General features: G+C 35.5%; 4 protein-coding genes and 3 long non-coding RNA genes across 8 annotated transcripts; 5 read left to right on the top strand and 2 right to left on the bottom strand.

Annotated features, from left to right (window-relative positions):
• Window positions 1–22,036: 22,036 nt before the first annotated feature.
• LOC133523006 (uncharacterized) lies at window positions 22,037–22,844 on the bottom strand. Its single transcript, XR_009800176.1, has 2 exons — window positions 22,627–22,844; window positions 22,037–22,205 (listed from the first exon to the last, which is right to left on the bottom strand). It is a non-coding gene; the product is annotated as an uncharacterized LOC133523006 (long non-coding RNA).
• A 28,998-nt stretch (window positions 22,845–51,842) lies between these two features.
• On the bottom strand, window positions 51,843–108,206 carry LOC133523005 (delta-1-pyrroline-5-carboxylate synthase). 2 transcript variants are annotated; one of them, XM_061858502.1, is made up of 10 exons: window positions 107,909–108,206; window positions 69,083–69,262; window positions 66,964–67,107; window positions 65,870–65,977; window positions 56,149–56,319; window positions 54,830–55,018; window positions 54,294–54,486; window positions 53,203–54,207; window positions 52,727–52,864; window positions 51,843–52,103 (listed from the first exon to the last, which is right to left on the bottom strand). In XM_061858502.1, exons 1-10 carry the CDS (start codon window positions 108,026–108,028, stop codon window positions 51,982–51,984), a joined length of 2,370 nt encoding a protein of 789 aa, XP_061714486.1. In that variant the 5' UTR covers window positions 108,029–108,206; the 3' UTR covers window positions 51,843–51,981. The 2 variants fall into 2 exon arrangements, with proteins under 2 accessions (XP_061714486.1, XP_061714487.1); XM_061858503.1 differs by lacking the exon at window positions 107,909–108,206 and adding an exon at window positions 99,473–99,664.
• Window positions 108,207–115,857: 7,651 nt separating this feature from the next.
• On the top strand, window positions 115,858–117,181 carry LOC133523004 (uncharacterized). Its single transcript, XM_061858501.1, has 2 exons — window positions 115,858–116,656; window positions 117,032–117,181. Exons 1-2 carry the CDS (start codon window positions 116,211–116,213, stop codon window positions 117,162–117,164), a joined length of 579 nt encoding a protein of 192 aa, XP_061714485.1. The 5' UTR covers window positions 115,858–116,210; the 3' UTR covers window positions 117,165–117,181.
• A 1,585-nt stretch (window positions 117,182–118,766) lies between these two features.
• Window positions 118,767–120,100, top strand: LOC133522552 (uncharacterized). Its single transcript, XR_009800078.1, has 2 exons — window positions 118,767–119,272; window positions 119,945–120,100. It is a non-coding gene; the product is annotated as an uncharacterized LOC133522552 (long non-coding RNA).
• Window positions 120,101–120,720: 620 nt separating this feature from the next.
• Window positions 120,721–123,811, top strand: LOC133523013 (uncharacterized). Its single transcript, XR_009800177.1, has 2 exons — window positions 120,721–121,452; window positions 123,133–123,811. It is a non-coding gene; the product is annotated as an uncharacterized LOC133523013 (long non-coding RNA).
• A 3,470-nt stretch (window positions 123,812–127,281) lies between these two features.
• LOC133523010 (keratin-associated protein 10-7-like) lies at window positions 127,282–130,034 on the top strand. The gene is made up of 2 exons (XM_061858513.1): window positions 127,282–129,337; window positions 129,796–130,034. Exons 1-2 carry the CDS (start codon window positions 127,923–127,925, stop codon window positions 129,956–129,958), a joined length of 1,578 nt encoding a protein of 525 aa, XP_061714497.1. The 5' UTR covers window positions 127,282–127,922; the 3' UTR covers window positions 129,959–130,034.
• Window positions 130,035–130,995: 961 nt separating this feature from the next.
• On the top strand, window positions 130,996–134,397 carry LOC133523012 (uncharacterized). The gene is made up of 4 exons (XM_061858514.1): window positions 130,996–131,289; window positions 132,997–133,117; window positions 133,362–133,985; window positions 134,161–134,397. Exons 2-4 carry the CDS (start codon window positions 133,101–133,103, stop codon window positions 134,285–134,287), a joined length of 768 nt encoding a protein of 255 aa, XP_061714498.1. The 5' UTR covers window positions 130,996–131,289; window positions 132,997–133,100; the 3' UTR covers window positions 134,288–134,397.
• Window positions 134,398–144,179: the final 9,782 nt, after the last annotated feature.

Below are 144,179 nucleotides of genomic sequence, written 5' to 3'. Positions count from 1 at the left end.
GAGTTACAGGCGTGCATAGGCTACAGTGTCTTCTTACCATCAGGCGGGCCGTATGCTTGTTTGCAACCGGCGTGGTATTTAAAAAAAGTATAAATATAATTAATGTAAAATTATTATGAAGATTTGTGTGATTCCCAAAAGTGTAGGTACAAGTTTAATAATGCATCCTATTTACAAACATTTGTAGTGTAGCTTCAATTAGAATTGCAATTTATGATTGTGAATGAATGACAACCACTTACAAATTGATTCATGCTTTAGATAATATATTTTTTATAATAATTAATTGCCCCCTGTCTGAATGACCTTGCTAAGGCATTGCTAAGAATAGTGTACACACACGCACGCACGCACGCACGCACGCACGCACGCACGCACGCACGCAAGCACGCACGCACGCACGCACGCGCGCACACACATACACACACACAAGTAGCTTTAGTTTGACTTTTTCTTAATTTAGCTTAATGTAGTGTTATTGTAATTAACTACTCATTTGTAATTTTTGCCAAATTTATAGTGTCTTATTGGCATTTCGCACAAATCATGTCATTAAATCTTCGTATCTGAATTGGTTGCCTACGTGACAATACGCCTAGTGTAGGAACCAGTACATCCTTATTTGTAAATGCATAAATGTACATAATTGTCTTTTACTTTTAAGACCAGATAATTTTGTTTCCTCCTAAATTTTTGTGTACAATGAATCATTTTTTACTTTACGCTTATAATAATATGTTTTGGTAACTTTTTGTATATTTCCCGTGAATTCGGCTTTGCTTACTAAAATATTTTCGGAATATCAGCAAATTCCAAAAATACTTTTAGTAAGCAAAGCCGAATTCACGGATTGAATGTAGATTTTTACGCATCTACGAGCAATTTTAAACGTTGAAAATTGATGCATGTTGTTTTTAATGTAAACCGCAGTTTCAAAAATGTATAGACATGGCAAGGTTAGCATTATTGAACCTAATGAATAGTGGTTTACAGGTTTTCATTGTCAGTAATCTACAAAGGAATCTTAAACATTTTTTTGCGCCATAAAGACAACCTCGATCAGTGGAATTGCCCGAGAACATAACGCCATATCTTAGTGTTAAAGTTACATATGCATGATAGGCAGTCAGTAAAGTGGATTCGTTAACTCTTTTACTTAGAATATACAATGCATAAGAAACTCTGCTAAGCTAATTACATACAATATGAATTTGATTTTTCCGTGTCAATTTATCGTCTACTTAATGCTAAAAATGTTATAATGTCAGTTTCATCAATAATGTTATTTTTGTATGACACAGTGAGATTAGGCAATTTGTCTTCTTTTAGTTTTAGTCAAAATAATGACAAATTATTTCTGTTTAGCCACCCAATTACTGTTTCAAATGTCTGGTTTATATCGATTTGTAAAGCATGTGGGTGTTCTGATACGGTATATGTTTTAAAATATCAGTAGACCGAATTAAAGAACAATCACCAAGCTATAATATTGTGTACTTAGAACTTCATTGTTTATATAACGTTCAAGCATACTATAGCAACGTAAAAACAGCAAATTTGGCCCCTTAATAGCTCCTCTACACAATGACCTAGCGCTGGACCAGCGACATGGCAATGCAATGGTGATGGCTCCTCTACACGATGGCCCAGCGATGGCCCAGCGCTGGACCAGCGAAATGGATATGCGATGGTTGAGAGCACACACTGTAGATGCGTACGCACCATCCCTGGCTGGCTAGCTGGCTGGCTGGCATCGCACTACCTTTGATGTGCGGACGAAAAACCGACACCGTGGCCATCCCATCGCCATCCTGCCGCGCCATAAGCCATCCGACACCACCTACCCTCTCTATACGCGGGCCCATCGAAGTGGGTCAGTAATGTCAGTATGATGGCCCATCGTGTAGAGGAGCCATAAGAAAGAAACTCATTAAGCAGTGAGATTTAATGTTTATTATTTAAGTACCTACTAACTACCTACAATTTGTAGTAGACGTTAACGCAAACACAACACAACGACATCAGACAGAGTAAAAGTCAATAATTGGAGATGGTAGATATGGCAATTGAAATAGCGACAACTGTGACGGTTATTGTCTACTGTCTAATAGAAAAGCTCTCTTAGAAGATAAAATTAACAATCAACATCGTACCGTAAAAGGTACTCAAAATGTAAGTAGAATATAAGTAGTAACAGATCATGTTAAACTGGTCTAAAATTTATATTTTTGCAGGAAAACTCCACCGCGATCCGTTTTGAATTTTAAAGTACTTTGGCGCGGTTTTTACATAAATATCGCATTACTTAGTTTGTTGGATTTGCTTTTGTACGTTTTGTAAGTGAAGCTTACGGCCGTGGGTAATATTTTACCTAGCTCGGTTTCGTTGTGAATTCGCTATTATTCAATTGCGAGAAGCGCAGATTGTAAATTACGTTTCGGCTGTAGAAATGCAGCACGAGAACATTTAAGGATGACTCACGTTGGACCGCCCGGGGCCAGGCCGGGGCATCTGACACGTTACCGATCACCCGTCATAGAAACCGAAGTGTTGGACACCGCCGTGGCCAGTCTCCGGGCCAACACAACACTATGAGTAGGGTCTAGTGTTATTTGGCTGCGGATTTCTGTAAGGTGGAGGTACTTCCGCAGTTGGGCTCTGCTCTACATCTGGAATGACATGCGCTATGCTATGCCCTACCACACAAAGCGAAATGACATTCACAATGCCCATACCTCTCTTTTGGACGTAGTTAAAGGACATACCCGGGTTTAATCGATTCAGGTTTTGGATTATTTTCAAAATGGAGTGGAGCCATACATTTATTGTGTTTTAAGCTATGATCGCGAGGCCCACAGCTCACAGAGCCACTAATCCCGAGCCCGAAATCGCGAATAAAAAACCAGCTGTTTCATAGAACAGGTTTTTTTTTCTTCGATTTCGAGGTTCGTCCCATAGTAAAAGTCATTCAGTATGACAATTTCACCCGGTATATGACATATCATATTTAATACGACATTTAAGGACTATGGCCCAAAGACTTACATAATTAAGAAAATCAGTCCCGTGCTCAGTCGACACACTTACAGTAGGTGTAAGTAATGAAGACAAAGATGATAGACCATTAGCTTTTGTATCTATGGAAATACATCGTTCATACTGAAATTTCGCTGCGCGATGTAACGTGACTTTGTTACATAAGTATATACGAAAATTGCTATCTTATGAACAGTCGGCCTCAACGTACCTTACTGTGTGTTACTGATAGCTTAAAAAAAAAAGTCCTTCTATGGAGAAATATTAGACTGTGATAGATACTTTTAAACGCAAACTGTAGAGATATAACTATATACCAATCCATATTTGGAAAGGAATTCCCGGTTGGAATACTTTTGGAGCTTTGTTTCATCCGCCAATATTGATGCTGACTGTACAGTTGTAGCCTAGGCAATACAATAAATAAAACCCTGAGAGAAATGTCCGCCAATTTGTCTGAATGCTTCTTTTTTTGTTCAAATAATAAAATATCAGTAAAAATACCGAGATGAATAACATTAATAAGAAGACCAATAAAGATAATATAAACGTGAAGACTGCCAGTTATAATTGGCATGGTTATTCCCGTGGGCTCGGTGATAAGTACGGCATAATTTCGGCAGATAAATACGTAGACATTTTCTACTGGATTCATTAAATATTGTCACGTTAACGAAGAGATATTGCCTTGCTATATTCTGACCAATATTGGCAAGTAAATAATCTAACAGAACTGTTTGTTATATTAAGTTCTTTTTTCTTGTTTCCTCTCTTGTTTTATTATTACTGATTCATTATCATTATATTTTCTGAAAAAGGTCAATTGCTCAACAAAGGGTTTCCCTTAGGATCTCGACAAGCTCCGTTCATGCGCTGCTTACATCAGCCTTCTTGCGATCTTGATCAAAAATGTCCATCACATGACCTTAACCACAAAAGTGGCATCACCTAGTGCAACGTAAATATAGATACCTTATTGACGGCCTTCTCACGATGTGGTCGGTATTCAAAAACCTCTCTGCTCCAGCTGCCATCGGTTTTATTAGTGCTGACTCTTATAGTTCATGTCATCCACGATGACGCACAGATTTATCAAATCTAACCTTTAATAACATGACAAAACGACTCAAGGCACGCGTCGTCGTGATTGACACGATCTATAATTATTATATAGTTTACTGTGTGACTATAAAATCAAAACATGGTAACTTTTTTCTGTTTACTGTGTATAAATAATATATGTAAAGGATAATATCTAAAGGTGACATTCGGATGGCAAACGCAGCTGAATTGCTGTTGCGGCATTGACGCGAGCGCAGCCACTGTCATTTTCTTTGAAAAAGTGAATGACGAATCGCAATAATAATGTAACTGACGTTGCCATCCGAATGTCACCTTAAATGTCACCTAAGTACAGTCAGCCTCAAAAGTAAAGGCCTAATAACTCAACAAAAATGTAGAATAATTCGACCGGGACAGATACCTACTTTTCAACATTAGGTAACTTAGGCTTGTGTGTGCGTAGCCTTATGCTACTCGTACGTAAGCACAGACAGGTGACTTACTTAGCGTCTAGACTGTCTAGAGCCTAGTGGCTGGAATTCTGTGCGGACGTAGCCGAAAAACAAACACGTTTTGTTTACTTTGATTGATAACGACACTAAGCGACTAGCTAGCTAGCAGTCGCGAAAATTCTAGAAAGTTCGTTTTACTAAGCTACTCGATAGGTGACTCGCTAGTCGCTAGGCTCTAGAAGCTAAGCAAGCTGCCTGTCTGTACGAACATAAATATTATAGGGATATTTGCAAAAGTATTCCAGGGTGGCAGATATTTCTACCGCCGTGTTTTATCTGTTACAATTGGTGCTGACTGCACCATGTTAAGGGCGGCATTTTCAGATTACCATTATCATTAGCGTTCAAAGTATTTATAAGAATTACCCATACTTGAAACCAACGGAACCCTCAAAGCATTATAAGGCAATGACGAAGTAAAATTTATTCTTGGAAGGAGCAAAGTCATTCTTGGAAATATAAACGCCATATTTTTAGTATATTTATAGTATAGTAGTTATCGTTTCATCGAGTATAGTATACCAAGAGGTAATAAAATAATAATCTATACAGCTAAAATAATAACCACCTAGTTTGACATTGAGATGTATAGAAAGTAAGTTATGCAGACGTTAGCGAATATATCAATTGTCAGTTTGACACTGCTAAGGCAGTCGTGGTAAGGCTACTGATAGTCAATCTAAACTAAGCAGAAACAATGAAAAGTTCTCAATATACTGAAAAAAACTTTTGTAAGTGAAAATTGTCTCGGTAGATTGGCCTTGTAACGTAAAATATATAAAAATCGCGGACAACTCTTCTTTTATTGCATTATTACCAAAGTTTAATAGTCGATTGTCTACGAACTTCCTTTTATCTCGTCTAGACTCGACACCAAAGTTAAACAGAATTTTCTAGTTATCTAACAACCCACCCTTTTGGATTTCTTTCACCAATAAAAGAGGGTAGCTTACAACAATGTGTGCAAGTCCTCTCAGAAGTTTTATTCCAGTTGCTCGCAGACCGCAGGCGAGGCCAGTGCGGACATGCTGGTCGCACTAGCGGCCATTTAAAACATATTATATGATGCATACCTAAATGATGTAATTTTGTCATCAATTGCCCGTGCGTCGTTCGCGCAAATACAGGTATGGACAAGTACGCGCGAAATGCACGCGCGATAGATACTAATAGATACTATTAAGCTTAGCTTATTTTTAAAATTTATTCTAAGCTTAATAGCATCATTTGCAGTCGTTTCTGCTAGTTAAAAATTAATTTAGTATGGTTAGCACATCGTCACTGGTGAATTTCCAATATGACTTGGAACTCCGGTAGCCATCTAAGAAGTGTAACGTTCTTACGGTAGATGTCGCTAGGGTCCCCTAGACCCATATGGTGGAAAAATTTGCTGCCTATGGATGAGGTCTTGGTTGCTCAGATGGCAGAGCGCTGGAGTATCGATCCAGTGGCCGTAAGTTCAAGTCTCTCCTAAGACAGTATTTTTCCACTTTTAAATTTATTCTAAGCTTAATAGCATCATTTGCAGACGTTTCTGCTTGGTAAAAATTAATTAATAGATACTAATTTGATGTTGTGACGAAAAAACTTATCGTCACAATTCATCGCGAGAAGTCGCTTTAGTGCAAATTGTGCATTCCCAGTTAAATACATATTTAGTTTTATGAATCTACATTAGGGCCACCTCACACTAGCGTCTCCCGAGCGTCGGCGTCTAGTCAACTCTATGGCTGCTGTTTGACACAACGTAGGCGCAACTACGCAGCGACGCCATTTTCCATGGCGCTGACTCGACGTCGACGCTGAAAAGACGCTAGTGTGGAGTGGCTCTAACAGTACTCAAGAGAAAGTTCAACTTGCCTACGCACGGCGATTGGAATAGTCTTCAGGCCGTGATTGCTATACGTGACAAGAAACGTAAGCCCGAGGCGGGCTAGAACAAGTGTGCTTTATTGTGCAGCCTAGACTGTATGTCATAACAATAACAACAACTAACAACAACCGCTAACAACTGCTAACAACTGTCACCTATTTTTGTGTTCGCATGTTCACTGTAGAATGGACACCCAACGATTTTGTAAAATAATATTTGTGAAAATTGTAATGATACAAGAGGGAAGAATAGCTTTGCGACCCTAACGAAATAAAGGTATTTATTTTATGAAATTCCATTTCGGGAGAAAAAGAATCTTAACAAATCACTTTGATTTTGATGGCATCCGCTTCAACTTAATATACCAGGTGTGGCCTGTAACACGAGCAATAAAATAAATTTACCTGTAGGCTGTACTCCTCACACTTACCAACATTTGTTCAGCGATTTTTAAAAATAACTTTTATTTCGATTTTTAGAACACTATAATCATCAAAAATAATCAAATTTTCGTTCTCCTTTTAGTAACCCCAAAGTAATAATAAAAAACACTAAAGAAAAAAAAAGCGTAATGGCGTTCGTCGTAGCGCTAAAATGATCACATTTTTGTTCCCCTTCAATACCCCACGCACTGAATAACCTATCACATTAGGACATGAAACAATCATCATAATCATCATCCTATTTTTTTATTATTATTACTTCATTGCAAGTTTGAGAAAAGCACTATACAAATCTCGGTGAGAAGCGGGGTTGCCGGCCGCGTATCCCTATCGACCTCGCTACGCTCGGTCGTTATGAACACTAGTTTTTTGCTACTGTTACAGGCCACACCCGGTATTCCAACTATAGGTTTCGGTCTCCGGAGGAGCCTATATAGATTCAAGAACCAGTAAAAGTGTTTAAAAGTCTTAAAGTCAAGAAAATAGCCCAGTAATAAAGAAATATATGTGTATCCAAATAAATGGATATTAAACGTAACTCCCACATCTATTCTAAAGATGTTGCAGACATCGAGCGGGAGCGCAGAGCATTGTCTGTACGGGCTAATATGATCGCCCGCAGGTTTTTACATTGTTCCGCTGAGGTCAAGGTCACCCTGTTTAGGGCCTATTGTACAGCCTTTTATACCAGCAGCCTGTGGAGTGATTATACCCAGAAACAGTACAATGTTCTGCGAATCCAATATAACGATGGGTTCAGAGTGCTGATGAGGTTGCCCCGATACTGCAGCGCGTCAGGGATGTTTGCGACAGCCAGGGTAGACTGCTTCCAAGCCACCATGCGCAAGCGCTGCGCCTCCCTGGTGCGCCGGGTGAGGGGCAGCTCCAATAGCATTCTGACAATGATTGCGAGCAGGTTCGACTGCGCATATGTGAATCATTGTTGCATGATCCAACTTAATAAAAATGTTATTTATGATATTGATTATTAATGGGTATTTATGTGTAAATAGTGTATAAATAAATTGTGTATAATAATAGTATTTATATGTGGTCTAATTTGTAATTGTGAATTTTAATTTTATTTTATTTCATTTGTAGTTTTAATTGTAAGACGTTTATGGACTGTGTCTGAAATCAAAGGATTTTATTTTATTTATTTGTTTATTCTGAGTAGTTTTTAGTTCCTAAGTATGTAAAAACGAGCACATAATTGAGTTCTATACCTATGTAGATAAGTTTGATATTACCGAGAAATTTACAGTCAGTTGCAATTAGATTCGCTTTGTATACAAGCTACCCACCAATTAGGATTGTTCAATAAAGGTTTCCAAGCAAATAGATTCCATTAACTCGAATTCCTACATTCGGATCAGGAGTGAATGGCTGACTAATACGTATTCATTGCTTGTCTTAGAGTATCTGTGGTAAAATTTCAGGTAGGTATAATTATTACACGCTTTTATTTACTTTCACCTGACCGTTGTCTGTTTGTAATAAAATCTTGCAAGTTAAATTTGATCCACTTCCCGGTTTCCGATTGAGCTGAAAATTTGCATACATATGTAAGTCGGGTGACAATGCAATATTATGGGACCATCGAGCTGATCTGATGATGGAGACAAGAGGTGGGCATAGGAACTCTGTGATAAAACAACGCAATCTAATTGTGTTTGGGGTTTTTAGAATTTGCTCGATGAGTATTCGTTGCCTGTGGAAAGAAAAGTACAGTCAGCGATAAAAGCTTGTACCAAAAATGAAATTTTTGCAAAAAACTTATTCAGAATTATAATACTCTCCCAATGTATTTTCTCGGCGGGTAATGGGTATTGACTCTAACTATGAAGCCGTTGGTTCTGGGTTAAAATCCAGGTAAGGGCATTTATTTGTGTGATAAGCACGATTTTTTTTGTTCCTGAGTCATGGGTGATTTTTATGAATTTAAGCATTTGTATTATATACCTATCATTGTCTAAGTACCCACAACGCAACGTAAATAAGGCTATTGGACTCACTGTTGGATTTAGTCAATTTGTGTAGGTAATAACGATCTATAATATTGATTGATTTCCGTAACTGTATGTAACTGACCAGCGCCTGTCAGTCTCAATACAATGTTGGCTTTATGCCATCTACATTAAAGTATATTAGGTTAACTGGAAGAGATCCCGGAAAGTGATAAGTTCGCCTTTGTATAAATTATGTGTGTATTTTCCTGTTTTATGTTTCATTTTGTACAATAAAGTGTTTAACTACTATATTTTATTGTTTATTGTGTATATGACTGATGGTTACTTAAAAAAATATTAACCACCCCTTTCTAGGATAAAATATTGAGTTTCTCAAATCTACTTGCAAACTAACGTGGATCAAACCTCGGCTGTGATGTATAAGTAAAAAATTATGCAATAATACGAGTATACGGCCCGATTAAAAGAATGATTTAAGATCTTGGAAAGATCTTTAAAAGATCGATAACTAAACGACATGTCAAAATTGACGTTTATTTCGATTCCGCTTTGATCAAAATCAGATCTATCTACGATACTTCTAACGTCAAAGTGACATTGGTTGCCCTTATCGAGCTGCTTCTTTCAATTATACGACAAACAAACGATATCTAAATGAGAACTTATCTAAACCAGAACTTGTCGTAATCGTATCTCATTCTTCGAATAGGGCCGTATGTTTTAATTACGTCTATAACTACTAAGTAGTCAAGTCCAAGTCTTGGAAAACAATCCCTAATTTTCGGGCCTCTGTAGTGACGTAGGTACTATTGAGTCCTATAAAAGCTTAGGTACAAGTAAAGCTTATAATAGAAAACTCCTTGACATTGTCTTGTGTCTTAATGAATTGCTAAATAGTCTTTCAAATCAAGGCTGTTTATTTAAACGCAAACTTGTAATTAATACCGCGATCTGTTTGCTGACTCGCGCGTATTGTCAACACCAACAAGGAAATTTGCACAAAGTATTTGTACCGTAACAGGAAATTCGACACAAAAGTCAAACAAAAGACGGAATAAAGCTGTTGGGTGGGGTACTAAACAGCGATGGGAATATTGTATTATTTGTTAGGTATCTCAGAACCCCTAGTGGAAATTTATTTGATTGCGTGACGTGACGTACTCGTTTGCGTTAAGACTCATTTTGTATGGGATTTAGAAACAGCGCGCCAAGCGGGACGTTTTGGAAACTCAAAATCCCATACAAAATGAGACTTAACGCAAACGCGTATGTCACGTTACGATAACGAATAAATGTACACTGGGGGTACTGAACTTCATTATTTCTGAACCGATTAGTTTTTTTTTATTACCTTCATGCCGCGTACACACCGAGCCAACAAAAGCGAACAATTAAGCTTCGGTGGCTTTCGTTGGTCCTTTCTGGACGCCAACGAGCGTTTGTTAGCGTTCGCCGACGATCCGGAGCGTGTTGGCAACATCAAATCATTGGTTCGCCGAAGGCCAACGAATGAACGTCTTGTTTTATAAAAATATAATTAATTAAAAAATTATTTGTTCTTAGAATATGTGATTGTCAACCATCATCGCTTTTAATTAAGTAATGTAACTTTTCCTTGCTTACTTCGTTTAACTTGAAGGCAAACGCCGAATGAATATCTTTTCGGTATCTATTAGACCTAACATTTGACGTATTTTAAAGTTCGAATGCGGCCGTTCGTTCGCGTTCGTTGGTTTGATTTGGCCGATCGTTAATTGCAATTGACCGATAACGTAACGGACGGTTACTGTTTACGGTTCAATTTGTAATGATTAATGGTCAATTGCATTAACATCTCGGCCAACTCTGGTACTCGACATCACAACAGCCTAAACGTAAACAGTCAGGAGAGACGTAATTAGTATTGTAATGTAGGTAAGTATATAAGTGGTTTATTCTAGTGAAATTTGTCGACAAAATAAAACAAAAAAACCGGTCAAGTACGAGTTCGTTTTACTCGCGCACCGAGGGCTCCCTACAAACTCTGAATTATCTCGTATAACTATACAGATGAAAGACTTGATAAAAAGTAACTATACTAAGTATAATTGTGTAGAGCGCCATCTATCGGCATAATGTCTGGCACGTATATTGGTTTGTCGAGGATAATTCTCTATCATGTGTAGATAGAGATCTATTATATTTTTATTCGGTAAACTTCGAAGTTAAGGGGGGGGGGGGGGGGAATGGTATTTTTTTTTCACGTTTTCCTCCATAATTTGTTTTTATCACTATGAAAAAAAAGAAAAATTATTTGGAATGTACAAATTGAGCTCTTTTAAATGATACCCCACTTGACCTAGTCACTAGACTTTGAAATTGTGCCCCTCTTGATACTGGGCATTTTCCATAGTTAATAAAAAATAGAATAGAAATATTATACTTTCATCGTGTCTGGGTTAGTGTTGATCATAACTATTTCAAATCGATGGCTTAAGTAGTTCTATAGATATTTAGCGTTGTGACAGACGCACGGACGGACGGGCAGAGTCGCACCATAAGGGTTTCTTTTGTACCTTTTTGATACGGAACCCTAAAAACTAATTCACCTACTTTGACTGCCGACGTCGTTGGCCGGCATGAGTTAACTTCATACTTCTTCATAGCCTGCCAGGCACTCATTCCAGAAATGAATTCCTAGTTGCAAAGTGCTCTTTCGCTGCTAACTATATTTCAAGAAACTAAGTTAAACCGAGACTGATGTTCCATTATACATCTCGTTAACAGCATTAAGTACCAGGCTTTCAGAGCCTGGCAGGAGCTAATTAGACGAGCGTTATCAATTACTGTTCTGTTCAAAAGTAAGGTAGCGTTTGAGGTTAGTTAATTGGTAATAATTAATTTTCTTGAACATCGCCGTAATACTGTAAATATGTTTGTAGGTTAGGTTGCGCTTTATTGCACTATGCTATTCAATTCGATTAGTTAAGAACCAGCATGCTTAAAGGAACTTTTATCATGTAAAGTCTACGTTTTACTACTAGAAATTTTGTTTGTGAACCGCGAGGGTCCCAATTTGGAGTGAACTATTAGTTATAATATAACATATCAATTGAAACTGCATTCCTTCAAAAATAGTTTTTTTTTGTTAATTTAACTCTACTGTACATTATTAGACCAGGACTAATATTACTCGTACATTCTTACTATATGTATGCTTTAAATATAAACAAAAAGTTATATATACGAGCGCAACACAGCAAATGTTAAATTGAATAAATGATATGTTGATTGTTGAATTACTATTACATATTAAATTTCCTTTCCTGAATGCAACTAATGACGGCACCAATCATGGGACATTTAAGAGAAAATTTGGAGTATTTTTGATATTTCAGCGACACCTGTAAAATTTCTATCGCTTTACGCTTTAAAAGTTGAATGTCCAATTCGTCCTTTATGTTTTGTATGTATTTAATGGAAGCTACTGCAATTAGTTTCAATATTATTAAGCAATAAAAACCGTGGTTTTTTGCTCCAGTCATGGGATGTATGGCGCTATTCATTTTCAAACTAACAAATATCAATGAAAAATTAAACTTAAGCAGCTCTTTGGCTCTTGTTTGTGGTAAAATGTTGCCAGCGATTAGAAACTGATTGTAAATACTTGTTTTACAGGATTTGTTTATACCATCCCATTACTGGTGCCTGTTCCATTATAGGGATGTTTACTATAAAGATTTTAACAATTCGTAAATTCCACCAATATTTTCTATATTTTACTTACCATACTCTTACACACACTTCCTTAATAAATAAAGTTGGGTACGGACATTACAAGCAACATTATAGCGTTTAAGTAAAGAACTTATTCATCCTGGGCAATATACGGGGTTATATTGTGCAAACTTGCGCCTGAGTTGCTCATAAAAGACGTTAATAAGAGATCCCTTCCTTTCTTGCTGAAACTTGTACTGTATTACGCGAGATAAGACCCGCGGCAGAAGGTCGATTGAAAAAGTTAGTCAAAGTTTCAACTAGTTACGAATTTTTCTTAATGCCACTAACGCGAAAGTCGTGAGTGACTGAAATGATTATTTTAACTAGTTACGATAATTCATGAGCTAATAAGCTGCAGTAAGATTTGTATGGAAGTGTATATTTTTATAGATATCCCGTAACGGCTTTGGTGACTGAATCTGTAGTAGGAAGTACATAAAATCTACATGCCTAGATCACTCTGCTATCAAAGATATCACTAACCAGGACGAATGAGTCATTGCTTTTTATTGAATGGTGTGTTCACCAATGTTCAGGGCTTACGGCGAGCGTTAACATAAAGATAAGCAATGTTATTGGTTTCTCTCACGTGAGCTTGCCGTAATTTCTGGTAAACTTTCTTGTGATTTTGAAACCATGGCTATATATGTACTTACTTTAGGGGAGAGACCGCTAAATTGTACCACCGGTTAAATTGTACCACGTTTAGATTACCCATTAAACGACTTAGTTTATTTACACGTGCTCCTCCAAGCTATGTTCCTGTGGTATTCATTCAATAATCTGATCAGAAATGGCATGGAGCTAAAAACGAATGAAAGAAAAAGAAAATATGACTTTGGCCGTTTTTGATCTAAATTTTAAGAATTAAAAGATGTTTCAAGAGAGATGTTAAAAGAGGTGAAGAAGTTTTAAGATTTAAAAATCATCTGCATTCTGTACTTCTATTTTCATATTGATTCATTAAAAAATACCTAGCCGCTTATATCGTACCATGGATTACTGGCATAGATCCCATTTAATCAATCAACATTTTTAAATATACACCAATACACGTGTAATTCGGTATTCGGTGCCAGAGACTGAACCGCGATCTTCATACAGCCAAGTTGCTGAACTTTTATATAATATGCATATTCAGAAAACACATTTAACTGCCTTCGTAAACAAAATATGGTCGTTTAAGTAAAAACTGTTACGATATAACAGACTCTCCCCTATATGTACGTTAAGTGAAATCATTAAAAACTATAATCTAAAATAGACGTTAGTGTGTAGCAGCCCTTTACCTTCCGTACCGCAAAATAAAACCTCATATTACCTACCAGCTTCAGGCAGGTCTGACACTTGTTTCATTTCGCACTGTTTTGACGAGCGCCATAGTAAAATGTGCGTTCTATCTATTCCCATAGGTATTGTCCTAAGATTTATGACTTTACAGTATTGTCTCCCGTCATGGAGCTTTAAACGATTCTACTCGCTAAATCAAGCTACTATTACTATGGGACCAACCACGAAAGCTATGGGAGAAAATTTGTATTTACATGAGATAGTATTTTGTGTTTAAAGAACTTTATTTCTCAAAAGAAATTTTACATTTCACTTAATGAGAATATATACTAAATCAAAAGTAAATCAGTGAGCATCGCAAGTTATACAAAACAAACAAAAATAATAACTAATTGGACTAAGACTTTTTTGTTACAATAATTAATAGTAGCACACTGCAGGTAGCACTATAAAAGTCCAGAGATATTTTATACAATCGTAATACAATAGAGAGCTTTTCAGTCGAGTACCGTGTTTATTTGTGTTTGCCTAAGTAAGGTACGAGATTGAAAAGCTTGATTATATCACTATTGTATAATAATACTTTTTCTACGAGTCATCTAAAATAATACTTTTTTTACCGCGCCGGGCGCCCCGCACTTGTTTAGTCTTTTCTATGGGAGCGCGTTGACTATAGCGTTTTGAAATAAATCTTATTTTATTTTATTCGTTTAAATTAAATTTGCAACTTACAGCTAACACCATAACGTCACAAACTCAGTTACTATATACTAATTACCACATTCACTCTTCTCAAACATTCTCTTACATTCATTAATTAAGCTCGCCATTCCTGAAGCCCTGAAGTGAACAAATCTCAATACGGAGCCGAGCTAAGCAATCTAAGCATGGAGTTTAGTATGCAGAGCGCGTGCCGCAACGGTGAGTATCGATACAGGCCGGTGCGCGCGCCCATCGGCGCCAACAGCCGCGATGCTCGAAGTCTGCTCCGCGAGTCGGGCACGAATAAGCGCATCACTTCGCTCACTAACTCAATGTTGTCCACTTTATTGCGTATAAGACCCAACACAAATTTTACCGTCGCCAAAGACCGTCTCAATTCGAGTGACTCGTAGCCCAAGTGACCTAATAAAAAATGTGTCGGATACAAGAATGGAAAATATCCGAACTGTTTTTTAAAGGGTTCTTAAAAACTTTTTATGAACTTTTACCAGTTCTAATATATATTTATTTTCATTTGGATTCCATACCACTGAGTTTGTCTCTAGTATACTCCTAACTAGTGCCGCGTGGAGAGTTCTAACGGCGGATGGAGTCAGCGCTTGAGAATTGTGTAGTACGAAACCTAACTCCTGCATACCCTTTTTTGTGACTTGGGTACAGTGATCACGGAAGCTCAGATTGGGGTCAAATTGTACACCAAGGTCACGAACTTGGGAAACACGCAGCACTTCCTCCCCTTCAATATGGTACCGGTATTCAACTGGAGCGGGTGAACGGATAAAGCTCACGATTTCACACTTTTTCGAGTTAAACTTTAGTGCGTTTTCGACGCTCCAGCGGAACATTAAAACCTACTATTTTCTACTACTTTTGGCAAATCATTGATTAGGGTATCAAAAATTAAAGATCCCAAATTCGAACCTTGACTTATTCCGGATTACGTAGAATAAGTGTGGGAAATATAAGGTTCGTATTTCACGAACTGTTTTCTGTCAGCCAAATAACTAGAAAATAATTTGAGAAGCCGTGGCGTAAACCCCATAGCCCCTAGTTTCAACAGTAGAATATCATTGTCGACTCGGTCAAACGCTTTTTGGGAATCTAGGTATATGACATCTACCTGCTTCTTTTTGTCTAATTCACGCGATGTAAAGTTGACAAGTGTAACCAAATCAGTGGCCACCGAACGTTTCGGTAAAAAGGCATGCTGCGCATTTGTGATATAGGCAAGACATTGAGGTAACAAATTGGCATGCATCAACGTCTCAAAAACCTTCGCAAAAGAGCAAAGAATGGCCACTGGCCTATAGTTTTGCACATCAATCTTTGCACTTGTTTTAGGTATTGGAGACACCCGCGATAGCTTATTGTAGAATACTGTTCTGTATTCAAAATTAAATTAAAAATGTATTTGATTGGTTCAATGAGATCGTCAATACAACCCTTGATCACATAAGGTGGTAATGGCGTCTGGAGTATAGTATTATAGTTGGGTGTGAGCCCATACATTAAATGTACGCAATTACAGTTTGGTATACGAAATCTTAAGTCAACCAGGAACAACAGTCGACGAGTAGAAAAGTTATTATTGATATTTATCTGCTACGTGCCTACTCATTAATCCTGTTGAGTGCGGAACAAAATGTACAGAATTTTTATATAAATTTTTCGTTAACCGCCATTTTATATTATGCAAACATCTCTCAGAACATGATATGCCAAGTACACTCCAGCTGCGCAGAATGGGAGCTCAATATAGTCCATAGTGTTTATTCGAGGCTAGCATTTATGCCTATTAGCATACCAAGCTGGGCTCCTTCCATTTCAATGGAAGCGCATCGTTGCTGGACAATACCTTCTAAGCGCTTTGTAAAAATACGGAGGTCCATAACAGCTTACCCCCATTAATTTTAAACTTAGCAATATCTTACAAAACTCTGCTAAATTGTGTGTCTTTCTAACAAACACAAATGTGAAACGGATCAGACTAAGCTTCAAAAATATCTGCCTCTACATAAAGTAAAGGAGATATATAAGTATGTCGAGCATTTACAATATAAACAGATACTTTTGAACAAAAACTGTAAAGATATTTAGAGTGACTTCAAATTGGTAATACAAAACACTTGATTGTGGTTCAATTAATGCCAAATACCCCGTACACATACCCATGCTACATGCACCCCGTTGTTTAAATTAGCTGTATTTAACTATCGCAAATTTTCTAATAAAACGAATAACTAAAGTCCCGAAGTGTGGTTACCCCACATTAAATACCTAACTGTCAAACCTGTCGCTCGATATTTATTTTATTTTATTCGAAAACCAACAGCTTAAGTAAACTAAAACTAGGTTAACATAAATATGTATCAGGGAAGCCAATTACAGGTTTCCACAGACAGGATACAAAGGTAGTCATATTACAGGTTAGCACAAAATTAAAGACTTTACAAACGCCAAAACATGCTATGAGAAAAGAAAGGAGTAATTTGTTTCTTATTTAAATCAATAAATTAAAATTAAACCTATGCTAATCTTCTGCAGGCAGGGGAGCAAAGAAACTAGATGCCATGAGGTTTTTAATTATAGCAGGTTTCATTACATGTAAATCCAGTTGATCGTTGCTATGACACAGTTCATTCATTGACTTCGGAGCTCGGACAAAGTATGAATTTTGACGATAGTTGGTTTTGGTCGGTGGAAGTGACAAAGGTCGGTAGTGTCTAGAAGAAGCTCTGGGGATACGAAAACTAATATTCATAACCAGTTCCGGGCTATCAACAGATCCGTTTAAGATTTTAGTTAAGTAGACTAAGTGATTTTTCTTCTCAAATCTATATTATGAATGTAAGTTAATTTGGACCCGGGTACGTCCTTAAACAACGTCCACAAGGTGGAGGTACTTCTCCAGTTGGGCTCTGATCTAGATCTGCAATGACATCCGCTGTGCTGTGCTCTACCTCACTAAGCGAAATGACATTCACAGTGCCCATACTTCTCTTTTGGACGTAGTTAAAGGACATACCCGGGTCCAAATGTGTGGTTGGGACTTTAGACGACAAAGTTTTTCAGCCTTTAAATCTGTTTTTTAATCAACACCGCAGTAAAGAAACGCGTTTATTATGTTAATTTAATTAAACATTATTTATTTAGAAGCGCAATTTCCTCCCCAGACGCTTACGTAGATCAAAACACGCTGTTATTGGTTGTTTATCACGTTTATTGTACTTTTACCTCTTATTCAGGATAAAAGCTAAATTATTGCCTTCATATATACTACCTTTTTCATATAAATCATACTAAACGGCTACTTAAGAGTAAGTACCGACCTTTTTGCCCCTTTTAACTCAATGGTCTTGATAACGCCGAAAAAACATGGTATTAACTATAGGCTAAATCTTAGAATTTAAACTGATTTTTTAACATACTATATTAACATAACTTCGCATATATTGAATAATAAATAAATATATAGGACATTATTACACAAATTAACTAAGTCCCACAGTAAGCTCAATTGGCTTGTGTTGAGGGTAAATACATAGAAAACATCCATGACTCGGGAACAAATATCCGTGCTCATCACACGAATAAATGCCCTTATCAGGATTTGAACCCGGGACCATCCGCTAGGCAGGGTCACTGCCCACTATGCCAAACCGGTCGTCAAAAAAAATACCTATATTATTAATTACTGTCTGTAGTGTATAGACGTTTCGAGCGCTTACGTCATGATGACGTCACTGACAGTTACGGTCAGTCGATGTTAGACCGCCGGGTAGAGCAGTCGTCCCACCCATGACAAAATGTAGCCGAACCGTTGGAAATACATTATATCGTATCATTTACTGAGGTAAATACAGTACATACAGTACACTGTCATTTCTTTTACAGACTGAAACGGATAAATAGTCAGGATAAAACGTCTTAGTGAAGTGTCAAAGAGCTTAACACACTTGTTGTGTCTGGGCGCTGTCAAAATCGCTGCCAACTTATTTTGGTCTGACTCAGTGTGCTCGTTGAGGAACAATCAGAAATATATTTTTTAAAAACTCGACATTATGTCTATTTAATGTAAATTATCCGCAACAAATCAGCAACATGCTTCGTCCCAAACAAACCAATGACGATATCCGCAACAGGCTTCTTCGTAATTTATTTTAACTATAATAAATACAAATACCATTTTCAGTAAAACGTAATGACCGTTATTACAAAGTTCACTTTGATAAACTCCCTCGCAAAGGTTAGCGTGGGTGTTAAAGAGTACCTAATCATAAAAGTGTCCTGGCAATTGAAAGCCCTTTTATCGGTCCTTTTGTATAACGACCCCTTCAATCGCCTCCAGATTGAAACAAATGTGATTGGAAGCTGTCCGATATAAAGAATGTAAGAGTCCACAGCAAGCTCGGTTCTCCATACAAACGTAGTTACGCTCTCATTTTAAAACGACTGGTTAGATTGCTCAGAATCTTTGTACTGAGTAACAATAGGATAAGGTATAGATTCAGATAAGATAAGTAGTTCCTATCTTTGTTTAAACGCGTTGAGGTAGCTGGTATAAACATTAGAACTACAGGTCGATTGCGAACAGTTCCACGTCGCATGGCACTTGCAGCAAATAACCCGCGTGTCATCAGTCCGACTTATTATGAGCGATTACCTGCAGAAATAAGGACGGAAACATCCGATACAACATTCAAGCGTCTATTGAGAAACTTTTTACTGGACAACCCATTATATTCAATAAGTGAATTTTTTGACATAACTGTATAATTTATAATTGCATACTGATTTGACATTGTGTTTGCTTATTCTTGATATTATTTGACGATCCTTTTCAGGTGAAAATTTTCATATATATATATTATTATTGAAATTAATTTATTTGGAATATCTTGTTTTTATTTAAGTTTATTTCTGACGATCACAATATAGATTCTTATAAATTGACATTGATGTAATTTGTACTGTAATCATATGTTGTGAAATTAATAAATCTAAATCTAAAAAATACCGCTACTTTAAGTTTTTCATACGGAACTTGTTTTTGCTTTATTTCTTTTGTTTTATAAGCTGGAGCTAAGTATAAAACTAATTAGAAGCATATATATATATACCTCATGTCATTCACGACACGTAGTTTTAAAATGTAAACGAAACTCTGTTTGTATGGGAAGGTGAAATTCGGCCGAGCCTGCTGCGGACACTTAATCCTTTTATCTAATGAAAACAGCCCACGCGGTTGGTAAACGCAATCTGTTGGGTCGCATAAGTCATTTTCCATCTAAGAGGAGCAAATGATGTGGGCTGCTTTTGTTGATGACCGTAATATTTCTATGCCAGTTGATTAAACTATATTTATTGTGAAAAGGTCATGCATTAGGATTGCATAAAGCTTTACTTTTGGTATATTGATAGCAATGGTTATTTGATCAAAGTCACCCTTGAATAGGAAAGGTTTCGATGTAAAAAATGGCACACATTTTTTAACAGGTGAATTCTTTTCATATACTTGTAGGTATTAGGTAGAAAGAAGCACATATATCAAGTATTTTAACAAGTAAAATGTTTGAGTATTTTTTTATTTTGGCGAATGTTTATTCCGAATTTTTATTTTCTTTTTGTAAATCTGTTAAAATATTACGCTTATCACAAAATCGACTAAAACCTATATAATAATTAGTCGAGCTGCCTCTACGATGACAGATACATTCTACAAGATCTACAGAGCATAAATAAACCCTCCATTTTGCTTATCCGTAGTCAGGTAATAAATCCAAAATCAAACCGAAGTTCCTTTACATTTTTTCAAACCAGTATTTCAAGTATTCGGGACCAACAAAATGAGGTAGGTGGCAGCTATTACCGTTATCGTTAGGTTTATTCTCAGAAATTACAGGATAAAGTGTATTTTATTTTATCTATAAGAATACAAAATAATTCCTTTCAAACCCAAATCAAGCTTCGGTTTGTCGTGGGATAAATCTTTTATATTGAACTGCGTCGCTTTTCCACTGTTAAGACTGGAATAGGATATTGGAAATAAAATTACTTGGAAAATGACGACTTCCTTTAAACGGGACGTAATCTGTTTTCAATTAAGGTTTTCGTTGAGTATCGTCCACGTGTATAGGACACGTTTTAAAGCATATTACCAACAGAATAAGCTATTTAATTCATGAAAAGATTTATATACGTATTTTTATCTATCGAAAATTAAGGATAATGGTGTAGGTAAGAGACTAGAGAAAATTCATACTTGTTTGGTACAGATCAAAAACTATGTACATCCCGAAATGATATATTTACAAAACTTCCATAGTACCGAAGGGTCAGCAACGAGTCAGTCGGACGACTATACATTTTACAACGTATCGTACGCTTGTCAGCCGCCATCGGAGTATAAAATATATGTACTCGTATATGTTATATACACACATGTTATATGTACACATTGACCGAAATCCCGAGTAGAGTTCCTTCTCAGGAATGTTCTAATATGGTAAATTATTTGATTAGATACACTTTAAAAAAATATTTTATAGTTAAATTCATTCAAATAAATCATCAATTAATAAGAGCATACTGCACTGAAAAAAAAACCTGGTACTGGTAACCAGAATCTGGTTAGCTGTACTATACTGTCTTGTTGTATATGTGACGACAGGACACTTTGTAAACATAACCAGACCATTCTGGTTAAATTAAGTTTGTTAACTCTATGAAGCGTATAGTAATTCATAAAGTGCAGAAATGTAATGTATACCCATGCACCCTAGTAGTGGGTATAAGACTTTTAGTAAACCCAATTAGCCGGTCTGTTAATGGTTACTAAATAATACAGTAACATATACGTTCCTATCCTGTTGTTATAACAAGGTATTTGGTATGTGTAACTGAACGATTTGTGCGGTGTACTGGTTTTATATTGTTCACGTTACCAGAACGCACTGTGCTAATGGGACCAGGCGCGGATACAAGGGGGGGGCCATAGGGGCAATGGCCCCCCCCTAAAACCCTGGCTCTCACATTACTAAATTGAGTAAATTTTTTTTTACCTTATTTTCTGTGCAAAAATATATGATTTTCTCAAAATGGCCCCCCCCTAAGCCAAATCTTGTATCCGCGCCTGAATGGGACTTCTAAACGGGCGATATGTTCACTGCAATATGTGGCCAGCAACTATTGGTGTCCTCTTACTCACATGTTAGAAAGGGACACTAATAGTTGCCGGCCACATATTGCAGTCAAAATATGGCCCGTTTAGAAGTCCCTTCAGCACAGTGGGTTCTGGTTACGTGAACAATATATAACCAGTACACCGCACACATCGTAGACAATTTAAAAGTAAAATAATACGAGAAATAAAATCAAACGCTTTATTATTGGTTTTCTAAATAATGATAATTATAAAGCATCTTCAAATTATTTAAAGTATATCAAGAACAGTATAAATTAAAGGGTCTAGCAGGTTAGGTTAACAAGACTGCCCCCCACGAGGGATTTGGTTATACTTTTAGAGTAGTGGCTGCACCTGAGAACAAATAAATAATTAATTTAAAACATAGTTTTTGTATTTGACTTAATAAATACGTATATATGCGTCAACCCTAATGTGCAACAACCTAGTTAGAAAAGGCAAAAGAACTGCTCAAGCTACTTGTTTTATGAATACATGAGTTATAATATCACTCTCGTCGATAAATGACATGGATAAAATGCATAGCCATCAAATGACGCCATTTTGTTACAATAAATACGTCGTCACGCGAAATATTTATGTAGGTATCAAACTCAAACTAGGTAAGTACAACCACACACCACACCTCGAGTATATGGCTAAAACTATTTTACAGCGGAATTGAATACAAAGCATTCATAATTATTTATTAATAATGAATACAGGCGAGTGATGACAAACATTAATTTCGACCATAACATCAGCTTTTACTTACTTTCGAAAATTTCCGTATATTCCTCCAGGTTCCACGTTATTAGATGGTTTCTTAGGTCTTCGTCCATGTTCACAAAACAGACAAGTTTTTAAGCACACTTATACTATACACTTGTACTAGTTTACAGTTAAATTATGGACAGGATCTAAGTAAATAAAAACACCGACCGTCGCAACGAAAGACGCTGGGGCAATGGCTGTTCCGTGACTTGCGCAATTCCTTTCTCCCTCCCCCGCCACCGGCGCATACACCATGGTGTTGGCACAACTGTTTGATTCGTTCAGAATACAATGCATTATAGTAGCCATAACATAATAACTTGTAACGTGTACACTCGTATCTTTATTTTTACATATCAATAGTTAGTGTTACGATGCATATATTAAACGAGACAAACGTTTAATATTTACAACACTTGCATCTTTAAATATACAACGAAATTGTAAGCAGTACTAAATTGCATTTAACTAGAATTAAACAGTGATGTTTAAAAAACAAGTTTTACACGATACAAAATTTTTTGTTATTACTACCGGATTTTAGTAGGTATAACTATATTTTTAACTACTATACGTTCTGGTAGTATTGTAGAAAAATATTTTTTTCGGTGTGGGTTAGTCATTCACAATGAATCAAGTGGCACTAGTGTTATGGCATACTCTTTAATTACCGTGTATTTACATAATGATAGGCTGTTAAGTATTAAATCTCAAATCATTAATTTCTCCGTTAATACTGTTGCGTTTGGAATGAGACTTTGTGTATACGCTAGAAATACCCTAATCGAGACGTCCTATTCATCTATGTTCAGAGGGTAGAGGCACGCTGTATATAAAATTTGTATGTTTATATAAGTAAATTAGTTATGGACAAGGCGTTGGGTTGAAAATTGATGATCCATCTAAGGTTTAAGCTAATTTGGTTATCAATACTAACGGTAAGTAATGTCCAATGTAAAGTAAACCCTTAATTGTAAATCAAAATGGAAATGCTGCGAGTATCATGGGCGCCTTTGCACCCGGGACGGTGGGGAGCGGTTTGTTTGTGTAAATTTTAAGTTTTAATAATATAATAATATGTTTTTATAATTAAATAAATAAATAATTGAGTCATTTAAATTTATTGATAATCAAATACAAATGCAATCCGCCACATGCTTCGTCAAAACACAAATGTAATCCGCACAAGCATCGTCACAAACTTATTGTACATTAACACTAAAACAACTCATAAACTCCGCAACATGCTTCGTCAAACACACCTATAATCTAAGGCCCATCCCCACTCTGCAACAAGCCCGGCCCAAGAGTTCACATTATGCCGGGAGCATTCCCACGCTGTATGGCGATGGAAACCTGTTAGACCAGTCAAGACCCAGAGCGGGGATCATTACCCTTCTCCCGTAAACGCCTGCCCAACTCCCTAAAAAACTCCAGAGCCTCATTACGCCAGGGTCCACCCACCCACCCTTAATTGCTCAACAATTAAAGTCCGTGACTGTACGCGCAGCTAAACGCAGCTGCTGCAGTGAAAACGTTATACACTTAGATAACATCATCTCATTCTACAGATAGATGCCTCCCGCTCTCACATGATTTCAAAAAGAATCGTAAGCACCAAGCGTACACGCGACCATCAAATCTATAATGGTATGAAATGTCCAATGTAAAGTAATCTCTTAATGGCTCAAGAACTAAAGTCCGTAACTGTACGCACAGCTAAACGCAGCTGTTGCAGTGAAAGAGTTATACACTTAGGTAATACCATCTCATTCTAACAGATAGTTGCCTCCCACTCTCACAGGACAGCAAAAATAATCTTAAGCACCAACCGTACCCGCGACCAAAATCTATATATAACATTATTCAAATGATTGACATGTTTTCGGGTATTCGGTAAGAATAATTGAGTTCCCATTTGTTGCTCGCATAATGAATCGAGTGAGAAATGTATTTATTCAGGGTTTCAAAAAGCAAAGACGGAAATGCTTTGAACATGATAATGATATGGACTCGATAATAATTGAAGAGAGTGCCGGTCCCTTTTAGAATTCGTTTTTAGGATCTTTCAAATTGTGTTACCTTTATATTACCTTTGGTAATTTTATTGACTTTTCGCAGATTTGACGTACGTGTTGTTTTATTTATCACGTTATACCTACGCATTATTTTTCATGGTTAAATTAGAATTATGATGTATGTATAAGTACTTTCATTCAAGGTAATTCGACTCAGAAATCGAAATTTGAATCAGAATAATAATTAACCTTAAACCTAGCCGCTGTTTTCGTTTAAAAATCGTTTTGATAATGTGTTCGGTAACCCGCGTTAGGCCGCAATTACATTATTATACACTGTGCCCGTGAGCATTGCGAGAGATTTTATCAGTTCCTGGTCATATTTGAAAACTAAAATGTCCTATAAAATGGCCTTTTTTGGAATTCCCCTAATTTTTAGAGTTAAAGCCACTTACAAAAAATATGAGTTCTAGTCCAAATATCCTTATTAATAGATGTCAAAAAGTGACAAGTAACACTGCAAAAAATAGACAAAAAAATATTCAAATATTTATGAGTTACAGATTTAGAAATTACATACATAAAAAAATTAAAAATATGTAAACAAAATACTTTTTTTATGAAACTAGCAGATACCTTAAGACTAGCATACACATTATAAAGATAAAAATAAATTTCACGCACGCTTTGAGACTGTCTACCCATTGTTTTTGTATATGACAGCTACACGGATGTTAATTACACATTAGGATTTTCAGCAATGACTTCTAGCAGTATATATGTAGCATGTAGGTTCTATATACTGCTACAATAACAACCCTTCCCATTGTCGGGTAAGACTATTATGATTATGATTTGACATGACCGGGTAACCTTATATCCTCACTTTTCTCGTACCTATAAGTACCCTTATTGTTACGTTACTTCCTGTCAATCCTGCCATTCTGATGACTCGAACATGCCACTCAACGTAATTGGATGCTTTATATTCCAAAGAAATGAAAGTGCCTCTCGCGTTATCCCGGCATTTTGCCATGGCAACTAATGTCGGGAATTGGCGTAGGCACTAGTTTTTACGAAAGCGACTGCCATCTGACCTTCCAACCTAGTGGGTAACCTAACCTAACCCGCCGTGTGGTGCCGGCGTTTTAGAATAGCACCACCCCATCTCGTCCCGTGGGTGTCGTAAATGGCGACTAAGGGAAACCGACGTATGGGCAGCAGCGTCCGTCGAGTATTGATATCAACACCCACTGCGGTCCCAACTCGTATATTCAACCAAAATATCTTCGCAACAACATAAATCTAATCACAACTAATATATCTCTAATCAAACTCCCATCTTAAAATAAAAATAAAAAATAACCCCCCATCTTAAATCAAAAACTCCCATCTTCATTAATCTCAACCAGGAACCATGGCCGCCCGTATTTAACGCGGGGACCATGGGTCTATCTAAACTCATAACAACAACGCCGGGTCTTTAACTCGAGCATCACCATTGCTTTTTGACTGATGGTGATGTCGGACCCGGCATCGCATAAATCAAAACAGCATTTCGCAAATGTCACCACGGACACAGGGTCACCCGTATCATTAGCGAGGACCCTGTGTCTTCAACCGATACTAAAAAAACCTTAAAAAAAAAAAAAAAAAAAACCTAGTGGGTAAACTAGGCCTTATTGGGATTGGTCCGGTTTCCTCACGATGATTCCTTCACCGAAAAGCGACTTATCAAATGATATTTCGTACATGAGTACCTTACAAGTCGTATACGCCCTTACCGCTAAGACACCAGCGCTTTTTGTATATACCTCTTCTTGTACCTAGCGTTACCCCGGCCTTTGCCAGGGTGTTAAAAATTATATCCAAAACACCTGCCACAATTATTTGTGTATGTAGTAGATAACCAATATCTTTTTGCACATCTCCAAATCCCTAATGAAAAAAAGTGGGTCGCATCGCGACGCTCAATTGTGGCAACGACAGCCATTTGCAAGAACGACCCATACACTTTGTGCTTCCCTTGAGCCTCTCAGAAAAAATAATCCGAAGTTCGCAGCTCCCGTCCGTTTACGGCATTTCTGTCACATAAATAAACAATATTTACTTTGGACAAGGCTCTATTGCATAAACAAAGGCTGATTTGCATACAAATTTAAAGTATCGTTCGTCCCGTCCCTTGTCCAGTCTTGAATTGAGATAATGTTACTGTGAATGGATGGATTTAAGTATTCATTTGAATAGTTACAGATTTGCCTAAGAGCCTTTGTCTAAGAGCCAGAAACATTCCGAGTTAGTAGTGTGATAGGGTAATGATAATAATAGCTGAGTTGAAAGGAAACATACATGTATGCAAATTAGAATCACTTATGTTTATATTATTTTTGGTGTAGCGAGTTAAGCGGATACATTAGGCTCCGCTCCGCTCTCAGTAGAAACACTAGAAACCCAGCTATTATATATATATATATATATATTGTGGCCCCTAAAAATGCATGCCATAACGCAAGCATTAGCGCCATTTGTACATGAAAAGTAGATACTTATCTACTTTACCTGAGATGAAATCGGTTTGACTATATAGCAAAGTGCGCTCCAATGATGAGGAAATTGTAGTGCTAAATTAACTAACTATACTAAAAATATATCTTAATCTGGCTCCATATCGTATATTTTAGTAAATCGTTATCATACCCTATACATAAATAAGTTTCTGGCAATTTTTTTGGTACAAGATTCTATCGCGGAGTGTACGTTTCTTAACACAGGCAACTAATATTCATCGAGACAACTCTAACAACCCCAAGCAGACTTAGTTTGTGTTGCTATTACCACGGAGTTCCCATAGCCGCCTTCTGATTCCATCATCAGATTAGCTCCATGGCAATATGTATACTCAATATCAGCTCAATCAGAAATCGGCAAGTGGATCAAATTTAGCTTCCAAAATTTGTCTCACGCTAACATACATACACACCTACTAACAGGACAAGTTAGGTTTAGGTGTCACGAAGAAAATAGTAAATATAAAACAGCAGTATAAATTCGCCAAACCCACATTGTTTCGTGAACGTAGAGAAATTTATGATTTTTGACAAGTTTACTGGAAAAATAAGCATTGCCTTTGTTAAAACAGTCGTTAGGAGAAATTTATGTCGACGGGGCACAGAGCATTATTTTATGCTATCTTTTTTACAAGATCAAGGCCATAGTCGAGGGCGGGCAATAACAAGTTTAATTGCTAAAATACTCAGGTAATAAATCATGAATAAAAAGTTTACGATTACTTTTAATTTTGAATTTTGAAGAACTTTTAATTTTGTATTCGTCGCGATTATGAGATCAAACACAATTATGAACTGAAATGGACTTCAACCTAAATTATCACTTTTGATTTTGACAACAGATGATATCTATTAATTTATTCACTATTAATTATTTTTTTATTATACAATATTCTTATAGTACCGAAACGGTCAAGCCACATTTTGTGAATTTAGCACCACGCACTTTCCGCTTATCCAATAAATACACAGCCAAACGCCAAGCTTTAAATGCATCACTGCACTGGACTGTGTATACACAGCGTGAAATGCTGGTGTACCCGGTCCCAAACAAATGAAAACCGGGTGTAAGTAATTTATCTACCACATCCACGTATCACATAGAATCGCCTACATTACACCGTCCATAAATATCCCACACCATAAACCATTCGCACCATTTCGGGTAGGCATACGACTTAGACTCGCACTCGATTTGCCTAAAACATGGTCCTTGCATGCAACACTCAGCTTTTCCCAGTTACCGGACAACAAACAAACCTTGATAGTGCCACATATATTATCCATTTGGTTTGGGCCCATGTTTGGAATTAGTGGGGCAAGTGTAGCCTTAATTACATTTACATATTGGCGCAGGTGCTCGCCGTACCATAATAAGATTACCTTTAGGTTATGGGTTAAGATAGCGCAATTTCGAATTTCATGTTTTTGAAATTGTATTAAATTCAGATTCGCTTTTAATGAGGCCGTTATTTATAGTTAACGAGTCAGTAAATAAATGTTGAATTTGTAGTAGTGCGTTGCGAGAATGAGAATGAAAGCTCTTTGAAGAACATTATGATCTCTACTTTTGGACCTAGTGTAAGTATTAGCCATTGTATTATGGACGAGTACAACATTATATTACAATAAAATAAATGTTATACATTGCTAATTACACAATCTAGTTACTTGGGTGTATCAATGTAAATATAATAAAAGTAGGTTTTTTTGTTGCACACCTTCATAAAAGTGAACCATACCTACATAGAAAACAATTCTAAAGACAAAGCGGTCTAATCTCCGAAAAACTAAATCTTTCGGACGACCTTCATAATTACAATAGTGGCGAAAATTAATTATATCAAATAACAAAACCTACAACATTGTTTTTCAAGTGCGTTTTAGCAAAAGTCTAGGATTGCCCGCAATTTTGTACGGCAGGTGAGTTTTCACGAACTAGGAATACTAAACGCCTAATGGAATTGGATACAAGCCAAAAATTTTCGACATTTCTAAGTAATTTGAACACGTTCTTAATAGTTATTTCTAGCAAAATACTTAGATTTTTTTAAATGTTTCGTGCCTTTTGGCATTTAATGTGTTTTTGGAAATACGTATATTCTAAAACATTTTTCTTTAATATAAAAACCTTTTGAAGGCGTATCTCGCGTACAAGTATCAACCGCGCCTATTCAAAAAGTTAGTACATTTCGCGACAAAATGATGAAATCCACGGCGGCTGAAGTAAGATAACAATATGGTTAATGTACCTACGTATAAATAGGACAAGCTCTGAAGATTCTATACCCATTTTATTATAACTTGCAAGGGTCGTGTCCTATTTAGATTATGCGGGATATTATAACTCTTGATAGCGATATCAATTATCATAGACGGTACAAAGATGTAATGCAAGTCAACTCCTTACCATTTGTCTGTAACTTAGGCCAGAAATAATAAACCTAGACAAGAAATCGAAAAAAAAAAAAACATGAATTAAATCTAAGTTTCTATTTTGTTTGAGTAACAAAATTAACAAAATCAGCTCGCTTCAAGCTGTCAACGAGATGGTCTGAAAATATCTTCTAATACTTTTAATCAAATGCGCTAGCGACAATGTTCTTGATCTACATTTATTAACCATCAATATGCCAAAAGAAAGTTCTTCACTCATATATTTTAAGGAGCTCTCAATGCCGTACCAAGATAAAAACTTTGCCAGAAAAAGATTTTTCCATAAAATAAGTAGCTACACAGCGTCTTTAAGCTCAGTCGATACTTTCAATATTTTTACGACTTGTCAGAGAATTTATCACGTGCCTAACTTCACGTAAAACATTGCAACTTTTACTCATAAAAACATCGACTTGTGGGTTACTCCATATTGAGAACAACTTAGCTGATAGCAAATCTGAAAAAAAAGTTTTGTACGACAGCAGGCAAGATATTTTTATATGCGCAGTTAAACACATTTGTAGGTAACTTTCCTCATAAACAAATATCCACGTTATTGTAAAAACAGGGACAATATAACCGACTCTCCCTGACAGTGACATCAGCTGCGACAAAGCTGTTGCAGAACATTGCAACAGTGCTACAATCATAATGTCACCTTTTACCTAACCTAATTTATTCTAAAATAAAAAACCAACCACAACTATTTCCAATAATATTGGTCACGAAGAAAGCAGTCACGATTTCACTCAGCTTAAAAATTGCTTATCTTCGGGATCTAATACATAAGTATTATTGTCATTAAAAAAATTCGCAGGTATGAATATTTAAAGAAACAGAGAAGCTAAACAAAAAGGGAGCGTAAAATTACATTACGTTAAACGTTTAGCTGCAATGGCTGAATAATGTTTTTATTTTTGCAACTTGAGGCCCTGCGAAAGTCCTGCGAGTATGTAAAGTTGAGGGATTAAGAAAAACGAACTTTTACACGAAAATTTTACGTTATAATAAGTACCTTCACGGCATGTTTTCAAATACTTTGTAGAAAAAACTCCAGCCCGACACGACATCATGATTACGTGCTCATAATAACCTACTGTCTTCAGAGTCCACGAAGTCGATTATCTCATGCGATGTTTTTCAAAAGACCCACATTTAAACTTCTCGATCGGGCCTAACGACATCAGACTGTGAAGTCAGGAGTTTATAATACTAGTGCCATTACCTACAGCTATCGAACGTGAACGAGTTCGATGCACACTGGAAAACTCACTTTTGAACTATCTTGAGACTTGAACATGTCTACGGTTTGTGAAGAAGTACTCCCGGTGACTTTAAATTGATGGCGCTCGATATTTTTAGAAAGATAAAAGGCGTTATTACAGCACGCGTCGAACATGTTAAAATAAATAGGTAAAATAAAAAAGCAAACAGGATATCAGTTATTGCCATCAGTTTTCTAGCACTAAATTATTTGTATCTTAGGAACTATGTTAACTTAGGAATGCTTAACTTTCGTAGCGCATATTAAAATTTAAATACATATTTTCACTTCAAGCCTTACAAATGTAACATAATTATTTAATTAAATAAACCAGATTTAGATACTTGGGTAAGTGATAGCTTAATGAGCAGAGCTGGGCACAGTTAATCCGTTAATCCGTTAACGCGTAACTAAAATTGAGTTTTTGTAATGTTGCGATTGTGATCTACTTACATGAATTGTTAGTTTAGGTTCTGTAGGTTAACAGGTTCCAAAAAAACCGGCCAAGAGCGTGTCGGGCCACGCTCAGTGTAGGGCTCCGTATTTGCCCGTCTTCATTCCAATACAACAGTCTATCCCTGTAGTCTATAATATATGTGAAACCCATGACGTTAGGTCGGGTTTTTTTATTTAAAGCCTGTTAAGTTCCAGATCCCAGACTAACAATGTATATGAGTAATCACTATCGCAAGTATCGCAACTATTCTTAAAATGCAATTTTAGTTACGCGTTAACGGATTAACGGTGCCCAACTTTGTTAATGAGTTACGGCCCGATTCGAAGAATGATTAAGACACGTTAAAGATCTTAGAAAGATCTTTAAAAGTTCGATAACTAAACGACCAGTCAAAATTGACGTTTATTTCGATTCCGCTGTGATCCCAATAAGATCTATCTACGATATTTCTAACGACAAAGTGATATTGGTTGCCCGAATCGAGCTGCTTCTTCTACTTAGAAATTCTCTGTAATATTACGATGTTACGGGAACTCGGTAGACAACCTAGTACGAGTATAAGCTAATTGCTGTTTTGTTGCACCCGACGACCCAAGTTTAGTTTCCTGGAGATACCTTATAATGTTTATCCAAGTTTATGAACTTTTAGAGCTTTTGCGGCAAGCAATATTGTATACCTACTCCAGAAAATGGCGACGGCGATGACACGGTTACCGATACAGGTTGCTATAATATTTTCACCTAAGAGTTTTGATAACCTATAGTTACCTCATATCTACGACAACTAACTGCCGAACAAGCCAATTCTAAGTTATATAGTACAGTTATATACTTGCTGATACATTCTATACACATACACAACCGCCTGGTGTATCTACCGTCAGTAGTAAACCCTTATTTTTACTGTCACATCCGTTTTACCGTTCTACAGTTGATAGTATAGAACGTAACTTGATTAGAATTGCTTTGAGGTCACAAAGGAATTGAAATCTATTGATTTCGGATTCGGACTGATGAAATGCCAGTGGAAACTGATTACTCGGGATGTTTTCGTTCGGTTTCGTTCTGAGGATTAAGCTATTAATTGATGTCTACATTTGTACAGTTTTGTTAAGTTCGTTATTTTATATACAAGCTTTAAGTTCGTTCGAGTCGAGTCGAGTAGGTACATATTTATACGTAGGCTTTTCAATTAAAATGTTGTAAATAATTTTCTTTTGGTAGGTATTTAAATAAAACCAGTTTCTTCTTTTCTCATCTGCTCGGCTCCATCGATGAAAACATAACCATAATTATTAATTCTGTACAAAACAACGTACTGAATTTGAGCTCGTTAGGAGTTAAGGAAAAGGCCTACGAATAATCGGTTGTATCAAAAATACACCTCACATTTTTTTTACTCAGAACCAACTAATATTTTTTTTATCAATGTATAAATACTTGTTGTTGTGTTTGTAGTTGATGTTGTTGTTCGTATGTATCTCTTAACATTTACGGTATTCTCTCTGTGGTATGTACCTGTTTTGTGTAATAAAGTGTGTACTGCTACTTGTTAGAGTTGCTTTGCGTGAATTTGGACTGGCAGATTGACTGGTCTTGCACCCAGATCTTATGTATAACTTTAATCGTTTTTCTCATATCTATAGCAAATTTCATTTCATAATCTTTCTCTTTCTTGAAGAAAAAATAGAGTATAATTTTAGAACGACTTGAATGTCAGGTTAAATTAAATTCGGGTTCAAAGAAGGTTTTGATCATTTTCACCAACAAGCCATCCGTGGGCAGAATGGCAAATATGAAAAATTTGAATTTAAGTTGATCGGGTGTAATTCAAAGTGACGAGTGGAATTACAAATGAGCGTATACATTTTGAACAGTAAATTTCAATTGAAAAACAATTTTGGTTGTTTTTCTTATCAAACCGTATTTTTTATATCATTCACTCGGAAATTTTACGGTTAGTTGAATAAAAATAGGTATTTTATGATATCTAGAGTAATGTACGCGCATTTTATAGTCAATTGAGCTAGCGAAGATTAAAAGAAGTTCCTTTCTTTTTATTTACACGCCTTAGAGAGGTGCATCACCTCGACAGTAATCTCTCGTATGAATGTCTCAAGACTTAACAATGCTATACCATACAAAACTACATTCATACATATACATGTACGAGGCAATAGTCAGGAGCTCAGGAGTAATTTAAAGGATACCTATTACCTAATGCTGCCATCTGGAGTCCACACGAGTCCAAATATAGGCTAATGTTGGAACGGGTCCAAAACAAATTTATTAGTTCGAAACTTAGCTGAAGCGGTATTTTTTTTTTGTTAAATTTATCCTTTGATAAAATTAATAGTCTCGTTTAAAGACGTGTCTGTTTGATGAAGAAAAATTGTTTATGTGGTAGTCACTGAAATTGCTTGTTAGTATAGGTCAATCCTGCCCTCAAGGTAAATAAAAGCTCGTAAAACCACGTTTTAAAATACTATAAAAACCGCACGGATTTTTATTGCCCTCGATAGTACGAGTAATTTAAATGTGCCATTAGAACCAAGTCCCCTGTGTACCGCTCACCTTTGAGCCGTAAAACAGCAGTTTATTGAGCGGGTTTTTAACGACGTAAATATTGGTTGAAAATGTTTAAATCGCTCAATGGATTCGTATTTAAATACTTCAAATTGATTGTTCAATATATTTTACTTATAAGTACGTGTATTTTTTGTATAGTAAATTACTATAAAGGCCGGAAAGGCATTGCTGGCCGAGTAGTTCTAGGAGGCTGAGATTACTTTTCTTGCCGAGGTATGTGTAATTGTTGGATGCATTAGAAACCCCAATGACAATTCTATGTTTGAACAGAAAAAAAAAACTGTTTTCTTACTAACATTAGGGTCATCAACTTAATTACACTACACAAAATTTTGATTTTTAAGATTATTACGCAGGATTTTTCGCCTAAGCTGCAGTTGTCCTTACTGCACTAATTTTAGAGGCCGCCCCCATCAAGGCTCAGCTGGTATTTCCTCTTAATAAAACGCCGTTTTTGTTTTGCTCGTAATTAACACACGCTTGTATTGATAACTTTTTCTTATATGGTTTTATTTCGCAGACTAAATTACACGTGAATGTAAGAGAATCATCTGTTAAGCTCTGTCGTGACTGATCGTTCCTATCCTAGCTCATAACAAAGATAGGCACGTGTCATCTTCTATTGTAGCGTTTCATCATACGGATGTTGGATTATATTTTTCGCTTGCTTACAGCTTGCAGCTTGCCGTTTCTAGGCAAGTATAAGGTAAACTATTCAATTTCTTACGTTCGACATTTAAACTTCATTGCTTTATGGATACAAGTACCTACATAATTAAATATATAAAGTTCGCTCAATAGAAAATTAATCAAAATTTAGATAAATCGACTTCATCCCAATTTACCGCAATTATTAACTAATGATCAAATACTGGCTGTATCGAATTAAACTAATTGGACGTCTAGTCTAAATATTTAAAGACTAGTAATTTTTACTTAGGTATTTATTTATATTTAGTGTGTTTATCAGAAGTTAAATTTATGCAATGAAGCAAAAGCCCTTGGCTTATCTTCCGCTAGAATGAAATATATGAGATAAATACTTATCTTGCTTTACTTTGTGATGCTTCTTCTCGCATGGTTACTCCTATTACTACTACAACAACGGAGGTACTTGCAGGTACTCTGACCTAACAAGTTTTATACGATGCGACCTCTTTTAAATAAATCATGACAATCTTGGCTAGTTACAAGAACAATTATTTCAATTAAATGCGCTAGTGCGAATCGAGCTGAATCTACCGCACTTCAATAATTGATCGGCAATAATCAACATAAAACAATTAAATGCCACTCGGCTCTTTTCGACTGAATAGTGAAACAGATGAAATTTAATGAATGTTCTTCTGTGATGAACTGATAAAATTTATTGAAAAGAGCCGTGCAGTTAATAACCCATATACTATTTAATATGAAATCATACGGACGTTTTTACTACTTTTATGAAATGAAAAATATTTATGGAATGCAGAAGGACCGGACGTTAAAGACCTAGATCATACATTGGATAAAAAAACCACTGTTATATTTAATTGTTAATCAAATATTTATGGCAATTTTTTTCCAAATATGTATTCAGTCTCATGCGACTATAGTTATTTTGACCTTTGATGGTCAATGAAGCGTTATATTAAAGCTTGAGGAAATTAAGGTATTTGCACGAGGCTACGCCTATGTTGCCTAATACTGAGCCTAGCGATGGGATGATAAGACTGAACCGGCAATAAGGATGATGATACATGTTGAATTTTATAACAAAATCTAGTAAAAATGAGCAATTTATCGCAATAATGTGGTTATTAAAATAATATATGGAAATGATAACAAAAAATATTTAGGACCTGAAAGTTTCAAAATTAAAGGGTTTTTATTTATTTACAAAAATGAATAAAGTAAGGGTACCATTCGATTCCATACAATTTATCCAAAAAATATTGAATAGCAAATATTTGCTATATTTGTTGATGCATATATATGTTTTAATTAACAATTTTAATGTTTTTTATACTTCAAGATGGGCTATACTTATTATATTATGGATATACTTGGTGACCGCGACATCACGTTTGCTTATCGTTTTGTTGGGAGCGTTTCGCGAGTGAAGTACGACTGGCGGACTTTGACTTTCATTTCTGACTTTTGTATTGCTTTAATGCAATGGGTCCTATATAGACGTTTGATTCTAAAAACGAACCTGAACGATTGATACCATTAATAAAAAATTGACATCTAGCCTATTGTTGTACCAGCAAGGGTCATTTTAAGCGTATGTAGGTGTATTTTAATTTTAAGTGTATTTAGACCCGTTATGAGCTGAAGGTGTTCCCGTTGCGATCGCGCCATTGTGTGCATTTAAGTTCGTCCGTTGAGTGCGTGTCGCGGCCGCTGCTGGAAACCATCGCGAGCGCGGACTTCTGGCCGTATGTGGTATTTCGGAGATTTCATGGTAATCTGCCAAATCATACACCAGAACAGGAGACACAACAAAAAACTGTTGTGTCGCCTGAATGATTTTTAGTTTCTAATGTTAAAATTTTATTAATTTATGTATCTATGAGGTTTGCTGCCTGATAATAAATGATTTTTGTATGTATGTTTTTTTTTATAAAAAAGGCACGTCTTTCAAAAACGTTTTCGTTTTGAAACTCGCATACTGCATATTAATCCTATGCGAACAATTGCAGTCAGTAGCGTGATCACTTTACTATCGTCCGGATTGTGGACGATAGTAAAGTGATCACATTGTTGTCTGACAATCTTAAACTTTAAAGCAAACTCATAAGGTCCAACAATGATGAGTTAAGTCTTGATATTAGTACCGCCCTTGAGCGTGCGGCTGACATCAGGACGGATTTAGGTCTATAGGCTTACTAGTTAATTAATTTTGTATACTATCGTTTCGGAGCCATTAATGCGAACTAATTAATGCCTGAAGCCCCATTTTGGCAGTTATTGTTTCCAAGGATTTCAATATCAGGCAATATTAACAGCAGCAGCGGCCAAAAATGTTGACTATGTAGGTAAGCCGAAGCCTTATTATTTCTTTGGAATATCTAGAGTAAAGTTTTCAGATACCTCTAAATGGGCAAGCCGATGGGAATTTAGTTATATGAACGCTCAGCCACTGAATAACAGTGGATTTCTGTTAAAGTAAAACTTTTATTAAAAGCGAAGTTTATTTTCACATGTTCTTCTGGAGGAAATATGTTGATAGTATTTTTATACTAAACTTATTTTCAGTGTTGCAATTTCGACTGCCGCTATCTCACATCGCTTAATCAACAGTTTCTTGATTTATTTATTTATAATCAAACTGCATAATTACTTATACAATATTATAAAGAAACAAGAAATTCCCATGCAATACCCGTCTCTTGAGCTTTTTCCACCTTTTAAGAGTGGCGCCAGAATACAGAAATACATTAAACGCGTATTGAGCTGGTTATCTCTCCGGACTTGACGCTCTCTTTCGGATCGATTTCTTCAGTTTCCTATGATCACCTATTTTGCTCTGTCATATAGTTCAATTTAAATTAGCAAATAAAACTTAGTACTAATGCGTAGGTACTTTCGTAGTTGTCTATCCGTAGGTGTAAGAAACTCATCCCATAAAACGGGTCCTCCATCTCCCAGAACAGCCGAACGGACAAGGCAAGCCACCTTCTACATGGTGGTTAAACGTGCAAAGAGAGATCCAGAAGCAAAACATTAACCCACAGACTACCCGAAATAGAATTCTTTGGCGCAAATGTACGGGTAGATCCGACCCCAGATAAACTGGGATAAGGGTAGGACAAAGAAGAAGGTGTAACAAACTCGTTATTCTATACCTAACGTATGTAGGTGTTATATCCTCTTTGCTTACAACTTCTAATATCTGTTACCAAAGACAATCCAGTACAGGTGACAGATCTGATTTGACGTCCGGTAGGCATTCGCAGCAGGCTGACGCAACTAGGAACAAAATAAGTTTTGTATGGAACTTGTTTCGCAAATCTTTGCCAACGAAAAAAAATAAAACGTCAGTGCTATTTATTCTGTCAAGTTTACATCAAGTCAACTGTCAGCCTAATTGTTTTGTTTGTTATGAAGGCTTCAATGTTTTGCTCGGGTATTTCGTGCAATTTCTTTATTGTTTAGTGAAAATATCGAAAATAGTGAACCGCGATCAGAGTAAAGAGCGACTTTGTTATAATGCCACCGAGAAAATGGTTTACTAAGTGGGAAATATGTGGCAAGCGAGCCACTCGAGAAAATCACGAAAAAAGGGATTTTATGGTGAAATTTCCCTTGGATAAAGACCGGTACGTATTGCTTTAGATACCTACTTTTGACCTTATTTTGGTGCAGCAGGCTTTAAACACATCGAAAATTTGATATTTTATATTATTTTTAGTTGTGAACTAGGGATGTACTAAAACTATCGATAATTGTATGTTTATTAGTATATCAGTGTAAGTAATTAAATAAAATATGTGAAATTTCTTGAGAACTTGCATGCAATATGACACAAAATTAATTCGCCGAAGATATTCAGTGGAAAATTATCTATCATCTATGCATTAATGGTCATTATTTGACATATTTTTTTTAATCTAGTAATTATTTAATACATTAATCTGAAATGTAAGTAAATTAATCTCTCTTTTTGTGATCAATAAAAAATATTATACGACATTATTACACAAATTGACTTAATCCCATAGGAAGCTCAATAAGACATGTGTTGTGGGTACTTAGACAACGATATATACATATAAATACATAGAAAACACACATGACTCAAGAATAAATACGCATCACACAAATAAATGCCCGTACCATAATTTGAACCTGGGACTATCGGCTTCATAGGCAGGGTTACTGCCCAGTAGGCCAGACCGGTTCTCATGACAGACATATAAATACATAAAAAGTTAGAGCATTGATAAAGGGTTTTGATAACTGGATGCTGAAAAACATGATTTATAGATGCATATTAGCGCTAAATAATCAGTTGATCATCTCATTAGCAAATACTTGGAATATAAACTGTAGATAAAGTCATGTTTGTCCAAGGCTGTATGTTTTCAGATGCAGGCAGTGGGTCAAATTTGTTGGGAACGAAGACCTGACGATACAATACATCTTCCCATAGAAAAGTAACATTTATTGAAACATGTATGTGCAGAACATTTTGAAAATAAAGTTTTAAATAAAATAAAAACACGAATTAAAAACTGTATTAAAATAATTAGGGTCCACATTAAGCCCGACCAGATATTAGTCCACTCAAAGAACTCTCTACTATATAACATACAACTTAAATGTGGACTCGATGCTAACCTGATTTCGAGTACAAAATTTGTAGACAGGAGCCTATGTTTCAACCCTCCCCATTTTATCGATATCGATAAGAATCACAAGCGTGTAGCGTACTACACTATTTAAATCGGTTATGTTGGTATTATGGTTCCTTGACAGTTCTTTGTCGTATTTTGGTAATGATTTGCGAAACAAACCGAGTCCACTCGCTAGTATGGAAGTCCCGTCTCTTAAAACGTAGTGATTATATGCTCTTTGATTCGCAGTAATGCGGTCCAAATGCATTTAGGCTAAATACGTTAAAATCACCATGCTATGTGCAGTTAGTAACTGTCATTCATTTTATTAAGGAATAAAAGGCGTCCTGGCCGCAGCAGTAATGCCGCAACAGTAGTGCAGCTGCAGTTGGGGATCGGTATGTTACCTTTAACAGCCATGAAATAAACTTGTAAAATGTATTTAAATGACGGACTGGTGAAAGAAGTTTTTACTTAACGGTGCTAAATAGGTACAATTATGGTGCAATATTCCTTCCTTCCTTTTCCTTTCTTTTTTTTTTATTTAAAGTTGGTGCCAAATAACCAATCAAAAACAGCGATTTCACACCAAGTGAAGAAGGCATTGATTTCTTATCCGTCTGAGACGTAATAGAAACACAAGAAACTGATATTTTATTATTTTACCATTTTTACATAATAATTCAGCCTATATACGTCCCACTGCTGGGCACAGGCCTCCTCTCATGCGCGAGAGGGCTCGGGCTATAGACCATTTTTACATACTTAAGTATTATTTTTATGAAAATACGGGACTTCACATAATATTTATTAACATCACAGTTCGGAAATGTCACATTTTTCGGAGAAAGGTAACAAAAATCCTCCGAGTTTATGCTAGAATAAAATCCTGTTTCACTAAAATAAATGTATCCAGCAAGGATTCAAACATAACCTCAGAAAGTTTCGTAAACCCTTTTATCATTAGAAAACTTACCCTCAACAATTTTCTCATAGATAATTTAACTTACACAAACCTCAAATAACGTCCCTTTAGCCACTAATAAGTAATCAGTTTAAAGCGAAAACTAAATACCCATATTGTTTACAACAAACAGAGGACCAATTAAAACCAATTTAGAGAACTTGTTTCTGAATCCAATTTTGCAAATTTAGATAGCAATTGAGTAGTTTGAGGGATTCTGTACACATTAATTGTTAATTATTTGTTCGCTAGATTGTTTTTACACATAATATTATCTCAGTGGATTTTGTAAACCATAAGAGGTAGATTTGATTACAGTAAATTGTCTTTTCTGTTTCGTTTATGCGATTTTGTAACTTTTTATATGTAAGTTTAGTAGAAATACATTTTGTAATTAGGTATTTGGCTTGTACAATTAATAAGTATCTTTCAGAATTTTAGAGAAACGCTGCTTAACTGTTCCTGGCAACAAAAAGAGGTAAATAATAACGGCTACATAGTACTCTACCTCTGTATCTTTAGGTATTTAAATAAAAGTAAATAAACAATTTGTACATTTTCGGGTAGTTATAAATAACGTTTATTTACATTTACCAACTAAATACAAAACCGCCTGGATCTATCTCTCGTTATCATTGAACGACCAGACCACATTATTTGATCATGTACCTAATATTTTCATCTACCCTCAACTAGCTTAAGGAGCCATTTGAGGGTAGATTTTATTTACTTTTATTTAAATACCTAAAGATAAAGCCGATATGCTTCTTGTTTTGTTTGATAAACTTTTTAACGAGTTCAGGTTTCTACACGTGAAGTTTCTACATCGCACATATCAGAAAACACGTCAATTAAAATACCATCCCACTTGACGTTAAATATTTATAGATGATACTCCCCTTGGGCCTGTTCGCAGTCGCTTGTAATTACGTAAGCTGCAGGCACATGAGGCTAATTGCCTGCCAGTCCCGCAAATATCCACGATATTTATAGCTTTCGGCGATAAGCGCAACTGGCTACTTTAGTTATTTAATACCTACTCATCTTCTACCTTCAACTACATGTTTCTCTTGATTTGCTTGTTAGATACGACGTATAGATAGAAAACTCACTAACCCTTTCTTCCACAAGTATCCTATAAGAAACCTTCTACATTTTGACATTTAAGTCTATTTATTTTAACCAACAACGAGTCAAGTATTTCTTTAATTACTATTCATCCCATTAGTTTACACCCTTCACATAACATGCCAGAATCTCGGTATTCAACAAAAATTATATGGATTTTCTTTTCTTCACACTTACTCATTGGGAACGAACGGTATCGAAATTTTTATTCGTGTTTTAAGCTGGATTCCGTGGCCGTTTGCCCCCGAACCCGGTGGTAGTAGCCGATTCTGTTTTGAAAACACCGTAAGGTGTATCAAAACAAGATGAAACCTTATCAAATTGCAACCCCAGTGTGGTTTTAACTTTAACAACATCGAGCATAATACCCTCGCAATGTAGTAGTTGTAAAAAACTTCATTGTACAATGGACTTGAATGTATAATATGTACATAGTATAAGTACTATATAGTATTGAATAAGTTCAATGTTGTTTTTATTTGATCAGGCACGTACCTAATCTTTATCAAATAACCCTTCACAAAAAAAGAAACTCACTGTTACAAACGAACACTGCTATAATGATCAAACAATTATGATTTCAAATTATCATCTACCGTCTTTTACTTCAATTTTCTCCGATACTTTAACTAAGCGCTATCATTTTCATAAACAAGATCCCACTTTGAAGCGAAATTAGTTTAAATACCTAGTTCTAAAGACCTATTTATTTTAATCGCCAATGATCTATGTTGTCAACGATTGAATTAGTAAACAAAGTGTTCTGCTTATATTATTTTTGATGAATTCTCATAGTCAGGTATTTAAAACTAAGTAATGATGTTTAGTATATACTAAAATATATATGTATATATCAAATCTTAATAATAATTTTTATCAATTTCAAATGGTACAATTTCCAGCAATCCTAATGAGAGTCCAAATAACAACCGAAGAAATTTTACCACCCAAAATACACAAAGATTTATATTTAAGAACAACCTTTAATTGCGTAATTTATAACTGCCTCAATTCAGAAACATTCAGTATTACCTAGGTGATTTATTTGTTTATAGTTTCAGCAAAACAAAAGTGTGCGTTGCTTTTAAAAACTGTCACCCGCAAAGCGGCACCTTCCTGGAATGTTTGTGACTTTAATCTTCGCGGTATTGGATACTTGCCCGGCTAGTTAGCGAATAACAATAAATTTATTAGTATTTTTCTCAACCAACTTTAACTGCGGCTGAAATCCTTGCCAGAATCGTTAAATCTGAAATTGTGTTTTACGTAGTTGATATCAAAAAAAAACGTTTATTAAAAACAAATACATAATAGTGTAATACCGAAGTACCCAATTACCCATGTCGTCAAAGTAAATAAACAAAGTAATAATTAACTAATATATGCATATATGTACTATAATAGTACATTACGATACAAGTGCGAAAAATAGGATATTCGAAACGAGTGGCGATGTATTAAAACATGACCGAAGGGAGTCAAGGGAGTATTTTAAATCGACACGAGTTGCGAATTACCTATTCTCACATGTATCATACAATTCATACAACGTTTTACAGTACATATGGCCCTTTAAATATTCGACACAGTAACGTAATATGCTAATTTTCGCACTAGTGCGATAAAGTAGCACCATATGTACTGTAAAACAGATTACAAACTCTTAGACGTAATTACTCCCCTTAAATAAACAAAACCAATTCATCATGATGATACACACAATAGTTTTAATTTAATTTATTTACGTAACATTTAAATTTCATATTAACAAAGTTGTACCTACGTATTTACACTTTGATTTGCTTTCACGGCGAACTGGTAAAGTTCAAAGTAAAATACAGACTAAAAAGCTAGTTGAGTGTGTTTACACACCCGGAAACGTTGTTCGAAAATGCACTTCATTCGATAGTTTTAACTGATTTAAGTTAATAAAATGAGTTAAATGTATTCAAACATTTACTTTAACTCAATTTTATGATATGACTTGTTATTTGCATAAAGTTTGTATGGAAGAGTTTATATTAAGCTTCCTAGTAAAGACTGACTTCCGGTTCGATTGGAGTCAACAGCCGGTAGTCCACATGCTACTTGTAAAGTTCAGCGATCGCTTTACAAGTGCTGATTAATCACCGTACACTGTCTTGTACTAACGTACAATTTTAGTTGTATCTGAAGCTCATAATACCTTGATACTGGCGAATTATAAAAGAAGAAGATGAAGATAATAAAATCACCATACACTGTCTTGTACTAACCGTACAATTTTAGTTGTATCTGAAGCTCATAATACCTTGATACTGGCGAATTATAAAAGAAGAAGATGAAGATAATAAAATCACCGTACACTGTCTTGTACTAACCGTACAATTTTAGTTGTATCTGAAGCTCATAATACCTTGATACTGGCGAATTATAAAAGAAGAAGATGAAGATAATAAAATCACCGTACACTGTCTTGTACTAACCGTACAATTTTAGTTGTATCTGAAGCTCATAATACCTTGATACTGGCGAATTATAAAAGAAGAAGATGAAGATAATAAAATCACCATACACTGTCTTGTACTAACCGTACAATTTTAGTTGTATCTGAAGCTCATAATACCTTGATACTGGCGAATTATAAAAGAAGATGAAGATAATAAAATCACCGTACACTGTCTTGTATTAACCGTACAAATCTCCCAATACCTTGATACTGGCGAAGTATCACTACCAAGTCCCATAGGACTAAAGCTATATATTTTAAAAGAAGTGAAGTAAAGTAAAGACTGAGTTTTTTTTTTTTAATTTACACATTTATTCACTCTTAGGACTATTTTACTGGCTTGGTTTCAAAACACAGAGAAAAACTTTTTTTCAACGAGAAAGGTTTTGTGGAACTAATAGATCATTTTGTACATACACTGACAGCTAAATCATGTCATTCAGTTACCGTAAAATGTGCTCGTACTTGTCCGTACATGTTTTGAAGAGAGCAAGACGCATGATAAATAAATAACATCATTCAATTATCAATCTGACGTCAATGTACGTTCGAATTGCCCTGTAAGTTTATATGTATCTTTTTTTTAATTGCCCAAACAAATTATCCTAAACTACTTATCTTTGGAAGCATTAAGAGCCGTTTTTTAACTGACGGCCTTGGTCACTCTTACTTTCGCAAATATATGACATTTTAAAACATATTTAAAACCGGGTCTATGGCGAATTTATTTTGTTACCATTATTTGCGACGTTTCGACGCAGGTTTCACTGGTCGTGGTCGCGGATAACTGAGGGCTTACCGCGAACCACGTTCGACGTGTTGCCTCCCTGTCACACTTACGTAAGAATTTACTAGTGCGACAGAGAGGCAACACGTCGAACGTGGTTCGCGGTAGGCCCTCTGATGTCCTAGCAAAATGTCAACAGAGATTTGTGTAACTACCCGACGAAAATTCTATGAAAAAGTTTAGGGTAGGCATCACAATTTCAAACCAATCACCACACATGTGTTTATTATGTCAGTTATCCGCGACGTCGAGCAGTGAAACCTGTGTCGTAATGTCGGAAATAAGGTAACAAAATAAATTCGCGATATAAAAAAAAAAATGTTCCATTTTACGTTGCAGCCACAGGATATTCCTTTTACAGTAAAGGTTTAAAATCTTAATGCTAAAGCCTAAGATTAACGATGGTCTCCACACTAGGCAAAGCCTGTATCGTGGTTACCAGGTTAAAGATACTTAAATATAACAATTTTGACAACAATTTATTTTTTTACATGCATGTTTCTTTTTTTTTAGATATATACACTATGTATCCATTCATATGGTTTGAAATATGTTTTAAAATGTTTATAAATCGCGAAAGTTTTAAATGTTATATATATGTATTTTTTTTTCAGCCAGTTATATATGAGATGACATTTATTTCAATTTGTAAATGTTCCGATTGCCAATCCGACGTACCGTTTTGGTTAATAAAACATGAAATTTGGTAATTACTGTTTGTTGTAGGTACTCGAGACATAGTTTGATGGTAATATAACGATTCCTATTATAGTTTTTTTTTACTTTCCCTCTAGGGACGTTGAGTTTCTGTTTGATCCTCGTTAAAAGTTTTGGCCACATTGCCTTGCATAATGCGTAAAGTTTCCATGCAAACGCGAACATTTTGCTGCGTTATTAATGATATTTACAAAAGTTTTAAACAACACAGTCAACTGTAAGACACGCGAAAATACCGTTTAACAATTTTACTCAACCTTCGGCGTGCAGCCAAAACAATTCGGCCTCTTTTGACTAAATCCACTAACTCTGAAATTGTTCTTATTGTTCTTGAACTTTTCTTTAAGTTAATTAAAGGATGTTACTGAAAGAAGGTACCAGATAGCACAAAACTTTATTACCTTAATTAAGATAAACAAAAGACGAAAAGTTGAGTACTAATTGTTCAAGTTAAGCCAAATTTACCTCAAACTATGCGAACCAATAGATGCAAACCCGTCATTAGTAATTGGCTTCTAATATTACTGGCTTTATAGATAGATAGATAGATAGATAATAGTTTATTCATCACACATGGTAATAGGTACATTTAAAATATACATCATGTACATAATATCTATACTACTAACAAGTGCGACTAGTCAGGCATTTTAAAACTAAAGTGCATGCATGTCATAATTTGTAGCATTTACACTTCATTAAATTCATTAATGTTATACAAAGTCTTGTTTAATAATAGGTTTTTCACTTTAGCACGAAACACTGTCAGTCTTGGTTCTTTTTTGAGATGTTGGGGTAATTTGTTATACAGTTTACGACCAATAACTCCTGGCATTTTTTTTGACATAGCGAGTTTGTGGGGGCTTAAACAGAGGTCGTTTGGGTAACGATTCGGGCGCTCAGATGCTCCTTTCTTTCGAAACATGTGTATATTCTCCCGAACAAACATAATAGTTTCAAATATGTATTGAGCCACTGACGTCATGATTTTCAGGGTTTTGAAAAATTCTCGGCATGTGTCTTTGTATCCGGCATTCATGATCACTCTTATAGCCTGCTTTTGCATTTTCAGTACTCTCTCATGGTCTGATGAGTTTCCCCACAGTATTATACCATATGACATAATGGAGTGTACATAAGCATAATATGATTGAATTAGACACTCACGTGAAATAATTGTACGTAGTTGTTTAAGGGCGTAAACGCCAGTTGCCATTTTAGCACATACATGGTCTATATGAGTTTTCCATGTCAGAGCGGGATCAATGGTAAAGCCTAACATTTTAACCATATTAGAACTTTTTAAGCAGGAACCATTTGATAAATCTATTTTTACTTCATCACTGATAGCAGTCTTTCCGTTAAAGAACATAACATGGGTCTTGTCTGAGTTTAAAGTAAGGCCATTATCGTTAAACCACGTATGCACAGTTTCCATTATTAATTTTATTTTTTCTATAATTATTTGATTGGTATTGCCTTTCACGACTATAGTAGTGTCATCTGCATATATTATAAATTTACCATCTATGTCTAGTTCTGCAAGATCATTCATGAACAGCAAAAATAGAGTGTTGCCTAGCGCTGACCCTTGAGGTACTCCTACATTTGGAACCGTTCTTGGTTTTGATTTTATTTTCTTTCCCTCTATTTCAATTTCCACTGTCTGTTCTCTGTTATTTAAGAATGACTCTAAAACTTGCAACTCAGATCCATTAATGCCATACATTTTTATTTTTAGTAATAACAATTGATGATCAATACTGTCGAAGGCCTTTGATAGATCTAAAAATATTGCGGCTACTTTTTGTCTCTTGTCTAGTGTTTTTATGATTTCATTTGTAAGCTGCAATGCTGCTGAGGTAGTTGATCTTCCTTTTCTTTATGCATACTGAGAGTCACTCAAAAGGTTATTTGTCTCCATGTGGTTCATTATAGTGTGAGATATTAATGATTCTACCACTTTTGATATTGTGGGGACAATTGTGATTGGTCTATAGTTTGTTACCGATGATTTGTCACCTTTACCTTTAAACAGTGGATACACACGTGTTTTTTTTAGTTCTTTAGGATAGTCGCCTGACACGTAGATTGTGTTAATCACGTAGGACATTAAATTAACTAATTCGTCAGATTGAGTAAGATAATTCAGAAGTTCACCAGTTATATCATATATATCTTTTGTCTTGGACTTGGATATTTTATTCTTCATAATTTCTTTTAACAGCTTTGGGCTTGTTGGTCGGAAATTGCATAATTTTATATTTGTTTGTGGTTTACTCATATTACACAAAACTTTATGCGTGTTTGTGGATCGAGTATTTAATATATCGTTACCGATTTGGGTGAAATATGAGTTAATATAATCTGGCACTTCGTTGGATTGAACTGATTTTAAAGTATTATGATCCTCCAAAACCCATTGAGGTGAACATTTAGATTTGTTTGTTTCTTCCTTAATTACTTGCCAGATTTCTTTCTTTGGGTTGGTTGAATTTTCTATTCTCTTTTCTATGTGCTTCTGTTTCGATGTTACAAGATATTCACTTCTGCTCTTTGTTTTTTTACTTATTAAGTCTTCGAGTTGTAATGCAGGATATTGGCGTTTGAATTGATAGAGGTCATTGAGGTCCTCCTGGAGTTCTATTACATGGTTGTCTATCCATACTAGTTCATTGATGTTTTGCTTCATTTTTTTCATCTTGTTGGGTACATGAAGATCCATGTTCATAATGTATCTATTAAAAAATAATTGAAATGGCGTTTCATTACTAGAGCTTATTAACGTTTTCCAGTCATATGATAACATAGCTTTGTTAAGATTTTCCATATTAGTCTCAGTATATTGTCTTCTTTTAATATATTTGGATTTTTGTTTTTCTACATATTTATTTACAATGTTAACTCTTTGAGCATCATGGTCAGATACTCCTGCAACTAACGACTCTACGGTTATAATATCTTCCGGTATATTTGTAACTACGAAATCCAGCGATGTCTTGCTTTGTCCTTCGATCCTTGTAGGAAAATTTACCACATTTCTTAGATTAACTGGTGTCATTACATCTACTAACTCCATTTTCCGATTTGTTTTTACTAAGAAATCTACGTTCCAATCACCAGTGAGTATGATATTCACATTTTTATACTCTTTACTTGAGAATAGATCGAGCATTTGCTTTAGAGTTTCAATGAATATATTGAAATCACCGTTATTACTGCGATATATAGCTACAATTACAGTCTTTATATTATCAATAGTTGTTTCAATTGCAGCTAATTCGCAGTGAAATTCCTTCGACAAACTTTGTAATCTGCTGCAGACTTTAAATTTCAGTGAGTCTCGAACAAAGATTGACACACCACCGTGTATTCGTTTTGGTCGCGTATAATGAGAACCATGTATATATCCTTCAATTCTAATATTTTTTACTTCGTGTGGTGTAAGCCAGGTCTCAGTAAATACCATGACTTGTGGTTTTTCTTTATTAGCAATGGTGTGTAGTAATAGTATTTTGTTTCTTATGCACCTTACGTTTTGATGGATTATTTTGAAGTTATTCATTGTTTTGTCGCTTTGGGTGTCATTATACTTAGGATCGAAAAAACATATCATTCTTTGGTGTGCAGTGTTGATTTCTAAATTCTGTCGATTTTTTAATTATTGGAAAATAGTAAGGTATAGTTCCTTTTTTCTTCTGAGACACGTCGAATCTACTGTTAGATTTATCCATATGATTCATCTTTATATTTCTGTTATTGAGGTTAACTAGTGTACCTTGTTTTTTGAACATTGGTAGATATTGGTTTTCATAGTCATTAATATCTATGTGTCTGTTGATCATATTACAGATTTTCATTAAATAATTCCCTATTGTCATTTTTGCCTTATTAACCAAAGTGGCATCAAGAAAAGAACAGTTAGAAATGTTCTTGCAGATTATCTTAAGCATTGAATTTAATTTGGTCTGGTTTAAAGACATATGGCTATTCACACTTAAGACTATTACGTTAGTTTTATTTAATTGCTTGAGTGCTGCACATAACTCATAAGATATCAATGTAGGATTTGTATCATTTTCTCCAACGGAAAGAATTACAAAGTCATTAGAATTTACATTTAAATTTGCACAAGATTTCAGCACTTCTGCGGTGTCAGCATTAGGCTTTATTATTGATGATACCCTGTATTCTGTATATTTATCTGAGTCTTGCCTGAACTGTCTAGACGCAGAAAGCCTAGAAGCCAAACCGACACATTGTTGACCTCCAAAGATGTATATTCGGTTCTTAAAGTTTTGTTTTGCTTGGTTTGTGATTTTGGTATTTTGAATTGTTGGTGTTGGTTCGTGTCCATGAGTTTCATCTTTTGTAGCAGAAGAATGCGCAGGTACTTCGGAAGTTGTGTTGACCTTCCCATTCTCAGTATTCTTATCAATCGAGTTCAGACTATCGTTAGGGTTTTGAATTTCTTGTATTGGTTCCTGTAACGTTTCTTCGTCATTAGCGAGTGGATGCGTTCTAGGTACTTCGGCTAAGTTCAGACTATCGTTGGGGTTTTGAATTTCTAGTATTGGTTCCTCGAACTTTTCTTCGTCATTAGCGAGTGGATGCGTTGTAGGTACTTCGGCTAAGTTCAGACTATCGTTGGGGTTTTGAATTTCTTGTATTGGTTCCCGGAATGTTTCTTCGTCATTATCGAGTGGATCCGTTGTAGGTTCTTCGGTATTTACTCTGACCTTATTCTTCTCAATATCCTTTTCAAGTGAAGTATGGGTAAAATTAAGTGTAGTTTTATTCAACTTGCTGTATTGTCTTTTTCCAGGTGTATTTTTCTTACTTGTCGACTTGCAAATTATAGTGAGTTGGTTAATTTTCTTTTCATAATCATCTACTAGGTTCCTTAGTGTAAAGTTTTCAGATGATATACGATCAATTTCATTCTCTGCCGACTCCAATTTAAGTTCTACGGCTGATAATTTTTGTTTCAGTTCTTCTAGCTCGTAAGTATTTATATAACATATTTGTGGGCAGCTCCTATTTAGTTCACTTGTTATGTTTTCAGGAGTGCTTTCGTTATCCGACTCGGAGTTGTCACTGCCTGATATTGAATCAGAAGAATTTTCTGCAGGAGGTACAGGTACAGGAAGGGTACATTTTTTACGACGAGTTAAATATCTTATTTCCGTTTGTGGTTTCGCACTGTGTTGAGTTGCCGTTGAATTTTGGATTGATGGTGGTACTGGAGAGCTGATTTCTTTTGAATTGGTAACAGTTTCCGGTTCTGTTTTTGCACCTTCATTGCATTGACCTGACGCTGAGCTTTGGGTTGTCGACGGTAATGACGTGCTACTTTCCGGTTTTGAAGATTTCGATAAGCAGATATAGCATTTCCAATCAGTTTTGTTTTTCTTTGACATTAATTCAAAACATTTTTGCGACACTTCTGTGCATTTGATGTGATATATATTACGACATTGTCCGCAGGTCAATATGTTCTTATTTATTATAATTTTTTTACATTCTGCACATTTTCCAGACATTTTATATATATATAGTTTTGTTTTACGTAATCGATTATTATAAGTCGGTTTCAAATCGATGTTTATGATTTCCGAACGCAATTTTATCTTACTGGTAACACTTGTCATTTATGTCACATCACATATGATCTTATTTGTCATCTGTCAGCCAGTACTAGTCATATTTGTTGTACCTTAAATTTCAGTTGATAACAGATACAAAGAAAAGAATTTTTAAATGTTAAACGGCTTTAGCTTTGTCTTACCGGTGTTTCGTTCTTCAAGTATAGTGCAGTGTATTGTGTAATGTTAAAAATCTTGAAGCAGATGTCTCCTCCGAACAGGTAATGCACAGTATTTACAAGTTATTACGTTTCTATCATTTTTGCTTATTTAAAATCACAAAGAGCTCTCTTGTTCTGTATACTAGTAGCTAACGGTTGTATTGTTTATTGTTATTTGATTGAAGTTATACGTTCTCATCACATCTTGATATTTGGATTACCTACAACATTAAGAATTTAGTTTTTTTTTTTTTAATATTACCTATAACATCTATTATATAACTGATAGAGAAACAATTTGACTCGTGTAAAAAATTACGTATTATTTTCGCTTAAACACTAAGCAACAGGATTTTTTCCTGCCTATTTACCTACTACCTCTCTAGGCATTAGACATATGGCAAAGTACCTTCGTCCGAGGGTGGCAAGGGTAAGTGTGGCAATCAATACCTTGCCACACTTCTAAAAAGAAGTAGCAAGTTCATTTGTTCTAGCTCCGCTAGTTTCAAATAGAAATCTTCTTCCAGTCACAAACAGTGACGTAACTTTACCAACTAAAACCCGTGATAAATTCATCATTTGGGCTCCTCTTTGAACTAGAACCCATGGCAAGTATGCCCGTTTCGTCACTCTATAGTCATGTCACTGGTCACAAGTAGTGCAAACAAAATTAAGTAATATTCATTCATTTATTACAGATTAAATAACATCAAGAACTTTACAAATAACAATTAGGTAACTAATTCGATCTTATATACTTATACGACAATAATCTCCTAAAAGTATTAAACAGTTTAGAAAAACCCCTTCTAAGTCAATTGATAGGCAATTTCTCGTGCAGCCAAGTCCTCCTGCCTTCGTTGAACTCGGCGGCAGTGTGATCTGTGCCTTCGAGGATCCATTTCGTTGTGAGCAGACCCTCAACTCCAACTGGACCTGAAATTATGAGGAAATTTTTATTTCTGTTTTTGTATCTATTAGGATTATTAGTAGATATATTTGATAGTGAAATATCACTTGTGGCACAGTGGCGCGTAACATTTTACGAATTTGATTGCACCGTACAATTTTATATATTTTAATTGTACTTTGATAGTTGGGTAAGTACCTACACGACGCAAACGTGGAGCATTAGAATTACTAATGCTCCACGTTTGCGTCGTGTAGTAAATTGGAAGTGCCAATCATTGGACGATAATTACTGGTCCCCAACTGAGAAAAATTTCTCGAAGTTGTTATTTTCATTCTTTTTTTTTAACTAGTGGATACGTTGTACCGGTACCCAAAGCCATACAAGTAACTAAAAAACTAGCTCATATCCTCGTAAAACCGAAGTCACATTGGGAAGCCTAGGGAAACACCAAGAGGATCCCGCGGTCTACTTTCTATTCGCGACTTTATCTGCATGGAATGATGATTGATAAAAACTAACCTATGTCCTTCCTTGGACCGCAAATTATCTCCATACCAAATTGAAGCGTGAAGAAGTAACAGGCAGACAGACAATATTATTTTTGCATAAGCGCAAAAACCGCAGCTCACAACAATTAAGACCTTACCTCTGGCATGTATCCTAGCAGTGGAAATGCCGACTTCTGCACCGAGCCCAAAGCGGAAGCCGTCGGCAAAGCGGGAGGATACGTTGTGGAACACGCATGCACTGTCCACAGAGTTCAGGAAACGTTTCGCAGACTCGTCTGTAAGATAAAGGTTAGATAAAATACCTACTCTTATTGCACACCTCAATACAAGACATGGTTTCAGGGGAAAAAACGATTAATTAAACATAAAGGCAGACAACATAGTAAATTATTGCGGGTAACAAGTCTTAAATAACTTTAAAACAAATACAGTTGGGACAAAATTAGGGTAATTATATGCAAGTATCATATTATGAAAACTATAATTCTTGACTTTGAGACAGGTATTTATTTTTTTTAAATCTTCAAACCACTGATACGTCTTGCTAATAACATTTTATGTTTTTATATTGATGAAATATATGAATATAATATATGAATGAAATTGAGCTCACCATTTTCAGTTACAATAACGTCGGTGTGGGAGCTTCCAAACTTGTGTATGTGGTCCACCGCTTCATTGAGATCCTTCACAATTTCAATGCAGCACTCCAGAGCACCATACTCGTGCTTCATCGTCTTTGCCGGCGAGGGACCAAAAGTCAAGTGACTGGCTAACTGTGGTCCAGCGTGAATCTTCACGCCTTCCTTCTTCAACATGTTGCAGATATCCGTGAATAGAGAGCTGTGGAGATGGTCCTCGTGCAACAGTAAAGTTTCCATTGCATTGCAAGCGGCGGGGTAGTCGCATTTGGCATCTCTTACTATCTTCAAGGTCTTAGTTGAGTCGGCATCCTTGTCTACGTACACATGACAGACACCTTCTGCGTGACCGAGGACGGGAATGTGCTGCGACTGTTTCTGTATATTTCTGACGAGATCAGATGACCCACGGGGGATGATCAAATCGATGTGCTTCTCCATTGATAGCAAGTCACTAATTTCCTCCCTTGTTGATACTAGGGATATGGCATCTTGAGCACCAACAGTTTTGAGAGATTCTTTGACTAATTCCATGAGTGCCTTGTTAGAGTGAGCAGCTTCTTTACCGCCTTTCAGAAGAAGACCATTAGCTGATGCCATGGCCAAAGCCGCAACTTGGGGCAAAGAGTCTGGCCTTGATTCGAATATGACTAGAAGCACGCCAATCGGTACCGTTATTTGTCGAAGTACTAGGTTCTCTGCAAGTTTAGTTTTCTTTAGAACTCTGCCCACATTCTCGTAACTTGAGTCAGCAATTTGCTTCAATCCGATCGATAAAGTTTTCAGCTTTCCTGCGCTTAAAGCAAGTCGATTTAAGAGGGGTTTAGCAAGACCTCCTCTTGTGGCTTCTTCTAAATCTTTGGAATTAGCCTGCAATATCTGATCTTGTTTGTCAACTAAGAGTTCAGCAAGGGTGTGGATTGCCGAAGCTCTTTCCGCCGGTGACAGCTGCTGCAGAACTCGACTGCCCGTGCGAGCTAAAATAAGATCATTACCATGAGTGATATTAAAAATTTCAGCTAGGTAACTATATTGCTGTGAATATATTATTTTGTTTTCTTACCATTTTCAGCAGAAACATCAACAGAAGAACTAGTAGGAGCTGGGCAGTCGGTGAAGAATGTGCCGACCTTCCTGCCACTAATAATTGTTTTGATGGCTTTTTCTTGCATACCGTTGCAGATCACCACACTTACGCCGCGAGCCATGGCCCATGTCGCGGCGTTGACTTTGGAATCCATACCACCGGTGCCAACCTGTATGACATTTCATATCATATCATAATTTTGAATTAATTATTTAAGAGTTAAAATAAAAGAGATTTTAAATCGAAATAAAGGGTTTTTGTGATAATGAACAGACTTGCCAAACGATTCCAAGTAGATTCTTGAGAGTCAATTTTTTTTTTCATTTATAAAGCAAAAAGGTTGTAGAATGCCCTCGACGTCAGATATCATAATACATTTAGCTTGAAGTCCACCTCGCACTTAATATCTTTAGCTGTGCATGAGTGCAATGCGCACCGTGAATCATGCGCATACCATATCCACTGCAGCATGTTGTGGATGCCGTCAATGTCAGACATCACGATGCATTTACCTTGGATTTCGTTCCAAACTCCACCTGGTCCTTGTCCTTGGCTGTGTAGGTATGCATCATGCGCGCGCCGTCTTCCCACGGCGGCTTGTTGTAGATGCCATCGACATCTGACATCATGATGAGCAGGTCGGCTTGCACTTCCGCCGCTAGCAGCGCTGAGAGGCTGTCGTTGTCCTTCAGCCCAATACCCTATTTAAAACAGAAAACTACAGTGTTCGCCTAAAACTGTTATCCACGTTCACTGACATCAAAATGATATTTGAAGCATATTATTTAGTTATCGTGCGTCTCGCCCGCGCCAATACAAGTAGGTACGGACAAGTACCAGCGAGATGCGCGATAACTGAATGACATCAGTTAGATGTCATTCTGATATCAGTGTCCGTTCGAATTGGCCTGATACCCATTCATTTACATTCACGCCATTTGGAATCGTAACAAACCCAAACTACTTAGTATTACAACAAGTCTTAATTGATTGATTTCATTAAAAATTAAATATCCTGTTTGCCTATATTTTCACATCATTTAATTTTATTAATTTAGTAAGTACAAAGTAATTGCAGTTAAAGATCTTTTATTTAGTCGTAATATGATAAACTAGCTTTAATCTGGCGAAAATCCTTATCAGTGTCGTAAGTAAAAGAAAACACAATTTAAAGGAGCCCTCAAGTTTTTCCTATAAGATCCTGACAAACTTCCGAGTACTTTTAACAAGGAAGTCGACTCTTTTCTTTAATAATTCCCTTAGATCTTTCTCTTTGAAAATCCGATGAGGGTTGTTATGCCAGAGCTGGCGGTGCTAGTCAATTTGATAACTTGGTGTTATTTAATAGAAAACTGGTTGAACATCGTCGTCAAGAATGACAAATTAAAGCTACTACTAATACAAAATAAGGTTGAATCATGTTGAAACACACAAAAAAATGATTAAAACACTTTATTTCTAAATTATACTTAAACGAACATACGTTAAATACTTAAGAGCTTTAAAATCAGTCCTTTACGCGCGTTTACCTAAACGTCCATCAGAAAAAAAAACATTACAAGTCAGTCTGTTTCAAAAAAAAAATTATTAAAATGAAAGATAACAAGACGTGCTAATAGAAACCACTACTTGTTATTTCTAATATTTAACAAAAAGTGTACAATTTCATCGACAAAATCTATCAATTTGACATTTTTGCGACTAAAATCGATAACGGCTTCTTAAACCAGGACAATTATGGTTTATATTCGCTTAGCTTCTTCAAATGCATGGTACTGTTCCTTCAATAATGCACCTTATGCATTTGAAATTAAAGTTGACATTCGCTTACCTTCTTCCCAGTGCCTGGCACCACTGTGTCATCGTGAACGAACATGGGCGGGCTGACCGCGTCGTTCGTATTGATAATGGGAACTATGTTGAGGGAAATTAGTTCTGAGAGCGTGGCGAACAGATGCTTGCGGGTCTCCTCGTTGTAAAAGTCGGGCTTGGTCACTAGCACCTATGAGTAAAACATTTTGATTATTAATTATAAATTATAATTAAGCAAATATACTTAGAGTAATTACGTAATCAGATATGACTATAAAATTGTGGACCTTAAAAACTGACGATTTTCAAAATACCACTAACAGGAAATAAAATAACGTATGTTATACAAGGCTCCTTTTTTCGATTTGTTAGATGAGTTTCCCAAACGCAGTTATTCCTTGCAGCTAATTTTCTTTTCGCCGTTATTCATAGTCGCAAATTTTCCCACTTTTTAAATTTCCCTGTCTTACTATTTTCCAGTAGCGACTTTCATGACCGCATTTGTTCATAAACGCATTTTTTCAGATTCGTTTTATTACTCTGTAGTTTATTTATTGCTCGCAATAATTCCCTAAAGCAATTTTTAACATGCTTGCATTTGTTTACGAACGTGTTTTGTTTTATTCGTTTTGTTATAATTCCTTAGAACATATATTAAGTAAGTTTCTCGGTAAATATAAAGTTATTTAGTTATTTTGTCCGGAATCCTAATAGAATAATTAGATCAAGATTATCTAACTGCAAATATCATAACCTGTATACCTATCTAAAAGTTTTGTTCAACTTTTCACATTTGTATTTCCACAACAGTGATGTGTTGTTAAATATATTTATTTTCATAACAAAAATCAAATCCTGTACGGTCAGCTGCAAATGTTATATCGATACAAAATATCGACGTGTCAAAAATACACTACCTTAATGAGGACAATGAGGTTGTGTATACATATTTATAGCGTTCTGATTGTATCCATATTTTTTTAATTGACCATACCTCTTGTTCTTGTCCGCAACAACATACATTAGAAAATTAATACTTATGGATACTAAACAAATTAAAAAAAATGATTCCCTTCCCTTTATTCATTTAAAGTATTATGATTATTTTTAACATTTTCAAATCGACTATTCGACCCCACACACCTCTGGTGGGAGAAAACGTTTAGGAAATATAGCTACGGAAAAAAACACAACAAGGAAAAAAAAGAATTCAGAAATTAACTGCAGGTTAAAATTCAGACAAAAAAATATCAGAAAGAGAAGCAAAGCGACTGTAAAAATAAGCTGCCGGACAAAAAAGTGACTAGGATAATCGCTTTCGGGAAAAAATGCGAAAAGAAAATTAGCTGCAAGGAATAACTGCGTTTGGGAAACTCATCTAACAAATCCTTTTTTCAATCCCATAGATTCGATATTGTTTCTGAAACCGATGTTTATCAATTCGAAGATAGCATTATTACTAATACAGGCATCTAAGCCTAATTAATAAAAAACATTCTTTAAACATTAAATAAACCTTTACTTAAGACACTAAAGTTTGCAATGAAATTTTATAGTAAGTTTTTAGTGAAAATTTTGCTAAAAAAGATTTGATTATAATAAAGACTGCCCAGTTATTATTCAAATTATGGATGATAAATGAAAGAGGTTTGTTAATAATAAAATGATCAAATACTGACTATTTAAGTTAATTGGACGTCGAGTTAAAAAAATAATAAATCTTAGACACTAATAAAACAATTTACAAACTACTTGAGGTATTTCTGAGAATTAATTATTTTATCATTTTCTTGAATTTTAAAGATGGTAGATAACTGTTTATTAGGTTAAAATACTCGTATAGAGATAGAAGGTGATTAACTATTAATTAAATAAGTAAAATAGTCAGTGACGAGCCGCGGGAAAATGACAGTCACTATCAAATAGATAGTAATGGCTGAAGTGGCTAATGTGCCCCGATGAACACATCCTTATTTCTATGGTAACAAAGGTGTGTTACGATATATTTGGACACTTTGGACGTCACTTTGAAGCTGGCTGGATAACGCTAGGAAGATGATGATTATTTGCAGTTCTACTTCACTAGTTTCATAAAATTCTTATATTGTTCTGTCAATAAAAATAAAAATATGGTAGCTATGTCTGATGCACTATAATAATAAACAGAGTTTTCTACTGGGTTTCAACTTTGAGTGTGAGATATGAGATTTTTTTAAAGTAGTATAGATTTATATATATTATCATATGTACGAGTACGTATGGGTTACGATAGTGATACGAGTAGTACCTGGAGTTATCCATTTAAATATTTTTTGATCCAGTTACAATCCATTCAAGTATGCTGTCGAAGTACGAGCTACTATCAAGACTAGTTATCTCAATCACAGATTGAAACTAATAACCGTTTTCGACCATTGTATTATTACCTTGGTACAATGCCTCAAGGGCCTATTTTAGACTTAAGCTAGGTATTAATACCCATACCTCTGTATATACTCGTATCTATTATGTAAATAAAGCGATCTTAATAATTTCGGGCTTTAGCTAGTTAATCCATGTATCCCACAGTTTTGAATGATTCACGGTTAGTCACGGGTACCCGTGACCAAGATGTATGTAACTGCGTCGAAATATCGGGAGGTCATAAACAATATAAAACGTAATCACGGTTCATATCCCGGTCGATTTAAGTCTAGTGAATGTGTCCATCTTAGACAGATTTCGACGCGCAAATACACGTGTTGTAAACATCATCGACTAAAACATACCTACACATAATATAGATAAAACCAATAAGGTTCTGTGTTTATTTGAGGAACAAGGAAAGAGGAAAACAGGGCAGTTTGTTTGTTGACCTTAGATAATTGCACATTCATGGTTTTTGCACGGTCATCCTGTGAGGGGAGAAAAGTTGATTACTTTTTTGTTAACTCAGCCCAATAATACTTAGCAGTTCCTTGAACAGATAAGCACGTAGCCGAATCCGCTATAAAACGTAGTAATAACAATTGAAAACCTCAGATAGGTATCCCGATATGAAGTAAACTTCCCAGTGGTTCGATATGTTATGTCCAATTTTTGTCACCCTGCCTGCTGTCACGTCTATTCATAATAACGTACCCAAGTTTAAAGATAACATGTACAGAGCACTCTAAACTCTAAAGTAGAGTTAAATAGAAATTGCGAATAATGTGAACAATTTAATTTATCTTTGCTAATTCGTAATCTCGCACTTATAAAGGACAATCATAATCTTATCAACAATTTATCCTTTATTTTATCAATTTTGAGTTGTCGTTTCTGATACTAACTTTCACCTGTTTTTTAACCCTCTTAGAGAACGATTTTGCAAAAAAGTTATTTTTTTGTATTTAATAACATGCCCTTTCACTAAGTTTCAAGTTTCCCTTTTAATCCCCAGTAAAATCAGTGACTAAAGTTTTGTTTTCATAAGAACCGAGAGGCTGATTAGCTAAAAAATTGGATTTACAGACACAGGCAGCCAGAAATCGAACCCGGTAAAGCAGGGGTGGCCATCAGGTCGATCGACTGTTAGTCTAGTCGATTGTGGCAAGGCAAAAAATATAAATACGTAGACCAGTTTCATTTAAGGTTTCAAGAAGTATGTAATTGGTAGATCGCACAGGGTTTCGTTAGTAAACAGGAGATCTAGGGTCTAATCAAGTTGGCCACCCCTGCGGTAAAGTGTGTAAAATAATCCTTTTATTTAGAGCGTAAGTACTAAACACCGCATATATACTAATTTTTTTCATACCATAGAAGATACGGACTACGGATATGTACATGTCAAATAGTGTACCTAATATATAGACTACAAACCATTAATAAATTTGATGCTGTTTGTGTTACACGTTGTATTACATATTTATATTTCTGTTTAAACTAAACTTTTCTTAAGTTCTCCAGAAGTATATAATGCATGATATTCTTACTGGCAACACATTTCACTCGCACCAATGTCACAATAGAAATAAATTTGACATAATATTCTAGGTTCGATTCCTGTCTATGACCGTAATATGATAAGATTCATATATGTACTAGCCGTGTCTTATCCAACCTCGACATTGGCAGAATCGTCAACACCTTGATGGAGCCATAACACGAAAAATTTATTGATAGGTTTGATTCGGTCTCAGGGCGTTTTAGTGCCTACAGCAATTTCTTATGTTTAATTGTCTGTTTTAATTATTATTAAATATTATCTCGTCAAGAAATAAAGATGAAATTACGATTAATTATCTATTTCTAGTAATTGATGAATTCTTAATATTAATTCCAGGTAAAGATGTCACGAACAAAGTGTAGGTGCATACACATTTATTATGAGCTTGATACTCACGACCTACGTAAAGACTTAGGTAATTATTGCGGTGAACCTACAATGAATAAGTAAGATATAACATACGAATACCATTACATTTAATTATTATTAGGTACAAATAATAATGGTAATTAATTGTCTAGGCTCACTGAGGCTTTGAGAGGTTGCCGTGGTTATATTAGGTATGAAATATTACTACAGTTTATTTATTTAACTGCTGGGTTATTTGTACCAAGAGCAATAAAAACAAACCATTATTTTAAATGTTCACGTTACTACAAAATTGAGTTTATTATAAGAACGTCTTTCATTTAAATTAAAACTGTATGTCATTATTCATTTTAAACTAAGATAAACAAGATCCCTGAAACCAACTTTAATTCGTTAAATTTTCAGTTTAAATCCATTGTAACTTAAAGGAAGAAGGTATTGTATTGTATTGAAGGTTATTTTAGATTTTAAAATGCAGATGCCTTTTTCCAGAGAAGTCCCAAGGCCCTGGAGATTATCCCTACACGCTGTCCAAATCCGATCTAAATTTCATTTTCTTACTCTGAGGATTAGCAACAAACTTGCGATGACTTTTCTTTTTTTATCGACTTTGTGAAGTTTTTAAAATATTTACATAATTAAAAAGTTTAACGAGATTAGAAGAAAATTAAAATGATGTAGGTAGGTATAAATAATTTGACATAGTTACAAAAAATAAAATTGATGATCCCCTATTTTAAACATACATTAGTAACACTGAAAGTTGTTAGAATGGGCGACTTAGAGGCCCTACATACAACAGTAATACGACTAAAAAAAGCGGCCAAGTGCGAGTCGGACTCGCCCATGAAGGGTCCCGTACCATTTATGACGTATTAACCGCCTCACTAGCCTAGAAATAAAACGCCAGTTACGGAAAGAGAGACCTAAGCCCTCCTACGTGTACACGTTCAACGCAGCTGGCCAACTTTATTGTCACGCGTGCAATAGAGTATTTAAGACCAAGTTCGGCCTGGCCAGCCACATTAGGGCTCACGCTAGACAACGTCCATAATGTGTTTATTTGGGGTCGCCGTCATCGAAAACGATGAGGAGGACTATATATATATGACGTATTAAAAAAAACCGGCAAAGTGCGAGTCGGACTCGCACAGGAAGGGTTCCGTACCATTATCTATAAAAACAGTCGCCCATCCAAGTACTGACCCCGCCCGACGTTGCTTAACTTCGGTGATTGGATGAGGACCTCGAGATTGGAAAGAATTATTTTATTCTGTTTTTAGTATTTGTTGTTATAGCGGCAACAGAAATACATAATCTGTAGAAATTTCAATAGGCTAACTATCACGGTTCATGAGATACAGCCTGGTGACAGACGGACGGACGGACGGACAGCGGAGTCTCAGTAATAGGGTCTCGTTTGACCCATTGGGTACGGAACCCTAAAAACTACTTACTAGATCTCGTTCAAACCAGTTTTCGGTGGAAGTTTGCATGGTAATGTACATCATATATTTTTTTTAGTTTTATCATTCTCTCATTTTAGAAGTTACAGGGGGGGGGGGGACACATTTTACCACTTTGGAAGTGTCTCTCGCGCAAACTATTCAGTTTAGAAAATATTACAAACCTCAATATCATTGTTTTGGTTTTGATAAATTATTTTCATTATATTATTTTTATATTTATTTAATGTATTCTTCTTTTTTTTCTTTTATCTGTATGTAAAGACAAAAAATAATACACACAATACAAAGTACATTCTAACCTACACTATTTCTACATACCAGCCCCACATACCCATATACGCACATTAATAAACTATAGTACAGGCACACACAAATACACATAAAGATGTCAATATAGAGCTGTACCTAAGAAAGGTACATTATGCTAGTAGTGACCGACCCCAATCTCTCCCGGGACCAGTCTGAAAATCAGCGCAGAGCCCTCTGGCACTGCACATGCTGAGATTGGGACCCTTTGCCACATTATAGATTTAAGTTATAATTATTGTGTTAATTTAATTATTGTGTAAAGTTAATTAGTTTAAGTTATTTTGTATTTTTTTTTTTGCTATTTTCACATAAATTGTAAATTTTGTTGTGTGGCAATAAAGATTTTTTTATTTATTATTTATTTAAAGACCTATCTATAGATACCCCACATGTATGGGTTTGATGAAAAAAAAATTGAGTTTTAGTTCTAAGTATGGGGAGCCCCCAAAATTTATTGTTATTTTTTTTCTATTTTTGTGTGAAAATCTTAATAGAGAATTGGCCACCACATCTATAGCAGATGATTGTTGCAGCGTCGGGTAATATCAGGTGTTGCGGGGAGGTTGATTGCAAAAAAGTGGCTGTGACATACGGACGGACAGACAGACAGACATGACGAATCCATAAGGGTTCCGTTTTTTGCCATTTGGCTACGGAACCTTAATTATAAAGATATGATTCTTTATAATTTTTATATTTCATGCAATTAAATAATTGTTTGTCGAACGTTATAAAAAAAATTATTCGAGTTTTTTTTTTGTAGTCATTTTTTACGATTTTCATTGTGGGCTAAGCCAACAATAAAGTTACAATGGGCTTCAGATAATGAAGCCTAGTTTGTAAATATTTGCAGATAAATACTATTACAAAAATCGCTTACTTCTTTCTTTGGCAGATGATCATATAGAAGCATGTTAACATCGCTGTTGAGCAGTTAATAATACTGACAAAAAGTAGTATACCTAGTATAAGTAGCATATTCTGAAATCCGTAAGTATATAGTATAACAGCAGTGAAAAAATCAAATATTAATATTTATGCGTAAAATTATTCTAATATCGATGGATACCTCACGAATTATGTACAAAACCTCTGAAGATTCAAAATATACAAAAAGGGCTTTAGGAGAATGAGCCGTGTGCGTTTCAGGGTGATTCCATTCTAATTAAATTTTATATACGTGGTTAAGAAGACGACCGGTTTGGCCTAGTGGGTAGTGACCCTGCCTACGAAGCTAATGGTCCCGGGTTCAAATCCTGGTAAGGAAATTTATTCCTGGTCAGGATATTTGTTCCTGAGTCATGGGTGTCATGTATTTAAGTATTTATAAATATTTATATATTACATATATCGTTGTCTAAGTACCCTCAACACAAGCCTTATTGAGCTTACTGTGAGACTTAGTCAATTTGTGTAATAATGTCCTATAATATATATTTATTACTATTATTATATATTTATTAAGAAGAGTTTAAGCACGTATTAAAATAAAGATTGACTGCCTAATTACTAGTCTCCTATGTTTTTGAAACTTTCACTTTGCCCCGAGCATTGAACTAGTTACTCTGACCAGTGAGCTTAGAGAAGATGATAATCGTACCATCAGGTTACAATTTATGTATGATTTCATTCATAACTTATCCATGCACTTTTGAGCCCTATTGTACATCGACAAACGCCAAACGAAAGATAAACTGTATTGGGATGACAGACGCTACGAAACGTCACGTGACTATTTACATTTATTATTTCGATTGGCGATTTTGTATCAACGCTTATCATCTTCGCTAGGCCCCAGATTAGATATGTAATTCGTCAGTTATTTTGAGACGCGTTCATACCGTTCTTTATAAGATTAATTTTACTTCAAAATTTTGTCCATGCTTCATTACCTGTTTTCGTCTGCACAATTAAATGTTTAACATTTTATGAACCTTTTTTAAATGTTCCAGTGTTTTTAAGGTTGGAATATAAAAAACACACAAATATTTACAATAATTAAAAGTCGCATAAATTAAGCGACACCGTCTCTTGGAAAATATACAAAGTTAATTACCCATAGAGCATAAGCCGCAGTTTTCCGTCGGTTTTAAAACATAATATTATGCGTTTATGTTACGAGTAAAAGTGCATAAATAAGTTGTTTATTAAACGCGTTTGTTTTCTCTCGTAAAATATTATTAGCTCTAAAATCGGGTTCAAAATTCATGTCATACATTTAATTGATGTGAATTTGTATGCTGAATGCTTCGTCGGCGCGGGGTAATATTATGAAATACTTACGACATTGCCGAGTTGTTTTGGTGAACATCTTTGGAGTCCGTGACGTGCGTGCACAGCGCGCCATTTGTACCAGATGTACTTATTTATCTTAATAACAAGCATCTATAAAGTAGTAAGGATACTACGTTGACTTGCTAAAACCCAGATATTTGTCTCATAAACTATCAAATACAGAAATATACCTAGATATTAGTTTGTCTGCTTTAGGTAGACATTTCTACACAATCTCTCACACGACTTTTATCGTTCATAAAACTACCAAATTGGATTGAAGCTTAGCTACGAAATACTACACCGTAGCCCGTAGCAATTAACTCCCATGTGTAGCGGATTCCTAGTAGCGAAAAGTGGCATAAATCGCTAACGGCTAATAGCTTACGGGAAAGGTATATTTTTTTTAGTTCTTCTTTGATTTTATAAATAAATCTATTCCAATCGACGGAAAACTTATCGAATTTCAATATAAGATAAAAATAGAATGTAATTTTGAACCTAATTACAATTTCTTTAAAAAAAAACTCAATAACCCGCTTTGCCTTTAAGCCGCTAAGCACTATAAACAAGCCGAATTTAATTTAAAAACTTATTTTAAAACTTTAGTTGTGTATCTGTCATAATAATTATTTTGGTAGTTAATTTGTAAGGGTCTAATAGAACAGACCTTTTCCCTTTTGCCGTAAAATTTGACGATGCGTTCAAAAGAAAAGGTTTAGTTACTTGTTTTTTATTAGTTTAATTAATTGAGAACGACTTCAAACAAGCTATTACGCTAAAAGCGCCAAAATTGGGCAGTCAAACGCGCTCCCTGTCAATTACTTTTTTGAAGCAATTAAATACAATAAAATTTGAACCCTCCGGTTTACGAGCGTCTAGACGGACTATTAGCCCTACGTGTTTTCTTGGAAGCTTTTGCGTGTTATTAACTTACTATGTTTATAAGATAAACGAGTTGATGGGTTTAGACTAAGTTATTTTTTTAAACCATTATTATTCTTTTGAACTAATAGAATAGATATGAGACGACTTTTTTTACATCGTTCTTTCAGTTTAAATACGAAGTTCCGTTTTTGGATTTTTACAAAGTACCTACGTTTAGTACGTTTATATTTTTAGCTTTTGATATCTTCATCATTGATGTGCTATGTTGTGGTAAATATAAAACGAAAAAAAAATGATTTAAATGCTTACCTACCTACACATTTACGGGCTTTGGTCCAGCCTAAAACTTCACTAGGCCGGTTTTGGCAAATACCTGTCATAACCAGAAAGGGCTTTAGTATTCTAACTATCAGCGATCAAAAACTTTTGATATGATAGTCACACATCTGAAAATGTGTATTTACCTGTGCGATCTTCACGTTGTACTGCGAGAACATGGCGTCGTACATTGACATGAGCTCGGACTGACCCACGGCTGCGGCCGCTCGGGGATCCAGGGTGCTGCTCGCATCCTAGAAACAACAAGTTAACCAAACTATTTTAGGACACAGGTATGCTCTTTATGAATCAAACCTAAAACCGATTTACACGAAAAACTACTAGATTAAAATACTTTTAGGTATGCTATGTAATACTTAAGTTAAGACGAAGTTTCACAAAGACTTCCTAACCTTGAACTGACTCTTAACATGGTACTTATTGAAAGCACTAATTAAAAAACCGTTAAGTAAAATAAAGAGACAGCCAAACTTTTTTATTGTTTCGTATGGAAATGACGTTCAGACAATACATTTACATACAAACTTTTGAAGACTAGAGATATTTTACCCGAAAATTGTATCATAAAATTTAAAAGACGTTCTGGGACAGTGAAAAATGTAGAAACATTTATAAGAAAATGCTTCTTAAAGGCGTTATAGGTATAACCAATAACAAATGAAAGCCAATAATTTTCATCAACTTCGCGCGAGCGGTTTGTACCGTTATATTCCGATATTGATTTTCATTTAGTCTAATTATGTTTTGATGAAAGTCGCTAGATGTATTTATATTTGTGCTCCACACAAATAAATTACCTATCTTGTGACTACTTCTATTTTCCTACTCCAGCGGTGGCAGCATAGTTCCATTTTTATCACTTGATGCCCGTCACTTTCGCGCTTACACACGTGTTTGAACGTGACAGGCATGATGACAAATGCCCTACTGCTATATGCTGCCACCGCTGGCCTAGTTTGATTAGGAGTAGAAAAATAGTAGTCAAGTCATCGGATATATTTTATTGCACATATCTCTCGCCACTAACAGCCATTCCATCGCGCCCAACCAAAGTTGCAGGCATGATGGGCACTTTTGGGGCCATTTTACTAAACCTCTTCCCTATATAATTATTTTGTAAGTTTTAATTTATCATTCAATTAATTGAACATTTTAGTAATTCAAGTATCAAAAGATGAATTGCAATAGAAATTACCACCGGTGCAAGTTAATTACATACCTCTCTAGTGTGATCGCTGGGCGAGAGGGTCTCCCTCATAGACATGGACATCAGCAGCTCATGAGCCAACTTCTGCCGCCCAAAGGCCACGGCTCCGCTGCTCACCATGATGCACTCACGGCCCTCGTGATGGCATTCTGCTACCTGAGGGAAGAGGAAAGTAAAAAAGTTAATGATCTCATATATTTTTATAAGTACCTGAAAGTTATTCGCTCGATATCCGGACGAAATCGCTTCTTAGCGATAAAACTGCCGGTGATTTAGCCCTACTTAAACTGGTTTGTTATTGTTACCTACCGCGAAAACCGAAATTCGCAAATTGCGGGGAGGATTTCTCTTTTACTTTCAGTAAGAGGTAATTAAAGTGACGGATAAAAATGCCCGCAATTGACGAACTTCTATTTTCGCGGTTATAGCCCAGTTGTAATTTTTGAGGAATTTCTCTTGAATGATCTGGAGTTTTCGTGGATCCATTTAAAGCTTTAATATTTTATGGACAGTTTTTAATAAAGACGTAAAATATTTATCCGATGTGTCAATAATTAATTACTTAGTCACAAACTTACCCGCACTCATATTTATTTATTGAAATTTTATTCATTAGTTTGCGTAATAAATTACTTTGCAAAATAATAAATGGATATGTGAACGAAAATTAATATAGTAATTACTCGTTATAAAAAATTCCTTCAAAAGGATTTTAGTTAGCCTTACCCATACAAGTTTAGAACACGCGTTTGATTTGATACAAGTTAGTTTAAGTGAGATATTATAATAATTTACACAACAGTCGATTACAACGAGTTTTCTCTAAATTATTAAAATTACACATCGAACAAAAACTTCTATTTGACTGTAATTTAACGAAGTAACAATGGATTGGCTAACGAAGTCCGTAGAAAGTGAAAAAAAAGGTTGAATCCTTTTCGGATTTTCTGTGCACAAATATCCGTTGAGACACTCGAGAAACTCAAACAAAAAGTCAGCCACCCATTACTCTTTAAAAAGAAAGCGATCATTCTGTTTAATAGCAGCTGTCAGAAGTCACAGATGTTCTTTTGTTTGCTTCTAAGCTGATAATTACTAATAAATTGATAATGACTAGCACTTAGACTTTAAGAACACCGAGATACCTATCATATTCAGCCATATTTAGTTACGTTGAAAAACATAGTTCGATGAACCGTCTTTGACAGATTCTTTTACAGCTATAATTATTTATAATGCGGTTATATGTATGCGGTATTATGTTATTCTTTATACGTAGTTTTTACTACAAGATGATTTCATATTGTAAACAACGATTTTAGTACGCAAAATCTACATCATTTTCATTCATCTAAAAGTTCGAGCGTGCATGTGATTTAAGGCTGTAATTGTATTTTCGTATTTAAATGACATCCCGCCATAATGCTGGCTTATTTGTTACTTTTAGTAATACATACTGCCCCACCACGCATAACAGCCATAAGTTCAAGGAAACTTAATGTCATAAAATTGCATATCATAGTAACAAAGAATGAAAGTATTCTTCAAATTTTAAATCAATTGAATACTCCGCCTAGTAAAATCTGAGAATAAAAATAGTGGAATAAGTATAAGAAAACTCAATACAAAATATACTGCTCAGCTCTCACGGGCGACAATAGTTATTTGTACAACAAGAGAGCAAAGTTTGATATTTCTTCGAGTGCTTGTTTTGAGTCCCGTGCAAGCGAAAGATTCTATAATAGAATAAAAATTTAGAATCTTGAGCGTAGTAAGGGACTCAAAAGCGCACGAGATGTAAATAACTTTGATCTCGTGTAGTACACAAAATTTTTCACGTCAATCAGCCATCAAAAAATACAACCGTCGTATTATAAACCGTCAATATACCGTTGAATTACGTATGCACTTTTTTGTCTCTTTCTTTTTGCTAATGACGTGAAAGGGACAAAGACAATAGAATCCAAATATTTCGAACTTGTATTAGGCCCCGCACGTTGAAATGACATTCGAATCTAAAGGTCACTTGAATGTTATTTTGTCTCACTCGGTGAGCAAAATGCGATTTTGCTCACTGTTTTTAAGCAGCAAATTACCCTTGTTCGAGCTGCTGACGTGAAAAAACACTTACCTGTTCAACAATAGAAGCTAGACGGCCTAGGGCCAGACCATTGGCATCTTCTCTCGTGATCACAGCGCTGCCAAGTTTGACAACTAAGCGTCTGGCATATTTCAGCTGAGACCGGTCGCTAAACGTGCGCTGCTTTGGCAACTCAGCGCTCGCTAGCGTTCGCTTGTCGACATTGGCACCCTGAAAAAAACAAATGAAAAATAACATTAGCAGGTACCTATTATTCATGCGAAGGAGTGTATGCATAATTACGATACAAATATGAAAAGTAGGAAATACGTACGTAATACGTTTTCGCACGTGCATTGTACAACGTTTTACAGTACATATGGCCCTGCAAATTTTCGATATACGCAAGTATAGTGCTAGTTATCGCACTAGGGCGGTAAAGTAGCGCCATATGTAATGTAGAATTTGGTATATTAAGAAATGTTCGAAATCTGGTAAACATAAACGGTAAAAATAACTGCATGGCATTTTCAATGACAAAGTGTGGCAAGGTCATTAATGAAAAAATTCTATGAACACACGACACTACCATATTTTGTTCTATTCTAATCGGTGCATGGTTAACTTACACGAACTCCAAAGATAACTACTTATTTACCTGAGCTATCGAAATATATAGATAGATAGAATACTCTTTATTGGCACACCTCAGTAAAAAGATACAAGAAAAATAAACAATTGATAATTGAAAATATCTAATTAGTTAGAACTAGATATAACAAAGATAACACAAAACACATACAATATTTAACGATTAGGTATTTTATTACGATATATTTAACGTTTTGTTATTTTTTTAGATATGTGGATAACAAACTAAATTTAGTTTTTCGTATTTGATTAATGGATGAATTCAGCAGAAGGAAAACAGTCACTAGTCTCAATTCTGTTGACAGTTCAAATGTAAACCAGGAGCTGACGCCAATTAAAGTACTTAATATTGAAAAAAACTCGACCAGTACGAGTTGGACTCGCCTACCAAGGGTTCCTTACTTTTTAGTATTTGTTGTTATAGAGCATCACGGTTTAAGAGATACAGCCTGGCGATAGACAGACAGACAGTGGAATCTTAGTAATAGAGTCCCGTTTTTACCCTTTGGGCCCTTTAAGCCGTAAATTTGAGGTTTCTATCAGCCACTCTACTTTATCAAATGACGGTTTTGACAGCAAATTTATGAGTCACTATATAAATTATTATAGATTTGCCTGGAATATTTAAAATTCCCTCGATTTATCCGGGATCTCATCACCAGCACCTTGAAGTGATTGCAATTGAACCAAGTATAATTATTAAGCCTTTAAAACAAAAAAAAAAAAACAAATGCCGCCTTTGAGAAATCGGGGAACAAACATAAAACTAAAAAACCAAAGATCTTGAGGATTAGAGAACCTCCTCCTTTTTTGTTGTTGCGAGACGAGTTGCGACAAATGTTAATAAGACTGTCATAATATATCTCGATGAATTACTGCTTCAGATTTCACGTGGATGAGATAGTCTCTTTGACACATCAGGGTTTTACATTTCAAACAAAATAGTGTCTAGCTCTTAGTGTGTGGGATGTCCCTATAAATCAATGTATAACTAATGTAACACATATTTCGCTGATGTTCGGGGCGCGGAAAGACCCGATCACTCAATTTTGCCTCAATATGAGAATCCCTAAACAGTGACAGCTCTATTTATAAAGGTCGAGAAAAAGATGCGAAACCTTTTCTTATTCTAGCGTAAAATGCTCTTTTTATAACCCACGTTATTATTTCATAAACTGTAAATGACTGCTTTTAGAGTTTATAATAATTTCTCGCAAACACAGCAGTATGTGTGAAATTATTCTCAGGATCTTTTTTCGCGACCGCGAAAAAATCCTTCTACCACGAGTACTCGTAGGGAATGATAATTGAAGGTACCTAGCTTTATATACATAATATATGTCTGTTATTATCCAAAATTATGTACTTTCAAGAGATCAGCTGATAATACTAGAGTTAAAAATGCATTGTTATTAAAAATCACCTTTGTGACAATGCAAAAGTAAATAGCCCAAATCCCCTCAAAGATTCGCTTCGTATGACAGACGGGGTACTACCATTGTCTACATAATAAAATGTTACAAGTACTTTTTTATTACATTCTCAGTAAGTGATGTACCGTTGCTGGTAATGTAAGGCCGTGAGAGCAATATTTGTTGTCATGAAAATTTTGACAAATAACGTGTGTATGTGTGTCCCCGACCCACGTGACCGCCGCATGGAGTGGGACAAATGGGAATATACCAAATAATATGTACCAGTCCAAGTAATAAAATAAGTTTGTACCTAACAAATATTTCAAATACAAGTCGCATACTCGTAATTTTCATTATGTAAACACTCTGTTAGTGTAAAAACAGTTCTGAGAATTCCTAACGGAATCCCTGAGTATTTTATACCTAAGACAAATATTGTAATTTACTAATTTAACGGGTTTTTTTATGTACGTGGGATCCCAGATCAAAGTATCTGAACGCTTATTTTGGCTTAACAGGCTATAACAAGTTATTATAAATTTAGAGTTGTGTCGTTCTCGAGAAAGTTCTCCGTTTTGTATGGGGTATGTTCCCAGTCGAGAATATTTCCCATAGTATACAGAACATCGAGAATAGCACAACTCTTTAACAATTAAATTACGCCTCCTGGTAGGTAAACTACAACGTATTAAACTGGCACAGGTTTTGGCCGGCACATGTTAATTTATTCGTAGTTCCAGTAAGACCTTTAATGTCTTTGTTTGATGACCATTAATATTTTGTTTGTGATATTGTTGATGTATATATATTTTTATATATTTCTAGCGTTGCCTTGTGCATTTGAACAAGCTTTGCTTTGTTTGAAACAAGGCCAATTCGTACAAGTTTGTCCCCAAATAACAGTAATTAAAATATTCTTGGTTATTTGAAAAGCCGCGGAAATATTGCCGGTAGATTTCCGGTAATATTTCCAGAAGGCAATGTACATCACTACTCTTAAAAGAACGCAAGTAAGAAATGATATCTCGCGTCTGATATTAAAAATAATGCTTACTCTGTTTTCGTGGAGTGAATTTCCGTAGAAATTATTTTCTACAACTGAGTTGTATTAGACTTATTTTAAATTAAATATAAGTATTAAAACGGGTCAGGGTCACTCGCGTATTTTTAAGTGGAAGACTGCTCGACAACTTGATTATTAAATGAACTTATGTTATTTACCGTAAAGAGTTCGCAGTTATCAAATAATAATTAAAAAAAAAAAACATTTTGGCGTCAGAACGTCGCTTTCATGCCTGAGATTATTCTAATTACGTTTCATTGAAATTCGTTTTTTTATTTTTAAAAATGTGGCTCAGTGTGGATCTACTGGTTTACTATACCTCGCCACTTAGACAATTCAGTTACAAAGACGCGCATCTATATTTCAACGTTATTTTTTCTAGTCACCGTTCTTTTACTGATAAGAGAACCTACCCTAAGTACGGAGATACAACATTAAACAGGTATTTTTAAATATGTTTCCTAGAACGCAAATTAATAATTCTCGTGTTTATTCATAAAAGACTCTCAAGCTTTATTACCATTGAATTTGTTCTACACAAATATTTGCAAATATTGAATTCTGAGTAAACTACGAGTAGCGTGGGATGGTATTCCAATTTCAAAAATCTGTTATTCATTTGTTATTAAACTTTTCTGTATTCATCGCGTTCGCACAATTAAATAAGCATTATCTAGATACGTTGCACGCTGAGAGTAGTATTATATAGACATATACCATCAAACCAATCACACATTTTAAAATTTCGATGTCCTACTCGTTTCATATTATTTTATTGACCGAAGCGTTAACGAAGGTCTACGTTTTAACTCGGGCAATCTGCTTTCGTATATCCGGATGTTGTCCTCTACACGTTGCAATTTTTAACCGATTCGCATGACATTTTGTTATCATATTCTATGATTAAATAGATTTTTTGTCGCACTCGTTTATTTATTTTTATTTTATCAATTTTGGCTTTTTTATACGGACGTCGTTGCAGATCGGAATATTGGTATTATTTTAGGAACAGGAGTTTAAACGTAAATGTATGTTATATTGATTTCATTAACAAAATGAATATCTTAGCTAAAAGAGAGAAACAGTTTTCGCCACCCCCGGCAGCAATGTTTTGGGATGGCTGTCGCGGCAGAAATTTACGGTACGTCTCGTGGCATTAATTTTGATAATTTAGTTGTATATAGATCTAGCGATGCCTGCTATAGGTCTTGTCTACAAAAATGCAGGGCATTTACAGGAATACAGTGTTTCTACTGCTTATTAGAAATCTCCTTTTGATATTTTACGATGATCGATGTAGAAAAATGTGGTTTAGCGGATGAAATTACCAAATCCTATAGAGATAGAACACAGCAGAGTGAAGCTCTGATGGCCCTCAATGGCATGTTAATGACATAAGTGTACGTTCGAATTGGCCTGTTAGGCAAACATGGTTTCGCATGTCCCTCTGTTTTACTCTACAGGTCCCATTCTAAACAGATTTCCGTGAAATTTTGTGAGCCAATGTTTTTGCCAATTTAGTTTGTCTAAATGCTTCTAAACGGCGGAGCCATGCATTTATTCAGTATTAAGCTATGCTCGCGATGTCTACAGCTCACAGAGCTACTAGTATTAAGTATGTTTTAATCGCCAAGGCTATAATGATGCAGTCTTTGTACCATTTTTATTTCTTTAGGTGACCAGGCGCAACAGTCTACAATTACTCCATACAAATTTTCCATGACGTTCTCGCTATCGAATGATAAGGACTTATATATGTTTGTTTCTATTCTTATTCTAATCGCGTTTTACATGCATGCAACACAAGAATTAAATAGTCAATTTTAATGACCGAGATGTCAAACAATTAGCTATTATAACACGAGTGATAAAGTTAAAGATAAAAGAGATAAAGTTTTTAAGCCTCCCTTCTAAAGAATCTAAAGTAAAACTCTGACACCTAGTAGCATGTTTTAAAACTTTCTTATAAACTTCTTTAATAAAATGTTTCGTGGATATTAAAATAAGTACATTATATATTAACTTTTTTGACAACAAATTAGTTTTAATCCCAAAAACTTCAAAACCTTTGGAATAGCATTTCAAATTTATAATTAGATGCCTTTTGCTTCGCTGTTAGTATAGGTAAACTCTAGCTATTATTCAAGGGAACGTACATAAAACAATATATATAACAACTCCATCGAAACTTACTTCGAAGCAAAAGAGGCTGATATATGGTAAAACTATTACTGCTTTATAGGCAATCTTTTGTAGCAAAAAAGACATACGAGGCGAAGGGATAGTAATTTATTTAGGTGACTTACGAAAAGCGGCTGATTCTGTGTTCAGAATGTGATAAGGTTTCGATCTTGTTTTAATACGACCTTGAGTCGCGTCATTAGGCATCTCACGTGCACTAATAAGTACGAGCGAAATACCTTATGAGACATGTCTGACTGAATTTCGTGAAGCCGCTAAAAATGACATTCGGAAGTCAGCTGCAGCTGCTCTGCATTACTTAGTGTGCGACATTACTGCGGCGTCCTGTCTATTTCCTTGACATGTACAATTTAAGGAGTGACGTTCGCCACCGCGTTACAGCCCTAATTATGAAATTCTATCCGTCACTCATTTTAATCAAGGTAGGTACCTAATTAATTTAATGTCGTAGCAGTAATACGTAATACAGCTGCAGTTATATACCATCCGAATTGGCATTCCTGTTTGGTGCAACGGCGCACGCTGACAGAAGGAGGCCAATTCAAACGTACATTTTGATATCTAAATGATATCTGTTTGATATCATTCCCGCTTGCATTGCGCTAGTACTTGTTTGCATCGGCGTGAATGAGACGCAAGAGCAAATGATAGCAAATAGATATCATTTTAATGTCAAAATGTTAGTTCGAATTGGTCGAAGGTTACAAAAGAGAAATATAAACCATATCAAATTGCTAAAAGAGAATCGGCTCTAGGGTTTTAAACTTGTGGCTTCAACAATTTAATAATGGCCCCGTTTTACTCACTCTATCTTATTCAATTGATGAGTGATGAAGATTGACAAATTACTGCTATTAGTTTTGAATTTTCAATTCTTTGAATTTTACGTGTATGGATGGGTAAGACTGTGCAAATTATGTGACGCCTTCTCATCATTTTGAAATTAGTATGTATGTGTACTGTTGATTGAATAGAGACTAGATGACTCGTTTGATTTTAATCAGTAAAGACCGAGAATTATTTGCTATATGCGGACTCAAATCATATAGCGGGAACACGAAGCTCAATTCAAAATCACATTATGACATCAAATAATATCAGTCGCCCGTGCGTCCCGCTCACACTAATACTTGTACGGTTACGAGCGGAATTGGCCTGACAGCTACACACAGAATTCTTAAATAATTATAAATCGTGTAATTCACGACGACGCGTGCCTTAACTCGTATTGTCATGTTAAGGTTAAATTTGAGAAATCTTTTTTTTTATACTACGTCGGTGACAAACAAGCATACGGCCCGCGTTGGTAAGCGGTTACCGTAGCCTATTATTGAATTCTGGCAACCTTACTCACAGGCAGGAACATAACACTATAAGTAGGGTCTAGTGTTATTCGACTAAAATTCTCTTAAGGCCGGCGCTTCACTGCTGCGCACGCTACGGCGGCGGCAAGCCCACGAAATTTTGTATAGGAACGTGGGTCGTGTACATAGCGTGCGCAGCAGTGGGGCGCCGATCTAATTATGTTTAGGTACAGTACCCAAACTTTGTATTGTTTTTTCACTTCGTGCAGCGTGCGTCTCTTTGTCCACCCATTTAAGGCTGCCCGCAACTCAAACGAGAAATTATTGAATTGCGGCTTACCGAGTTTATTTTAAGGCCTAAAGACTAAAACAAATTCAATCAAGTAGCTTAGTCTAATAACCCTTGGGACATTTAAAGCTTTGGGGGTAAGTCTCAAACTTACCTTAGACGTTACTATGGTGTCCCCACATTTACATATTCTAATATAAAATCGTCGTGAGATATTTAACACCTGAGACACGGTTGGATTACGGTGTGAACAGAAATTGGTACTGGAGACAGTACGCTAAATTGTGGATTCTCAATTATTTTGCAATTTATTGAAATTTTGTTACATTGTGTTGTCATTATCAAAATTTTATGTTCAATTGTGTGTCCTAATAAGTACAGGGTAGGCCATAAATTCTCTTTTCGTCTGAAATGAGAAAGGTGTCATTTAAACACTTGTTTTTATGTGACTATTCGTCGGCGTTTTCAATATCTGTGAGTGTCCAAGCACAAATTTAATCAATGGATATTCAGATTTGAGGCTACTGGCACGACACTAAAATCTCGACGGTAAGGACGGTGAAACAATGAAAACATCCAGCGGGTGAGAGCGTCTGTGAGGATGCAACGCGTAAACGAACCACGGCTTTGGGATTGTCCAGAACAACTTCAGGACGCGACGCATTTTACGGATAGATCGGCTACAGCCTTACAAAAACGAAAATATTATTTTATTATCTCAAATTCAAAATATACTTTGTATTTAAAAACACAAAGATGGATAGATTAATGCATTTATCATTGGCCCACCCTGTATTTGAGTAATTGTATATTTGTGATTAGTGAAATAATCGCTAATTTTTCCTTCGCTTCTGCTGTGGGATGAGCTCCCTTCCGAGGTTTTCCTGAGTTGAGTATGGGGTTCTTCAAAAAAGGAGCATACAAGTTTTTCATGGGTCGGCAACGCGGATGTAATATCTCTGGTGGTGCATACGTCCATAGGCTACGATGACTGCTTACCATCAGGCGGACCGTAGGCATGCTTGTTTACCACCGATGTGGTATAAAAAAAATCGGACAAGTGCGAGTTGGACTCGCCCACCGAGGGTTCCGTACTTTTTAGTGTTATAGCGACAACAGAAATACATCATCTGTAAACATTTCAACTGTCTAACTATCACGGTTCATGAGATACCGCCTGGTGACAGACGGACAGACGGACGGACGGACAGCGGAGTCATAGTAATAAATAAATAAATATTGGACATTCTTACACAAATTGACTAAGCCCCACAGTAAGCTCAAGAAGGCTTGTGTTGAGGATACTCAGACAACGATATATATAATATACAAATACTTAAACACATAGAAAACACCCATGACTAAGGAACAAAATTATCTGTGCTCATCACACAAATAAATTTCCATACCGGGATTCGAACCCAGAACTATCGGCTTCATAGGCAGGGTCATTACACTCACTACCCACTAGGCCAGACCGGTCGCCAACGGCAAGTAATAGGGTTCCGTTTTACCCTTAGGGACGGAACCTTAAAAAACAATTATTATTATGACATCTCACTTGTCACTCAAACTATCTACTTGTAGGTACCTAATATAGGTCAAGTTGTAATGTTCAAACTCATTTTTATTCAATTAAACTACAGTAATCTCCACTTCTCAGTAATATTGTGTATATGAAATATTGGTCTGCTGTATTTGACTCAACATTCACACCATCTAATCCCAAATAAGCCTATTTGCGTTGAGCTGAGCCAGTAAAGCTCCGTGCGTAGGTCTAATTATTATGACGCCGAGGTGGTCAGGGGATTACATTTATTAGGTCCCACAACTGCCTTTAAAACTTGACCTTAAGCTTTTCTGTACGTGGTTCCCATTTTACACAATGCTAAGAGTTTTAATTTGAGGTAATTGTACTTTACGATACAAGTGCGAAAAATAGGAAATCCGCAATAAATTAAAACACGACCGAAAGGACTTGTTTAAGTCGACATAAGTTGCGAATTACCTATTCGCACATGTAACGTACAACGTTTTACAGTAAGTACCAGTGGCGGCGCGTCACAAATATTCGTAGGGAACCCGGAGCTAATTTTGAACCGATTCTCCATGAACCGATCGTGAAAGTACTCAACGGGCTGAAGTTTAGACAAGCCGGTGGGAATCGAGTTCTTTGAACGATCCGCCACTGGTAAGTACCCCTTTAAAACTTCGACTTACGGCCCGAATCCAAGAATGATTAAGACACGTTTAAGATCCTGGAAAGATCTTTAAAAGATCGATAGCTAAACGACATGTCAAAATTGGCGTTTATTTCGATTCCGCTGTGATCCCAATAAGATCTATTTACGATATTTCTAACGTCAAAGTGACATTAGTTGCCCGAATCGAGCTGCTTGTTTAAACGACATACAAACGATATCTAAATGAGAACTTATCTAAACCAGAACTTATCGTTATCTTATTTCATTCTGCGAATCGGGCCGATTGCTACGTAATTTGCTTATTACGAGTATTGCATTTGCGGAAAGTAGCGCCATATGTATTGTATAGTAAGTTTTTACCACGCATAAATAAAGATTATCTGCGTTGTTATGTCATTCACGACTACGCATGCCTTGACAGGTACTGTCACGAACTATAGACTAAAATCGGAGCGGTCACATTTTGCCAATAGACTGTCATCAGATCATTCTTACTAAGGAACTCAAATACTTCTACGCAAATTCGAGGATAACTTATTGAGCTTAACGTGGAACTTAGTCCATTTGTGTAAAAATATCCTTAAATATTTATTTATCTATTTATAACTTTAATCTTTTTGCAGAAATGGACCAATACATTTTTTATTTATTTACAATATGTCAGTTGTAGTGCAGCAATTACGTTTTTGTGAAGAATAAAGCCAAAGCTAAGCCTCCAATCGGACATATTTTTGTTCATTCATCGAAAGTTGCTTTTCAATTCAATGTGTTATTTTATTTTTAAATAGCCGTCATGACAGCCTAAAACATAATACGCCACTTGGGCGCCATAACTAAGGCGGTCTGACCACGGAAAGGCTTCATGACCGACCTGAGCCTTTATTTCTGTTATTGTATATAAAAAGGTCAAATTACACTTTTAAACTGAAATGGGGCATTAAATTTTCAATGATGCCTGGTTATTTCGGGTATTTTAATGAGTGGGCGTAAAACGGGTACCCTTTTCGGACATATTCTCTTAATGTGGTCAGAACTGGGCTCTCCAAATTTGCAAGTAATGGCGGTAGCTAGGTAAGCATTAATAATTCTTTGTGATATTTATATTTACAGATACTATTTTACCTGCTTTAACTGTCTTATTATACTTATTGAGAAATTTTTAAATTGTAAAATTGGACAAAACAATTATAATGAAAATACCCAGGAAAACTCGGAGTATTGGCACAACGCCACTCATAAAAAATAGAAGCAAATCAAAAGCTGTTAATGTTAATGTAATAATGTCAATGTTAATAAAATATTTCGCAGTTAAATATTCCCGAATACCCAATTTTATTCCGCATTCATTTTGTTTTGTTTTTAACGACCAATGACACTGACAATAACTCGGGTGACCAGCAAAATGCGGAAACCGTAAAATGTGAAACAACAGTGTTAATAGCGAATTCACTGAATAAACAACGACCAAAGTTTTTATAAACATACGACTATTGTATACAAAGTTCTAATATATTACAGGCACTAACCTTTGTTCATTTCTTATCCTGTAGGAATTAACATAGAAAAACTTTGACGTGTCTTAACTCTATAGATCGTGTCATTCACGAAGACGCGTATTATCATGTCTTTAAAGGTTAGATTTGACATATCTGCGCGTCATCGTGGATGACACGAACTATACAGCGGCCATACTTAGAAAAATTACAAAAGATGATGTGGATAGCTACTACTGTCAGTAAAAAAACGTGTCGTTATTCGAATTAAAACTTCGTGGTATCAGTACCCCTAGTGTAAATAATTTCGATTTTGAAACGTGACGTACGCGTTTGCGTTTAGTCTAATTTTGTATTGGATTTAGAAAGAGCGCGCCAAGCGGGACGTTTTGGAAACTCAAAATCCTATACAAAATGAGACTTAACGCAAACGCGTTCGTCACGTTATGATGTCGATTAAATTTACACTAGGGGTACTGGTGTGAATGTCCGCCATTGACAAGCTAACTGGCGCCAAGTATAGTAGTACTGTATTATGGAGTGTGGAATTAATAGATAAAACAATTATATGAAATCGAATCTCCTGTGGAAAGGGATCTAAGACTGGCCACAAGACGTAAAAAACTTGCCTAATTCTATTGTCACTCGACTAAAAGTTGTGAAACAAGCTGAAACATATCAGGGAATAGCTCTTTTCAATAAGTTGCCGTTAGACCTAAAGTCTGTAGCAAATTCATATATATTTGGTAATAAACTTAAAAAAATCCTGCTAAACCAGTGCTTGTATTAACATTCAGTAGAGGAATTTATGTCTAGTGCAATTGATTGACATGCCATAGCAACATTTACACTATGTTAATATTAAGTGATTATGTAAATTTGTAGGTTTCATTAGAATTTAAGTAATTATATAAATCTAGTGTAATTTGTGCATGCTTAAATCTGAATATTAATATGTTAATTCTTACTTGTGACCTGTTTTTGTTATTTAAATTGGATATTTTTGTACTTGTCCTAGTCTTTGACATAGATATAGTGTAATAGTTACTCAGTATAAACTTTGTCTTTTATTGTTATTGTTCTGTGTTATATAATTTCAAACACAATCGTATATTGTTTAATGAAATAAATAAATAATATAATAAAAAAAAAATTAAGAGGAGTGGCATCTCTTATGGTAGAACTGATGCAAAAGTGTCCAGCTGTCAGCTATAAATAATAGTTCCAAATCTCTCCAGAGTAGCGCTAGAGTAGCTAAGAACCTAGGCGTTATTGACGGAGTGAATTGCCTGACCTGAACCTGAAAATTGAGTCATATAATCTCCGAAATATGTCGCGCGAGTGACTAAAATAGAATACATAGTTAAACCATAATAATGGTATGTTTAAATGGCTCACGACACAACACTTAAAATTCGAGTCTTGAGTCGAATTGGCCCTCAAGTGGTTTGCTGTGTTCTGGCTGACAATCTTAATAAAAATAAATACGCGTATTTCAGTTTCTTCTTAAGTAAGATCTGAGTTACTTTTTAATTTTATGAAAATGCTTTGAGGTAAATCTGCATTCGTTTTATTTACTGTGAGTCCTTTCTTTTAACTTAATTAGTTAACAGCGTGGGTTGTTGAAAACAAAATTAGAAGCTGAAACTGTTCAGATTACGGTCACCTTTTATAACAAAAGAGCATTGTTAGTTATAATACCTATTCCATTATTTATTGTGGCCCGTCTACTAAAGATAAGACAATCAAAACTTTTCACTCGAGTAAATGAACTAGAGTTTCAATGTCATTTGTAAAATGAAATTAATATTTTTTAAGTATTTTCTAATACATATTTACTTTTGCGAGATACAGAAACTGACTGCAAACAATTAAGAGACTGTCATCTCACCCGCATGTACGTTCAACCACTGGGCACAATCTCCACACTAGCGCATATGCGCACGGATTGGGGACTTAAACACCTTTGAATTTCTTCGCGTATATCTGCAGATTTCCTCACGATGTTTGTCTTCACCAAAGAGCAACTGATTTATACCAATGATATTGCATAGGTACTTAGGTATACAAGTTGCGAGAACGCATTGGAACAACCCAGGGCTCGAATTACGACCTTTAGGAGCTAATGATACACCTTACTGCTTGGCTAGTCACCAAGCGTGCTTTAAAAACGTAATAATTGAACTTCTCCTTCCGCTTTCCGATAGTTTGGTTTCGTCTTACTAGTTCCATTGAGTACTTCTACTTTTTTAATTTACTCTAGTTTTCTGGTTCGAATTCATACCTATCTATTTATATTATATATTTAATATTTATTAATTTTTTGTTATATTTATACATGTTTGCATTATTTTATGATTATATTTCTATTTATGTATATTTGTATCAATGTGTATTCAAAACTTGCATTTCATTAATTTCAGTGATTGTACACTTTTGTTTGTGTTTGTCATTCATTCATCGTTACTTCTGTTCTACTCATTTCCTCAAAGGATAATTGGAAGAGATCCCATACAGGGATAAGTTCGTCTTTGTTGTATTGAATTTACTCTGTAACTGTGTTTTTCGTGTTTTATTTCTATTTACAATAAAGTATATACATACATACATACTTCTTGTATTCCATTACATTATGAAGGATTATTATCTAACTCTCATCATCATCATATCAGTCTTTTATCGCCCACTGCTGAGCATAGGTCTCTCTTCCAGTACGCCACTTGTGCCAGTACCGAGCTCATCTCGCCCAGAAGTGACCCGTAATCTTCCGAATGTCGACCACCCAACGAACCAACGGACGCCAGAAGCTTCTTTTATCCGAAAGCAGTCACCACTCCGTTAACATTTTAATCCACCTGCCATCACTCTGCCTAGCAACATGTCCCGCCCAACTCCATTTTAGTTTGGTAATGACGCAACCCACGTCTTGCACCTTGGTGCGGCGACGGATCTCGACATTCCTTACTCGATCTAACTCTAGTAAAATCTAACAAAGATACATGACTAAGTTTAATTAATATTCAATAGCCAAGGATGGATTTTATACCGGTAAAACGTTAGAACTACAAAGGTCGTAATTCGCATAAATTTTAGCACGGCGGACTATCTAACCGTATTGTACTGTAATTGTCTTAGTTAAACAATTTATTACTCATGTACACGTGATCACTTTTTAATACAGTGGAAGCACGTGCATCTACATTCCTAAAAGAACAATGTCACATATGACTAAGTAACATCTAACTCGTTCCAATCACATAAAGAGATCATAGTTCCTTCCTTACAAAGCAATTTGAGTTGGACCAGTATAAATTTACTCTGCGATCTCGCATAGTTGTTACGCATCTCCAAGTCAGATTACGCTGGCACCCGGGACCTATATACCCACCTGCTCTTACGCAAGAAATGGGAATACGATGCCAGGATATACGACATTCTGCCTGCATTCGTGCGGCGAACGAGTAATTGATACGAATGAGCGTTACACCTTGACCGACCGCAGAGTATTACAGCACAAAGACACATCGCCGTCTATAAACTAGAACGAACGAAGTCGCAAGTACGAACATTCTAAAGTCAACTTAAGCACGCCTGTATTAAGTGTCAATTCAATAAGTGAATTTTTAAAGCTCTATTTTCTTTAAAGCAGAAGCGTTTAAAAGCAAAATGTTATAACTCAGCGAAACTAAGACGCTAGTTTATAGCTTGAAAACGTGTCCGTTAACTTCAAAATGATTAATTTTGCAATTGAGTTCTTTCTTTTTGTTTTCCGGAGGGAAAGTCGCAAATGTTGCCAAGTTGGTAGGAAGACAAGATTATATATGTAGCGTGACATTCTTAATAAAGTCCTTTGCGGCTGGGAAAAATAAATATTAAACTAAGGAAGCGAATTAACGTTATAAAGAACGTAAAGGTATTTGTGATTGGCTCCATCTACTGTTTTAATAATTGGTTGTCTGATACCTAAAGCCATAACGCCCATAACGTATTGCGGCTTCCATCACAAAGTACAACGTAAATTCTTTCATTACTTCTAAAACAAATGACTAAGTCAGCAAAATCCAAATATTACTACTTGTATCAAAATGGACATGTGAAAAACATTTTTTTTTTAGTACAAACTGTTCAAAGTACAAAGTAGGTACATTAATTAAACACTTTTACAACTTGAAACTAAAACTAAACTGATCTTATCTTAACCTATGGGGTCTAAATTATACCTACACAAATCCCCTATGCCGCTGTCATTTGGTAATGTGCCTCTAAGACTGGCCGAGTTTGCCTCGCTGGATGGCAATTAAAATGATATTTAATTACCATGCAATTCTGTACTGCAGGGCTGTCGGATCTCATCAGCAAATCTTAAATCTATGGATATTCAAGTCGAAACCGAAACGAAAATGAGCGCGCCTAATAAGATAACTCCATCCACAAGACACAGTGAGTTTCCAATTGCTTTTGCTTGCTATTCAAAATGTAAATTACTGTACAATTGGTACTATTCCAATTCAATTTGTTTTTGAATACGGACCTTGTGCCTGTAGCGTCTGCACTAAATTACTCAAACTCTAAGACCCTAGCACAAAAGGACTTTAAGTATTTCCGTGATAAACGGTATTAACTCTGCAAGTTGAATCGAAGTGTATTTTTTTATACCACGACGGTGGCAAACAAGCATACGGCCCGCCTGATGGTAAGCAGTCACCGCAGCCTATGGACGCCTGCAACTCCAGAGGTGTAACATGCGCGTTGCCGACCCTTTAAAAACCTGTACACTCCTTTTTTGAAGAACCCCATACTGTAGACCCTCGACAAGACCTCGGAAGGGAGCTCATTCCACAGCCGGAGCAGTGTATGCACAGTAACCATTCATTACTGGACAAAGGCCTTCCCAGGTACCTATCCTGTACTACTTCTATCCAGAGCAATGTCCGCCAATATACTTAATTACTTAAGTAATCATAAATACCAATATTTAACTACAGATGAATGCACTGTATTGCACACACTCTCTGCCCACAAAGATATTCTTATAGACTGATGTGAGGGTTCAAGGTTCAATACCCTTGCCAAATGATATACGGTGAAATTGAAAGACACAATGAAACCACTCATGCATAATTGCATACAATAGGTAAGCTATGGGACTAGTCAGCGAGTATTTCAGCAATATTGTAGATAAACCTACTTAAGTACGAGTATGTAGACGTTGTAAGTAATGTTGACTTAAGTGAAATAGTACAAAAAATATGGGCCAACAAAAGTTCAATATAGCATTTAGTTAAATTAGCACCAAGGCCGATATACATTGTATACAGAATGTTCATTTAGTCACCTGCAATAATTTACGGGGTGAATATATAGATCATACTGAGCAACTTTTACTAATGGACCAAACCCGAAATTGCGGATAAAAATTTGCTGTTTCATACATTTTTTTGGCTGTCTGACCTGGACATTTTCTATGGAAAGTAATTTTTTTTTTCGCCATTTCGGGGTTGGTCCCATAGTAAAAGTTGCTCAGTATGACCTGACCTATATATTCAGCCCGTAAATTATTGCAGGTGACTAAATAAACATCCTGTATATCGCCCTCAATTAGCACGTATTTTTGTTTAGTGTGTTTTTATCAAAGCAGAGCCTCATAAAATGCTGGACAATTTAAAACTCGCTGGAACATACTATTATCAAAAATACTCCTATTTTGCTGTAGTACACTCTGTTCAAAGCACAATATAAATGCAAATCATAATCACGTGTTCTTTGCAGGTAATCGACCAGTACAGCAACTCTGGCAAATCTGTAACTCTAACAAAAGAATGTAGTCTCGCTATTTTACTGCGGTACATACGCCATTTTGCATACCTACTAGTAAAAGTTGCTTCGACCCCTGAAATGTAAAACTTTTGAAATAGTCGAGCTCGGTCATCTAGAACACGAATATAGTTTCATGCTATAAAATGTTATGAGTGCTTGGTCAGATAAAATATTTAAAAGTGTGCAAACATTTTAAAATATATTTTATTGGCAAATTTGTTATAATATATGTAGGTATGTTGGGAGCTCAACGAGGGGGGTGAGGTTAGGGTCGGCAACGCGCATGTAACTCCTCTGGAGTTGCAGGTGTACATAGGCTACGGAGACTGCTTACCATCAGGCAGGCCGTATGCTTATTTGCCACCGACGTAGTATAAAAAAAGGTAATACCTATTCACAGATATTTTTATTTTATTGCAATGTAATATTTTATGTTTTACTATTTTTACGGGACAACACAAACCAGGTACATTCAAAGGCCACAAAATGAATAGGAATTTTAATTTTTTTTTACAAATAGGAGTAATATGTAAAAATTAGATTAACTCAGATCGATAAAGAAATAAGGATTAATAATTTATTCTACAAACTGAGCTATCATAAGGTCTATGCGTGTATTATCAGCAAATATCGTAATATGTTTATCTTTATCTTCGGTGGAAATAAATAAATGAAAAATCCATCAAAAAAATATATAGCTCTCTGGATAAAAGTATAAATAAGTAAACTAAGACCTTTTTTTAAATTGTTAGCATTAAAAGATATTAAAAACCGGGAAATAATATGATTGATCTTAATTGATGCCAGTACGTTGCAGTGAAACAAATACTTAGTATCTTAATTCAGAACATTTGCAGCATTATTTTATTCAGTCAGGCAACAAGGCCCATATTATATTTACCTTATAGACTAACATATGTATAAATTTCATAAACTTTAAAACGAAAGACTATAATATTTGCGACAGAACGGCTTAATATAGGTAGCAGTTGTCATCCCTGTATACGAGCATATATAACTGAGACTTCATCATGTTGCGGTATGTCGTAGATTTCCCTCAGGGTTTCGGCTGACGTATAGAACTATGTCGTGGCAATCCCATTACGATGTCTTACGTCTGTCATCTATCTCTCTAGTAGACAGCATTCAAGTATTTCGTTCCGCTCCGTATAGAATGATCTAGGATATCGGCCCATAAAATGTATTAAATGATATAGATATGTACGTAGCTAAGTATCTTTTTACTTTATATGTACGTATTCTGTGTTCAATACTCGCTAGTATTGGGTGGTTTGATAGTTCAAAGTTCAAGTTGGGGGTAGTTCCCCAACTTATTCCATGGATTTTTGTCCGGTAGGTAATCCAACAAATAGATATCAGTACTAGGGTGGTCCTTATTTCGTGAAGGTTATCTTATTGTACGGGGCTAGCGGGTGCCCTATTTCTGCCACTAAAAACTAATGTAATTTTTAAGAGGATCCAAATTGTCAATACCCCTAAAATGTATTTAAAAATTCTGAAAAGGAATTAACAACATTGTTTTTTTAGTGGTAGATATTACATTATAAGCGGGTTTTCCTTAGAAAAATATACTCGTAACTTTGATGAAATAAGGACCACCCTAATCAGTACCTTTATCTCTGTTTCATCTCTCTGAGACAGGACTAGTGAAACCTGCATCGAAACGTTAGAAATAAAGTAAAAAAAAATATTTCGCGATAGACTTAAAAATTATGATTTACCTAGTACGGGAGTTTCACCACGTTATAAAGAATAAAGACACACTTTTACTTATATTTTTTGAAATTAAAGATACTAGTTAAGATCAACACATCGACTTTCCTTATTTTGCTTATTACTTTGTATAATTAAGCAGTTAATTAACAAGGTCCACAAGGCAACTTTATGCAAGTTAAATTGAGTTAACTTACTGTACTGCATAGCAATGAATCATATTTACATAAAAATGCACGGGAAAATTCTAATGAAAACTTTTGGTATCTAATTCAAATCAAGGCAGTGCTCAAATTAAGACCGAACCGCTTACACATTAATCGGCTTATATATTTATTAAATTTTAAATTAGTTAATGACTATCATATTTAAGTAGAGACCTGTTTTAAATTTTCGTCTCATTTGTTAATATTCCACAGGAAGTTTAAATAATAAACCGGCCAAGAGCATGTCGGGCCACGCTCAGTGTAGGGTTCCGTAGTTACTCTTCCGTCACAATAAGCTAAACTGGAGCTTAAAGTATAGTAAATTGTTAACCAAGGGATGAAACGGTACCTTTCACGCGAGTTAAACTAATAGGCAAATTTGCATAAACAGTACCTAATTAAAGTAAGTCTTTTTACTATGAAGGGAAAACTTTTTGCGATAACTCAAAAACAGCTAAACTGATCATGTCCGCTATAGTTTTCATTTAATGTCTTTCTTAAGCTCTAGTTCCACGATTTTTTTCATATTTTTTGGACCTACGGTTCAAAAGTTAGAGGGAGGGGGACACATTTTTTTCTCTTCCGGAGCGATTATCTCCGAATATATTCACTTTATCAAAAAATGTTTGTTGAAGACCCTTATTACTTTTAAAAGACCTTTCCAACGATACCCCACACTGTAGGGTTGAAGTAAAAAAAAAATCACCCCCACTTTACGTGTAGGGGAGGTACCCTCAAAAAAATTAAATTTTTATATTTTATTGTACGACTTTGTCGGCTTTATTGATTTATATGTCCATGCCGAATTTCAGCTTTTTAGCACTAACGACCACGGAGCAAAGCCTCGGACAGACAGACAGACAGACAGACAGACAGACAGACAGACAGACAGACAGACGGACATGGCGAAACTATAAGGGTTCCTAGTTGACTACGGAACCCTAAAAATACTTCCACACTCAAACAAATCTTTTTCTACTTGTCGACTGTAATGATTGCATTTCCCAATTCAACTATAAGATTAATTTCGATGCGCTGTAGTCAACTATAAAAAAACTAAACTAGACTAAACGGCCACAAGGCGCGGGGTCCCGCGGAGTCGCGCGTTTATGTATTTTGTACTATATTTTTGTTTGCTGAGATACTTACCAATTTTCGTTAATTATTTAGGTTTTATAGTTAAAAAGTATTACTTTAGATGACTCGTAGAAAAAGTAGTATATACAATAGTGATATAATCAAGCTTTTCAATCTTGTACCTTACTTAGGCAACTCAGCAAGCTTCTTTGCCTAAACACGGTACTCAACTGAAACGCTCTCTATTATATCACGATTGTATAAAATACTATTTTATCACTATCGCTATAGCTTCGCAAAAACGCTGTCACGCAGGACACGTGCTTAGACCTTCAAATTGAGTGTCCTTTTACATTTTATCTATATTTACAGATACTTGTAGATTTGTTATCTCATGCTCTTATTTGTTTAATTGATGTTCAAACAAAGAGTGTTCCTGACATTGCCTGTTATTGTTATCTCGGCCGAGTGACTAGACCTTGATATTTAAATCTATTTAAGTAAATATTACCTATAAGATTTACTAAATTTCTACTTAATAGGCAAGGAGAACTGCACGAGGCCATGGGCTTGGCGAGGAATAGAAGCCTATGGCGGAATCTGGTCTTCAACAGAAGGACATGATGTCACGATCTTCAGAATTGAGGGACCGACTGAATAGAGAGAGGCAAGGAGAATATTAATTAAGAATTATTTATAGGAAATATTTAAAAAAAACAAAAATTATATATATACACTGTATTTGCTAGCCCCTACGCCATCTGGGACCAATTTTGTCTTAAAGGGCCTGTACGTTGTTGGCTTCGGCCTCACGCACGTCTCAAAAAGGTCTGGAACCCCATGGTCCCGAGATATTGTAAGACATACAAATAATAATAAAATACTTTATTATGCACTTCTAAAAAGAATACATATTACAAACAAAGATAGGACTTAAGCGGTGTCTTCCAGACAACCTTCAGATAGGTGGCAACCCTGGCTGTCAAACGATAAGCAGCTGATTTTGCTAGGTCCCTTGTAATTATTTTAATTTTAATGATATTTCATGTAATATTAAGCTGTTTAAGTGTGTATTAAATAGTTTTAACATTAAGTTTTATGTATACATAATAAGTGAAGTGCTTTAGTGACGTTTACGTGTCTTGTAATATCTCAAATTTGTAGCCGTTATAGGTTATACATTTGAAATCTGTGTTCGCCTTAAAATCCTTTCTGGTTGTTTTTATCACTAGTAATTACTAAGTGTGCGTATAATAAAGCGTAAATCATTGCACAGGGTTAGAACACAGTGTAGACATAGTCAATCGTCACTATTTCATGTAAGTACGTACCTAAATATCACTTGGCTTGAGTAAGCGAATCCTTGTTTTTTTGGGTTTAATATAATAAAAAAAAACATCTACAATGCTAACCCGCAGAGCAGCCGCAGCGGCTCGCCAGCAGGAGACTGATAAACTCCAACTTACCTTGCTGGAATTGAAAAAATCCAAGGAATCTTGTGCTCAATTGCTTAGTGAAAGAGAAGACAGTGAGAAGGAACTATTATTAGTACTTAATAGCAATGATAAGCTGAAAAAGCAACTGTGTTCTTTAGAAACTGACTATAATAATGTAAATTCAGAGCGGGCCCAGCTTCAGGAGACGGTTGACAGATTCACTGAGTGTAGTGCTGCCTATGAGCAGGCCCTGAAGGACATCAACTCATTGGAGAGAGCACTGCACGACGCCCACGAACAAATCTACGAGCTACAGGAGGCCCAAAACAATGTAGCAGCAGCACACACTCAGACCTTATTCGAAGAACTGGTTCGGCCCGACTCTCAGTTGGTTACCGCACCAATTGAAAACCCTGTGGCCACTACAGATTTAGCCAATGATACCACCACACCAAGGTTAGTAAGTTGCAGCGGAAACAAACTAAAGAAATATATTAAATTAAATAGACTTATTAAAAAAAAAAACAAAAGTTGTCAAAAATAAATAAATTGTTTTTTAAAAAATTGAGATTTTGTAAAGTTAATGTAAGCTTAGTGGATAAGTTAGATTTATACTCTGCTCAGTTAGAACATAGTAAATTACAATATGAAACTGACACACAGACATTAAAATTAAAAGTTCAGAGTTTGGAGGATTCAATTAAATCCTTAGATGCAATAAATGAGAGTTCAAAAAAAGTTATCAATGAATATTCTTTAGCCATGGATGATTTAATATCCCAAATTAGGCAAAATTCAGAGCGGGTTGAGTCTCTGACCAATGGCCAGTCATGTGCTTGTATGCAAATGTATGGTCATTCGTCGAGTGGAGCACTCGAGCCGAACCTGTGTGACAGTTTGACTCCATCACAACAAAATAATAATAGCTCCTTCCACACTACACAACAAAGCACACCTGAACCTAATGTCATTATGTACTGTGATGAAATTGGAAGCAATATGAGCACATTTTTAAACTATTACTTAAAGGGACTTAGTACAATCAACAATTGTCTGCCTCATAGTAGCCTTGAAAATCTCTCAAAACGAATTTTAAATGATAGTACTATTAATTCAAAGACAACACTGCTTATTCTTATGGGGAATAGGGGTAATGTGAATAAAAATAATTTAATAAAATTCTTTGAAAAATTAAAGACACTTATAGTGAATGAAATTATTATTTTCACATTCCCCTATTGTGATCAAATGTCAGAGGCAGAAAATAACACTAGGTGTAAGTTAAATATATTTTTATATAATCTTTGTACATATAGTGATAAGTTTAGTATAATTGACACTAACAAATTTGTTAGCAAATACCATATGCCTATGGTTTTTTGGACTAAAGGTAAGTTATACCTTTCAAATTATTATAAAAGACAAATAGCTTTGTCGCTATCATATTTGTTTGACATTTCTGCCAAAAATTTGGCAGTTTATCCTGCTTCTATTGAGCAGACCGGTATGAACTTGGTTTTGGTTCCAGTCATAACCAATAATTTAAATTAGCTCTTAAGACAAAAGAATCTGTCTCTGGCAATTTAGCTTTTAGTAAATCTGATGAAAAATACTGCAAACATGGAATGTACATCCACCTGGTGCATCAAAACATTCAATGTATTAGAGGAAAAGATTTACAGATTGAACTTTTTTTGAATGATTATAATATTGATATTTTATGTATTACTGAACATTGGTTGAATAATAATGAATTAATGCCTCAATTTAATAATCACCAGGTGGGCAGTTCGTTCACCAGACTTAGTTCCATACATGGTGGGTCATTAATTATATTAAATAGTCAGTTAAAATTTAAGGAACGTAAGGACATTGTATCCATGTCTGTTGAGCGGACTATAGAACTAAGTGCAGTAGAATTGGAGCAATTTATTGTTGTCTGTGTGTATAGGCCGCCTTTAAGTAATTTTGAAATATTTGAAAGCATAATGGAATCCGTCCTACTTAAAATATCACCTTCTAGTAAGAAATTACTTATATGCGGCGACTATAATGTAAATATTTTGGAAAATTCAACAGTAAGTTGTAGATTGTTGAATCTTTTCAAATCATGTAATCTCAACCACATGTTTATGGAGCCTACTAGAGTGACTGCCACTAGTGCCACCTGTATAGATAATATTTTCACTGATATTTTTCCTACCGCTAAAAATGTAATCAGCAAGTTAGAATCAGACCACTTAGGCCAATTAATGGTGTTTGAGGCTGTAAGGAAAAATACCTTGCGAAAACAAATAACTTTTGTACCAGTAACCTCTGACCGCGTGGAACGAATGAAACAAAGTTTAATTCAGGCGCTACCCTTTCTGTCTTCCAACATGAGTCCTAATGATATGTATAATTCATTCTTTCACACTTTTATGGAAAATTATAATGCGATATTTACTACAAAATCGGTCATGGTTAGTGATGCATCAGTTTTTAGTGAGTGGGCTACTGCAGAGTTACATCAACGAAGACGTGCATTGTATGCCTTGTATGAGGAACGGCGGTTCAATACGAGTGATGAATTTAAGGAATATGTTAAACAATATTCGAAGAAGTTTAAAATAGATTGCCATATCGCTAAGCGTAATTATTTAAGTCAAACAATAAAAACTAGCTCTGATATAATTAAAACAACGTGGAAAGTAATTAATGTGGAGACTGGTAGATCAAAGCAAAGGATGAAAGATCTTAAACTAAAAATTGATGACAAAATCGTAGATTCCAGTTTAGATGTAGCAACAGAATTTGAAAAATTCTTCACCGAGGTACCAGCTTCCACAACTAAGAACTTAAATTCATCACCCTCGTCTGCCGTTACACTGTTAGAAGAGAATGTCCCAGAATGTACTAGAAACCTTAATTTTGAACATGTGAGTGCCTCAGATATATTAAAGGCGTTTAAATCAATTAATGTAAAAAAAACTAGTGACCTTTGGGGAGTCTCCGTTCATACTGTCAAATCCTTAATAGAAGTTGTAGCGCCTGACCTGGTAGTTATATTTAATAACAGTGTTGACTGCGGTGAGTTTCCTGATCTAATGAAACATAGTAAAGTCACTCCTTTATTTAAATCAGGTAGCACATCCGACCCCACTAACTTTAGACCGATATCAGTGTTACCAACATTCAGCAAAATTTTTGAAAAAATAGTTTTGAGTCAGTTATTGAAACATTTTAACATTAATAATCTAATGCACAACAAACAATTTGGTTTTACACGGGGTCGCTCAACAACCGACGCTGGTGTTGAGCTAATTAAACAGATCTTCGATGCCTGGGAGGAGTCACAGGATGCTTTAGGTATCTTCTGTGACTTATCTAAGGCCTTCGATTGCGTCTGTCATGAAACATTGATCAGGAAACTGCACTATTATGGAGTAAGAGGCTCGGCACTGAATTTAATAAAGTCTTACTTACACGGTAGAATACAAAGGGTTGATGTGAGTGGACAGCGATCACCGGGGTCATTGGTCTCTATGGGTGTACCGCAGGGATCAATATTGGGGCCGTTCCTGTTCCTTATCTACATTAATGACCTGCCTTACCTTGTAAAGACCCACCATGACATAGTATTGTTTGCAGACGATACCTCACTTATTTTCAAAGTCAAACGACAGCAACAAGCTTGCAGTGATGTAAACAATGCTATTTCTAAAGTAGTAAATTGGTTTAATGTTAATAATTTATTGTTAAATGAGAAAAAGACTAAGTGCATTAAGTTTGTTACAAGTCACATAAGGAATGAGCAAACAGGTGTCATTGTCAAGGATGAGGAATTGGAACTAGTAGATAGCACAGTTTTTCTTGGTATAACTTTAGATTCTAAACTACAATGGGGTCCCCATATTGCTAATCTCTCGAATAGACTGAGTTCTGCAGCTTTTGCAGTGAGCAAGATCCGTCAGTTAACAGACGTGAAAACAGCTCGATTAGTTTACTTTAGTTACTTTCATAGCATTATGTCATATGGTATTTTACTATGGGGTAGTGCTTCAGAGATAAATACCATTTTTGTTCTGCAGAAGAGGGCTATTCGTGCAATATATAAAATGTACCATAGAGACACACTTAGAGATAAGTTTAAGGACATTAACATAATGACAGTGCACTGTCAATATATTTATGAGAATATTCTGTATGTACATAAAAACATTACCAGTTTTAAGAAAAACTGTGAAATACATAATATTAATACTAGAAATAAGCATAAGCTCGCAGTGCCCTTCACTAGGCTCCATAAAATTAAGAAATCATTCATGGGTAATTGTGTAAGATTTTACAATAAACTTCCTAATATTATAACTGAATTGTCTGTTAGTAAATTTAAAAATTATGTAAAACGTAAGCTTATCTCTAAAGCCTATTATAGCACACAAGACTACATGAATGATGAAACACCGTGGGATTAAGTGTGATTGTAAAGAATGAATTATTTATTGTTATGTTATTAATGATGAAATTGATAATTCAATGTATATATATACCGTATTTTTTGACATTTAGATTTTATTCTAGAAAGGTTCTAGACTAGTATTTTTATACAATTTTGATGATTGACGATCTTTTTGTGAAATTCTTATTATTAAGTTTACCATATCTATAATAGTTCAATGTTTTTTTTAGAACAATAATAACTGCATCAATAAATTGCTCTGATATTTAGATTAAGATGATATTTGTAAAATTTGACGATTTAAAAGTGCTTGTTGCTAGGCCTATTTGAATAAAGAATATTTTGACTTTGACTTTGACTTTGATAGCATAGATAGATAACATACTATGGAATTTAACAATATACACTAGGTAGATAGATTTATGTAGCTACCAATTTATTAAATTAATTAACTCACAAGCTACAAATAATTACTATATCACTCGCGACGAAGGATGGTCCCTATAACTGTTATTTTTATATGACGTAGCTGTCACGAAGAATCAAAATATGACCGCAGCCGGCAAAACGTCCCACTTTGTCGCATGCCATAAGGACGAAATTTGCTTGTATCTTCATACGAATAACCTGTCAAGGCGTCCTTCTGGCAAGCGACAAAGTGGGACGTTTTACCGGCCGCGGTCACAAATGTTTGTAGACATTTTTTGCAAGTCTAACACATTAATTTATTTAGAAATGTAACGTTTTAGTTATAAAAGTACGGTAAATAAAAACATTTTCTTTCAATATTTTTTTGTATTAAGCCCAACCTAAAGAGATTTGAAGCAACTGTCATTAGGGATCATCATTTGACGCAAGAGGTTTAATGAACGTAGTTTACATAATAAGATTTAGTGTTAAGGTGCTAGCACCAGACAATGACCTCAAATTGATGTCGTTTAGTCGACACCAAAAACTTTATGATGTTACGTAACAAAAAATAAACACAGGAACATTAAGTAGGTATATTTATTTATTTTATGTGTATTGTGAATGTGGTAACGGTAGTTGGTTAAAAAAGCGGCCAAGTGCGAGTCGGACTCGCCCATGAAGGGTTCCTTTATGACGTATTAAAAAAAACTACTTAAACTACTAGATCTCGTTCAACATTTTACCACTTTGGACACACATTTTACCACTTTGGTAGTGTCTCTCGCGCAAACTATTCACTTTAGAAAAAAATTATATTAGGAACCTAAATATCATTTTTGAAGACCTATCCATAGATACCCCACACGTATGGGTTTGACGAAAAAAAAATTTTTTTTAATTTTATGACGTATTAAAAAAAACTACTCACTAGATCTCGTTCAAACCAATTTTCGTTAAAAGTTTGCATCGTAATGTATATCATATATTTTTTTTAGATTTTTCATTCTGTTATTTTAGAAGTTACAGGGGGGGGGGGACACTTTTTTTCACTTTGGGAGGTTCTCTCGCGCAAACTATTCAGTTTAGAAAAAAATGATATTAGAAACCTTAATATCATTTTTGAAGACCTATCCATAGATACCCCACATGTATGGGTATGTTGAAAAAAAAATTTTTTTTTTAATTTCATGACGTATTAAAAAAAAAACTACTTACTAGATCTCGTTCAAACCAATTTTCGTTAGAAGTTTGCATCGTAATCTATATCATATATTTTTTTAGATTTCTCATTCTGTTATTTTAGAAGTTACAGGGGGGGGGACACACTTTTTTTCACTTTGGGAGGTTCTCTCGCGCAAACTATTCAGTTTAGAAAAAAATGATATTAGAAACCTTAATATCATTTTTGAAGACCTATCCATAGATACCCCACATGTATGGGTATGTTGAAAAAAATTTTTTTTTTTAATTTCATGACGTATTAAAAAAAAACTACTTACTACATCTCGTTCAAACCAATTTTCGGTGGAAGTTTACATGGCAATGTATATCATATTTTTTTTTTAGATTTTTCATTCTGTTATTTTAGAAGTTACGGGGGGGGGGCACACATTTTACCACTTTGGAAGTGTCTCTCGCGCAAACTATTCATTTTAGAAAAAAATGATATTAGAAACCTCAATATCATTTTTGAAGACCTATCCATAGATACCCCACACGTATGGGTTTGATGAAAAAAGATTTTTTGAGTTTCAGTTCTAAGTATGGGGAACCCCCAAAATTTATTGTTTTTTTTCTATTTTTGTGTGAAAATCTTAATGCGGTTCATAGAATACATCCACTTACTAAATTTGAACAGTACAGCTCTTATAGTTTCGGAAAAAAGTGGCTGTGACAGAATCGGACAGACAGACGGACATGACGAATCTATAAGGGTTCTGTTTTTTGCCATTTGGCTACGGAACCCTAAAAACGCAATGTGGCAAAATATTTGCAAAGTTGCGACTTAAGATCCTTTTGTTATACTACGTCGGTGACAAACAAGCATACGGCCCGCCTGATGGTAAAGAGTCTCCGTAGCCTATGGACGCCTGCAACTCCAGTATTGCCTTGCAGACCATAACACTCCGCACCCCCGTTGAGCTCTTGCAGGAACACAACACTATATGAGTACAGTCTAGTGTTATTTGGCTGCGGTTTCTGTTCTTCTAGATCTGAAATGACATCTGCTGTGCTATGCCGTACCACATAAATGGAGATGACATTCAGTGCCCATGCCTCTCTTTTGGTCGTAGTTTAAAGACATACCCGGGTCCTATTAAATAAGACACGTTTATTGTTTGTGCGTACGAATATCTGCCAACACTCAAGGACATTAATTATTATTATCCTAAATAACTAGTATGTTATAAAGCACTGATACAATACACTGGCATAATACAGGAAAACCGGAACGCTTTTATGTAAGGAGATATTTAATGTAAGTATGACTTGAGTGACAGAGGCCCATCGTATCGTATTAAGAGTTTCAGTGCCAAGCGCCCTAATTCCAGAATGGACATGCCTAGCGTATTCTTCGCAATGTGTTTATTCACGGCTCACCACATATTCTATTAATTAGTGGTCAGATTTCCGTCCGCAGCGAAAACCAGAGTTATTAATTGTGCAGTCGCCATTAGATAATTATATCGGAGCGGCCAAGGTGCTCACAAATATCTAAACACGCCTCTGTTGTCTAGGCGAAGTGCGTGCTTATTATTTACAGGTACCTTTAATATAAGTAAGAATGCTACAATAAATGCCAAATATATATTTTATACTTCTGTTTTTCGAAAGATACTGGGCCCCAAACGAAGACCGGATGGAAGCTGGACAGTCCTAAAGAACCGTGAGATTGAAGACCTAGTGGCTGAACCTAACATCATGGGAGAAAGTAAAGCCCACAGCACAGGCTCCGTTGGTTGGGCCACCTTGAGAGAATGAACGAAGATCGGAACGTGAAAAGAGCGTACCAGGGTTGCCTAGCAGGAGGACGTCCTGTCGGACGCCCCAGGTATCACTGGAGCCACATGGTGGAGGCGTCAAAAATTGGCGAGAAGTTGAACAGGACCGAGAAAAGTGGCACTGTCTTGTGTCGGAGGCCTAGTCTCATTTTGGGTCGCTGAGCCAACGGAGTAAGTAAGTTAGTAACTGTTTTTCGATTAGATTCAACAAAATTAAAACCTATTATATTCCGAAATTTCAAGTTCAAATCAAATACTTACATAATATTTACCCTTGAACGTTTGCTACGTAAGCCTATATGGTATGTGTGTACTCACAAGTTTTAGTCTGGAAACTACATTAAACATTACGGTAGGTAAATGAAAAGGGCTAAAACTAAAACTCAGTAGATAAGCATCTGGTCCCAAAGTCCAGTTTAGTTATAGTCGGCGAAAGCTAAATGATACAAAAGCGCTGGTCTCACCACAAGCGAGTAGCGATTGGAGAAAATGTACTTATGTATTACATGCATTTTAAATACGAAAAAATCGGCTAAGAGTATGGCGGGTCATGGTCAGTGTAGGACTACCATTCTGTCAGAATCAGCTTTTAAACGTTTGGTCAGTAATTATTATAAGAATAAGTGTATACCTTCGCAACTCCAACTACGCAAGAAGAGAATATTTTTTAAGATAGACGTATTTTTTGGGGCCATGGTTCAAAAGTTAGGAAGAGGGGGAACTTGTTGTTTTTCTTTCGGAGTGATTATTTCTAAAAATATTCACTATACCAAAAAATATATAATTGGAAACTCATATTCGTTTTAAGACCTATCCAACGATATCCAACACCATTGGGTTAAAGCGATAAAAAAAACATTTTGTATGTTTGGTATCCTAAAAATTATCTTTGATTAAATATTATCTGATAAAAATTATCATGATTTATGTATCGAAATTGCAGCTTTCTAGCACCAACGATCACGGTGCAAAGCCGCGGATGGAAGGACAGACGGACATGGCAAAACTATAAGGGTTATATATAGTTGGTATATATAGTTGACTACGGGAACCTAAAAAAGGAAATTACGACACTTGTGATTTTAGTTATTGTAACAGCGGACCAAGGGTGACACAAGCCACTCACAAGTGAGGCGCCGAAATCAAGAGAGTTTGGCCACTGGGAGTTATTGAATCGTTAGGTACTATAAATTGCTATAAAGTTGGAGTAGGAGATAGAAGTCTAGTACTACGTTTTTTGCTGAGACAACAACTAAACAGCTGTACCAGGGAGGATAAAGTCAAGGAATATGATTAATATACTATTTTTTCATATTGATAGTCAATATGAAAGCTGCTAGAATGATAAAGTTGAGTATGCTTTGTCAACAAAAGTTTTTCGGAGTATGCCTTGTTATGGAAACATTATGTATCTACAAATCGGTATCAAGCAAAAATAATTTTAAAGAAATGTATTTTTGGCTCACATAGTCTGCAACAAGACAGATCCCTTATTTAGAACCCTCTCTGCCACTTAGGAACGTTTTAAAATACTACTTTGGATTTACCACAGGCTGCAAAGTTGAAAAACATGTTAATTAGAGCTCCATGAAAACTAAGCTAAAGTAAGAAACTGAAATAGCACTTTAAAAGCAAAAAAATATACCAATTAAAAACTTTAACGTTGGTGAAATACTCGTAACATGTTTTTACTTACCTCAAAGTTGGTGATAAGTGGCGGCTTCTCGCCACCCACGGTGTATGAATACCACCTCCTTCCAAGCCTTTTCAGAAGTTTAGAACTAAGGTACAACATTTTAACACAACACTAACAGTCCACCTAGTTCACTTGGCCGTTTCTATCGCATTGCAACACAACGCGCGCTTTGGACTCGTTAGCCAGTACAGTAATGATAACTTTATAGTCTTTATACACTCACTAAATGAGGTCTGTTATCAATGTTTGATAGTGGATTGTTTAAAACTTAGTTAAATAAAGAGTTTGCGATTTTTATATCTTATTTACTCGTTACATTCATTTGTTTTTTTAGAGCACACTGTGTCAAATAGGATTTTGTATTTTAGCTAAATGTAATGAATTAAACTAATTAAGCAACGACATATGTACGTATTAATGCTAATACCTATTCCTATAGTATAGTAATAGTATTCCTTTTTACTTTTCATACCGTAGGTATGCACCTACGGTATGAAAAGTAAAAAGGTACATATTTAAAAAAGCTACACAACATTATAAAAGCCTGTCAACGTTATATTATGCTGAATATAAATTATAAAGCAATATTATATACCCACACAGGAATACCAAAGTACTTATTTATTTAATGTTTAAACAACAGAACTCTTATTTAGTTGCAGCAATTGCATCTGAAAGGCGATCTCTGTTCACATCTCCAATATCAGCCTATACATATAATATGTAAGTAAAGATGCATTTACAAATGCAGTACAGTATGTTTGCATACTACGTCAGACGCGCGCTAGCCTCGCGAAACTAAATAGATCTAAACGCCTACAGTACTCAATAAACATACTACCTTTTAGTTTGATAAGGCAGTAATGGACATTGCACGTACTTGTTAGCGACAACTAAATGAGCCTTGATCTATATCATGCATCTAATTGTTTATATACGCAACAAGGATGTTGATGTATGTAGCATATACATTTTATTGCTTTGCGAGATCTGGGTAAAGGTATAGGGATCACTATATGTAGTGATGTGTTCAAAAAACCTCGCTCAAATGTAGAGTAATAAAAATATACACACCTACGAATGTAGGGCTATGATGGTCGGTTTTTTATCATCTGTCATCATGTCTGTCACGTTTTAACAAGTATGTAAGTGCGAAAGTGACGCATTACTGTGATAAATGATAAAATGGTGACCATGATACCGCCGCTGTAGGGCTAAGATGGTTGGCTCTTTATCATTTGTCACCATGCCTGTCACGTTCTAACAACTATGTAAGTGCGAACGTGACGGGCACGATAAAATTGGAACCATGCTGCCACTGCAGCTGGGCTAAGATGGTTGGCTCTTTATCATTTGTCACCATGCCTGTCACGTTCTAACAAGTATGTAAGCGCGAAAGTGACGGACATAGTGACAAGTGATAAAAGTGGAACCATGATGCCGCCGCAGGTGTAGGTTTTATATACACAATTGACATGTATAATATTATCGATATTATAAATAAAAGGAATATGAATATGAATAATATATCTTCCTCGACGCAAATATTAATTAATTTGAATCTAGTACAGGTAAAATTGCTAATTGCCTTCGACATCGCGAATTGAATTTGATTTTAATTGATATTAAATGGGTCCCAGACACAGATATTATTTTCAAAATGTTTACGACCTTAAAACCCGTTTCAGTTATAAAAATGTCAGAAACTTATATTAATAAAACACTCGCATTAACTTACTGATAATATTTATATTTCTATTTCAAAGAAAGACAGTTGATAGCCATTTCATCTTCGAAACTATAATGGCCAACCCACACTCACTGTTATATATAACGTTATACAATACCTTTGTACACGGATAGTGGAGCCGTTAACCACGTACAATCAATTATATCGACAAATCACCCCCATACCTATGTTTTTGTCAACCATTTCAAATATGCACACCTTCAAATATTTATGGTGCCAAACACGACTGCACTTGGTTAATGTACCATCTGTCCCTGTCGCACATGAAACAAAAAATCATTCATTATACGTGTACAAACACATTTTATAACATCAAGCGATAAAGTTTAAGATGATTTAGTAAACTACAACCATATTATGCTGATAACGTCTGAGATACAACGGTCGCTTGAAGGATTAACTCGTTTTTTCTGTTATACATAAAAATGCCTAAATTTTCTATAGACAAAGTCTAGTCTAAAGCCTGGTTCAGACTACATAATCCCTGTGATTTGGCTTTTCCAGACTTAAAGAAACCTTGCTATCGTACTTAATAAAGTAGCTAAACCAAGCAGATGGGATTTTACACAGACTATAACGAACAGATGATTTGTTTAATGCCATAACGACTATTATATGGCTGTAACAAGCAAGATGTATAAAATCTATATATCTAATCATAATCGTGAAAGAAAAGATTATATATATTTTTTTATTTCGTAGGGAAAGAAGAATCGATGTTCCAGGGATAACCTACGTTTATACGCAGAAAATTAAATTCGCTTTATACAGTGCAGACAATACCTTTAAAAGTGCCTATCCTTGACCAAAAGTTTAAGATGATGACGAGAATAAAAAAATCGCTCACCCGTAAGTAAGTATTAGAATCGAATAGATATGTTTTCAAAGGGGTATATAAAATATTAAAGGGGCGTTTAAGGGGTCTTGTCCAAGCCGTTAGATTTATCTTAAAAGGGTCAGAGCTTTAGATCCTCATTTGTCTTTTCTATTCATAACAGTTGGGGTCGACACCTGAACTATTTATTTATTTATTTATAAACATGTCACCGTCCTTACAAAAATTTACCCTATTAACTAGTTAACTAGTTTGGGAATCAACAGCAAGTAGTGTTAGATTAGATTTGTGTGTTTTAAATAATGTAATTAATACCAAATAATAATTTAACACCGGTTAAATGTAGTACATAATATATGTGTACAAAATAAATTATGTGCTCATAATATTGTACTTATCTAAGGCCTGAGTGGACGCTCGAAGCCAGCAATTTCGGTACCTTAGTTATACTTTAGTTTTTTTAAAGAAATTATTACATATAATATTCTTATAAGTATTTAATATTCGTTTAAATATAGCCAGCTTTATACCATTAACTTTTGAACTGACTGTTCTCCGGTGTTACCTTCGATTCCAGCCACACGTGCCAGATCGTATCGTACTACTTTATCTTATTAGTGGTTATCTATAACACAAATACAGTATTTAACAACACCGATAACGTTTATTGCCACATGCGCCGGCGGCATGTTTTGCAATTGTCATACTTATAATTGGATTGCGATATCTACGTATTGGATTTAACTTTTGCAATAGGTGCGAGTGTGAGCCTAAATGCAAGTTATTTATAATACTAAGTACTGATATGATATTAAAGGAATCATGCATCTAGTTGTAATAATGAAAAGCTAGAGAGAGTTATAATAAAGGGGCATTTGAGAGTAATAGGAACCTAAACCCTGCTATACGGCCTGATTCGAACTTTAAGGGGCTCCTCGCGGTTTTCATCGATTTTTGACAAATTTTGAGCTTTACTCCTTACACTACAGATAGGATTATAAGACAAATGGCTATCGGTTCTTCAATCTTTTCTTTCCATTCTTGTCTGCCGGATTTTGAAAGAAAGAAATAAATACATTTTTTAATGATTTTTTTTTAAACTTTTTCTAAAAAAACAATTTTTTCACAACTCGATTATTGTGAAGGATCTTACATATACAAAATCTACATATTTGAGTTCGTCTTTGACGTCTCTAAAAACTGGTCAGACATTTTAATTTTAAACTTAATAACACCATAGTTATGGCCAGAAAACCAGTATTTTGGCCTAAAATTGTTCAACTTTGATGCCATATATCTCGAACCCAGGAATTCCTGCTTCGTGGGCAGAGTCACCACATCACTAGGACTGGGCTAGGAGGACGTTAATTTTTTTTAAAGAAGTCAGTGTCAAAAGTTACGTTTGAAGAAACGTCAACTTTTGACACTGACATATCTAATTCATATCGTATCTTTAGCAAATGGAGTCTTAGTAATTCATGGGTCCCGTTTTACCCTTTGGGTACGGAACCCTAAACTGCCTATTTTTTGTGAAGAGAGTTTTAACAAATTGTAGGTTTGAAATGGCCCAATAATGAATTTTTTATACATACTATTTGTGGTTGTTTTGGTTATTTTTAATCGCATAAATTTATAACACCTTTTAGCCTATGGAAAAAATATTTCATAAATAAATATCACAGGTCCGTAATTTATAACATGATATTTTTCAAATAAATCTCTTCAATAAGTTGAATCGTAACAATAGACATAAATAATAATTATAGAGATCCAAACATACTCAAATGAACGACGAGACAAATAAATAAAACATATTTACGATTGTTTTATAAAACACAGTTTCAAAGTTCATTGTCATTGTAGTTATCAACGACCTCTAATTGGTTTAATACAATAAAGATGTGCTTATCAGTATTAAATATGTTTATAACACAAACGTGTAATTATCAAATGTTACAGTGGAGGACGTTCCAAATGTTCCATCCGGGTTTTACTAAGCATTCCTTAAACTTTAAAATGGTTAGGGGTGACCTTATAAAGTCTGTCATTACATCATTATCATCAGCATACATCGGGGTTTTCGGTGTTCTCCAGTGTGTTCATTAGTGTTATTTAAACGTCATAATCTCATAGAAATGTTAATAAATTAATCGTTTAAAATAACAGTTGTACAATTTATAATTTGAACACAAACAATAACGATTTATAATTTGATTGAAGTGGATACATGGGTACATACGTCCGAATGAAATGTACCTCATTTTCCTTTATCATCCTTCATATACAATTCAGAACAAATCCGTGTGCTATTAAGGGGGCAGGTTAATTTTAAATGAGAAGGAGGAATACAGTTAAGGTTTTGCCTTCGTAATGTCGACTACATATTTCCACACCAACAACGAGTATCATGATGACATACAATTCAAAACCCATCTAAACATAAAACTAATTAAAAACTAAACTTAAGCATTAAAACATAATGAAGGTAGAAACATATAATATGTACAGAGACAAGAGTTAATAATATACGCCGCTCTTCAGAAAACAGATGAAAAACCGCATAACCTCGAGCACGAACTTGAATTTGTATCCGCACACCGGATGCCGGATGCTTAACATGTTAAATTAAAATTCGTGAATTTTATACTCTGAAAACTTCAGTTTTCATTAAAAATTTGCGCCAAATTTTTAATAAACTTTCGTTCAGCAATTTACATGAGTATTCACTCAACCCATAGTAAAAATAGCCTACCTGCCTGACCGCCTTTCTTGTATCATAAATGATGGACGAGATTTGAGGACACCAAAAATATATTTAGAAACCAAGTAATAAGAAATGGAAGTCTTAATACAAAATTTTATATTCAGTCACCAATATTCTGTGTCGAAATAGCATGCCGCCCGCCGCAACTTCGTTGAGGCGAAATTCATTCGACAAAAATGTAAATCCTGAGATTTTTCGAAATGTTCCACTTATTCACTACATTCCTCAAGTCTAACCCAAAAAATACTCGGAAAGCAACAGACGTTGCATTACAACCCCGCATAACCATAATAGCCCAAGTCTGTTCAGGTTCGCGAGGAAATGGAAACTTTTTAGTGCAGAGAGGTATTACTTGCATTAAAAGCTTTTGAGGGCACCTTTTAGCCGGGAGCGATCTTTATTTTGCTTCACTCCGACATTATTCACTCTGCGTTTTGCAGTGGCTGAATTTAGGTATTTAAAATGTTCAAATCTGAATATTAGTAAGATCACTTCACTTCCTTTTTAGGGTTCCGTAGTCAACTGGGAACCCTTATTAGTTTCGCCATGTCTGTCTGTCTGTCTGAGACTTTGCTCCGTGATCGTTAGTACTATAAAGATTCATTTGGCATAGATATATAAGTCAATTAATCCGAAAAAGTCGTAAAATAAAAAAATGAGGGTACCTCCCATAAAAAAATCATCATTTTGAAATGTCTTGCTTTATCTCAATGTCAGTGGGTAGGTCTTTCAAAATGAATAAACTCCAACAACAAAAAAATATGTGATGAAAAATATATTAAATGTATATTAACCATAGCTATGTCCCAACGTTCTGCCCCTACTTCTTTCGATTTTTTTATTATTGTAAAAATTAGGAACGAAAATAGATTTCATATAAAAACGCTCCTAACTTCTATAATAATAAAAATTTCAAAAAAATCCAACATAGGGACATAGCTGTGGTTGATATACAACAAATTCTGTCAAAATATTTTCAATAATTTTATATCCAGAGAGAAAAATGAGGACTACGTTTGCATGAAAAGGTGATTTCGGGCGTGTCCTCCACTTTCGTCTTAAGGATTCCAGGTAATCACTAATGCTACGAAGAAAAACAGAAATTGCTGTCAGATGAAGGACCCATATGAGTTTGAGAAAAGCTCTTTGAGCCACTGAAGTTCAAGATTGCTTTGATTTTCTTTGATATTTATGTAAGGTATGTTGGGATAACTGCGGATCTGGGTTAAGTGCAATGCAGAGAATTCAGTTATTTATAAAAGTACGCATATTTTCGATTGAAAGCCACACAGTTTCCAACACCTTTTTCTTGGCTCACATATCACTCTTAGTTGCATACATTTTAAGGAACGGGCTGTTCATAAATTTTAAATATTTAAAGACATAGCTATTTCACGAGTTAGCCCGAGAATCCCAGTTCTCCGGGGTCGTGTATTTTAAAAACCAAGTGAATTTTCCCCGCATATTTAAATATCAATTGTACATATTATTGATTTAACACGTGTTTTATATATCTATCCGTCCTTTCCCGTCACAGGTAAGTGCAGATGCGGACTAAATTGATCAGCACGTAATTTACCCGATTACCTTTGTAAATGAGTAAAGTGCAGGTTGTATGGATTTGCTTCACAGTGGTTCTTAAACACTTTAAAATAAATAAAAATAAATATTATAGGACATTATTACACAAATTGACTAAGTCCCACAGTAAGCTCAATAAGGCTTGTGTTGAGGGTACTTAGACAACGATATACATATATAATATATAAATACTTAAATACATAGAAAACACCCATGACTCAGGAACAAATATCCATGCTCATCACACGAATAAATGCCCTTACCAGGATTTGAACCCGGGACCATCAGCTTCGTAGGCAGGGTCACTACCCACTAGGCCAAACCGGTCGTCAAAAACTTTATTTAATATGATAGATTCTTTTTATTATATTATTCAATGAGCTGATATTAAGTCTCAGACTCAGTCACAAACATACATTAGAGCCACGTTCATAGCCTAACACGTAAACTACGGACGACGTACTAAAGCTTTTTATGTAGGAACTGATTTCTTTGATTTTCGAGAAAATGCTGACATCACAACTTTAACAGAACATGGGCAGATACAAATTCTTATAATACATGCGTCTAAAATGAATAAGGTAGATTTTGAAACATATGTCCGCACTTATCCCGGGAACGTACGCCCTTTCCCCGCAAAAATCTAATTCAAACACTGACTGCAATAAAAGCTATGTATACTTACTGAGTTACTACTAATTAACAAGAATTAACTTTTCGAAAAATCCTTACAAGACTGAAACAAAAACATTAACCGCGAAGGATTGCCGCCAACTTGTCGAGAAATAGTCTGCATTTACTACAACATACCTTATTGATCAAGGCCCGTCTTAATACCAAAAGGACATTTTCCATCATACACGGATGTAAGTATATAAGGAAAGTATTATACTAGAAAATGTCGTTGTAACATTTTTAGGAATACATTTATGTATGTAACTAATTGTAAATTTAAACTACTTAGTAATTTCGGTCATCCACATCACGTAATCTTAGTCTCGGTATTTAATAAGTAAGAAACTAAGATACTTGCATCATACCTTGTGCAATATGCATACAAGCTAACAATAAACATATACTTAAGCTAGTAGGAAATATAAACATGTTTCCTATGCAAAATAATTCCGATATGCATCGTAAAGTTCTAGACTTGTACGAGTATGTAGACTTTGCCCCTAGCCATCTATGCGTACGTCCAATAAATACCTATAGAACAGTATTTACCAACATAAGTCTATTCAAAACGTACTAAGTAATCAATTTTATTTATCGGCCGTATTAAACCATAACACAGGTGACTATCTAAATTGAGTTTTGTTCATCATGTTGTTTTTTGTGCGTTTATTTAGCCAAACTAATTTTACGGTTTAACTTAAGTCACTCCCTCGACATTTTTCATGTTGAATTAATACTTAGACCCTACTTTGTAAATGAATATGTAAACAGATTCATTTGTTTTGCCTTAATATGTAACAATAAATTATTTTACATAAAATAGGTACTTACGCTTAATTGAAATCCCTTTATGCTAAAATTCCTCGCTTGTTGAATCCTAACATTTTCTCCGAACAGCCGGTTTTTCACGCACCCCCTCCTCAGGGTCAATAACAGAGAATTATAACACATTTTAACCAAACTTTTTACACTGATTTTAAATTAAAAAGGTAAGTAAAGCCATAAAGAGTTGTATATGGTTTCTAATTAATAAAAAGCCATTAAATGACCTTTAAGTAATTATATCCTTTGTTTTGTTATTGTTGTCAGTGCACTTCTAGGTTGCTAGTATAATGACTGTGTTACTACACGGACGATAGACCTTATATATATTATATCAACATTACAGCGAGTGACGTGAGCGATAAACTATAGATATACGGGATGTCGCTATTTATATCAAACTAAATGCTGATTCTTCTTCCTCGCGTTGTCCCGGCATTTTGCAACGGCTTATGGGAGCCTGGGTCCGCTTGATAACTAATCCCAAGATTTGGCGTAGGCACTAGTTTTTACGAAATCGACAGCCATCTGACCAACCATCCCAGAGGGTAAACTAGGCCTTGCTAGGATTAGTCCGGTTTCCTCACGATGTTTTCCTTCACCGAAAAGCGACTGGTAAATATCAAATGATATTTCGAACATAAGTTCCGAAAAACTCATTGGTACGAGCCGGGGTTTGAACCCGCGACCTCCGGATTGCAAGTTGCACGCTCTTACCGGTAGGCCACCAGCGCTTCAATCAAACTAAATGCTGATTGAAGGCGAATAATACTGTCGGATATTAGATTTTAGGACCCTAAGTCTGTTCAATGAACCAACCAACAATTTTTAAAGCTAGTATTGTACATTACTCGTTTTACAATTTTAGTTTTCGGGAGGGTTGGATACGCGCATGTAACACCCCTGGAGTTTACAAATGACCGCTTACAGGCCGTATCGTTTGCTTGTTTGCGCCGATGTGGTATTAAAGAAATCTTTTTCTATGTTTAAATTTGCATACTTTATTTTCAATATATACGGGATGTTGCGTTAGTTTAATATTACATATGTATATACATCTTAGACTAATGCTGATTGAAGGCGAATTGTGCTGTCGGTATCTGATTTTAGGTCTCCAAGGCTCTTAAATGAATCAACAAAATAATGTAAATGTATATGTGTCCCTGGTGGTTCACCTATAATCCGCTCGTATAACAAATATTTTAATGTAATAATTTCAATGTAAAAAGAGTAATTTTTTTCTGTGTCTTAAATGCCTAACTATATATTTATGTAAATAAGTACAAAATTTGCATTTGGGATAATGTCCATAGCAGTAACATTTTCTCCAAATGGTTATTACTTTAATTTTAACATCACCGCACTTAAGGAGTGGTCCGAAAAAAAATAGCAGCAAAAGTTTTTCTATGTCTAACTATTTAATTTAAAATAATAATTACTATCTACACCGAGCTTTGTTCTTTTTTCCGGTACTTTGTTCTTTTGAGGTACGGAACCCTAAAAATATACCTGAATTTACCCCTTATAATTAATTCTGAACAAAACGCAGCAATTCCACGTTAGTCGATAAGTTTAATATGCTAAATATTGTTTTACACCTCGAACTACTGCAGTAAGGTTTTCTGAATCAACAGAAATAGTTGAACTGTTGAATGAGAGCAAGCTTTAATTAAGAGTAGATATTTCGGAACAAAAAAAGGTGTAGTACGAGTATCACGTGCTCTAGCGGAAACTCGTCGATAAGATAAATTTGTAAGATTTTAATGTAAATCAAAACAATTATTTTATTCTTAACGTGAGTTCCCTTCATGATTATACAAATTGACTGATCTCACGCACAGTAAGCTCATTAAGGCTTGTGTTGTGGATACTTAGACGGCGATACATATAATATATACATATTTATAAATACTTTAATACATAGAAAACACTCATGACTCTGTAACAAATATCCGTTCTCATCACAGGAATAAAGACAGGTCGTCAAAAGCAATAAATGGAATATCTTTTATGTTTGCAACGTAAAGCTATCAATGCCTAGATCGGCAATGGCGACCCTGGCTAATTTCGAGCTTGGATTCTGATATGACAAGCCTTCTTGTGGCTTTCATCAAACTGTTGTTTTAATAATCTTATACACATATTAGGTACCTGCTACTTTTTTCAGGACCACTCTTTACGTACGAGTAGACATGTAAATTTAAAAGTCTAAAATTATTTGTTAAAAATGTATTTCTTTTCCAAAGATAAGATATTTCATCTCTACGACTCACAGTTACTTCACGGAGAAACTTATTGTACGGTCAGCTGCAGAGTTCCCATTATAATATGATTTTTTTTTAAATCTTAACAACGAATATTTTTAACAAGCTAATCATAAATCATGCTGTGTTTTATTACACGTCATCCGTTACTATTTATAGAAAATGTCGAGTGGAAAATGTTAATAAGTGAGTAGGTACGTCCGCATTATTTATCGTTATGTACGATTATATAGCAGTTTAAAATAATGCTACATTCACAAGTATTCACTTCATCAGGCAAGTATTCAATTCTTAGTATTCACTTCATGCAAGTATTCACTTGTTAATACCAAACATAACTTTTTCTTCTGCTTCTAAATAATTTGTGTAGGTATAGTTGAATGATAGAAAACGTCTTAAGGGAATTATTAATTATGTAGGTAAGTAGGTACAGTCAGCAGCATTTATTTCTTATTTAACACAACATTTATATTTAATAGATTAAAGGTGTGTACGGGACATTTTGCACACGTTACCCGTTTAACTTCTTCAGATTTTTTTATTGCTTATATATATATAAACCTTTAGAATTTTAGAATTACTAATCCATTGGTCTAATATCTACCCAAATTCTTCTTCTTTATCGTTGTAACCACCCAAATATATTTGTGTGAAAATCCGGCCCTGTTTTTTACCTGCTCCTCGAGAAACATAACATTGCTTCCTTGGCGCTCTAGCCGTGCGCTCGCATTACCAGTGCAAGCGAGGTCTTCGAATACGTATCTTTGTTTCGGATCGCAGTGTCACAAGTTAAGCTGGTTTGAGAGCGTTAAGCGCCTACCTTAGACGCACCAATAGAGATCAGACAGCTATTCTGTTAGAATTCTGTATTAGTTCATAATGAATCTTATTCCGTGCTCAATAGAGTAGTAATTCAATAAACGCTACCTATGCGGCTTGACCATTTTTTCATAGTGGCACGCGCCTTTGCGGTTTTTAAACAATAGATAAGACGATAATCCATAGAAGCTCACGGAGAAAAATAGAAACTATACCCAAATTACCAAGGCATTAAATATAAGTATGTTACTTACGTGAGGATGCTGAAGTGCATTAAGTAGTGAAACACCGAATCGGAGCGGCTGAGAACAAAAACACCAAAAAAATATTTCCAATTTTAGTTTAAGCCACAATGATATTGGTAATAAGCATTAGCTAGGTATCTCTTCTCATCTGTGCCTAATTCCCGCCGTACATTGACCGAGTTGCCCGCCGGATAGATCTGACGGTAATCCCTACGTCTGTATGTATATCCCTAGCTATTTTTGGGTATTGATAATACAATTTTAACTCCACTCCACACGGGTCTTGATAGAGTACGCAATTACAAAAACTTTTTTTTATTAACTGCGCAAATTTTGGACTTAACTGGTGACCGGCAGAGAGTTGGCATCCTCGCACAACGTATCAACATTGCGATACAACGTGGAAATACCGCCAGCATCCTTGGTACTGTAATGAGGGAACGCCTATTCACTCGTCGTAGTTTTAAGACTTTATATTTTTTTATATCAATCAGCTAGATCACAAATACGTAAGTACGTACGTGTGTACGTGTGTTGTGTTCCTGCCGGTGAGTAAGGTTGCCAGAGCTCAACGAGGGGAGAGAGGGTTTTAGGGCTGGCAACGCGCATGTGACTCTTCTGAAGTTGCAGGCGTACATAGGCTACGGAGACTGCTTACCATCAAGCGGGCCATATGATGGTTTGCCACCGACGTAGTATAAAAAAAAATATCGACTACTTTTAATGACTGCCAGCAACGGAATGCCCGCCTGCTGATTTTTATTCCTCAAGCAGGGCGATAGTTCTGAATTCATATATATAATTGTTGCCAGTTACCTACCAAAAGAAGGTTTCAAACCTTCACAGTACAATGCCTCAAGGGCCTATTTCAGGTTTAAGCTAGTTATTTATAGTAATACCTCTGTATATGTATATCTATTATGTTCATATTGCGCAAAAGTGACTTGTATATTAAAAATCAATACCTTGTCGACATTCATTTCCTATTTTTCCTCGAAATTAATAATACTCAGATGAAAGGTGTACCCTGATGATGAAAGTAACAAACTACACTGTTGGGAAGTGGAGTCATTGGTTATCGCTATGCTGATATAAATATCGATAATAACCGTGAACAAATGAACAATAAAACAGGACTCTTCATTGAGACAAACACAGTCGGAACCAGTTTATTAAATTGCAATGATGATGTTTGTTTAAGTGTTTTTTACTCTCAGTTAAATAAGTATGGAATGCCCTTCTTTTAACCTACTTTAAAATTTCAGGAGAGGTGATTCTCAAATTTTCGTGGAGATATTTTTTATGCATGTTCGTGGAGTCATCGTAGATAGCTGGACAGATTTTTTTCTTTTACTTTTTTTCTTTTTTTTCAGGTGTTGAAGATGCGATCGTATTTAAAACGGTTAAATATTATCTATAGACGCAGTTATAGTAACTCATCTATTTGTACTCAGAAATCATCATTTGTTAAATGGAACTACCAAAGGAGACTATAAAATTATATAAAGTGATCAGTTTTTGTTTAAAGTTTAAAAAAATTCAAAGGGAATAGGCTTCTAAAACACATCTAAATTAAGACTGATAGAGGGATATGACGAAACCATATGGTTCTGTTTTTGACATTTTGATTACGGACCCTAAGAAAATAAAAAGCTTTATTTATTACTCAGAGTCCACTGTGTCCCACTGCTGGGCAAAGGCCTCCCCCTCTTTTTCCATTCGTTTCATTTTAGTGCTATATCTGGCCAGCCTCTCAAAAAGGAGTCCAAGTTATCCAGCCATCGCCGACGAGGTCTACCTGCTCCTCGGTTAGACGCGTGGGGCTCCCACTAAGTATTAAAAAAGCTTGTATTAAATAAAAGCTATCACTTGGTTGTTATTAAGGTCGATTATCAATTTAAGTTAATAAACAGCTGTGTAGTACCTATCTCCTGGCACAGAGGATTATGTTGTTACCCAATACCTCTTCGTCTTCAGCTAGCACTCATAGATTCCAGAATTCATGTGGAAATGACTTACCTACTTTAAGTTGGCCTTCTCGAAATGCACTCGGGAAAACATAGTCTTAAAATAAAAGTCGACCACATTTCCGCTCGGAGGAAGCCTGGAAATGAATGTAGAAATCTGACTTATCTTGAATGTCTACCTACCGTTCAATTACATGCACACTTGTCTTTTTTCCCCAAGGGACACCCCTCTTAAAGTGCGCTTTCACTATAGGTAACCTCTGAATCAATCTGTATCTATGCTAATGTATTTAAGTACTTATCTATATGTATGTAGTCTATTTTGTAAGCTGATACTTAGTAGTAGATTGTGACCCCCCCCCCCCCCCTAACTTTTGAACCAGGCGAGAAAAATTATTTACACAGAATTCTAGATAACAAAGCTTAATAATTACTTTCTACGAAAATTATTTTGAATTTTATCAGTCTTATTAAAATGATGTAAGTGCCGCGAATATATGTTATTTTGCTTGTACAGCTTGAAGGTCCGGAACTCGCCATTATGCCTGGTCCGACACGCACTTGGCCGGTTTATGTGACGCGACGTGTGAACTGACACAAATGAAGACTTTGTACGCAAATACATTGCCGCTCGAAATAAATACAAAAATTACGTCTCGTGTCAATATGTCATCAAAAATCATAGTGAGATTTCATAAAAAATAAAAGTATCTACTTTTATTCTTTTACTAGATTTCCATTTGACAAGCTACATTCTACAACTTTATTTCATTTCGTTCAAGGAACTTTTACAAAAGTTGTGGAACGCTGTGGAACGCAGTATGTCGAAATATCAATGCAGTTGGCATTGGAGTGAAATATTTCCTCGACCGCATAAATTTTTCTGTCAACTTCGAAGTTCTGAATCTAAGAGTCGTTTTAATAAAGATTCAAATATTAAGTAAATCTAGCTAGGTTAATCTTCTATTCAAATCACGAGTCGCGTGAAATACGCATCTTTTTCGCACAGTAAATACTAATCAGAAAGTCGGTAGTGTTCTCACTCAAGAATCGATACCCGCGACAGTTTGATAATTCGTTTTTGTTTTAACTCATTATTTTGGCTCAGTGATCCAAAAAGAATCTTGGCCTCCGAAACGAGAGCGTATATACGTGCCACCTGTCCTGATCCTGTGCATCTTCCTGCCAGTTACTGAAGCGGAACTGAACCAGCTCCGTCTTCCCAGCGATTACCTGGGCCTACCCACCGTTTTTTGGTTTGTGAGCGTTTTTGTTTAAAAAAATAAAAAAAGCAATTACCTACTATAGTTTAAATTGACCTATTGTATTCGCCCCGGAGGTGTATTCTGATAGAAATAACCGCTTATGAATTCGATCTGGATTTTATTATGATTTCATTTAACCAGAAACGTCACTTTTGACACTGACAGATCATATCCATAACAAATCCAAATCAAATTCATAACCTGTTATTGAAATCAGAATATCCTTCTTTAGATGGTTTTAATAAAAGACGGAAGTAATCTTGAAGAAACACTCAGTTTATTGGTTCAATCAGCATCTTATCAACTACTCGAGCCTCGAGCAAGGTTACGACAGTAGGTATGTTTTGTTTACATAAAGTATTATATATTGAGTTATAATAGGGTTGTTTCCAATTTTTTGAAACGCTCGTATTACGTTCTATATTAACTAAAAGTTGCCCTAAAATTCAACTTTATACTAAAAACGGCTTTAAATATGTTAAATGAACAAAATATATTTTGACGGATGCTTTCGCGCCCAAAACACTCTTTGAAAATTGAGTGACCTCACAGTTTACGGTTTGACACATAACTACATACACACGTAGAAGATACGAGCTGTCAAACGACATTTGTCATATGTTGTCTATCGCCTAACTATCAACAGTGTCAATCCGCGAGTTGTGACGTCATCAAAATCTTCAAAGACGTTTCGAGTTTGGTCACGTGACGTGTGCCAAAAGATATTTTAAATTCAATATTTACAAAAATATGGTCATTACAGATCCCCTAAAAGTAGTTTAACATGTTCTTATAATCCAAAAGAATTTATTGGGATACAATTCTGCCCTAAGATTTGTAGGTGGAAACAACCCTATTAGACCGATAAAGTAATAGGGAGTATTACCGCAATGTTCTGCCGCCAGAATGCAGCACTAGCACCTTTCGTAAACCATAGAGTAACTTATACATACTGTGCCTTAATCTGTTGTTTGACGAGTTTTTACAGATAATAAAATACGACATTGATGCATCAAGGCGGTTTGTTAACAAAGTGCCTACCGGGAAACGCGAATTGGAAATATAGTTATATGCCTCTTCATCGCTCGAATAGGCTCGATAACGAAAATTCGATTTTCTTGTTTCGCGGTAGACCCTCAGATCGTGATGGATTGTGGAAGTGGCGCCCGCTACGCAGTTATTTTTCGCTGGGTAGTAGGTATAAGTACCTATACTAGCCATTTATTTCATAAAACTAAGCGAGATAGCACAAAGTATAATAAATATAATTTTTGATAAGTCATTCGAATGATACCTAATCACTTTAGAAAAATACCTGATATTTTCTCATGTCCAAATAGTGCATTTAAAAATTAAACTATATTTGTTTTCACGAATATATAGTATTATTATGATCGTAAGTAAAAAATATTATGTCAAAATATATTTCCAATTATTTATTTTGGCTTGTAATTCTCCCCACAAATTTATAGTGTAATTTTTTGCATGGCATTACCAGGAAACGACAGAATTCCACGGAACTAAAAAACGAGAGTCCAGCGATATAATCCTGTGATAAAAACTCTTTCAGTGCCTATATGAGACAACCTCACCATTACTTTACTCTTTGCAACCTCACTGATAAAACAAATGTCAATAAGGTTCCGGAATAACTGACGTTTTAATGACATATGTTATCTGTTATAAACTTCACATAAAGCAAACAAACAAACATATGATTTTGGAATAAATACTATTAAATTTCTCGTTTTATGGTCATTCTGAGACATCTCTCAGAATGCCTGATCCCTGTCCAGGATGTCAACCAACCAAAGAAACTGAACGATATCAAAGACAACTATCAAAGGAAGAAAAAAAAATGCGAAAGGGAAAACGAAAAGGCATTGAACAAATATGAAAAACAATTAGCAAAATTCGAAAGAGAACGGCAGAAAAAATTGAACCAACTAGAAAAGGTGTATATATCGAAGCTAGAAGATGAGTTAGTTGGTACAGGCGACTTGTCTGGTAACCCAAGCTTGGTGGGTGCACCTCCCGGAGATTCAGGGGATCCATTTTACCCTTGTTGTTGTAGTGGTTTTGAAAATACGTACAAAAGCAATGATCCCATTCTCGACAGGCGACAAGATACGTCGAATATCATAAGTATATTTGTGAAACCTGAACAACTGGGGCTTGATGTCAAAAGAAAACCATGGTAGGTTAACGAAATTCAACTCAATAGGTGAAGCTGAACGCAGTAGTACCTAAGTAGCATAGATAATTAATTAAGTCCACATCGGAGTTTCATATCTAACTTTGCACTACCCATACCACCGACGGAATACGGAGGTGTTTCTGAAGAGCGCAAGATTGCCTTACGCCTGTGATCATGTAATTGTTGTGAACCTTACTACTCTTTTTAATTTTACACCATAATACTCTTCAGAAGTATGTTATCCCCTAGATTTGCAGTCCTGCTCATAAATGTTGACGTAAATTAAATTATCTTCTTGAAAGTAACTCATCTGTCAATAACTCAAAACAGTTGACTGAGCACAGCTTCACAAAACTTGTATTCTTTTGATTTCAGTGAATGTGGCACCAAATCATGCTCACTTCGGAAGCAACTCACTCAGGTTTGCTACCGTTACTGTTGCTACTTACTAACTGTGTGTGCAGTCATACTTGTTGCTGCCACCATATTCATTTTATTTTTTAAATAAACGTATATGTTAATACACACATGCATTTTATTGAATTACTAATTGTCTTTCTCGCAGGCTCTACATCAAGATAGAGTCTGTGCAGAAAAAGAAGAGTCGTAGAATGTATGGGTTCCCTTACATTCCACCACTCTTCCCTTTCCGCACAGACTCTAAAAAAAGTTATAAAATATTAGCAATGACAAAGTTTGGTAAATGTCAAAATTATTTTAAAATATGACGCTTATAATAAGTTCCCTCAGTTTGTTCTGTTCAAATCAGGGAAAGTTAGCTTATGGCTCAGTTTCATTGGTCGATAGCGCCCGTATGCGGAGTGCGGGAGATTTCCATAAAGCATGCCATAGGGCCCGCATTCGGGGAATTGTTTTCATTGGTCGATAGTGCCCGTATGCGGGGTGCGGGAGATTTCCAAAACGCATGCCATTATGAGTGACCCGCATGCTTTATATCGACCGAGTTATCAACCAATGAAACTGAGCCAGTAGACAGACTTTATTACCTAACTGTTACCAGTGTTACCCAATTATATATTATCAAAGAGAATTGATTGTAATAGAGAGGTAAAGTATAAGTAAAAAACGTGTCCATATGCCCGTGCCTGAATTGTTAAACCTTTTGACAATCAGAGTTACCGCAAAATATACGCAAAATGTATAGAGCTGTACAGCGCCATCTCTTTTACCTGTCAAATTTGAAGCACGAAATTGTCTTAGATTATACGCATCTTACTCAATCAATGTATCTTTGATATTATTAATGCAGACTCGTCGTTAATAAACTTAAAGGGGTCCAATCATGGTACGATTAATCGCTTCGATCAGTCTTACTAACATCGTGACGATCGGTCACTTCGAAAATGCCAGTCAACATAATAAGTGGTCGTTACGATCGATGCGCGATCAAGGATGCAGCGTGTGCGGCGCCTGCGTCAAGAATGTGACAAAAAGCAAATCGTTGGTCGCAAAGAGCCGTACAAAGTGAATTCATCGCTACATCGCTATGATTGCACGGATTTTTGTTGCGATTTCCTATATCGTCTTCGATTAAGTAAATCGTTAACGATATTAACATACCTTATGAATCCGTCGTTTCGATCCGTCTGTAACGACGGATTGTAAAGATGAATTGTACCATGAGTGAACCCCTTTATACTTTAATTATTTGTTACTGTAGTATTGGAATAAGTTTTGATTTCCAACGTCCGTACAGGAACTATTAAGACATCTTGAATTGTACAAGGTTATTTTTGATTTTGTTAAAAATACTGTCGGCTTCTTATAGGTGACTCTCTTTTTGTTTAGTCTTTTAATAGTTTTTTTAGGTGTTTGTGTGTTTTTAAATAGTTAAGGATATGTTTGTACTGCCATAGTAGTATATCACGAGCCATATTGCGGAATTTAACTGGAACTAAATTTTTCATACTAAACTGAACTGTCACCCTATACATGAGAATAATAGCGCCCTCTTGACAATGATCAATTGATCATATTTAGATTTCTTGTCGGGCTTTATTTATGTTTGAGCTGATGGCCGTGTTGCCAATGCTCCAAATCATCTTCAAATAAATGAAAAAAAAAAACAAGTTTTGATAGTGTCAACTAAATGACGTTACCTAGTCTGACAGATGTTTCAGTAAACAAACACAAATGATCTAGTTATGAAATAAATTCTTAAAGCCGTTTATCATAGAAAACTGTGACCATCCAATGACTAACAGACAAAAAAATCAAGCTCAAACAAAATAAATAATTAAGTTCCAAGGTCGTAATGCTCGCAGCCCCTTTCGCCAATGCTCATAATACAAATATACCTAACTCAATACCTCCATAATATATATATTTAAGGTTTATTAGTTTGCTGTTGAGGACATATCACTTAGTCGACAGAATGGATTGCACTTCCTACGAGAAATTCCGTAAGTGGCAAATAGCGTATGCAAAAAAACTACAGAAAAAAGCAGAGCAAAGAGAAAAGAGAGGTACAGAGGAAGAAAACAAATATAAACAGGAGTTAAAAGAATTGCAAGATAAAAGTGCTAAAAAACTACAAGCGTTAAGAATGTCTCTCAGAAAAAATACGAACCCTCGAATTGTCACGGTGAACCAGTGGTAAGCAGTGGAGTAGGTAGTAGCACAGTACTAGTGTAGGAGTAGTAAGCCCTATACATCATCTTGTGTGTTGAGTTGAGTTACACCACCACCACATCGACTGGCCTTCCACTGCCCTTATTCTATGGTTTTCTGTGATATGGACTAGGGTCAGGGGCCTGGGTTAAAAATTTTTCGTTGTCTTGTTTCTGACCACTCTGCCACGCTTCTATTATTGCTTTTTATCAAATAAATGATGTAACTTGATTACCATCGGATGTCTTTCTAGCTGTATATTATAATTCTCTTAATAATAATTACAAACTAAATGTCACCCCATACAAAAAGCTCCAGTCCGAAAAAATTTTTGGAGACAAAGAACAAGAAAACGAAAAGAATTTTGACCTGCCTATTGCATTCTTTTTCTATACTATCTCGGTGGCAAATAATCATACGGCCCGACTGATGATAATAAAATACAAGCTAATAAATACTATTAGTGATTTTGTATATAAAATCACTAATAGTATTAGCTTATGTAGCTTGTATTTTATTACGCAATCCGGCCCTGGTCGTTGAACCAAACTGTTGTGATCTTTTCGCAGATGGTCGCTCAAGAAACAAGAAACTTACATTGTGAGGTTTGTACTTTAAAAGCAATGATTTTATTAACATCTGTTTGTTCTATTTCAGTGGTTGTAAACAACGCCAACGGTGCTGTCTTATGCATTGTTGCAGTTTGATTTCTTGCGGCGTTTTTTGGGTCATCGTCGCGTTTGCGATCCATAGCGCATAGAGTCAAATATGTAGTACCTAAGTAGTGTTTCAAATATTAAAGAGTAAATCAGATTTTTGCCTTTTCATTGAAGGTTTAATTTATACTACACTTGTTCTTGTTACCATAGAGGAACAATTTGACAGAGGCCGCAACACTGACGACCAGCTGTGATACTGCAATGGCGGAAGTTTTCAATGTGTGCGTGTCACGAATGTATATCTAGGCGGATTGAGTACATTTTCTCTAGTTTGATACGATCACCTTTCTAGCTCGGTGATAAGGTTCAATTTAGTATGGCAAAAAAAGTGGGAGCACCCTCCAATTTGGGTACAAATTTATGGATTAATATCATATTTTACGAAAGATAACGTGATAATTGATTAACTTATCTATGAAAATTTATCCTGTCTCTTTTTTTTTCTTTCAATCAGTATAATTTTTACAACATTTGACCACGCATTTTTTTCTTCGAACAAATAATGCACTGACGTCTCAATTTGACTGACGGCAGATTGGTGGATGAGGCCATAGAGATAACTGTCAATGTGTGTGTAATGCGTAAATACTAGGAAATTGGTGGATGATGGAATCCTAGTTGTGTTTTAGCGAGATTACGTCCTTAGTATTCTAGGTCCATGGTTGTTACCCACCAAAGAGTAAAGTAAGTATAATATTCTATCATGTAGCTAAATAAAGTTATTTTATTTAAAAAATATATATATTACCCACTACTGCTTGGTAGGCAACAATGAATCTGACTGAATTACGTATACGTGGTTTTTGGTATGTTTTCAGGAATTATAAAAAGATTTTTTTATTTCGTCGCATTGCGTATGTTCTGCAAAATGTTCTGTCCCTCACTTCGCACGCCTGTGGCAACTCCATAGTATATTTGTTTTGAGTTTACGCTTGATAATCAATGTCAAGTAAGTGACAATTCAAAGTTTGACAGTGCATTTCAATAACAAATATACTCAGGCATTTCATTTGAAATTGATACAGTATTTAGGTAATGCAGGCGTTATATCTGACCGCCTGACAAAAACAGAGACCACATGAAACATGATGAAATAAATAAATAATATCAAATAAAGAAAGCAGTAGAACTTGTACATGCAATGTTATCCTAACACTTACTTAGTTCTACTGTGTTATGTCTTTCTAGAATGGATTGTTGTTCAGTACATCTATGCGAAAAAGTTGAGCTACAATATGTAAACCAAATTAGAAAAGATATAAAACAACAAGAAAAACGTCGTAATAAGGAAGAACAGCAGTTCCAAAAAGAATTGAAAAAACTAAAAAACAAACGAAAGAGGCAACTATCTGCTATTAAGAAAGCCGTTAATAAATTGGAGCCTAAAGACAGGAGGAAATTTCGTGTTTTTCGTACTCCATCGAAAGTTATAATTGCGAGAAAATGGTAAGTTTGAAAAAAATAAAGAACAGGTCGCAACCTGAATTATGTGGTTACTTTTAAGGTAATGGAAACACCAGGGATCGCAAGAACTCCTTAATTTAGTCCCACGCCAACAATAGGCTATTCCATAAAAATATTTTTATTTCATGAAAAGAACATCGCTATATGCGAAGAAAAATTATTTAAAATTTAAACGATACATGAAGTGTTGTAAACCAACGAACGAGGCGTAAACTACAAGACTCGAGTCGCGACTGCTGAGTCTAGAAGCCTTGAACCTTAAAGCCTCGACCGTATAAGCCTCAAATAAATAAGTTCGCGTAGCAGCTTACGATCACAGAAACATCGAGTCTTTAGGCCTCAAGCTTTCAAGCCTCCTAAGCTTTGAAGGTTTAAGTCTATAAGGTTTGGAGCATTTAAGTCTTAAAAGCTTCTAACAAATTAAATCAATCTATGCCATATTTGATAGTTATACAGGGTGCCCGTGAGGAACCCGAGAGAATTTAACAGCGTAATCCTGAGATCATTATAATTAAAAAATATTATATGAATATTTGTGAAATAGGGAAAAAAAGAAAAAATAAATTCGTACTTTATCGCATTTTTGTTTGTAAAATATCAATTAGAGTGGATAAACAATACCTCTAACCGTAAAGTTAAAGATTTTTTTAGGCTGCAGATAAATTTTATGAGTGACATCAGTCTTTTTGCGACTACAAAGTAGCAACCTAGTTAGGTTCATAATATTCTTTAAAAAAAAACACAATTATACTTTCTGCCTAGAACGCTCATTGTTTGAGCTCTTGACGCTCGACTCAGGCCTTCGAGGTTCGAGGAGCTTGAGCTTTCAATAGGCCCGAGTTTTTAAGAGCTCATAAAAGCTTTAAGGATCTGAACCGTTTTTGAGCTCAAACCTTCAACGCTCAAGTCTTCAAAACTTGAACCTTAAAGGTTTGCGAGTCTTCAAGGTTTCAAAGTCTTCAAGACTAGTCTTTTAACAACACTAAATACATGTTCACGCCCAAAAGTCAGCCGCCATTCGTGTGACTTTGTAGCGTCATAATAGCAGTGCAGTAACAAAGAAACGTCAAATTTGAAGTGCAAATTGACACTTGTTTTTGCTATAGTGACGTCACTCATGAGAAAAAATGGCGGTCGGGGTTTGCGGTCACGTGACATACAGATAATAAAATTTCGATTTACATTTTAAATTAAAAACAAATCTCATGTTTTTATAACAAAATAGTGTTAAAATCGTATTTCTTATGGTAAATACTGTATAAATAACGTACTTTTGTAATGTTTTTTGATAGAAATGATAGAAAGATCTCCCTATTGCGTTTTTTCTTGTGACTTTATTTGGTATTAACTCTTTGACCGCCACTCCTATCGTGTGCGGCGCGTCATTGTAAACCATGTCGGAAAGCACGAATTGATATTGAACTGTAACCGCGTGCGTCAGTTAACGTCTTTCGCGGTCAAAGGGTTAAAAATTACTTTTGAAAACAGCATACTTTAAATCTGATCCAATCTAAAGATCGATTCTAATATAACAATTAGTTATTAACAGCGTGAGCGATCGTAAATATCGTAGCATAACAAATTCAAAACCATAACAAACAAAGAAATGAAAATTGGCCTTATGTTCCTTTTGTACTTGATAATATGTCAATTTTGTTTCAGCGTCTGCAAAAAACGAATGTTAAAAAAACTCCGCCCATGTTGCTGTCTTGTTGTCATTGCACTCGCCGCCTTTTTGGCTATAGCGCTCCCATTTGGCCCTTGAGTACAATTAATAGAATCGTGATGGACTCAACTTATACAACAACCGTCATTGTCGCGATTCGTTCTTCTCCCTCAAATCTAAATTGAATTTCAAGAAGCATAAAACTATTATAATGAGATAAATGTGTATTTGTGTAATAATGTCCTATAATATGTATTTATTATTTTAATTTTTTTATAAATGTAAAATGTAAAATTCATTTTTTATAAATGCCATCTGATTCATTCAGTAAGAATGCGATCAAAGACGGATTCCCTCTTTGATCGCATTCTACTGAATGCGCCAGTATGGTACGCCCCAGTAGCAGATATATCGTGGAGGCCAGGTATTCCCAAATGTCTTAACAAAGCGACTATTATAAAGTTTAAAATGCATTTACAGTGACGGCACCTCAACCGCTCCGATACTTTAATGGTCATTTTTTAATTATATTTTATCTGTGACACTTAGAGACCTTTACATCTCTAAGGAAATTTACTATTTGTTGTTTGTATTTTTTATCAATTTTTTTTATGTAATTCGATAATTAGAGACTGTATACATCTCGAATAAAGTATCTAATATTTAATTATACCATATGTGTAATTGTATTTTGTTATTTCATGTAAAAGTGCTCATGTGGCCTATTTTCTGAACAAATGTTTGTTTGTTTATTTGATAACTCTCTGATGGCGATCTAATAGTGACTTTACATATCTAAGCGAGTAGGAGCGAGCATCACTTTAATTTTAGAAATTACATATATATTATTGTTTGGTAATTTTTGATGCTTATTGTACTCATTTGTCTTTACAACTTTGACCAAAGCAGTCATTTTCTGTAAGTCTTCCTACACGAATGTGCATAAGTATGAATTACACCTAATTAGTAATTACCTATGTAATAAACAGAGATCGGACAAATTTGCGTCATTGCTCGCAATAATGTGGACATGACTCCAAAATTAATCAAATATGTAATCATTTAATTAATTTCTTACTTGACTTAAATTTTAATTCCTAGTCAATAAATACAAAAGTTTGTTAAAGTATAGATTTATTAAGAAAATGATCAGTATTTTTACTGTAAATGATCACTACTTAAGTTTGCCTCATTAACATCAGTGGAGTGCGAGCGAAGTTTTTCAGCACTTAAGTATATTTTTGATGTAAAAAGAAATAGACTGACTGCAGAAATTTTGGAAAAAATACTGATTATTTTCGTTAATAAATCTATACTTTAACAAACTTTTGTATTTATTGACTAGGAATTAAAATTTATGTCAAGTAAGAAATTAATTAAATGATTACATATTTGATTAATTTTGGAGTCATGTCCACATTATTGCTAGCAATGGCGCAAATTTGTCCGATCTCTGGTAATAAATAAATGTATTTAATAGACAATTTTTTTGATATTATTAAACTTGATATTTGACATATATGTATACTATTAAATGTACATAGCCTCCTGGATGCGATGTTTTGTTTTTAAATTTGGAACCATGTCTTGTTTAGTGAAAGTTAAAAATAATCTTTTGGAATTTGTAGGCCTCTGGGACTCAGGAGGATAGAGCAAAAGATCTGAAAAACTGAAAATTTTTGACAACAGACCGCGCATTAGCGAGGATATCCCTATTTTCATGATTAATAGTATAGTAATTTCCGTACAAAAAGTAATAATATCCCAACAAAAACACAAATGTGAAAAGAGATCCAAGTTCAATATTAAAAATAACTATGTGTCGTTGTTGACTCGCCGACAAAAGAATTGAGATATACACGGTGACCCTTAATAACCCGAAAGATTTAAACCAACAATTTTAGAGCCTAATTAGAGTATATTTATTTATTTATTTTATTTAATCTTTATTGCACATAAGAAAACAAACTGTACAATAGGCGAACTTAATGCCGTAAGGCATTCTCTACCAGTCAACCTGTAGGCAAAGCAGATAAGTTGTAGGCGGTGCAAAAACATAGGTATAGGTGATACAATTGATACATGTACGAACACAATACATTCATAAAAAATACACATACATAAACATACATATATATTAATAATATTGATACAAATACATATACTTACATATACATACATATATATATATGTATATGAAATCAGATGAACTTACAAAGCAGAAACATTAAGATTTTCCAGTACTGCCAGCAAAGTGCTCACTTAAGGATTTTTTAAAAGCAAACCTGTTCGGACACTGTCTAATTTTGACAGGGAGACTATTCCAAAGGCGAGCTGCCTGAATAGAGAAAGAATCGGACATGTAACCAGTTCGGTGAGATGATATAGACAGAGATAGATTGCCAGAAGAGCGAAGCTGACGGACACGAGAGACACCATAGTAGTGGAAGAAAGATTTTAGATATTCGGGGGACTGAGGGTCGTTAAGAACAGAAAAGAGGGTGCAGAGCATGCGAATGTTGCGCCGAATACGAATGGGAAACCAGCCAAGTTTTGAGCGGAATGAGGAGACATGATCGTATTTGCGGAGACAGAAAACAAAACGGATACAATTATTCATTAAACGATCTAATTTGTCCAAGAGCTCCTCATTTAAGTCCGGATAACACACATCGCCATAGTCGATTATTGGTAGGATTAAAGTTTGTACTAATAATATTTTGGTTTTAATAGGTAAAAAGTGTTTAAGTCTGTTGAGAGTATGAAGAGAACCAGTAACTTTGCGGCTTATTTCAGCTATCTGTGTCCTCCAGCTCAGGGTACTATCGATATAGACACCCAAGTCTTTTACACTTTGGCTGTAGGGAATAGGCGTGCCACTAAAGTATACAGGAGGTATAAATTCGAGTTTAAGGAGCTGTCGGGCGCCGCCTATGACAATGGCCTGACACTTGGAGGGGTTAACGAATAGACCGAACTTCTGAGACCAATGTTGGATGTGTATAAGATCCAGATTTAATTTATCAATGGATTATATTATATAGAGTTATATAACGTATAACTTCAAAAATAATTTATTCAAGTAGGCTTAATAATAAGCACTTTTGACAAGTCATACAAATATAAGTACAATTATAATCATTAATTAAACAAAAAATAATAATAAAAAATAAAAAATAATGAAGTTGTGTGTTGTTATAGTCCAAAAACCCAAAATTTAAGAGATATTAATTATTTAAAACAAACCACAGGTAAGAAAATCTCAATTGTAATACACCCTAAGGTGTGACGTAGCCATTTACTACTATTTCGCAGACGCACTAACCGCATGATTGTTAGGCTGTTTTACTTAATTAAGTTTGGTATCTATCCTACAAAAAGGTTTTACTACCGGAAATTTTGGTTCGAGATAAAAGGATGTGACTTGCAACTAAAACACAGCGTAGTGCTTTAAATAATTATGATAATTATCTTTATCTTACACACTTTAGTCACAAGTAGCTTTCCTCGTTTCTCTTATCGGTAAGACTAGGCTTTAGTACTGTTCTGTCTCAATCGCGAGAGTGCAAACTATTCACCTTTTTATGATATCTGGTGGATAGTTTGAAATGTATGTTACTAAAATGACATACACATCTTTACTGATTGTCACGCAAGATAAAATAACGTTGAAAATTTAATTAACTTTAATAGATAATATTCGCCATGCGGCATTATCCACCGGCTCATTTAGCGGATATCTACGGTAGATAATCCTGAAATTATAGAGGATTTGTCTTGACTAGTTTTTACGTATACGCTTAATATTTGGCTGAGTAAGAATATCCGCTAAATGAGCCGGTGGATAATGCCGCATGGCGAATATTATCTATTAAAGTTAATAAAATTTTCAACGTTATTTTATCTTGCGTGACAATCAGTAAAGATGTGTATGTCATTTTAGTAACATACATTTCAAACTATCCACCCGATACACAGCACAGAACTTGGCACTCATATATATCTCAATTCTTTTGTCAGCGAGTCAAAAACGACACATACTTATATTATTAATATTGAACTTGGCTCTCATTTCACATTTATGTTTTTGTTAGGATTCACATATGATTACCCGGATGAAGTCCTGGGTTGATTGCCAATATTGGATTTACACACTGTATACCAACTGTACAACCGGTGGTGGCCGAGTGGATATGACGTTCGACTTTCAATCCGGAGGTCGCGGGTTCAAATCCTGGCTCGTACCAATGAGTTTTTCGGAAGTTATGTACGAAATGTCATTTGATACTCGTACTTACCACCAGCTTTTCGGTGAAGGAAAACATCGTGAGGAAACCTGCATACATCTGCGAAGAAATTCAAAGGTGTATGTGAAGTCCCCAATCCGCATTGGGCTAGCGTGGGAACTATAGCCCGAGCCCTCTCGCGCATGAGAGGAGGCCTGTGCCCAGCAGTGGGACGTATATAGGCTGAATTATTATTATTTATACCAACTGTACACGCAGTGGCGAATGCTGCTTATCGAACAAAAAAGAGGAGATATATTTTGTCTTTAGTCACGTAGGTAGTATTATAAGAGGAATATCAAGCAACACACGTTAAACTTGTCAATGTCAGAACATGACATAATCTAGCCAAACATGAATTTCTACCAAGATTAATGTTTTTGTTGAATTTTATTCGGTTCCAAGATCAAATCATGACGATAGTAGACATAAATATTACTAGTAACTAACTTATCCAATGCACGCGATGACTGGTGAAAAACGTTGGTACACCGCAAAAAATGCCTTGCTTTGGCAGCTTCCCGAAAATAAACCTAAATTTAGATTTAAAATCACATAAAAATCATTTTTCAATGAAGAAATTAAGGAAATCTCTTTGCAAGAAGATATCTTTTTCTATGGAATCAACGGATAGATCAGAATATAAAAGGCACCAGAGATGCATAGAGAAACTTAAGAACGAACAATGCAGACGACAAAAGCAACTTTGTGACCTAAAGAGAGCTGCAACTTCTTCTCGACCTTCGTCTGATAACATTAACCCCGACTGTACGCCTCCATATAACAGAGCTAATACTTGCATTCAGGTTACCAGTGCTACTTGTGATCAACCTTCGTGCCCCGCGCTTACCCCTTATCCTTGTACGGATCAAACTGTATGTACCCCTTCTCCTTGCATGGAGCAACCTGTATGTACCCCTTTGCCTTGCATGGAGCCACCTGTATGTACCCATTCTCCTTGCATGAAGCAACCTGAATGTACCCCTTATTCTTGCACGGAACGACCCGCATGTCGACCTTATCCTTGTAAGGAGAAACCTGTATGCACCCTTTATCCTTGCAGGGAGCAACCCCCATGTACCACTTACCCTTGCCCGGAGCAACCTGTCTGTACCCCTTATCCTTGCATGGAGCAACCTGCATGTACCCTTTATCCTCGCAGGGAGCAACCTGTATGTTCTCCTTATTCTTGCAAAGAGCATCCTGCATGTACCGCTTATCCTTGCACGGAACAATGTGTCGCTACCCCTTATTCTTGTATAGAACAACCTGCATGTCCCCCTAATCCTTGCACACAACCTAAATGTGCCCCTAGTTCTTACATGCACCAGTCTACATGTACTCTTCCTTCTTGCCCTTCCCGTACTACTTCAATTTGCAAGGCGTCCAAGATAAGTATGAAAAAATTTAAATTAAAAAAACGTAGGTCTTCGTCATGCAGAGTCACACCTACTCGTTCTGGCCAAAGCATATCCCCCGACTGTGGTTCTCCTTGCAAGGAGCAATCTGTAGGTGCCCCTTGTCCTTACATGGACCAATCTACATGTACTCTTCCTTCGTGCCCTTCCCGTACTCCTTCATGCAAGGTCCCCAAAAGAAAACGTAGATCTTCGTCAAAGAGAGTCACACCTACCCGTTCTTGCGAAAGCATATCCCCCGACTGTAATTATCCTAGCAGGAAGCAATCTGCATGTACTCTTTCTCCTTGCGATTCCCGTACTTCAATTAGCAAGGGCTCCAAGAAAAAACGTAAAACTAGTCGTTCTTGCGAGAGCATGTGTTCCGAATGTGGTGGCCCTATGTGTACAGGTAGAGAAGACTGCTGTTGTAGTGATTGTATCAAATGGAAACCACCTAAGAAGTACAGGCGGCCTCGTAAACGATCTTGCTCAAAAGATAAACGGCGAAGATGCTGGTGAGTACCAAAATTAGGTAAATTCTGGTAACAGGGGAACAATTGACAAAGGAAATATTCCCTAATCATAATGATCGTGATTGACAGGAGTGTACTTTTTACAATCTTACCAGTCTTAGGGACTAGGTGTTAGACCTACAGGTCTATTCGAACGCAAACTGACATCAGAATGATATTTGAATCATGTTATTTAGTTATCGTGCGTATCGCCTGTGCCAGTACATGTACGGACAAGTGTGAGCCAAATGCACGTTAGCTTAATGACATCAGTTTGATGTTCTTCTCATGTCATGATATCAGCGTACGTTCGAATTGGCTTGTTAGTCTTCGCTTGATGATCATTAGGACTAAAAACGTGGACCGATGAAAAGCAAAACCAGCAGACCCAGTTCTTTCCCTCTTTATATATAATACTTATAATTTCTAGTAGACATGCAATTTGATTGTTTTTATTTCAGCAAATGCCGCAGAAGAAAACGACGAAAGCTCAAGAGATGGAGAAGGAGGAGGTGCCGTCAACCACGGAACTTATGCTTTCGATGCTTTATTTGCTGTATTTTATTTGGGACAGTCGTGGCGTGTATATTGACTTTCATCCCAATATTTGCTGGAACCCAGTGATGAGTAAAACAAGTGCACATTTGATTTCATTATGTAAAATTTGTAACTTCAAAAATAAAATTCACTAAGATACTAACGGCACTGTTTTACTTTTGTATTTATACTCGTACTTTGGCCAACTTCTTTCTAAGAAACCATCCATTCTCAAATGAAGAGTTCCGGGCACAATACGTGACGTACAGTCAGCGTCAAATACTTCGTAGCAGTCAAAGTGGCCAAATAGTTCGGTACACCATACTAAATATATGGTGTACCGAACTATTTGGCTACTTTGACTGCTACGAAGTATTTGACGCTGACTGTACATGACTACAAAGTGGTCCATTTTTTCCAATTTTTTTATGTTGTATTTTGTGGACTAAAGGAGTTTATGGTAATAAACAAGTGACTAATGAACATTATTATTGTGAGTCTACGAAATATGTAGATCTTCTAATTTTCGACGATGAATGAACAAAGAAAAATATACTGCGGATTTTCAAATGCTAATCTACTAAAGCAGGTTTAGACCATGCCAGTTTAGAGGGTTCCGTACCTCAAAAGGAAAAAGTGGAACCCTTATAGGTTCACTTCTTTGTTATCCCTCCGTCCGTCCGCTTGACTGTCTGTCAAGACCCTTTATCTCGGGAACGCGTGAGGGTAACGAGTTGAAATTAAAAGCATATACTCAGATCTAGTCAAATCTGAAAACTACAGTAAAAAAAATAAGTCAATTTGTTCGGTGGGCGAGTCCGAATCGCACTTGTCCGATTTTTATATGCCAAAAATACCGTCCGTCCGTCCGTCTAACGTAACTGCAGGATCTGCAGCGACAAAATGTGGAAGTGCGTCATATTTTTTAGGAAATTTATGTTTATAGTAGTACTTCCACAATATGTTCCGCAATTGGATAAGCACTGATAAGCACTGAGTTAACTTCTAACATGATCTAATGATGCAAATAAATGTGCACTATGCCCAATTTTGGCAGGCAAAACATTTCTACTGATATTAAACCTAGCATCCCGACTGACGTATGACATGGGTATGACTGACAGGAACTTCTAAATAAATAAACTTTAGACTTTCGAAAATAACCAAAAAAAATTACACGTAACGCAAAGGCTCAGGTCCTACAATCGTAATATAATTTAAAATTAAATGTAGTAAAAACTGAGAACAATCCCCATCCAAATTAGTTTTCTTGGGGACCAATAACGCTAAGAAGGATTTTCTAGTACAAAAACATCAGTCATATAAAAAGTAAAAAATAAATCCCAGATCTCTTAAAACACAATAAAAAGCATGAAGAGAAGAAAAAGTCGTAGAGTAAGCTGCATGTCAGCATAAAGGTAATTCCGGCTTTTTATATTTTGCTTTGCAAATCGTGTTGTGCTCCTGATGATGGGGTTGTATGGTTATCAGGGCTAAGATAGAACGTGATACATTAAAGGGCTCTGTGCTACACAATATCTATGGTGACTTCCCACTTTCGTGTGTTTCGGAGAGCGAAGGTTTCATTTTGGGGTTTGCGTTAAATCTTTAAACACCGAGATTGCTGAGGCGTCGTCGTGAGGCGACGATCACGTGGAAGAAAATGTAGGTAGTTTATTTATTAAAAACACGCGAATAAAACGAAAAAGATAATAACTGAACTACATCACGTAACTAAGTAATATGTTTCAAAAACTAACTGTAATTTTTCAATGGGTTTCTTTAGTGGACTTCGTTGCGTAAAGTTTCCACCGTTTTTAAAAATTAGTTCAAAATGTAGCCTATGCTTCAGCAGTTTTGACGCTACGGAAGAACACACGAAACAAACACAGGATGCGTAAAAAAAACTAATTCGAAATGAGTATTTCTATGTTATTTGAAGAATTTTGGAAGTTCGTCTATAAAATAGTTATTTTAGTTTAGTTGCAGTTGCAACTGAAAGTAAAAAAGCGGCCAAGTGCGAGTCGGACTCGCGCATGAAGGGTTCCGTACAATTTAAGACGTATTAAAAAAAAATCTTCTTACTAGATCTTGTTTCAACATTTTACCACTTTGGACACACATTTTACCACTTTGGAAGTGTCTCTCGCGCAAACTATTCAGTTTAGAAAAAAATGATATTAGGAACCTAAATATCATTTTTGAAGACCTATCCATAGATACCCCACACGTATATGTTTGATGAAAAAAATTTTTTTTAAATTTTATGACTTATTAAAAATAAACTACTCACTAGATCTCGTTCAAACCAATTTTTAGTGGAAGTTTGCATGGTAATGTATATCATATATTTTTTTTAGATTTTTCATTCTGTTATTTTAGAAGTTACAGGGGGGGGGGGACACACTTTTTTTTACTTTGGAAGGTTCTCTCGCGCAAACTATTCAGTTTAGAAAAAAATTATATTAGAAACCTTAATATCATTTTTGAAGACCTATCCATAGATACCCCACACGTATGGGTATGATGAAAAAAAATTTTTTTTTTAAATACATGACGTCTTAAAAAAAACTACTTACTAGATTTCGTTCAAACCAATTTTCGGTGGAAGTTTTCATAGCAATGTATATCATATATTTTTTTTAGATTTTTCATTCTGTTATTTTAGAAGTTACGGGGGGGGGGGGGACACACATTTTACCACTTTGGAAGTGTCTCTCGCGCAAACTATTCATTTTAGAAAAAAAATGATATTAGAAACCTCAATATCATTTTTGAAGACCTATCCATAGATACCCCACACATATGGGTTTGATGAAAAAAGATTTTTTGAGTTTCAGTTCTAAGTATGGGGAACCCCCAAACTTTATTGTTTTTTTTTCTATTTTTGTGTGAAAATCTTAATGCGGTTCATAGAATACATCCACATACTAAGTTTGAACAGTACAGCTCTTATTGTTTCGGAAAAAAGTCGCTGTGACAGAATCGGACAGACAGACGGACATGACGAATCTATAAGGGTTCCGTTTTTTGCCATTTGGCTACGGAACCCTAAAAAGACGCATGTAAATAATATATACCTACTACGTAAAAATGTTGTTTTTAAATATACTTCTGTTTTCTAGCACCTCAAGTTTTCGAGTCAAGTAAAAGTGAATGAGTACAAGTACATGTTGACTTGCGTTCTGATGAATCGCTTTCGCAACTGTAGTAGATCGCTGGAATTGCCATGGATACACGTAGATGGTATTTATCTCTTTTGATTACGGACAGTATAGAGAAATATAAATAGATACGATTGTTGTGTAGAAAGTTAGCTTAGTCATATCATATTTTGCTCATCCATTCTATTTACTTACTATTCCTAAATCTTATTGAAAATAGGTAATACCTAAGGTCAGTTCAGAGCATTGCTGTTAGTACCTAATAGCTATTTCAACTTCCTTGGGGTAGCTATCTTCTCCTATTTACCTTACAAGTGATATTTCAGGTCACTGTCGACTTGCGGTGAATGCGATTTTGTTTTGGAACCACCTCGACGGCCCGGTAAAGAACTAGAACGTCAGAAACCTTGCTTAGGTATAGACAAACTAATACAAGAAGAAAGAGAAAATCAAGAGTGGAATGTCGCTTTTCAAAAGGCTTTAGTAAACAGATTGGAGGCTTCGGAGAGGAGACTCACGCTAGATGATTATTTGGACGACGATGATGATGACGATTCACCTAGTAGGCGAGGAGGACGAAAACAAAAGAGGAAGAAGGAAGCTCAAACTACTGCAAAACCAGCAGTAAAAACTGAACAAGTTGCGGCCGAATTTCCTGAAGCTCAAGAAGTATTCAAAGAGAAAAAATGCGCGTGCTCAAGAAAAATAAGAAGAGAAGAGCGAAAACGAAAAACATTCGTAAAGATAATGGAAAGAGAACAAAGGAGATTTGAAAGAAGAAGTATAAGAGCTCAACAAAAATACGAAAAAGATCGACAGAAAGCTTACAAAAAGTGTGAAAATACGCAACTCGCCATGGAAAGGGGATACTTTAAAAAAAACAAAGATGGTGTTGTGGATAAAGCGGAAGAGACATTTAGCGTATTTATACATATGGATCCAGCTGAATGGTGAGATTATTTTTGTGCCCTATTTCCATGTATACTAAAGCAGAATGAAATTTAATATGATGGCTTACAACTAGCTATTGCTGGCTACATTTCTTTTCTACTAAATGGTTTCGAAAAAAAAGGCATTATTGTGAGATTGTGTTGAAGTTGTTCATTATGTTTTTTTTTGTTTCAGCGGATGCCATGCACGAGACAGATGTGCCACAAAATTCAAGAAATGTTTCTTTGTGTTCTGCGTCTGGTTCTACATTTTCGGATTCATCATCTTCGCCATTGTCACCTACGTCCTAACATGGCTTTAGCCTGTAGTGTGCCTGAAGCCTTGTGATGTCTATTTTTTTTAGTTTCTGTATAATTCTGTTGTTCGATTACCTTTGTCTCACATTAAATGTTTTTGTTCGCATTTTATTAATTATACTTTACATTTTACAAGAACATTTTCGCCATTGAAAAACACATGTACATCTCGAGAACGATTCTTTTTAGGAATGTGATTGAATAGGTATTTTACTTTGCAGTACTACCGTCAAGTCAAAATACCTACAATCGAAATATTATTAACACAGCCTTACTCAGCAACTACGTTTCCACCAGAGATGTACGAGGATGCGTAGCGAAGGATGTATTCTTAAGAACCAATAGAATCACTGCACGCTGGAGGAGGAAAACAATTTTTTTATTTCATTTTATTCCAGCATATATAAGCATTACAGTAGTGTACCAAAGCGCTTACATACTAGTCATTAAAAACATTCACAATTTAACACACAAAATTAATTCAATAGCAATTCCATAATAATTTCTTATAATAAATAAAAATATAGCTGTAATTAACATAATTAGCAATGTAAGTTAAAATAATTAATAATATTTATATATTACGGATAACATTAATGAAGTAATTCTATTGGTTCTTAACGAACACATCCCTCGTTACGCATCCTCGCAAATCTCCGGTCAAGCTGAGCCTTAAATCGCTACGATATACTCAAACGCCTTTTTTTTTTTTTTTTTTTTTTAATATGGCTTACTGTTGATTGCCAGTGTCATGTCGATTTATTTCTGATAAACTTATTTCGGGGGCGCGAATTTTTATCAGACATAAGGTTGCTAACAAACGCCTTTCACTGAGGCGGAGATGAAAGAAAATCAACCAATAACCAAAGAGTATAATAATAATAATACATGTATAGTAACCAAGAACATTGGTCCAGAAGAGTGAGTGTTAGTTGATTCCCGCACGTCTTACATTCCGCTTTCATCTCCACTTATCTCAGCCTCAATGGGAAGGCAGCATTACGATCTGTCACGGAATTTTAAAAACTATTTGTAGTTCTTATATCTATTACATATACTTGTTTGTTTACTATGGTCGCAAATGGCGTGACATGTTTGACACAGTGACGTAAATAAACTTAAATAAAGTAACTTTTAGATTTATTAAGGGAACAAATTCGTGGTAGTTTCTGATATCTTATTTATTATACAACATCAATAAAGAAGAAAAATTAGACCAGAATCAATCTAGAGAAAAGGTCACAATTTTAATATCATTCAAGCATACATACCTACACATATGTATTACAAAACATAAACGAAGCCGTTGTTGTTCAAGCACAAAATAAAAACATTAAATGCTAAAATACTGAAAAGTAAGGCAACGCGTCGTTATAGACGATAAAATAATGAAAAGAAAATCTTCTTAAAAAAAACAGAAACTACACATATGTATTACAAAACATAAACGAAGCCGTTGTTGTTCAAGCACAAAATAAAAACATTAAATGCTAAAATACTGAAAAGTAAGGCAACGCGTCGTTATAGACGATAAAATAATGGAAAGAAAAGCTTCTTAAAAAAAACAGAAACTAATGAATTGTCAAGAATAAAAGAAATCCACCAGAAAATGAGGAATAATTAACTTCCGCATTCACTCTAAAGAAGACCAGACTAATAACGAGTTCTATGTTCATAATTATTTAGCGAAATCGACTATCTGCAGAAATGGCCGAAATGGAAAAAAGTGAACGGTAGGTAATCAACTTTTATATGTATGTATAAAGAAAGTATTCAATATTCTAGAATCATTTACTCACTTGTATTTTTCGTAGGATTCTATCGACCTCGGGTAAAGCCGAATTTTCTATGGAACCTCCAAAATGTGCAAACAAATTAAAGCCTCAAAGGGCCTGCACGTGTATAGATAAACTAGTAGATGAAGAAAGAGAGCGGCATGCGAGAAACATCCAGTTCCAAAAGGCTTTAGTAAAGAGGATAGAGGCATCGGAGAGAAGAATAGCATATGATGATGATAATGACGACGATGATGATGATGAACCTAGAGGGCAAAGGGGAGGAAGAAGAAAGAGGCAAGCGACCCCGGTAGCGGCTCCTCCACCGCCTGTCCCTCCATCTATCCCTCCAGTGAAACCTCCCAATATCAAACCACCATTCGACACTGACAAATGTGTATGCTACAAAAAAATAATAAAAGAAGAACGCAAACGCAAGAAATTTGTAAGGAGCCTGGACAGGGAACAGAGGAAGTTTGAGAAAAACAATTTAAGAGCTCAAAGGAAGTATGAGAAGGCACGAAAGAAGGCTTTTAGAAAATGCGATTACTTACAAGAGGCCATAAACAAAAAGTACGGGATGGGCGACAAAAGTATTAAGATAAATCAAGGGGATGAGACGTACAGCGTGTTTTTACATATGGATCCGGGTGATTGGTGAGCGTCTACAATTTTAACTTGATACTTCGCAAACATACTTAAAGACAGACACTTAAAAGTCATAACTTCTTAACATTTGCAGGAAATTCTGTTAGAACGAAATCCAATTTGGCTACCAACTTTGCACCAACTGCCATCAAATTAGTACGCTTTGTCATACAGTGATCCAGATTTGACATACGTCTGTATGCAAAAATCTCGCTACAGTCTGTCAAGCCATTTCCGTCAGTAGAAAAAAGCGGCAAATAAAAAAACTAACCCCGAATTTCGTCCCATATTTTTTTTTAATTTCGCGCCTTTTTCTACTAACAAAGTTAATTGACAGACTATAACAGCTCGCGTTCTCTACGTACCTATAGTACTTTTTTCAAACAGGAAGGTCCCGTAAGGTCGTGTTTACATATTTTTGGCAACTGATACGTGTCGATATTTTTTATACCTTGATTAGTATTTTCTAAACACGAAGGGTACGGTGACATGTGCCATCTCCATATAATTTAAAAATAAGTTTAAAAAATATGTTACACTATACCTGCAATGAATCGCGCGCTAGCAGCGCATTTATTAAATCTGGACATGGAATACTAAACCACACTATACTAAATAACCGACCAAGAGCATGTCGGGCCACATCGCACACAGTGGTTCCGTAGTTACTCTTCCGTCACAATAAGCTAAACTGGAGCTTAAAGTATAGTAGATTGTTAACCAAGGGATGACGGTACCTTTCACCCGAGTTTAACAAATAGGTACCTAAATTTGCATAATCATTTAATCAGTAGGTACCTAATTAAAGTAACAGACTTACTTGTCGGAGATTTTGCATGTCTAAAGATATTATCCCATAGTGAAAAACATTTACATTTCTATATAGATGAATAAAACACATATTTTAGCAAACTGCAGTAATTTTAAAATGACATGGTTCATTTAAGCATGAAAAAGTAGAGTATAAAAATTAGTCCTAGACATAATGCATCGTACATGAGTACGAATAAATAAGCGGGATTGCCTGTTACTTTTTAATTTTTACTCTTTCGTTCTAAAACTACCAATAGTCAACGGCTTTATTCATACAGCCAATGAAACTGTTTTAGACACATTAAATATTAAATAAAAATAGAATGAGTAAAATAAGCAAATTTATATCTTAAATTTTAGATTATTTACAGGAATAATGCCAAATAACTTTAACAACCCATTTAATGTCGTAATAACGTTTAACTGTGGATGTACATCTTTTTACTATGAAGGAGAAACTTTTTGCGATAACTCAAAAACAGCGAAACTGATAATGTCCGCTATAGTTTTCATTTAATGTCTTTCTTAAGCTCTACTTCCACGATTTTTTTTTCATATTTTTTGGACCTATGGTTCAAAAGTTAGAGGGGGGACACATTTCTTTTTGTCTTTCGGAGCGATTATTTCTGAATTTATTCACTTTATCAAAAAATGTTTGTTGAAAACCCCTACTCGTTTTTAAAGACCTTTCCAATGATACCCCACACTGTAAGGTTGAAGCAAAAAAAAATCTCCCCCACTTTACGTGTAGTAAGGTACCCTAAAAAATATATTTTAGATTTTATTATATGACTTTGTCGGCTTTATTTATTTATATGTCCATGCCAAATTTCATCTTTCTAGCACTAACGACCACGGAGCAAAGCCTCGGACAGACAGACAGACGGACATGGCGAAACTGTAAGGGTTCCTAATTGACTACGGAACCCTAAAAAACAGGTCAAGTGAGAGTTCGTTTAACTCGCGCACCGACGGTACCGTACAAACTTTCAATTTTCTCATGTAACTATAATCACGAAAGACTTTTAGCCAGAAGTATACTAAGAATAATTGTGTACAGCGCCATCTATGGGCAAATTGGCTAGCTAATTTGCGCAACCTGTATACATACAGTTTTTGGTTTTTCAGGGATAATTCTTTATCATGTGAACTGATTTCAACAATTATTGTTTTTTTTTAAATAAGGTGTCTTTAGTGTAATCTCATAGGAATTTCAAGTATAATAAAGACCCGCAAACGGGATTAAATTGCAAATTAAATTATAAAAAAAAATATTTAAAAAAAAGTTATTAAGATATAAATCTCTGATTTTATTTTTCCTGTAATCTTTATGATAATATTATTATTATATAAAAATTTCATAATTTTTCATTAGTAAACTTCGGAGATAAGGGTGGCGGGGAAAGGTGTTATTTTTTACATTTTCATTCATAAGTCATTTTTTTTCACAATGAAAAAATTGTTCTGTAATGTTCAATTTGAGTTCTTTGAAATGATAACTACCCCTAATAGCAACTAGACTTTGAAATTTTGCCCCCTCTTTATATTGGGCATTTTCCGTAATGAATAGGTAAATAAAAATTAAAAAATTACACTTCTGTTGCGAATGCAACTTATTATTGTATAAAATCAATGCAGTGGCTAAACGCAGCCGTGGGGCTCGGCTAGTATTCGGAGGCTTTTCAAAAGCACCAATAGGAGCGCTCCACATATTTTCTAACGCGGCCAATTAGAAGCATCTAAATTTAAACCACTTTTTGTACTGATCATGATTATATTGCAAATCACTCTTTCATCATCCTCCATACTATCAACACCCACTTTCTACATTGAACTGTTTTGGCAAGAACCCTTCTAAACCAGTACCTTTTGGAAGATTATACTTCACTTTATTATCAATCGAAGTTTTATTTGAGTCGTCGAGATCCTGATCTGCACGGCGGCTACAACTTCCAATATGTCTGGGTTAGCGTTGTTCATAACTAGGTACTTATTCCAAATTTAAAATCGATAGCTTAAGTTGTTCTCGAGATATTTAGTAATGTGACAGAGGGACGGACAGAGTCGCACCATAGGGTTCCTTTTGTACCTTTTTGGTACGGAACCCTAATAAAAGAAGCCTTTTATTTCAAGTCCAATTAAGTTATTACATGAAGTATGTCAGTTTTTATAATTTGATATATTTTGATGAATATAATTTGAGAATGTAGTATAGTATTCTAAGTAGTAATTTATTTTTAGATTGGTATGTTATTGGATCATAGATATTCGGTCCATACATGGTCCATACCATACATATACTTCTAACCAATTTATTGTTGTCTCTGTTTTAGTGGGTGCAGTTTCCGAGAAAGATGTTTCACCAAATTTAAAAAGCGTATTTATAAATTCTGCGTCTGGTTTTACATTATTGGTGCCGCTATCGGTTTTGGAATATTTTACTTCGTTGGTTACTTTGGTAATTATCCTGCTGCAAATTATTATTTTTATGTATTTTTATTATTTATTAATTAAAATAGAGTGGTATTCTTAAAAATAGTCGTAGCTCCACAAACTCGACAATGAGTTTGACTGTAGGGTGCTGTCAGTCTCTATTGTATTTATGTGACTAAAATAACTTATAGTACTTGTACTTAGGTAATTAATTACTACAATGTATGAAAATGTTTTTTAACATAGATTTAAAGTAAGTCTTATTATTTTCACGTCTTATGGCTTCAGGCCAACTACTAAGTAACAATGGAATTCTTTTCCTAAGGGTTCTATCCCCGTAATAGTTATTAATTCTAGGAACGGATAGTTTGCCTCAAGTCACAGCCTTTGTGATTTAAGCTTGATTAGCTGGTGTTAAGGAATCCGCCGAGTTAAGCTATAAGCAGCTATGGTTATCTATCGCAAGTAGGTATTTCTGTTTATTGATTATCAGTGTATTGTTCGTCCGCAATGAGAATGGGATTCGAAAGTATCGTTAACACAATACTTCAAGGTGACGAAATATAAATGAGCCGATCTTGTTCCATCGCGCACACTGTTAACTGTCCGTCGGCGGACCTTATTACAAAAGGCATAAGGTCCACCGATGTACAGTCAGCGTCTAATACTTTGTAGCAGTCAAAGTGGCCAAGTACTATGGTGTGCCGAACTATTTGCCTACTTTGGTTGCTACAAAGTATTTGACGCTGACTTTATAGTTAAGAGTGTTGCTGTTTGTTGAAACTTGTTCAAGAGATTGGCTCACTTTATATTTCGTCAACCTTACCTATTCGTTGGCTGGCGTTCCGCAAGGTACTACACATTAGGTATCACCTTTATGCCGACGATCTTCAGATTTACTCGCAGGGCGTTACTGCTGATCTCATAGACCGCGAGCCAGGAACGGATTTCCATGACCAATCGCCTCCCGGCCGAAAACTCGTGTAGTGGTTAACGGTTAGGTATGATGAACCCTCGTGGACTTCAGCTGCCGCTCCGTTGGTGGGTTGCGGAATGGCAGCCACCGAAACATGTAAAACAAAAAAAAATTGTCATCGCCTCCCGTTTGATACTTTGCCAAATGATAGTTCAGATGCTATTGTTCGTTAAAAAAATCGTGAGCCGGTTGTATCGCTGTGGTAAGAACATCAGCTGATCGCATGAACATGTAAAAAAAAGCGCTATACCTTTTTATGATAGCAATAACAAATCATGAAACTTTGCGTGTAGCATTTCATCAACGACAACAGACTCTTGCTTTCCACTGTTCAAAAAATTGCAGATACTCCCCTTACCCTGCTTATACATAAAAGAAATATGTATGTTTGTAAATAACAATAGACCTTTTTTCTAAAAACGTGGGGAAGTGATACAAAGACAGACCCGACCAAATATTATGAATTTGCTACATAAACCACGAGCTTATAAAATTATATACAAAAAAAAATTATATAACATGTGTATAATAATATATAATCGATTAGGTACCTAATGACATCAAATTATTGAAAGGAAATAGATTTAAGAATAAACTGACTTCTTGGCTTCTTGATAATTGTTTCTATAGTGTACAAAAATAGTTAGATCACAACTGACATGCTGCTGAAATTTCTAGTTGATAATTGACATTCATATTCAGGAAATATTGTAAATTCTATTTTATTTATTATAACTTTGATATTTTGTTTAACTTCGACCCTCGATTATTATTTTACTTGACATTGTGTAAATTTGATATTTTGAAATTATTTTCTATTTTTATATAATATTGCCTGTTTTTTTTAAATATTTGCAATTTTGCACGCCTACATGCAGACTGAATGCACGGATTTTCTTTTATCTTGTAAGACCTTTATATTACTGTGTTCTATGCAAATAAATTCTTTGAATCTGTGAATCTTTGAACGGATTACGCAATTTACACATTAGGCATACTTTGCCGCACATAAAGTGGTAAGGCTCATATTTTTAACATGTTCATTTTACAGCTGACGGTCATTCCACTGCCATATAACCGGCCGACGGTTTTTTTTAATTTAAAACAGCATCTAACTATCATCTGACAAAGTATCAGCCGGGAGGCGATGACTGACGAAATATGCTCCTGGCCCGCGGTCTATCACGTCTATTATGCGTATGAGCGCAACACTGCTTCCCAGAATTGGCTTTAACAACCTCTTACCTATTTAGTTTAATGGCTTTTTAATTCCCTACTCGCAGCAAATAAAAAACCTTGGCATCATCATGGATAGGATAGGACCTTATACTTAGTGAGCGAAGTCAGTAGGAAGATGTTCGCGACAGTTAAATAGCTCACTCAGGAGATTACGGAAGTTCCTTCCCATTCCTACCAAAATTTCTCTCGCACACACTCTTTTCCTCCTTATTCTTGTATACGCTGACGTTGCTTATCTCGATCTCACTGAGTAACAACTTAATAAGCTTGAGCGTAGGTACCTATCCAAAATATCTGAATAGCATACGGTTTAGGTATATTTGGGTTAGGTACGCAAATATGACCATGTCTCTCACTTCAATTCGCAGCTCAAGTTCGCTTCGTAACTCTCACGATTTGTCCCTTCTGTAGGTATTTTCTTTTTAACCCCGCAACTCTCCGCTATCTCCAGAACCGTTTCAGCTATCTCCGTTCTGTTAGGTCCTCTCAGAATTTTCTTCCTTCTCTTTTAAATTCTATAATAATTTGTTCACTTTTCAAGTTGTTCGACCGAGGAATTCTGTGCTTCCTGTAAGTATGTGCAATGCAACGTAGAGCAGTAGTATTGTATTGTACTTATAATTAAGGTCCAAGTTGGAATCCGACAACAGACGACATGTCATCATTGTCGTCGCGTTAACGTCATGTCGCTGTGTTATTAGCTCGAGCCCCACTGCAGACAGCGCCGTATGCAGTTGGTTCGGAGTGAGGGCGAGGGGCACTACTGATCTGCGGTCAGGCGACTAGTATCATCTTCTGCATATGAATAAAATTTTATATTCCTAAATACATAGAAATAAGTCATTTCGCCGCGACCCGTTGTCTGCACTTGCAGTTATCGTGTGCAGTCGGATTCCAACTTGTACCTTAACACATCAAACTCCTTTCTTTTTCCTTCACTCCTCTGAAAATCACACGAACCCGCCGCCAAAAAGCCGCTTCCATACATTAAATTACATGAAACTTGCCATGAACATTAACGCAACATATATTATATATGTCTGGTACTAGTTTAAAACTTATAATACAAAAAACCGGACAAGTGCGAGACTTACATATGTAAGTATACTAAATTTCAACTTAATTGATTCAGTAGGTAATTTCGGAGCAAATAGGCTGTGACAGACGGACAGACAGACGCACGAGTGATCCTATAGGGTTCCGTTTCATTCCTTTTGACTTCAACTTGAAGTTGGTAATTTCGGAGCAAATAGGCTATGACAGACGGACAGATAGACGCACGAGTGATTCTATAAGGGTTCCGTTTTATTCCTTTTGAGGTAGGGAACCCTAAAATTAGAGCAAGTAGAAGTATCATATGCAAAAGTTGTACTCGGAAGCGTATAACTTTTACATATAATACTTCTACTTGGAAAAAACAGAAAATGTTCAACCCTACTGACAAAGTGTGACAAATAGTACCTAGTTTTTAATTATTTTTTCAATGCAAGTTTGAGAAAAGCACTATCCAAATCTTGGCGAGAAACGGGGTGGCCGGCCGCGTAACCCTATCCTACTTCTTTATCAACTTGGCCTGCAACCCTTCGTTTCCCAGCCTCTATAGTAATGTATAATAAAATTATTAAATTTGTTTTGTTGTTACCAGGTGACCTACCCAACAATCCTGATGACCGTAAGTTGTTGTCGGCTCGCTTTTACGATTTTTTTGGTTGAACGTTATTGTATAAGGGTGATTCATTTTCGGTTATGTATTGTCTTTATTTTTTTTCTTGATGTTATTTACTTTTTTGTAATTGTAAAACGTCATTGCACTGAAATAAGTTATTTCATTAATTACATACACTACCAGTGTAATTTTACAGTACATATGGTGCTACTTTACCTCACTAGTGCGAAAATTAGCATATTACGTTACTATGTCGATCATTTAAAGGGCCATATGTACTGTAAAACGTTGTCCGATACATGTGCGAATAGGTAATTCGCAACTCGTGTCGATTTAAAACACTCCCT

The sequence above is a fragment of the Cydia pomonella genome, chromosome 11 (assembly GCF_033807575.1).
Source record: "Cydia pomonella isolate Wapato2018A chromosome 11, ilCydPomo1, whole genome shotgun sequence".
NCBI lineage: Eukaryota > Metazoa > Arthropoda > Insecta > Lepidoptera > Tortricidae > Cydia > Cydia pomonella.
The sequence above is the reverse complement of the archived record's forward strand: the minus strand, read 5'-3'. Positions and strand labels throughout refer to the sequence as shown.

Bases quoted from the DNA above. Each gene is read 5' to 3' on its own strand.
- LOC133523005 (XM_061858502.1), bottom strand. From the start codon at position 108,028: ATGTGTTATAATTCTCTGTTATTGACCCTGAGGAGGGGGTGCGTGAAA. The intron at 65,978-66,963 runs GTATGTAATTAA...TGTTGTTTCTAG, and splicing joins CCAGCGATCACACTAGAGAG to GATGCGAGCAGCACCCTGGA. The intron at 56,320-65,869 runs GTAAATACACAT...TTTTACTCATAG, and splicing joins ACAACGTGAAGATCGCACAG to GTGCTAGTGACCAAGCCCGA.
- LOC133523004 (XM_061858501.1), top strand. From the start codon at position 116,211: ATGGTCATTCTGAGACATCTCTCAGAATGCCTGATCCCTGTCCAGGAT. The intron at 116,657-117,031 runs GTAGGTTAACGA...TTTTGATTTCAG, and splicing joins GATGTCAAAAGAAAACCATG to TGAATGTGGCACCAAATCAT.
- LOC133523010 (XM_061858513.1), top strand. From the start codon at position 127,923: ATGCCTTGCTTTGGCAGCTTCCCGAAAATAAACCTAAATTTAGATTTA. The intron at 129,338-129,795 runs GTGAGTACCAAA...TTTTTATTTCAG, and splicing joins GATAAACGGCGAAGATGCTG to CAAATGCCGCAGAAGAAAAC.
- LOC133523012 (XM_061858514.1), top strand. The intron at 133,986-134,160 runs GTGAGATTATTT...TTTTTGTTTCAG, and splicing joins CATATGGATCCAGCTGAATG to CGGATGCCATGCACGAGACA.